At 43.4% G+C, this 121,896-nt stretch overlaps 3 protein-coding genes across 6 annotated transcripts; 1 reads left to right on the forward strand and 2 right to left on the reverse strand.

Moving 5' to 3' along the window:
* Positions 1–2,785: 2,785 nt before the first annotated feature.
* On the forward strand, positions 2,786–51,301 carry LOC132900893 (calcium-activated chloride channel regulator 1-like). Of its 3 annotated transcripts, none has more exons than XM_060943237.1 (15): positions 2,786–3,143; positions 26,578–26,689; positions 32,016–32,153; positions 32,250–32,400; positions 32,560–32,665; positions 32,821–32,983; positions 33,157–33,387; positions 40,099–40,323; positions 40,462–40,642; positions 42,436–42,542; positions 42,626–42,835; positions 42,952–43,222; positions 43,319–43,483; positions 47,126–47,344; positions 49,735–51,301. In XM_060943237.1, the coding sequence occupies exons 1-15, from the start codon at positions 3,124–3,126 to the stop codon at positions 50,160–50,162; spliced, it is 2,727 nt and encodes a 908-aa protein (XP_060799220.1). In that variant the 5' UTR covers positions 2,786–3,123; the 3' UTR covers positions 50,163–51,301. The 3 variants fall into 3 exon arrangements, with proteins under 3 accessions (XP_060799220.1, XP_060799219.1, XP_060799221.1); XM_060943238.1 differs by lacking the exon at positions 2,786–3,143 and adding an exon at positions 26,459–26,548 and having other exon boundaries at positions 26,654–26,689; XM_060943236.1 differs by lacking the exon at positions 2,786–3,143 and having other exon boundaries at positions 26,449–26,689.
* On the reverse strand, positions 50,435–97,244 carry pnkp (polynucleotide kinase 3'-phosphatase). 2 transcript variants are annotated; one of them, XM_060943240.1, is made up of 18 exons: positions 97,175–97,244; positions 96,736–96,918; positions 77,500–77,546; positions 77,089–77,361; positions 76,737–77,000; positions 74,463–74,542; positions 74,317–74,374; positions 74,038–74,145; positions 73,851–73,922; positions 70,647–70,695; positions 69,927–69,994; positions 69,634–69,726; positions 57,792–57,888; positions 57,631–57,692; positions 56,945–57,054; positions 56,780–56,867; positions 55,203–55,270; positions 50,435–51,668 (listed from the first exon to the last, which is right to left on the reverse strand). In XM_060943240.1, exons 2-18 carry the CDS (start codon positions 96,854–96,856, stop codon positions 51,548–51,550), a joined length of 1,779 nt encoding a protein of 592 aa, XP_060799223.1. In that variant the 5' UTR covers positions 96,857–96,918; positions 97,175–97,244; the 3' UTR covers positions 50,435–51,547. The 2 variants fall into 2 exon arrangements, with proteins under 2 accessions (XP_060799223.1, XP_060799222.1); XM_060943239.1 differs by lacking the exon at positions 97,175–97,244 and having other exon boundaries at positions 96,736–97,168.
* An 8,381-nt stretch (positions 97,245–105,625) lies between these two features.
* On the reverse strand, positions 105,626–120,743 carry si:dkey-243k1.3 (endonuclease domain-containing 1 protein-like). Its single transcript, XM_060942271.1, has 4 exons — positions 120,617–120,743; positions 108,431–108,693; positions 106,338–106,494; positions 105,626–106,014 (listed from the first exon to the last, which is right to left on the reverse strand). The coding sequence occupies exons 1-4, from the start codon at positions 120,741–120,743 to the stop codon at positions 105,626–105,628; spliced, it is 936 nt and encodes a 311-aa protein (XP_060798254.1).
* Positions 120,744–121,896: the final 1,153 nt, after the last annotated feature.

Consider the following 121,896-nt stretch of genomic DNA (forward strand, 5'->3'; position numbering starts at 1 on the left):
CCACGCGGCTTACGCCCATATAATAATTCAAATGGGGAGAACCCCGTGGAGGCTTGGGGGACCTCTCGCACTGCAAACAGCAAGGGTTCGAGCCACTTATCCCAGTTACGTGCGTCCTCACTTACGAATTTTTTGATAATATTCTTGGGGGTGCGATTGAACCATTCAACTAAACCGTCCGTCTGTGGGTGATAAACACTGGTGCGGATCGGCTTAATACCCAGTAGCCCATACAGTTCGCTCAGTGTTCGTGACATAAACGAGGTGCCTTGGTCAGTCAGAATCTCTTTCGGGATTCCAACCCGGGAGATGACGTGGAAGAGGGCCTCTGCAATACTGCGTGCTGAGATATTGCGAAGAGGCACCGCTTCCGGGTATCGCGTTGCATAGTCCACCAGAACCAATATAAAGCGGTACCCTCGTGTTGACCGATCTAATGGCCCGACGAGATCCATCCCAATTCTTTCGAACGGGGTCTCGATTAATGGTAGGGGGCGCAAGGGCGCTTTTGGAATGGCCGCTGGATTTACTAACTGGCATTCGCGGCACGCCGTACACCACTTACGGACGTCGCCGCAAATCCCCAGCCAATAGAATCGGGCCATTATCCGGGCTAGTGTCTTATCCTGCCCGAGGTGTCCAGCCATGGGATTAAACTGAGCCGCCTGGAATACCAATTCCCGGCGGCTCTTTGGAATTAACAACTGGGTGACTCGCTCTTTTGTCTGAGTGTCCTGCGTCACTCGGTATAACCTATCCTTCAAAATGGAAAAATAGGGGAAGGACGGGGTGGCGTTCGGCTGGAGCGTTTGACCATCGATTACTCTCACTTGGTCAAACACGTGTCGCAGAGTCTCGTCTCGCGATTGTTCCAGTGGGAAATCCGCGAGGGATTCCCCAATAGAAAGAGGAGGGGCCGGGGGCTCCTCACTCTGTCGCGGAGATGACGTAGACGGCTCTGCGACTGCAGCTCCAGCCAAAGCGACACCGGGACCCTCCCCTATCAACCGGCAGGACCCACTCTTTACTAGGCGTGCCATCAAACCCCGAAATCCCGGCCAATCAGTCCCCAAGATCAAAGAGTGGGTAAGGCGAGGATTAACCGCCGCCTTCACTATGGCTTTTTCCCCTCTGAAATGTATGTGGACCGACACCAACGGGTAGCTGTGAATATCCCCGTGCACACACAACACCTTCACCCCTTGTGCTCCCCCCAATGCCTCGTCTTGCACCAGGCTTTGGCGGATCGAGGTCTGATTGCAGCCTGAATCCACCAACGCCTGATATGTAGCCCCTTGTACACTTACCGGTATGCGATACGCTCCGGCCCGATCGAGGGCAGCCTCTGGCGCGTCGGGGATCCGCACCACCGCCCCCACCTCCATCGCTGCACACTGTTGCTGCAGGTGGCCCGGTTCCCCGCAGCGCCAGCAAACCGGCCCGGGCCTTCCCTCTGCAGCTGTGTTCTGAGGCTCACTCACCTGAGGGGGGGGGAGAGACAGACACAGAAGGGAGAAATGGGAGGGCACCACGGGTGCAGCGGGCCGGCTGGGGTGGAGCCGGCTCCCGCCTCCGTGGTGGGGGAATGGGGCGAGGACGGGACACGGGAGGAGGGGGGGGAGAAAGAGAGAGAGAAGAGGAAAGAGAAGACGATGTCGTTGGTTGTCCTGCCGCCGGAACAGCCGCCAGATGATCCTCCGCCAGTCCTACGGCCTGATCCAGCGACGCCGGGCGGTGGCACTGGACCCACTCCGCGGTTCCGGCTGGCAAGCGGGCGATGAACTGTTCCAGCGCCACCTGGTCGATGACTCCCTCGGCGTCGCGATCTTCGGCCCTCAGCCACCGCCAGCAGGCGTCCCGGAGCTGCTGGCCAAACGCGAACGGGCTGCTGACTTCCTCCATCCGCAGCGCGCGGAAGCGCTGGCGCTGCTGCTCCGGCGTGCGCCCCACGCGCTGGAGGACAGCCCGGCGAAGGTCGGCGTAGGCCAGCCGGCGATCGGCGGGGAGCTGTAGTGCGGCTAGCTGCGCCTCTCCCGTTAGGAGGGGGAGGAGGCGCGCCGCGCGCTGCTCCATCGGCCACCCCGAGGCTTCGGCGACCTGCTCGAACAACGTGATGAAAGCCTCGGGGTCGTCCTGCGGGCCCATCTTGGTTAAGATGAGGGGAGACGGGCCCGCAGCCGGGGCGCTGGTGGACCACGCCGACGCGAGGAGACGCCGGAACGCCTCTCGATCTTCCTTCTGAGCCAGCACCAGGGCTTCGAAGCGGCGCTCCTGCTCCTTCCGGAGCGTGACGAGTGCCTGGTGCTGGCTCTGCTGAGCCGTGGCGAGGGCGTGGACCAAGTCCGCGAATGGGGAGGATTCCATGGGGCTGCAGGACTGATGCTCCACCTTATCCCGGGTTTCGGCACCACTGTAGCGAGAATCGCGTGTGGGTGGAGCACAGAGGACGGCAGGACAGAGTAAAATTCAATGACTTTTTTTATTTGCTCTTTTCAGACGCATACACCACTCTCTCAGCCACACACACACACAAGTCGTCTGGCTGGGGAGAGAGCTCCCTTCCGCTCTCCCTCTCCCTCCTTAAGTAGAGGGCGGTTTACTGGGGAAAACACACACAAACACAGGTTAATTACCCTCAGGTGAAGCGATTCTGCCACTTACCTTCCCCGACTCCGCCCTCCTGTCACAGACCGGCGCTTGACCACGCCCCCGCTGCCACAGTGGTGCTCCGGGTTTATGAATTTTCGGTGTGCTGTATATCCGGGGGGTGATGTTTGCTGTGGGGATGAGGTGGTTGTATGTTTGTTTATCGATTTTGTTGTCGTCCAGTAATGGTTTAAGTAATAGCTTCAGTCTTTTTTTCTTTTCCTCCGTTGGGTCTTTTTTGAGTACTTCATATGTGTTTGGGTCCGTGAGCATTTCATTCATTTGTTTTTCATATTGAGTAGTGTCCAGGATAACTGTAGTCCTCCCTTTGTCAGCCGGTAGTATTGTTATTTTGTTGTTCTTTGCGAGTGTCCTGATGGCGTAACATCAGCTGATAAGGCACGTAATGTAACATCAGCTGATAAGGCATGTCACCACCTGACATCTGGTGACAGTTCTGAGGAAGGCGGAAGTTTCATGCTGAAACCGTCAACAAGGTAACGATCTTAAAATCCTTGTCTAAGAAACGAACTTAAAAATACTTAAACAGTCAGACATAATGAACTTCCACTACATATTATCATTACTATTATTATTTTTATTTTATTTTTCTTTAAAAACTGGTACACCAAGGTTTCTACGTTGCCAAATTGAAAATATCAGAGGTGTACACTTTCACAGTTGAAAAGGAAGCAGGCTCCTATCAGTCAATCGGTTGTGTTAGGTAGTAGTTCCTGCATGCTCATCATGTTAAAGATGAGGTTAGGACAAGTGTGTAAGCATGTTTTGAACCTGAAGGTGTCATTAAGGACATCTGCATTTGTTGTGTTTGGGACTTTTTCTTTTTTTCGCTTATTTTTGGAAGAGGAGTGTTCTTTTTTCCCTTGGACTCTCATGATGGCACTGTATATGTTGTTGCTACCTTGCATTCTGTTACAAAGCTAACTCGGCTAAGGCACCACCTCATCAGAGCAATTAGAGGATTGATGTTTTTTTCACTGATTCGATGGCTGACTTAAGACAGAGGGACATGCTACGAACCATCAGCCTCACAAGTTGGAACGTCAGGGGACTTGGTGGACCTATTAAAAGGACAAAAGTACTTTAACACCTTAAGAGTTTGAAAACAGACATTGCGTTTCTCCAAGAAACCCACCTTCTTCTACGTGACCACACCAGACTACGAAAACCCTGGGTTGGTCAAGTTTTTCATTCCAACTTCAACAGTCGCTCAAGAGGCACAGCTATTTTATTGCACAAGCGAGTACAGTTCTCATCAGAACAGGTCATATCTGATCCCAGGGGCCGTTATATTATTGTTGGTGGTGTGCTGTTCCAAACTCCTGTTATTATGGTTTGTGTTTATGCCCCCAACTGGGACTGTCCTAATTTTATGACTTCCCTATTCTCATCCATTCCATGCCTCGATACACATCACCTCATCTTTGGGGGGGATCTTAACTTATCTGTCAATCCCATACTCGACAGATCATGCTCAAGAAAATTAACTCAATCCAAAGCAGCTAAATGTTTGTCTGCATTCACAGATCAAATTGGCAGTGTGGATGTGTGGCGTTTTTACCACCCAACAGCAAAAGAGTTTTCATTTTATTCCCAGGTTCATCAAACATACTCTCGAATTGATTACTTTTTCCTTGATAAGATTTTATTACTGTAGCAAGTGTTCTAGGTGGGTGGAGCACAGAAGCATGGCAGGCCAGAACTGAGTTCTCAAAACTCTTATTATCAGCTTTTCAGCTTCTACATACATACACACACGCCACACACACGTGTTCTGGTCGGGAGAGAGCCCGCTCTGCTCTCGCTCTCTTCCTTAAATAGGGTGCGGCTGCTGGGGAGACACACAAACACAGGTTAATTCACATCAGGTGTAGTGATTCTGCCACTTACCTTCCCTGACTCCGCCCTCCGGTCACAGACCGACGCTTGACCATGCCCCCACTGCCACATACCCCCACCGCCCGACTCAGGCCGGGCAGCCGTCCGGCCCGCAGCCGACTCCCCCCCCCCCTTGACGGGAGAGGAAGTCCGCCACGACCATCTGCGCCCCCAGCCTGTGGACCACCTTGAAGTTAAAGGGTTGGAGTGCCAGATACCAACGGGTGATCCATGCGTTGGCATCCTTCATGCGGTGGAGCCACTGGAGGGGCGCGTGGTCCGAACAGAGGGTGAAAGGGCGTCCCAGCAGGTAGTAATGGAGGGCGAGGACCACCCACTTGATGGCCAGGCACTCCTTCTCTATGGTGCTGTAGCACCCCTCATGCACTGACAGCTTCCGACTTATATACAGCACTGGGAGATCCTCTCCCTCCACCTCCTGGGACAAAACAGCCCCCAGCCCTCTTTCCGATGCATCCATCTGCAATATAGAAGGGAGAGAAAAGTCAGGGGAGTGTAACAGTGGCCCCCCACACAGTGCAGCCTTTACCTCAGAAAAAGCCCGCTGGCATTGCTCCGTCCACTGGACCGGATCTGGTGCCCCCTTTTTAGTCAGATCAGTCAGCAGGCTGGTGACGTCCGAATAATTAGGTATAAACCTACGATAATAGCCAGCCACAGGAACTGTCTCACCCCCTTTTGGGTCTTGGGCCTCGGGCAGGCCGCAATTGCTGTTGTCTTGTTAATTTGGGGACGCACCTGCCCGTTGCCCAAATGGAAGCCCAGATACCATACTTCCACCTGCCCAATCGCACACTTCTTTGGGTTGGCTGTGAGACCCGCCCGCCTCAGCGACCTAAGGACGGCCCTCAGATGTTGGAGGTGCCTCGGCCAGTCATTACTATAGATAATGATATCATCGAGATAGGCGGCCGCATAGGTGGTGTGGGGGCGAAGGACCCTATCCATTCAGCCGCTGAAACATAGCGGGCGCCCCAAACAGCCCAAAAGGAAGTGTGACAAACTGGTGTAAGCCGAACGGTGTGGAAAAGGCCGTTTTTTCTCGGGATAATGGAGTCAAGGGGATCTGCCAATAACCCTTTGTTAAATCCAGTGTCGAGTAAAAGCGAGCCGTGCCTAGTTGATCAAGCAACTCATCAATACGAGACATTGGGTACGCATCGAATTTAGACACCGCGTTGACTTTTCTATAGTCCACACAGAACCGGACCGACCCGTCGGCCTTGGGTACCAAGACCACCGGGCTGCTCCAGTCACTGTGGTACTCCTCGACGATGCCCATTTCGAGTATGGCCTCGAGTTCTTCCCGAACCACTTTTTTCTTGTGTTCGGGTAACCTGTAAGGGCAGCTACACACTACCACCTCTGGGGGCGTCTCAACATGGTGTTCGATGAGGTTGGTGTGGCTGGGCAGGGGCGAGAACATGTCCAAAAACTCGGTCTGCAACTGGGCAACCTCCGCGAGTTGGGTCGGGGAGAGGTGGTCTCCACAGGGGACCGGAGAGGTACGCGATGCCAATGTTCCCTTTTGAACCTCTGGCCCCAGCTCCGCCTTCTCCGGAACCACCAACACCAATGCCATGGGGACCTCCTCATTCCAGAGTTTGAGCCACTTGACTTTAAGCCATGGTCTTTGAAAGATATTAATGTTATTGGGGACCTGTATGATGACAATGGCATGCTTAGCTATCAGGATTTGAAGGCCCGCTTCAATCTACAGGACTCTTCCCTTTTTTATTATCTGCAAGTGAGATCAGCCCTCAAAGCACATGGTGTGCCAGTAGGGGCTAAGCTTCCTGTACACCCCCTGATAGACTGGATAAACTTCCTTCCCCGCAGGAGCTTTGTATCAAAAGTCTACTCCAAACTATCCGAACAACGAGAGACTCTATCAATGCTCAGAGCATGGCAGAGAGACTTTGACCTGAAAGAAGACGACATTTCCTGGAGCAAGGTCTGGGAGAACATCTTTCATGCCTCCAAGAATCCAAACCACCAACTCATTCATTTTAAAGTGTGTCACAGGCTTTACTATACACCTGTTACTAGGTTCCGCATGAAACTGATACCAAGTCCAAACTGTACTATATGCCAACTTAATGCTATAGGAGATTACAGACACATGATGTGGGAGTGTCCCTCTGTTCAAGTCTTTTGGGGCCAGGTAGCCAAAGTCTTGTCTGAATTACTAGGCACCACCGTAACATGCAATCCAATCTTACTTCTTCTTAACGATGATTCCCAACTGCATTTAAGCGAGAAACAGTGCAAACTGTTGCTGAGCGGCCTCACAGCTGCCAAAAAACTCTTAGTGCAAAGATGGCTGCCACCTCATGATCTTAGTACTAGGAAATGGCTGATCCACTTTCATGATATAGTATTACTGGAGTTGTCTACTGCACGGATTAACAATACCAAAGCCCCCACACTGGAGGCGTGGTCGGGCGCGGCTGCGCTGATAAAGAACAAACTTGTATTGTGAACAGAGGAACACCACCCACCACAATATACTGCTATCACTTGACACTTGATTGACTAGTCCAGGGGAGACCCAAGAGGGGAGGGAGGGATGCTGCCAGGGAGGGGGGGTGGGGGGGACGGGATTATGTTATAAAAGTTGTATGGATGTCATTGTATGTTCACTTGCAGTGGTTTAATAAAAAGTTCTTCACAAAAAAATGTCCCTTATTTCATTTTTGGTTGGTTTAGCTACTGTTCACCCCTCCTGTTTTTTTTTTTTTTTTGGGGGGGGGGGGGAGAGAGTTGTGTTTGCTTATCAGCATTATTACTCATTGTTACTTGATTAAGTTATGTAAATGTGACTCTCTAGGTAGGGGGAGGGGGTTGTTGGTGTTCACATTACTATTCTTTCATTCTGTACCTAAAATGTTTAAATTAGTTTTAATTGGGATCACAGGACTCTAAAACTATTCAATAATATTGCATGTTACTTTGTTGCCAAAATTTCTATTCTACACAAAGTCATATATTTTTGGTACCACAGCTTAATTAAGTTGAGTCAATAGAACAGGCATAAAAGTGTAACCCCTTTTCCCCCCTAGTGTTTTAATCCACACTGAGGTCACACTCATTCAAAAAAACAGGATCCTGAGTTTCTAGCTGGTGATGGTGAATTGACTGGATTTCCTGTCTACCATTAAAGTTAGCAGATATAGTATCAAAATTAGAATTGTTAAGTACTGTATGAGTTTAGTAAATAACTAGCACGGTGCCTCCCATGAAGGAATACTTTACCAGAAAAAAGTGTCAACTACACTACAATAAAGCAATGCCACACTTCAGATAAATTAACAAACAGTTGAGATTTATTTTACCCTAGTGTAAGAATAAAAGTGTGCGTGTAAAATGCGTGTAAATATATATTTGACTAAATGTGAAATTAAAAAAAATAAGCCTCCTCAATTCACTTCCCTCACCTTCGTACACAACTGTATAATGAACTAAAACGTATCACAAATCCTGACAATACCCCTATTCAACCACTACACTGAGTAGTGCTATTAATCCCACTAATGGGAATTTTTTTTTTAAACTCTTCACAAAAGGTTAAGTGATGAATGCAAAACAGTCAATAATACTCAGTCAGTTCAATAAGTCTCTATGAAATTACAATAGCAAGCTTGCGCACAAAAAAAAAAAAGTAGGGGCCCATTAAACATTGGTGCACATGAGGGGGGAAAAAAAAAGTAATCCACAATGCAAGTTCCTATGGCAGATGAAATCTGACCGAAACAAGAATAAAAGTACACTCACGCTGTTACCATGCTTGGTGGATGAATCAGCAGTTGAGCTTCAAACAAACTACTCACGAACTCGGCAGTCCAGGATGCGTGGTGAGCAAGATGATGGCAATGGAGGCTAGCTCCCTGTAGCAGCAGGCAGTCCAGATGATAAGCCTTTGAGGAGCGAGTTGTTCTCCCAAACATGGCTTCGCTAGCTTGACCAACAGTTTGTGCACTCAGTTAGATGTGTTATTGCAATAAAGAGAGCTCTGAGCTTAACTCAGCTGGGCTTTAGGCTACTATTATTCTTCCAAATTCTGTAATATTTCTTTTCTAGGAAAAGAAATGCCGAAATCATGAGCTGTCTAGCACATTTCGAACAAACGTAAACACACTCGGGACCTTATCACTGCATATACTTAGTAACGTTTGGGCTAGTAGCATATTAGCTATACTCAGTCTTTTAAATGTCAAATAAATCTCAATTCAAAGCTTTTGCTTCTTCAGCTCTCGGCCCTGCATCCAACCACTTCGTAGCCTGAACGCATTCTGGCCTCTTGCATCTGTGTATTCCGTAGCTGCAGATTCTCCATCCCCTGTCCCAAATTCTAATTGGCCCAATTCATACCACCACTTCCAAACCTACACAGGATTGGTTACCCCATAAACATTTTAGCACGAAACATACATAATGTACAAATGAAAAACATTGCATTGTGGTACTTGCAGTCACCATCAATAATGAAATGTAATAAACTATTATCATCTTACATTTGTAAATACCTTAATGAAACACGAGGCTACTATTTTAGTAGGACCTTACAAAAGGAACAGCAGGTAAACATTTATTTGCATCTAAACATGGAAATACAACATTTTTCCAAGTGCAAAATGCCAAAATACAACAATAAAATACACAGAGTGGTGATAAGACAGTAACCTTGTACAGTGTGTACAACAGTGATAAACTGTATCCTGGCAATCTCTTTGTCAATCATGTTGATAAAAGTGTAAGCTTTTGTGCTACACCATTGGCTTAATTGTCCACAAATTATGTTTTACCTGACAAATTGCACTTAAATTCCAACAATGTTTTCAGACTGCAAAAAAATTAATTTGCTAAAATGTGACTGACTTCAACAATCACATTCATGTACAAATTCAAGTTCCTGAATTCAAACATGTAAAATATGCATCTCTGGTGTACACATGGGAATCACAAGGTACAAGAACAGCTACCTGTGATCAAAAACATGATGCCACTCCTATGAGACCATTATTGTACCAAAACAATTTACAAATGTGAGTGGATAGTTGCGTAACTCTCTCACTCCATGTGTATTTAAATCAGAAAAGGCACAAATAAAGGAGCCAATTGAGAGGCAAACTGAGTTTACAGATTTGTCACAAACTGTATGCACTGATCTATGCATGCCATGTCAGGTCAAGTTTATTTGTATAGCGCTTTTAACAGACATAATTAATTATGTCTGTTAAAAATTAAAAGCAGCTTTACAGAATTTTAATGACTAACCATGAGCTAATTTTATCCCTAGTCTATCCCCAATGAGCAAGGCCGTGGTGACAGTGGCGAGGAAAAAAACTCTGGTTGGCAGTTTTATCACCATTTCTAAGTTTTTATCGACACGCTTCTGGAACAAGTTCATAGGCTCATACCTGTCAACCCTCCCGTTTTTCCCGGGAAATCCCTTATTTTGACTTATTTCCCGCTGTCTTCCCGTTTTTTTATTTTCCCAAAAATATCCCGTATTTTCACATTATATAAAAGTCAGTAGGTCCAGAATTCATGACGCGCCTCTGACAGGAGTTTACAGCAGGAAGTCGGGCCATGAATTCACGTCCCCGCCCTCTCAGGCATCAGTAATTACATAACTACGTCCGGAGGCGAGGCTGAACAAGTGATTAGGTCCAGTGTTGCCAGATTGGGCGATTTCCCTCCCAAATTGGGCAGTTTCAAGTGCATTTTGGCGGGTTTTGAACATATTTTGGGCTGGAAAACGTCAGCAGTATCTGGCAACACTGATTAGGTCTGAGGTGAAGATGGCGATGCTAATAGCTAAGAAAAACATTAGCCTCTCTTTCTTTGATGATTTCAACAAGTGCGTGGCTGGAATGTTCCCAGACTCTTCCATCGCAAAGAAATTTTCCATGGGGAAAACGAAAGCCTCCCAAATAATCAAAGGTAAGCTACACATGTTTACATTAAGTATGTCCTGGCTAAGACCTCATAAATAGCCTAGTGTAAACTAATTGGTGTATTAACTGTTTTATCCACTCATTGTCTGTTTTATTTTCTATCTGAAACTTACCCATTTTAAATCACTCTTGGTTTAATATCTTGTATTACTCTTTACTACTCTATCTATCGTTCCAAGGCCATGATTATGGTAAAACCATAATAAATTGCAATGGAATTGAATTTATTGAATTGTTATATAATGACCTTTCTTATTTTAACATAAGATACGTATTTTAGCCCTTAATTTGGGAAATAACTGGTACCACTGAAAGCAAATAAAAATAAATGTATAGTTTATTCACAAATGCACTCTATAAACCATAAGCATATTGAGTTTGGGTCTTGGCTATCACCAACATGCACCAGAGTACAGGAAATCACAAATACTAGATAGAAAATTGCCCCCCATTCAACTACACACCCACTTTTGGTGAAGGGTATGACTTTCCGAAATTTTCCCTTATTTTGAGTTAAAAATCTGGGAAATATCCCTTTTTTTCAAACCTCAAAGTTGACAGGTATGCATAGGCTTGCAACACAGTTTTCTTCAAAATTTCATAGTCTAGTGATTGTTCAGTCAAACTCGCACAGACATCTTAGGATTTCCCCAGAAGTCTGCACTGTAACAGTGACAAACTCTTTGGGCAGCAGCTATCTGCTCAAAAGCGCTGAAATAGGAGTCAACTTCAGACTCAAAATGGAGGGACTAAAGCTACGTGCTTACTGATATCAAACCCAGCAGGAGGAGAGGTAGCATGTTGGTTCACAGACAACAGGGTGGAGGTAACAGGTGTTCCTTTCTCAAGCTCCAGAGCCCTGAGACAGACATACATTGTTTGCAGTTCAAGCTCTTTATTTCTATTTTCCACCTCCTTCATCTGAAGGGCTAAACGGAGATCATCTGTGAATGTGTTACCACGGATCTCAGTGATCGGATCAGGCTCTACGCAAATGGCAAGCACGCCAGCAACCTCTGCCGCTTTCACATCTGCCATAAGTGTGTCCACTTCCGCTTCACTCAGCCTCTGGCAGGACTGATTTGGGCAATACCCCTTTTCCACCAACCTCTGTCAAAGCAAGCCTGAGCTCTGCTTTCCAGGCACTGTAAGGCACAAGAACATCATAGTAGTTAGCCACAATCAACAGATCTGCTTTTTTGCATTTTTCAATCATTTCCCATGAAGGACTGGCCCCAAAACACCCCACAATCCACTGCAGACTCCATAATTTCCCCACACACACCAAGAAAACTGCCAACTAGAGGAAAAACAAAAAAAAGATACCAGACTTGCCACAAAAAGCGCAAGAAAACGGATGAGCCCCCAGTTCATGTAATTCCCAGTCTAGGAGACTGGAGACATAACATGAAAAAGCACCCATCTTCCCCATGTCCTAAGCAGCCATATAGATTACAAGGAGCTCCAATTTATAAATGGATATTTATTTTTACTGTTAGAGAACTTATGAGCTAAAAAGAATGACTTCAGGGTGGACCAAGGCCAAAACAACAAACAAAAGTCAACCTAACTGAAGGAGTACTGCTTCCCTAACACAAACAAAACAAACTGAAAGACAAAAGACTTACCTCCCTAAATAATGAAACAGGAGAAAACAGGGTTAACAAAAATGACAGTCCACCCCTACTAGCTTAAAAGAGGCAAAAAATCATAACCAAGGCTCCAAAACACAGTGCTGCTAGTTAGGAGAAGAGGAAGATGAGATGTCAACTGGTCCACAGCAACATCTTGACCTCTTTTATAGGACCCTCCCAGCACAGCAGCCAATCATGGACGGAGCTGGAGAGCAGTCCACCCAATCCAGAACTGATTCCACTAAACAGACACACACACCTGTATACATAATTAACAAAGATGAGCAGCACCAAAAAAAAAAGACACTTGATGACCTCAGTTGTAACAAGATCCAAGGATGATATACAATCCAGAATCAGAAAAAGTGAGGACGATATGGAAAACGCCAATTAAAAACAAAGAGAGCAGTGATTTTTCAATTTACTTTGACTTCTCTTTCATTGCAGACAGTATGAACCCAAGATCTCATCTCATCTCATTATCTCTAGCCGCTTTATCCTGTTCTACAGGGTCGCAGGCAAGCTAGAGCCTATCCCAGCTGACTACGGGCGAAAGGCGGGGTACACCCTGGACAAGTCGCCAGGTCATCACAGGACTGACACATAGACACAGACAACCATTCACACTCACACCTACGGTCAATTTACCGTAGAGTCACCAGTTAACCTAACCTGCATATCTTTGGACTGTGGGGGAAACCGGAGCACCCGGAGGAAACCCACGCGGACACAGGGAGAACATGCAAACTCTGCACAGAAAGGCCCTCACCAGCCACGGGGCTCAAACCCGGACCTTCTTGCTGTGAGGCGACAGCGCTAACCACTACACCACCGTGCCGCCCTGAACTCAAGATATTTCATGTTTTTTTTTTCTGGTCAACTTCATTTCATTCATGAATAAACATTCACAAATGATAGTTAAAACTTGACTGTGCAGAAAGGAAGCCTTATGTGAACTGTGTCCAGAAGCGCTATCGGCTCCTCTGGGCTCTGAGGCATCTGAGATGGACCATCACACAGTGGAAACATGTATTGTGGTCAGATAAATCAGTATTCTAGGTCTTTTTTCGAGAAAATGGATGCCATGTGCTCCAAACCAAAGATGAAAAGGACTATCCAGACTGTTACCAGCAGCAGGTCCAAAAGCCAGGGCGTGTCATGGTATGGGGTTGTATTAGTGCCCTTAACAAAGGTAACTTACACTTCTGTGATGGAGCATTAATGCAGAAAAGTACACTGAGATTTTGGAGCAACATATGCTGCCTTCAAGACGACATCTTTTCCAGGGACATTTCAACAAGGCAATGCAAAACCACATTCTGCAGACATTAAAAAGGCATGGCTGTGGAAGAAGAGGGTGCCTGTCCCCTCTGTCCCCGATAGAGAATGTGTGGAGAATTTTGAAACAAAAAATATGACAGTGACGACCCTGTACTGTTGTACACCTTAAGACCTGTTTACAGGAAGAATGGGACAAAATAACACCTGAAACACTTCATCACTTGTAAGGAATAGCAACATTATAAAGTGGTAAATGCTTTACTGTCCCAACTTTTTTGAAATGTGTTTCAAGAATCAAAATTTACACGTGTTATTTTGAAATAAATAAATAAAATAAAAGTATTGAGGTAAAACATCAAATAATATGCTACTATGTTGGTTTGAGTGCAATACAGGTCAAAGATTATTTACGAATTTTTTTTTTTTCAGTTTAAAATTTTATTTCAAGAACATACCTTCCCGACTTTTTCTGATTTGGGGTTGTAACAGTTTTTATAAAAGACCGAGTGGAACTTTACATAATAAGCAAACATTTAAAAAATTGTGAAAAAAAAAAATCTCTGGAGCCAAATTAAACCCAAACAAAACATGGGCAATATGGATGTGCTCTGGTGCTGCTCCACTGCTAAACATAGAAAGTAAAGATGAAATAAGAATATTAGGACTAACTATAGACCCCGTCGCATGTTTGTAAACAAACCGACCGTTGCCAGGATGCACACGCAGCCTGGACCCAGAAACAATGGCGCTGCCCATAGACCGGCATTATGAGCTGTCAGATTATGCAAAACAATTGTCGTTACAAGATCAAATCAAATCAAGTTTATTTGTATAGCGCTTTTAACAATAAACATTGTCGCAAAGCAGCTTTACAGAATTTGAACGACTTAAAAACATGAGCTAATTTTATCCCTAATCTATCCCCAATGAGCAAGCCTGTGGCGACGGTGGCAAGGAAAAACTCCCTCAGACGACATGAGGAAGAAACCTCGAGAGGAACCAGACTCAAAAGGGAACCCATCCTCATTTGGGCAACAACAGACAGCATGACTATAATATTAACAGTTTTAACAGGTATAACCCTCAACTGTCCTCATGGGGCTGTCCTTCACAGGAGCGGTGTGATAAAACTCCGACCAGACACAGGGCACCAGGATGGATCAAGCAGGTCCGAGGGGCAGAAGAGGCCAGCATCTCAATCCCAGGATCAACATGTAACTCAGACGGACAGATTGGGGGGGGGGAAGAGAGAGAGAAAGAAAACACGTTGTTAGGTATGCCCTAAAAATGACAAGTATTAAATCTGTGTGGTAGGCTCGCAGAGACGAGAGTCTTTACATCAGGCATAACACACAACAATGGCATGTTAATATGGTAAAAAATATATCATGACCTGCTCTGGCTGGATGCTTGATTGGGTGATGGGAGCACACTCTTCAGCAATGATGAGATGCAGATGGGACCCTTAGGGCTGGCCAAGACAATTCAGTTACATTTCACCGGGTCTGGGACATGCGACAGAATGTCTGACGGCCGATTCCCTGCAGGCTACGATAGCCAGTCGAGGTCTCCACCCTCTCCACCAAAAGATTTCCTGTTGACTCCATGTAACTCAGAGGGACAGATTTGGGGTGGGGGGGAGGGAAAGAAAACACAGGTGGTTAGGTATGCCCAATGTCACCTGAATAAGTAGGAGCAGTATACATATTGCACCGAGTACAAGCAGGGACTCCGGCAACTAACTATGACAGCATAACTAAAAGGGGAGAGCCAGAAGGTAACACAGGGATGAGGGAGCCCCGGGACATAAAGCAGCCAGCCACTACACCGTCAACAAACTCGAGTGAGCAAGCGAGTGGGGACTGACAGCATCCATACATCCCAGTTTACCAAAACACTCTATGTCTGAGGACCCTCCAGATCTACTCCTTTACCTCATAAACACCATTAACAAAAGGCTTGACTAAACAGATATGTTTTCAGCCTAGACTTAAATGCTGAGACTGTGTCTGATTCCCGAACATTACTTGGAAGGCTGTTCCATAACTGTGGGGCTTTGTAAGAAAAGGCTCTGCCCCCTGATGTAGCCTTCACTATACGAGGTACCAGCAGATAGCCTGCACCTTTTGATCTAAGTAGGCATGGCGGGTCATAGAGGAGCAGAAGTTCACTCAGGTACTGTGGTGCGAGACCATTCAGTGCTTTAAAGGTCAATAGTAGTATTTTATAATCAATACGAAATTTGATTGGGAGCCAATGCAGTGTGGATAAGACAGGCGTGATGTGGTCATATTTTCTAGTTCTAGTAAGGACTCTTGCTGCTGCAGATCGAGAACGCTACATAAATAAGTTAACTCTAACAAGTGGACATCGCCTACCGGATCCGCATTTAATTAAAGAGTGGACGGACGATGTTAGTAAGTTCCCTGGTATACAATGGCCAGATATATACTCGTACCTTACTGACAAGACTTCAGTGTACACCCACGAAAAACTTCGTGCCTACATCATCCAACATATCGACAATGATAGTGTAAAGAGTGCAGCTAAGAGAAATCAGAGCTGCGTAAAAAGCGAGAGGCAGAGAGCAGAAATGAAACTGAACGGGGCGGGAGCTAGGTTAGAGCAGTCAACGTAAGTTGGCATTTAGAGTGAGGGCACACAATTTTACCTTTCCATCCTTGCTTTAAAATTGTGATTTTCGGCATACACAAATAATGATGGCACAAAATCTGGACTGCTTGAGTCAAGCGAGACCTCTTCTACAAACAAAATTGCATGCAAAGCTAAGTTAATTTGCCAACAATATTCATTACATTGTGTAACTATGACCCAGCTAATCAGACAAACGTTACCAAAGTATTTTGCTACATCAATAACCGAAGACTAGAAAGAATAAAAAAGAAAGATTTAATAAATAGCCTGATCTTACCTGTGATGAAGTGGGCGCTGCAAACCCGTGCATTTTTGATGGTGCTTTCATCCCAGTCTACACGTTTGATGGTTTGTAGCCATAGACGTCGGCGATTTTTTTGGAATGGGTGAGATCCTGCTGGAATTCTGAACATTTTAACCCCATCACTGCTACGATTCTGACACCCGACAACACAACAACTAGGCATTTGCTGAGTCTTTTTTGAGTCCAGGCTGCACGCGCAATTTCCGCTTATGTATGAATGACGTTTACTGCGAAGGGGTCTATAACTAAGAAGAAGTGCTCTGAACATCCATCCATCATCCATCACCACTTTACCCTGTGCAGGGTCACAGGCAAGCTGGAGCCTATCCCAGCTGACTATGGGTGAGAGGCGGGGTACACCCTGGACAAGTCGCCAGGTCATTGGAGGGCTGACACATAGAGACAAACAACCATTCACACCTACGGTCAATTTAGAGCCACCAGTTCGCCTAACGTGCATGTCTTTGGACTGCGAGGGAAACCGGAGCACCCAGAGGAAACCCACGCAGTCATGGGGAGAACATGCAAACTCCACACAGAAAGGCCCCCATCAGGCACTGGGCTCGAACCCAGAACCTTCTCGCTGTGAGGCAACAGTGCTAACCACGACACCACCCGTGCTCTGAACAGAATTGGGAAATTAAAAAAAAAATTAAATCTGAAATCAAAACATGGAAAGTGTGCGATTATAAAGCCAGACTACAATTAATGAAGATGTTCATGTTTCAAAAACTTTGATTTTTAGCCACAATTTTTTCCTGCAGATGACAGAATTAAAAGTTGACTCAATAAAATGGGTGTGTGCTTCATTTGTGAAAGTCAGAGAGAAACACACTCTCACAAAGAGAGAAGCTTTATATCAATCAAAAGTACAAGGAGGACTGAATGCAATTGAAATGCAAAAAAGTGCAAATGTTTTATGCAGCGTAATTGTTTTAAATACAAATTTTATCTAATATTTACAGTGGCATGCAAAAGTTTGGGCACCCTTACTGAAAATGTCTGTTACTGTGAATAGTTAAGTGAGCAGAAGATGAACTGATCACCAAAAGGCATAAAGGTAAAGATGAGACATTTCTTTTCAGTGTTTTCTGCAAGATTTGTGTATTATTTTTGTTTTGTACAATTTGAAAGTGAAAAAAGAAAAGGAACACCATGCGAAAGTTTGGGCACCCCAATACATTTGAGTTCTCAGGTAACTTTTACTAAGGTTCCAGACCTTAATTAGCTTATTGAGCTGTGGCTTGTTCAAATTCTTCATTAGGAAAGGTCAGATGATGCAGATTTCAAAGCCGTCTAAATTCTCTGACTCCTCAAACTTGTCCCTAAAATCAACAGCCATGGGCTCCTCTAAGCAACTCCCTTGCATTCTGAATAATAAAATAATTGATGCTCACAAAGCAGGAGAAGGCTACAAGAACGGAGCAAAGTGTTTTCAGGTAGCTGTTTCCTCAGATTGTAATGTTATTAAGAAATGGCAGTTAACAGAAACAGTGGAGATCAAGGTGAGGTCTGGAAGATGAAGAAAACTTTCTGAAAGAACTGCTCATTGGATTGTTAGAAAGGCAAATAAAAACCCCTGTTTGACTGCAAAAGACCTTCAGAAAGATTTAGCAGACCCTGGAGTGGTGGTGCACTGTTCTACTGTGCAGTGACACCTGAACAAATATGACCTTCATGGGATAGTCATCAGAAGAAAACTATTCCTGCGTCCTAGCCACAAAATTCAGCGTCTGAAGTTTGCAAATGAACATCTAAATAAGCCTGATGCATTTTGGAAACAAGTCCTGTGGACTGATGAAATCAAAATAGAACTTTTTGGCCACAATGTGCAAAGGTATGTTTGGAGAAGAAAGGGTGCCAAGTTCCAGGAAAAGAACACCTCTCCAACTCTGAAGCATGGGTGTGGGTCGATCATGCTTTGGGGTTGTGTTGCAGCCAGTGGCACAGGGCACATTTCATTGGTCGAGGGAAGCATGGATTCGAATAAATACCAGCAAATTCTGGAAGCAAACATCACACCATCTGTAAAAAAGTTGAAGTTAAAAAGAGGATGGGTCTGACAATAAGACGATGATCCAAAACACACCTCAAAATCTACAATGGAATACCTCAAGAGGCACAAGCTGAAGGTTTTGCCCTGGCCCTCACAGTCCCCTGACCTAAACATCATTGAAAATCTGTGGATAGATCTCAAAAGAGCAGTGCATGCAAGACAGCCCAAGAAACTTGTAGAATTGGAAGCCTTTTGCAAGGACAAATGTGTGAAAATCCCCCAGGTAAGAATTGAAAGATTATTAGTTGGCTACAAAAATGTTTACAAGCTGTGATACTTGCCAAAGGGGGTGTTACTAGGTACTAACCATGCAGGGTGCCCAAACTTTTGCTTCGGGCCCTTTTCCTTTTTTGTCATTTTGAAAATGTAAAAGATGAAAATAATTTTTTTTTTGCTTAAAATATAAAGGGAATGAGTCATCTTTAACTTTATGCCTTTTGGAGATCATTTCATCTTCAACTTGCTTAACTGTTCACAGTAACAGCAATTTTGACCAGGGGTGCCCAAACTTTTGCATACCACTGTATTTGATGACATCAGCATTACTGAGTCAGTAAAAATATTTTAGATTTCCACACATTACTATTTTCACTTAAGGACACATTTCTTGGTTAATTATAGTTAGCACTTAAAAAATCCACCTCTTACGTTTTGACTTCCGGCTACTGTTCAGTGCACGTCTTGTATTTACTGTCTATGCACCTATTGTATGTCTTTTGTGCTTTTGCACAATTGTCTTTGTCTCTTCTCTTACACCAGACGAGAAGCCTGATAGTGTTTCATTAAACCGGTATAATGACTATAAAGTTGAATTGTATTGAATTCACTGTGAATAAGTGGAGTGCTGTGGGCGTGAAGAGTAGCTCTCCAAGTAGGAATGACAGTCTCTTATCTTATAATGGAAGGTGATTTTAAAAGTTAAATCTATTTACTTCAAAAATAACTCTAAAAACATTATTTAAGAGCCAGGGTGAGCAGTGCTCCATACTCCAAAGGCGGGTGGATCAGCTGTAAAGTTTTTAGTCACATATGCTGCTCTCCTTTTTGTGGTTGATAAGAAGCCATCCTTGCAACAACATCTTATGACATTACTCTCTGTGGCAGCCCTTACTATCTGTCTCACAGCTGAATGATCTACATCTGTGTTGTTTCAGAATGTCTTTGACCGAATTATGCAGCAGTAGCTGGGACAGTTCACATATCTGTAAAAGCTGTTGTATGACATCTTGTACAGAACTTTCTGAAATATGAAGGATGGTTTGCATCTTTAAAAAAAAAAAAAGAGCTGCTAGGTTGTGCTCCAACTGTTTCCCTAGATCATGAAGCTCTTCATTGCTGGAATCCATACTGTCCTCTAAATCAGGGGTGTCATTTGGAGGCATATGTTCTTCTTGGGCCATTTCATTAGTTACGCTAGCAGAGACTCTTTCTGGCTTGAACATCCTCCAATGATCTGTTCTGTGCTCTTTATTTCTATGTGCATTAAATGTGGAGTACACATTATGAAAGTTACATCCTTTATTTGGACACTGGATTTTGTGGTTAACTTTTAAATGTGTACTGCACAGGTGAGTGAAAAAAACAGCTTCTGTGCAGGTTGCAGAAAAATCACATAACAGACTCAGAGTGCACAAACATGCTGCTGGGTGGAATTTTAAATCTGCCCCTCCACACCCTTACAGAAACAGAACAAAATGCATTATTGCCTAACTTGATTATTACACTACATATTTCACCTGAGGCGGCATGGTGGTTTAGTGGTTAGCACTCTGGACTGACAACATCATGAATTGATTAAACTGCAATTCTGAAACTGTGTTTTGGAAATATTCATATGCACATGTACCCAGTGGCGGCTCCTGAATTTTTTTTCAGGGGGGGCAATTTTCCCCCGTTATGTCTACACGGACCGTAAATGTCCACAGGACTGAAGTAAATTGACCTAGGTAGCAAATCAATTGGCCGAACTTGTTTTTGCCTGGTAAATTCAGATATCAATATAGACAATATCTCTTCTCTCCACTAGGTGGCAACACTAAACAAGTTCTCATCTCATTATCTCTAGCCGCTTTATCCTTCTACAGGGTCGCAGGCAAGCTGGAGCCTATCCCAGCTGACTATGGGCGAAAGGCGGGGTACACCCTGGACAAGTCGCCAGGTCATCACAGGGCTGACACATAGACACAGACAACCATTCACACTCACATTCACACCTACGGTCAATTTAGAGTCACCAGTTAACCTAACCTGCATGTCTTTGGACTGTGGGGGAAACTGGAGCACCTGGAGGAAACCCACGCAGACACGGGGAGAACATGCAAACTCCACACAGAAAGGCCCTCGCCGGCCCCGGGGCTCGAACCCAGGACCTTCTCACTGTGAGGTGACAGTGCTAACCACTACACCACCGTGCTGCCCCTACTAAACAAGTTAAAGGTGGCAAACTAAGGTAGCCTAGTAAACTAGACCCACCCGCCTAGCGGCCAAAAATATTTTTGCCTATGAGTGGCAAATATTCACATTTAGTCTGGCTTGCCAGGCTAAAACTAAGGAAGATTCATTGTGAAGCCTTCAAAGCAAAACATCACAATCAATTAATATTGCATTACTCATTTATTTTCTCATATTATTCCAGTATTCTATAATAAGTAGACACAAATTCTTAATTATAAAAACATATTCTAATTTCTTCGATTCTAAAGAATGCAATTAAAGTGGCAGGATATAAATCCAAAACAAGTGTTTATTTAAGTTTTGAAAAAGATGAAAAGCATAACCATCAAACAAACGTGTGCAGCTTAATTATGTGGTTTTTTATATGGAATTGCACCATTTTAACAACAAATAATTCTAAATAAATTCTGCAGTTTTTTTTTCCCAAGAATTCCTACAGAAAGCCATGCCTTAAAAGGAAATTTAAAGTATTACAAGCATGTCAATGAACACAAAAGGCTTTAGTTATTTAGCTATGTACACACAAGGTTACACAAGGTTTTGTAGTCAGTGCAACTTGGCTTAACAAGTTGGAAAAAAGGTAAGGTGCTGCTGGCTCCAATGAACACATATACTGTACAATATATAAAAACTGAAAATATGCTTAATTTACACCAAGTCAGAGAGAACTTGAGGCTACTGAAATATTCCAAGCATGGCAATGTTAAACTGCCATTGGTAAAACAAAAACATGGCAATGTTAAACTGCCATTGGTAAAACACACAAACAAACAACTTTTGCCTAGTAAATTCAAATATCACTGTACCGTCTGCTGTGCTACTTCCAGGGTGGAAGAGAACGCAAGGGGAGCAAAAAACGAGCATTGACTACATCACAGCCAGCTAGCCAAGTTTTCCGGTGGTACCAGTTCTTGTTAAAACCTCTTGAGCAGGTCTTCTCCCCCTTCGTAGACACTTGCTTGATGTTTAAATTCGGTCTAGGAGGTCCTAGCTGTTTGATTGCCGTTTTCTCCTCATTGGTACGACGACTAAAGGGAACTTCTTTCAGAGACGCTATCGTATTGTTGCACTCAACACTCGCCGCCATCTTCATAGAATGTCCACACATTTCCCGCGCAAGTTGCGTTTTCCAGCCCAAAATTATGTTCAAAACCCGCCAAAATGCACTTAAAACCAATCTGGCAACACTTGCGCGGCGCAACAGGCGTATGACGTAAGCACGCTGCTTGTGCGAGCACATAAAACCTAATAGAAAATGCATTGGGAGCAGGATTTTCGAAAAAAATGTACGTACCATTAGTGTCAATGGGAGATTTTGGGGCAAATCTGAACCTGACAGAAATCGCCCAAAAAGGGCGTGGCTACACCAGGCGCAACCTTAGCCTGATTGGACAATGACATTACTGTTGGTAGTAGGAGTAGATTAAAAAAAAAAAAAATCTCCCTCCCTGTTTGGGAGTGTGTCGCCCAAATCGCCCCTATTAACGAGCCGCCAGTGCATGTACCGTAACAGATTTTAGCTGTTGATTCCACTTGACACAGTGACAAGCAATCAGATTTGCTGTTACATACAATATGTATCATGGACACTCAGTGGTTGCCATGGCTCCCCTCAGCACATAAAATACTGGCTGTGACGTTACCTCAGTACCAGTATGTGAGGATTGAGCTCATGGTAGGTTACTCAAAGCACAGCACTGTACTGAAACTGTGAAAATAACGTAATGCAATAACACAGCTAAAATTATATTATACTTAAGAAGGTGGCGAACACATTGCACTTAACAGAATGAGTCAAATTGGTTGTGTAATGTTGTTACATATTGATATGATCGTTAGCTACCTTAGCTCAAAGGCTAAGCTAATATTTGCTAACTTCTTCCCATGAAGCTGTGCCGAGAGACTGCTGTATATTAACGTGACCAACCAGTGGGTTTCCTTGCTGTCCTACAGGTACATATGTTTATGTTTGGGTTTATGTTCATGTTTATTAATTATTATTTATGAATAATCTGGCCAGTATGTGAGGATTGAGCCCATGCTGTGCCGAGAGACTGCTGTATATGAATGTGACCAACCAGTGGGTTTCCTTGCTGTCCTACAGGCAATAAAAGTGCATTCAAACACTGAGAAAGTGTTGGTCTTTGTCACAGAAACACAACACAACGCAGACGACGGTTACACACACTCATATGCAGGTCAACCACATTTTTGGAAAGCTCTTTTGATTTTGAAAGGATGCTGAATGACTGGTTTTACAGGTGTGCAAATTCATACTTATACTTCAAAGATACAAGAAATGGCGACATTATAGTTCCTGGAAACAAAGGACAATAAAATAAAATGCATATTATTTAAATATTTGTTTGGTGGCCAATAACATCCACGTTTTGTTTTTTTGAGCAAAATTTTAAAATTGAATATTTTTTTCTGAGAGAAGGATTTGTCGTTTTTGGATGGATGGATGGATGGGTTTACAGTGCGGGGGGAAACTTTTCAGGAATCTTTCGTGCAATAAATGGCAATAGCCTGCTACTAAAATGTGTCTCAACATCAAGCATCCTGTGTGTGTGAACATTACTGTATATAATGTCATGAATTGTAAAATACTTTTACAACCCCGATTCCAAAAAAGTTGGGACAAAGTATAAATTGTAAATAAAAACGGAATGCAATAATTTACAAAATCTCAAAAACTGATATTGTATTCACAATAGAACATAGACAACATATCAAATGTCAAAAGTGAGACATTTTGAAATTTCATGCCAAATATTGGCTCATTTGAAATTTCATGGCAGCAACATATCTCAAAAAAGTTGGGACAGGGGCAATAAGAGGCTGGAAAAGTTAAAGGTACAAAAAAGGAACAGCTGGAGGACCAAATTGCAACTCATTAGGTCAATTGGCAATAGGTCATTAACATGACTGGGTATAAAAAGAGCATCTTGGAGTGGCAGCGGCTCTCAGAAGTAAAGATGGGAAGAGGATCACCAATCCCCCTAATTCTGCACCGACAAATAGTGGAGCAATATCAGAAAGGAGTTCGACAGTGTAAAATTGCAAAGAGTTTGAACATATCATCATCTACAGTGCATAATATCATCAAAAGATTCAGAGAATCTGGAAGAATCTCTGTGCGTAAGGGTCAAGGCCAGAAAACCATACTGGGTGCCCATGATCTTCGGGCCCTTAGACGGCACTGCATCACATACAGGCATGCTTCTGTATTGGAAATCACAAAATGGGCTCAGGAATATTTCCAGAGAACATTATCTGTGAACACAATTCACCGTGCCATCCGCCATTGCCAGCTAAAACTCTATAGTTCAAAGAAGAAGCCATATCTAAACATGATCCAGAAGCGCAGACGTCTTCTCTGGGCCAAGGCTCATTTAAAATGGACTGTGGCAAAGTGGAAAACTGTTCTGTGGTCAGACGAATCAAAATGTGAAGTTCTTTATGGAAATCAGGGACGCCGTGTCATTCGGACTAAAGAGGAGAAGGACGACCCAAGTTGTTATCAGCGCTCAGTTCAGAAGCCTGCATCTCTGATGGTATGGGGTTGCACTAGTGCATGTGGCATGGGCAGCTTACACATCTGGAAAGACACCATCAATGCTGAAAGGTATATCCAGGTTCTAGAGCAACATATGCTCCCATCCAGACGACGTCTCTTTCAGGGAAGACCTTGCATTTTCCAACATGACAATGCCAAACCACATACTGCATCAATTACAGCATCATGGCTGTGTAGAAGAAGGGTCCGGGTACTGAACTGGCCAGCCTGCAGTCCAGATCTTTCACCCATAGAAAACATTTGGCGCATCATAAAATGGAAGATATGACAAAAAAGACCTAAGACAGTTGAGTAACTAGAATCCTACATTAGACAAGAATGGGTTAACATTCCTATCCCTAAACTTGAGCAACTTGTCTCCTCAGTCCCCAGACGTTTACAGACTGTTGTAAAGAGAAAAGGGGATGTCTCACAGTGGTAAACATGGCCTTGTCCCAACTTTTTTGAGATGTGGTGTTGTCATGAAATTTAAAATCACCTAATTTTTCTCTTTAAATGATACATTTTCTCAGTTTAAACATTTGATATGTCATCTATGGTCTATTCTGAATAAAACATGTAATTTTGAAACTTCCACATCATTGCATTCTGTTTTTATTTACAATTTGTACTTTGTCCCAACTTTTTTGGAATCGGGGTTGTATTTTGCTGAATTCATTCTCTGAGGAACACTACAAAAATAATTGAACACTGGAGATTTCTTTACACTTCATTTTCCTAGAATCCGCTGTCACAAGTGTTATGTGCATTTTTCTCAGATACAATTCAGAAAAAGTATGGAAGTGAGCCTCGGATTATTCTGCAAGAGTACACCCCTGCTAAGGAAACCAGCATTTATTCAAAATATTTATTCAAATTCATAGGTTTAAGATACCCAATGATGAGGATTGTTGCTTTTTATTGTGACATTTGTTTTGTTTTATATTTTTTCTTTCAGAAGCAAACCAAGTGCTAATGTTATAAACTGTGAACTGACGGGGGGGGGGACCTAACTTCAACACATTAAAAGTAAGGTAATTATAGTGTTTAGCAAACTTGTTGTTGCCAGACTGATCTTTTTGGTATTCACAAGTTTTTTCCAGAAATATATCTACAAGTTTGCATGTGAACCATTTTCTTGATGAAACTTTCCTTTGAAACTCCACAGCTTTGTCATGCAGCAGGACACGCAGCTCCTCAAAATAGCACTCAGAGTGCACAAACCTGTTGCTTGGTGAAATTTTAAATGCACCCTCCACACCCTTACAGAAATAGAACAAAACACGTTCTTGCTTATCTTGATTATCGCACTATGTATTTCAGCTGAGGGCGGCACAGTGGTGTAGTGGTTAGCACTGTCACCTCACAGCAAGAAGGTTCTGGGTTTGAGCCCAGTGTCTGACGGGGGCCTTTCTGTGTGGAGTTTGCATATTCTCCCCGTGTCTGTGTGGGTTTCCTCCGGTTTCTCCCACAGTCCAAAGACATGCAGGTTCGGTTAACTGGTGGCTCTAAATTGACCGTAGGTGTGAATGTGAATGGTTGTTTGTCTCTCTGTGTCAGCCCTGCGATGATCTGGCGACTTGTCCAGGGTGTACCCCGCCTTTTGCCCGTAGTCAGCTGGGATAGGATCCAGCTTGCCTGCGACCCTGTAGAACAGGATAAAGCAGCTAGAGATAATGAGATGAGAACTTTCCATTGAAACTCCACAGCTTTGTCATGCAGCAGGAAACGCAGCTCCTCAAAATAGCACTCAGAGTGCACAAACCTGTTGCTTGGTGGAATTTTAAATGCACCCCTCCACACCCTTACAGAAACAGAACAAAATACTTTCTTGCTTATATTGATTATTGCACTACATATTTCAGATGAGGGTGGCACGGTGGTGTTGTAATTAGCACTGTTGCCTCACAGCAAGAAGGTTCTGCTTCTTCATATTTCAGTTGCAGATTGCCAACAGCTAATCTGACTTTGTAATTGGAACTTTTTTTTTTTTTTACAAAATATAAAAGAACAAGTGATAACGACTCAAAAGTTTAATTAAAATCAAATCCAGATTTATGGTTCAGTTCTGCAATCATGGTACTGACTGCGGTGTTGGTGTTTCTCAGTGCACTGGGACCTGTTACAGCAATTCGACTGGATGGAAATGGGTACACTGATATTCTCATTGTTATCAACCCACAGGTGCAAGAGAATGAAGAACTGATCAATCAGACCAAGGTATTTATTCATACATGTTCCAATACCTTTAGGATTCAAAGTGATATATGAAATTGATAACATTAGTTACAGTATTGTTACCATAACATTTTTAGATAGTTAGCTATTGGGTGGGTGGCATGGTGGTGTAGTGGTTAGCACTGTTGCTTCACAGCAAGAAGGTTCTGGGTTCAAGCCCAGGGGCTGATGAGGGCCTTTCTGTGCGGAGTTTATATGTTCTCCCCGTGTCTGTGTGAGTTTCCTCCGGGTGCTCCAGTTTTGCCCAAAGACATGCAGGTTAGGTTAATTGGTGGCTCTAAATTGACTGTAGATGTGAATGGTTGTTTGTTTTTGTGTGTCAGGCCTTTGATGACCTGGCGACTTGTCCAGGGTGTACCCCACCTCTCGCCCATAGTCAGCTGGGATTGGCTCCAGCTTGCCTGCGACCCTGCACAGGATAAGTGGCTACAGATAATGGATGGATGGATAGTTATTGGGTTAGTGAATTAGTTAGTTTGTCATATCCTCACATATAATGTGATTTATATATATCACATTATATAAAGATATATCCGATGTATATTTTAGTGCCATACTATGGAGATGATCTGATATCGACACAGGTGTTTAAAATGTAAATGCACACATTTGCATTCAGAGTAACTATAACTTTGTTTTCTGTAGAAACTGCATTGAAATAAATTTGGAGTCAGGCACATAAATATTTATGAAATTTATTGTAATTTTAGCTGCTTACCAGAGTCTACTGGAGTTTAAGTATGTATACTGAATATGAGCTTGAAGTTCAGCCTTTCACCTTTCATTTAAAGGGAATTTCCATCCATATGAATGGCGTAGGGATTTTTTAAATTTTTATACAGTGGTGCTTGAAAGTTTGTGAACCCTTTAGAATTATAAATATGCATAAATATGACCTAAAACATCATCAGATTTTCACACAAGTCCTAAAAGTAGATAAAGAGAACCCAGTTAAACAAATGAGACAAAAATATTATACTTGGTCATTTATTTATTGAGGAAAATGATCCAATATTACATATCTGTGAGTGGCAAAAGTATGTGAACATTTGCTTTCAGTATCTGGTGTGACCCCCTTGTGCAGCAATAACTGCAACTAAACGTTTGCGGTAACTGTTGATCAGTCCTGCACACCGGCTTGGAGGAGTTTTAGCCCATTCCTCTGTACAGAACAGCATCAACTCTGGGATGTTGGTGGGTTTCCTCACATGAACTGCTTGCTTCAGGTCCTTCCACAACATTTCCATTGGATTAAGGTCAGGACTTTGACTTGGCCATTCCAAAACATTCACTTTATTCTTCTTTAACCATTCTTTGGTAGAACGGCTTGTGTGCTTAGGGTCGTTGTCTTGCTGCATGACCCACCTTCTCTTGAGATTCAGTTCATGGACAGATGTCCTGACATTTTCTTTTAGAATTTGCTGGTATAATTCAGAATTCATTGTTCCATCAGTGATGGCAAGCCATCCCGGCCCAGATGCAGAAAAACTGGTGCAAACTATGATACTACCACCACCATGTTTCACAGATGGGATAAGGTTCTTATGCTGGAATGCAGTGTTTTCCTTTCTCCAAACATAACGCTTCTCATCTAAACCAAAACATTCTATTTTGGTTTCATCCAGCCACAAAACATTTTTCCAATACCCTTCTGAATTGTCCACATGATCTTTAGCAAACTGCAGACAAGCAGCAATGTTCTTTTTGGAGAGCAGTGGTTTTCTCCTTGCAACCCTGCCATGCACACCATTGTTGTTCAGTGTTCTCCTGATGGTGGACTCATGAACATTAATATTAGCCAATGTGAGAGAGGCCTTCAGTTGCTTAGAAGTTACCCTGGGGTCCTCTGTGGCCTCGCCGACTGTTACACGCCTTGCTCTTGGAGTGATTCTTTGTTGGTCGACCACTCCTGGGGAGGACAACAATGGTCTTGAATTTCCTCCATTTGTACATAATCTGTCTGACTGTGGATTGGTGGAGTCCAAACTCTTTAGAGATGATTTTGTTACCTTTTCCAGCCTGATGAGCATCAACAACGCTTTTTCTGAGGGCCTCAGAAATCTCCTTTGTTCATGCTATGATACACTTCCACAAACATGTGTTGTGAAGATCAGACTTTGATAGATCCCTGTTCTTTAAATAAAACAAGGTGCCCACTCACACCTGATTGTCATCCCATTGATTGAAAACACCTGACTCTAATTTCACCTTCAAATTAAATGCTAATCCTAGAGATTCAACTACTCTTGCCACTCACAGATATGCAATATTGGATCATTTTCCTCAATAAATAAATGACCAAGTATAATATTTTTTGTCTCATTTGTTTAACTGGGTTCTCTTTATCTACTTTTAGGACTTGTGTGAAAATCTGATGTTTTAGGTCATATTTATGCAGAAATATAGAAAATTCTAAAAGGTTCACAAACTTTCAAGCACCACTGTAGAAGGTCCCCTCTTTTTAGGAGACCAAACATAGCAACTGGCTGCTGAGCTGATCCCTGGCCAGGTGTGTGTTATTCTCCCATTATTCACTTATAAGTAAGCAAGTGGACAAAGTAATGGACATAAATTAAACTGTCATTTTTAATACTTTCAAATAAAATCCTTTGCAATCAATCTGCCTGATGTCTGGAACTCGTAGACTTCACCAGACACTGTGTTTCTTCCATGATGATGCTCTGCCAGGTCTTTTCTGAAGCTGTCTTCAGTTTCTGCTTGTTCTTGGGGCATGTATTCTTCAGTTTAGCCTTCAGTAAGTGTAAGCAGCTCAGTTGGATTCAGGTCAGGTGACTGACTCGGTCAGTGCAGAACATTCCACTTTTTTGCCTTGGGCTGGTTTTCAAGTATACTCTGGGTCATTGTCCATCTGCACTGAGAAGTGCCGTCCAATGATTTATACAAACAAACAAAAATCTAGAGTTGTAGTCTAGTCTTTCCTCTGCATTGGATTGACCTTGTTCTTTCTCCTGATCAAAAGAAATTATATCCAAGATCTTTATTACCCAACATTCTTCATGAAACATTACATAACTTTATGATTGTCTTTCCTTAAGAGATTTAATCAGTTGTTTTAAATCTTTCTGGATAACTCTCAAAATACTGAAGTTTCAGCAGAAGTAAGATGACTGAGAACTCAAGAGACCAAGCACCAGGTTCCAATTAAAGAGATGGTTTATTGTGTGCATGAAGATCAGTGGCAAAGCCAGACAATTTTTCTAGAGGTGGCCAGACTGAGACCATTGTTCACACAGGGGTGGCACATAAACTGATATCTTCTTGTTGTTATTTTTCTGTGTGGCAAGCCACTGTAGGTCTAGTGATGTTTCTTGGTCACTCAATCATTAATTTGGGCAGGCAGTGATCGCCATGTAGAATTACATCATGAAGACCTGTGAATGTCACTGTGCACACACCTGACCTTCACCAATCGTGCATTTCCCAGTGCCCCGCACTGAATCAGGCTCTGATGTATGGAGGTCTGATTACAAACAGAATCCACCAAAGCCTGATGTGTACCCCCTTGAATACTCACAAAGACACTGTATGTTCCTGCTCGATCAGGGGAAGCCTGCGGTGCATCAGGAAAGCAAATCAGGAGCCCCACTTCCTTGTGGAAGTGCTGATTCCAGGAAGTCCCAGCCTTCCCACCACACTGACAGACCTGCTGAGGCTTGCTCCCAGTTCTGGTGGGCATGGATGAGCCCAGCTGTGAAGGGGGGGGGGGGCTAATGGCAGCACAGACATGGAAGTAGAAGGGAGAGGAGAAACATGAGGACAGACACAAGTATGGGGAGCAGGTTTCAGGGGAACTGGACCCTATCTCCGCAGGGCTGGGGTAAGGGAGGGGCGAGGAGAGAGAGGGAGGGGGAGAAAGTGAGTGAGAAAGAGAAGCTGTGGGAGCGCCTGCTCCCAGAAACACCATCAGGTGATCCTCTGCCAGCCGGATTGCCTCCTCCAGCAAGGCTGCATTGTGACACTGGATCCATGTTAAGCTCTCACTTGGAATGTTGGGTGACAAACTGCACCAGTGTCACATGGTCAATGACATCCTCCACATCGCACTCGCCTGCCCATAACCACTGTCGGCAGGCATCTCGGAGCTGCTGCACAAATACAAAGGGGTGGCCGACTTTGCTGTAGGCCCAGTGTACAGAACCACAGGTGATGCTCTTCCGAGCCACAGCCGACTCGTTGCAGTATAGTCTGCTTGAAGTCCAGGTACTCCAGCATGCTGGTAGCCAGGAGCTGTCGAGCCACGGGCTGTGCTTCCCCAACAGGAGCGTCAATAGGTGAGCTGCTCACTGCGAGGTTGGCCACAAGCTCGCCTCTGCTACATTCTTGAACAGCTCAAGGAAGGCTTCTGTGTCGTCCTGCGGCCACATCTTGACCAGCTGCACAGGAACGCTGGCCACAAGAGTGACCACTGGAGTACCCGCCGGCTGGACCAAGCGCCGCATCACCTGCCGGTCCTTCACCTGACCTTGCAAAGGGCCTGGAAGCGCTGTACTTGCTCATTGGACAGTGCGAGCAGCTCTTGGTGCTGACATTTGAGGTTAACAGTGAGAGTCTGGAGGAGCTCCCTGACTGGTGTGGACTCCATGGTGGCATTTGTTCCTCAAGTCCTGGGTTTCAGCACCAGTGTAACAATTTTATCAGAGTAGGCACTGAGGAACTGGAGACAGATGCTGCAATTCAAGGTGTGTTTTACTTTGTCACTTTTCAGTGCTATCTAGGCTTATGCACACAAATATACACATGGGGAGATACAGCTCTCTCTCTCGGTACTGGCTTTGTGAATGACACACAGACACGTGCTAATAGACAGCCAGTAACTGGACATAGATGTAACAAGGTACACATTACCTGCTGGTTCAACCTGCCTTCTTGCTGTTAACAGCTGACCCTCAACCACATCCTCGCTGCCACAGGGATCTTGTGGTAAGAAAGGGTAGCAAGGGTTGTGAAATGTTCTGACTAAACATTTCTGACCAAACTAAATCCACCTTTTCCTGAAAATGTTTGGTCTAGCTTTGTGGTCTTTTTTAAATTTTGCTGAAACCTGCCGGAGCCACACATATTCTAAGATTTTTGGTGCGCTTTCTACTCAATAAAAATTGTGATTATTTTCTTTTTCCTGTTATTTATATTTGTTTAGGACACATTATCGGCTCAACCTAAATAAATGTGCTCATATTCACTAATATTGAATTATACATGTAAGATGTAATGTGAATTTCCCTTACTTGGGATCAATGAAGTTTATCGTACCTTATCCATAAATTTTCTTTCCCCGCTGTCTCCACAGGAAATGATCATCAATGGATCAAATTATCTATTTGAAGCTTTAGACCACAAGGTGTTCTTCAAGGAGGTGAAAATACTCGTCCCATCAAACTGGACAACAGGAAAGTATGAGAGAGCAAGTAATGAATCCTATGAAAAGGTACACCATTTATTCAGTTTTGTTTGAATATATAGTGGTGATAAAGAGGCTGAAGGTACAAACCTGCACAAAATGTCATTTACATTTTATTTTTAGGGCAGAATAAGAATTGACAACCCACATCCTTCATTTGGTGATGATCCATACACTCGTCAGACCAAAGGCTGTGGAGAGGAGGGTGAATACATTCATTTCACACCAAACTTCTTGTTAAACAATGATCTCATCCAAGTATATGGACCTCGAGGTAAGAGGCCAGTTTGTGTAAAACACACACACACACCTTCATGGCCAAGCATTTCCTCTTTAAAATGTAATTGCAATCATAAACTGTGATCAAAAAACACCAGGTATTACACAGACTGATAAGGCTGATTTATATTTACCTTTCTCGGTTTACTTTCAGGACGGGTTTTTGTGCATGAATGGGCTCATCTCAGATGGGGGGTATTTGATGAATATAATAAGAAAGAACCCTTCTATGAGAAGCTTGGTGAAATTCTACCAACAAGGTTTTATTATCACTTTTCAATATCTGATCAGTGAATGTAAATGGACTTTATACCAATATTTATCAATAATATGCTCCATTTCCTTTTCACATGATGGCCCTGGTCTGAATAAAGTAGCTACTAATGGTGAATAAATAAATTAATTTTCTTTTCAGGTGTACTGATAAGATTTCTGGCCAATGGCATGAAATTATTAATCAACAAGCTCGACCTTGCCGGGTCGTTGCAAATGGCAAAGCAACATCCAGCTGTGAATTCTTTCCAGATAAAGTGCAAAAGACAAATGCCTCAATAATGGACCTACAAAGTTTAGAGTCTGTGAGTATAACAGTTACTAAAACATTTTCAAATCAATTTTAACAAATGCTCAAATAGTGGGAGTGTTATGAGAGCGAACACAAGCAAGTCTGTAGTATGGGGTCATCACTTTGATGTGAATGACTTTACTTTTGGTGTGATGCCTTTATTATAAGCAGGGTTTTTTTTTTTAGGTAAAAGCATTTTGTCAAGAAGGGGAACACAACATTGAAGCCCCCAATGAGCAGAATATGAAGTGTTCAAACAAAGCAACACAAACAGTCATCTTTCAGGATTCCGTGGACAAAGATGCCCTACAAAATCTAACGCGTCTTCCATCTGCACCACCAATTCCAACATTCAAAGTCATACAGAGGGGACCTCGGGTCGTCTGCCTCATCCTTGATGTCTCAGGAAGCATGAGCGTGAGTAATATCACATAAAAACAGCCTCCAAAGCAAAACTGGCTTCAAAAATCAGTAGAATGTAACGTAGCACCTCATCAGTTTCCGGCACAGACATGGGCTTGAGCAGAACATTAGAGACTGTCCCTTTGGTGTAGAGCATGGGCTTGGCAATGGACACTGCTCTGTTAATCTCAGACATGCTCATCGGCATTGGTGGGGCATGACACCAGAAATCCCCTTGTTAATCTCTGGCAGAAGCAAGACCTCAGAAGTCACCTTGTTGACCTCCGGCAGGAGCTGAGCCAGGTTGGTTGTTTTATCGATTTCTGGCATGAGCTCTGGGATGGAGGCCATCTTCTCTGCCTCTGGAAAGAGCAAATCACTGGAGGCTGCCCTGTCAGCCTCTGGAGGGAGCTTCTCAGTCAAGGCTGCCATGTTAGACTCTGGTATGTCCATACAGACTTCAGCCCCAGCCTCCCTGAAAAATTTCTGGGTTCTCCTCCCTCAAGAGGAGTCGGAACAGACACTTAGTTGATGTGCTGGTCATCTTTTCAATAGTTGGGTACATGCTCAGATTGCCACACCTGGGAGGATTTTTTTTTTCAGGGTTTGCTCCCCTAGATCTGCTGTGTTTAGCAAAACCAGGGGCACCACAGAGAGGCACAATAGATGGTTTTCATCATGTGAAATGCTAGATGGTGTGAGAGGGAAGCCATATTTTGCACATCACATAGTACTGCATATGGGGATACCAGTCTAGGACACCACGGAGGCCACGAGAAAGGTACTATTCTCCCAGTGATCCTTACCCCTACCAAGCAAAGCCCAAGCTTGGAAAGCCTGTCATAAAATGGACAGCATTTGACGCTCCAACCTGCCAAACTCATTGAAATTAAACCTCTTAATAATAATAATAATAATAATAATGTAACACCCCTTGGATCCGAATGAGAGTCTCAACTGATGCATTAGATTTATTTTCTTTTCTTCACCACTGAAGCCAGGATGTACAAAGACAGGATGCAGCAGTCTCAGTCCATTCACCTAACAGCACAGTGAAAACTGCACCAGGACATACAAACAGGTTTCATGGATACAAGCTTCATTATATTAAAAACTACAAGGAGCCATATTAAATTGCACGAGACAAAATTACACAAAACACAACTCATACATGCATAGAAATGACAAATCATCATAAATTAATAAAGTACACCATACCTCACTGGGCTCACCAAGGAATGCAAACAATCTCATCTCATCTCATTATCGTTAGCCGCTTTATCCTGTTCCACAGGGTCGCAGGCAAGCTGGAGCCTATCCCAGCTGACTACGGGCAAAAGGTGGGGTACACCCTGGACAAGTCACCAGGTCATCACAGGGCGGAATGTAAACAATATGATACAATAATCCTTTCTTCCATCATTAAACGGGCATCAAGTCCAAACAAAGTTCGCAGTCTGAGGTAAAACTCGTGTGGGCCCAAGCAAGCATGTCGGCTACATCTTCACTAGCTGCTGGCTTCTCTTTGAAAATCTCATCTCCCTTTGTGCAAACTACGGTGCCCCCAAAAGGACAAATTTCGACACCACAAATACATACAATTTCTGGTCACAAATTCACACACATTATATTAAAAGACATACAACATACAAATACACAAATATTTCCCCCATAACCCATCCCATACAAATTTCATAAGCAATACAAATTTCAAAGTGATCCTTTACAATAAATAAATAAATAAATAGATATGTTCAATTTATATCACACCTTTCTCACAACCAAGGTTGCGTTACAATTAGGGAAGGAAGGAAAAATATGGTTCTCTTCAAGTCAACCACTGAACCAATCTTAATGTATAGCTTAGAGACCTGGACCCTCACTGCACACCTCCATAAATGCTTCAACAGTTGCTGCACCAACTTGCTCTGCAGGGTTCAGGGTTTGTCCTGTTAGTACCACCCCACCTTGGACCAAATCTATCGTACCCTGCTGAGATTAAGCACCCGCCTGAGCCAGGTCACTGCAAGGAACACTGAGATTAATTTCACTGAATTGGGCAGTGCGATGGAAGACCCTGTCTGCTGCCATGACATTGTACGTAGTCTCTCAACCAAGGCCGCACAATGATGATGACAGCCACTAAAGCTTGTCACCAAACCTAGTGGAATCTCTAAGGCATGGGTGCTTGAGGAGGTATTTAGCCCACTGGCATGCTGGCCCCGTGAGTCAGTGGAACATACATCCCACCCATATACTTTCTTCAGGTTTGGATTCCACCAGGCTCTCATGAAAATTACACTGGAGCAGGAACCCTTTTGGAGCGTAATTAATGCCACCATAGGGAGTCAGGATATGAATCCATGTTCACTGATAGAACTACGTTGGGTGAGATGCCAGCATGGTGCTCCTGCTGTTTGGCCGTTCCTGTTCTCCTGCTGCATCCATATTATGTGACAAAGCATTACTTTAAGGATAAGTGAGAACAGGATGCAGAAAAACACTTATTGGAGCAAATACAACTCTACATTATGAAGGTTTGGAAACATGAAAAGGTCAGTTGATCTGCAAACAAAATAACAAGGAAGACAAAATGCAAAAACCAGGAGATGAGGCAAAGTCACAAAATCAGAAAAGCATACACAAGAACAACAGCTGGGTTGTTTGTCTTAAAGAGAACCAAAACTTTGCAAAGGAAAAAAGGCAAATGCAAATAAAAGAAACACATGAAAACTATCAAGATGCACAGAAATGTAAACCAATCCCAAAAGAAGGGAGGAGACAAGACAGAAACCAAAACAAAACAGATGTGGTAATGTAAACAAATAAAGGACTCCCCAGAAGTCCAGCAGCGTGATGCGAGCTGCGAAAGCACAGAGTTCGGTTCGAGAGGGACTGATATGACAGAGTCCATAGCAAACTCTGTGTCCTCCTTAAGATTAGGCATTATAATTCACACTAAACTGAACATTAAATCTAATATTAGATAAACCTTCCATTGTGTTTTCTGAGAGAGTAATGTTTTTGTTGTTATTTTTTGTTTGTTTGTTTGTTTTTACTGTTGCCGGGTGCAGTGAATGAACTGACATTAATTTGATTATGAAAGCAACAAAATTTCCCAGACTTCTTTCTGGGGATCGATATGATTGGACCTGGACTTCCAGAGTCTGTTATCAGAATGGCATCCATAGCAACAGTCTGTTGTTTATAGCAGTGGTCTGCTATAGAATGCCATAATGGACCAATCAGAATCGAGGATTCAACAAAGCCGTGTAATAATTTAAAATAAAGGAGATAACCTTCTTGACATAACACAGGAAATGTATGCTCACATGAATATGTGGAGTTGAGAAAAACTGAGTTTGAATGTCTTTCACCTCGCTGTATGCAAACTTTTGGAGATAACTGTACAGACAGACAGCTCAAGATGGACTGTAAATTCAGCATTTCACTCAGTCCTGAACTTCTGTGCACTCATTTGCACTTAGTCATGATACATGAGAAGCAGCTGACCAACAACAACTTTAAAGCCAATTGTCCAGTTATTTATAGTCTCCTGAAATTAAGGAATGATGTAGAAAAGAATAAAGAAAAAAGTGTTATTCCTGTCAGGAGAGTTTATATTTTACACACACACACATATATATATATATATATATATATATATATATATATATATATATATATATATATAAATAAATAAAATTTCTCTGACACGCACACAGTCTTACAAAAGTATTCATCCTCCTTGGTGGTTGTCCTGTTTTGTCACATTACAAGCTGAAATTAAAATAGATTTTGGGCGGTTATACCATTTGATTTAAACAACATGCCTATCACTTTAAAGGTGGAAATTGTTGTTTTATTGTGACAACAATAAAACAACAATTAGTATTATCCACTGATCACACACTAAAGTAAACTATCTTAACAATAAATAAGATGAAAAAAACAGAAATCTGGAGTGTGCATAGGTATTCACCCCCCTTTCGTATGAAACCTCTAAATAAGAGCTGGTCCAACCAATTCACTTCATAAGTCATATTGTTGATAAAGAGCCACCTGTGTGCAATCAATGTCACATGATGTCTGTATAAATCAACTTGTTCTGGAAGGACCCTGACTCTGCAACACAACTAAGCAAGCAACATGAAAACCAAGGAGCCTCCAAACAGGTCAGAGACAAAGTTGTGGAGAAGTATAGATCAGGGTTGGGTTATAAAAAAAAATCCCAAACTTTGAATATCCCAGGGAGCTCCATTAAATCCATTATAGCAAAATGGAAAGAATATGGCACCACTACAAACCTGACAAGAGAAGGCCGCCCACCAAAACTCACAGACCAGGCAAGGAGGGCATTAATCAGAGATGCAACAAAGACACCAAAGATAATACTGAAGGAGCTGCAAAGATCCACAGCGGAGATGGGAGTATCTGTTCATAGGATCACTTTAAGCCGTACACTCCACAGAGTGGGGCTTTATGGAAGAGTGGCCAGAAAAAAGCCATTGCTGAAGAAAACACATTTGGAGTTTGCCCAACAGCATGTTGCAGACTCCCCAAACACATGGAAGAAGATTCTCTGGTTAAATGAGACTAAAATTGAACTATTTGGCCATCATGGGAAATGCCATGTGTGGCACAAACCCAACACCCTGGGAACATCATTCTTCCAGGGAAGCATGGTGGTGGCAGCATGATGCTGTGGGGATATTTTTCATCTGCAGGGACAGGAAAGCTGGTCAGGACTGAAGGAAAGCTGGATGGCACTAAATACAAATCAATTCTGGAGGAAAACCTGTTTGAGTTGGCCAGAGGTTTGAGACTGGGACGAAGGTTCACGTTCCAGCAGGACAATGACCCAAAACATACTGCTAAAGCTACGCTGGAATGGTTTAAAGGGAAGCACTTAAATGTCTTGGAATGGCCTAATCAAAGCCCAGACCTCAATCCAATTGAGAATCTGTGATATAACTTGAATATTGCTGTACGCCAACACAACCCATCTAACTTGAAGGAGTTGGAACAGTTTTTCCTTGAGGAATGGGCAAAAATCCCAGTGGCTAGATGTGCTAAACTCATAGAGACATTGTGGTGGGAAAAAAAAACATAATAAAACCCGAGGCTGTCAGAAAGAAACGGACAGAATATAAGTTTATTATAGTACTTCTTGCAAGAAGACTTCTCCGAACCCAGAGAAGTAATCTCCATTTCCATAGACCCTGTTTTATACTTGCCAAAATTACAATAACATAACTTGCATATCAGATATGTTCTTAACCTCAGGGTGTTCAGCCTTGGCATCCTCTCTATCGCTACCTCGCTATCTTCACACATATATGTTTACAGTAACCTTGCAAAATAAAACAGTGACACAAAATGACATTCTTTAGCTTATATAAACATGAGACACAGTGTCTGACCTTCTAAGAATCTGAGACACCCAGAAATTCTCTAAAAATTCTATTTTTCCTCTCCAAAGTATCTCTAAAGCTTACCTTTCTAAAGATCACTCAAGTCATAAGAATTGTCTAAAAATTTAATTTTTCTCTACAGACATACCCCAAGAGACTTGCAGCTTTAATTGCAGCAAAGGGTGGCTCTACAAAGTATTGACTTGGGGGGGGAGGGGGGATACCTATGCACACTCCAGATTTCTGTTTTTTCATCTTAACTATTGCTTGTGATACAATAAAACAACAATTTTAATCTTTATAGTGGTAGGCATGTCGTGTAAATCAAATGGTGCTCACCCCGCAAAAATCCATTTTAATGACAGCTTGTAATGTGACAAAACAGGACAAACACCAAGAGTGATGAATACTTTTCAAAGACACACATACTAATATAAATAAATATGGCACGGTGGTGTAGTGGTTAGCGCTGTCTCCTCACAGCAAGATGGTCCAGGTTCGAGCTCCGTGGCCGGCGAGGGCCTTTCTGTGCGGAGTTTGCATGTTCTCCCCGTGTCCGCGTGGGTTTCCTCCGGGTGTTCCGGTTTCCCCCACAGTCCAAAGACATGCAGGTTAGGTTAACTGGCGACTCTAAATTGACCGTAGGTGTGAATGTGAGTGTGAACGGTTGTCTGTGTCTATGTGTCAGCCCTGTGATGACCTGGCGACTTGTCCAGGGTGTACCCCGCCTTTCGCCCATAGTCAACTGGGATAGGCTCCAGCTTGCCTGCGACCCTGTAGAACAGGATAAAGCAGCTAGAGATAATGAGATGATATATACACACACACACACACACACACACGTGTGTGTGTATATATGTATGTCTGCATGAATATTCCTTGTTGCAGTTACCACATTAATCACTGGAAGTGTTGCTAAATTTAACAAAGAATATTTTAAATTATGTGCATGAGACACTAAATCAATGTCATGAAATCATAATGTGTGTGCAAGATTTTATCACAAGATTAATTCACGATTTACTTTTCATGATGTGTTACTGAATTCATCAAATAATTCATTCATTTTTGCTAGTGTAATGCACTTTCCTGTAAAGAAAAAATGTCCAGGGCTTGAAAGGGAAGCTGATCAAGCACTCATCTGACACACTAACAGCTCACTTTTAGTAAAAATTGTTTGTCGTTTTTACCATTAAAAAAAAAAACTACAACTGACAAATCAAGTGAAAGTCATCAGCACATGGCAGATACTCAAATTATCTTTGTATGTTTGTAGAAAATGCCTAATATTTTATTGTTTTTCTCTTTAAAGGGTTCAAAAATAAAAAACCAACGCCGATCTGCCACAGTTTTGTTAAACCAGTGTGTACAAGAAAAAGAGACTGTGGGGATTGTGACATTTAGTTCTGATGCTCAAGTACTAAGCAACTTGACTTTAATAGATGGACAGGCTTCAAGAGACAGTCTAATAAACAAGTTGCCAACAGTTGCAGGCGGAGGTACTGAAATCTGTAAAGGCCTCAGAAAAGGCTTAGAGGTGAGAAACACATGTAAAAACTCCTCCTATATTCTCTCACTAAATTCCACTGTCAAAGTATTAAATTATGAAAATTCTCTTTGTTTAAGAATTAAGAACGAATTGGAAGATAATTAATGACGACTTTGTTCATTTCAGCTTCTTCGATCAAATGATAATGCATCAAATGGAGATGAAATAATTTTTCTGACAGATGGGATAGCAAATGATGATGTTGGAGCTTGTTTACAGGAAGCTATTGACAGTGGTGCAATCATTCACACTATAGCATTTGGCCAATCTGCCGACCCGGTACTGAAAACCATGGCAGAGAAAACAGGTGAGGTTTTTGTTGTTGGTTTTTTTTTTGCATACAGTGGGGCAAAAAAGTATTTAGTCAGTCACCAATTGTGCAAGTTCTCCCACTTAAAAAGATGAGAGAGGCCTGTAATTTTCATCATAGGTATACCTCAACTATGAGAGACAGTATGAGAAAAAAAATCCAGAAAAATCACATTGTCTGATTTTTAAAGAATTTATTTGCAAATTATGGTGGAAAATAAGTATTTGGTCAATAACAAAAGTTCATCTCAGTACTTTGTTATATACCCTTTGTTGGCAATGACAGAGGTCAAACGTTTTCTGTAAGTCTTCACAAGGTTTTCACACACTGTTGCTGGTATTTTGGCTCATTCCTCCATGCAGATCTCCTCTAGAGTAGTGATGTTTTGGGGCTGTCGCTGGGCAACACGGACTTTCAACTCCCTCCAAAGATTTTCTATGGGGTTGAGATCTGGAGACTGGCTAGGCCACTCCAGGACCTTGAAATGCTTCTTACGAAGCCACTCCTTCGTTGCCCGGGTGGTGTGTTTGGGATCATTGTCATGCTGAAAGACCCAGCCACGTTTCATCTTCAATGCCCTTGCTGATGGAAGGAGGTTTTCACTCAAAATCTCACGATACATGGCCCCATTCATTCTTTCCTTTACACGGATCAGTCATCCTGGTCCCTTTGCAGAAAAACAGCCCCAAAGCGTGATGTTTCCACCCCCATGCTTCACAGTAGGTATGGTGTTCTTTGGATGCAACTCAGCATTCTTTCTCCTCTAAACACGACAAGTTGAGTTTTTACCAAAAAGTTCTATTTTGGTTTCATCTGACCATATGACATTCTCCCAATCCTCTTCTGGATCATCCAAATGCTCTCTAGCAAACTTCAGACGGGCCTGGACATGTACTGGCTTAAGCAGGGGGACACGTCTGGCACTGTAGGATTTGAGTCCCTGGCGGCGTGGTGTGTTACTGATGGTAGCCTTTGTTACTTTGGTCCCAGCTCTCTGCAGGTCATTCACTAGGTCCCCCCGTGTGGTTCTGGGATTTTTGCTCACCGTTCTTGTGATCATTTTGACCCCACGGGGTGAGATCTTGCGTGGAGCCCCAGATCGAGGGAGATTATCAGTGGTCTTGTATGTCTTCCATTTTCTAATAATTGCTCCCACAGTTGATTTCTTCACACCAAGCTGCTTGCCTATTGCAGATTCAGTCTTCCCAGCCTGGTGCAGGTCTACAATTTTGTTTCTGGTGTCCTTTGACAGCTCTTTGGTCTTGGCCATAGTGGAGTTTGGAGTGTGACTGTTTGAGATTGTGGACAGGTGTCTTTTATACTGATAACGAGTTCAAACAGGTGCCATTACTACAGGTAACGAGTGGAGGACAGAGGAGCCTCTTAAAGAAGTTGTTACAGGTCTGTGAGAGCCAGAAATCTTGCTTGTTTGTAGGTGACCAAATACTTATTTGAACGAGGAATTTACCAATTAATTCATTAAAAATCCTACAATGTGATTTCCTGGATTCTTTCCCTCCATTCTGTCTCTCATAGTTGAAGTGTACCTATGATGAAAATTACAGGCCTCTCTCATCTTTTTAAGTGGGAGAACTTGCACAATTGGTGGCTGACTAAATACTTTTTTGCCCCACTGTAATATCACAGAGAGGCTGTTTTTGCATTTCACTGTTTTATAGTTTCAGTTCAAAGTCAATTTCATATTCAGAGAACAATGGATTGATTAGCAGGACATCACTGTAGATTTACAACATTTTTAACACATTGGATTTTGATTATCATTCATACAGGGGGAGAATTTAAAGTAGCAAATGAGTCTGTAGTTTCCAACGAGCTTCTGGATGCCTTTTGCTCAATTACAATGTTTGATGGGAATCCAATCGCTCAGCCCATTCAGGTTAGTGATAAACTTCCACTGTGAGAAATCTCAATCTTACCAGTCAGAGTTTTCACATAATATATTTACTTTATTCCAAACAGCTTGAAAGCACTGCAAAGAATGTTGCAGATTGGTTTAATGGAACAGTTCCCATTGACCGGACTATAGGAAATAACACCGCCTTTACAATCACCCATGAAAGAAGTGCACCCACTGTGTACATAAAGTCACCAAGTGGTTTGGTTTACGACCAGAGAAACACCTCTAGCATTGGTAGTACAATCACTTTTACTGTTCCAGGAACTGCAGAGGTAAAGCTTTTTACTGTTATTTTGACTAAATACAATAAGGAAAAAAAAAACACAGCATGAAACAAAAAATACAAATAAATAAATACAACACTTTCCTTCCCTGTGTTGCCTGGCAGCCTGGAGACTGGAAATACAGCTTCCTCAATAATGAATCAACTGCTCAGGCAATAGGTTTAATCGTAATGAGTCGAGCGGCCCGTGAAGATGTTTACCCAGTCACAGTTACAGCCAGAATGAACCAACAGACCAGTGATGGCACCAAACCCATGGTCGTGTTGGCTGAGGTCAGTCAGAATTATAATCCTGTGGTGGGGGTCACTGTTTGGGCGAACCTGACGTCAGATACTGGGCACTCAGTACAACTGGAGCTACTTGATAACGGAGCAGGTAACAGTTATAAAACGTCATCTTGCATCAAATCATAAGTTCAGGTGAAATTATTACATTATCCACACTTTTCTGACTATAAAATAACTTTTACAGGAGCTGATGCTTTCAAAGACGATGGTGTCTATTCCAGATATTTTACAAAATTAAAACTTGGAAAATACAGTCTGAAAGTGAGAGTGGAAAATCAACGTGGAGGAGTCCAACTTTCCTCACGCACACACAGTGGTGCTCTGTATGTCCCTGGATATATTGTGGACGGTAAATATTGTGCACTATTTTCACTCAGCCAGAATTAACCACTATTACACAGAACACCTCATGGAACTGACTGGTTCCAGACACAGACACAGGGAGAACATGCAAACTCCACACAGAAAGGCCCCTGTTGGCCACTGGGCTCGAACCCAGAACCTTCTTACTTTGAGGCAACAGTGCTAACCACCATACCACGCTCTCAATAACATGAAATTTTAAAATAAGATCAGAAGTCTGAATTCTTTCAAAACAGTCACTTATTTTCTGACCAGAATTTGGACTGAGTTCATGGATGGATGGATAAGGTTGCATCGATCCATTCTACTTTGTAGAGTAGTTCTATAAATTATTGAAGTGCATGTAGTAAAATGGGAATAGTGAGGTTGAAAACATTAGTGTCAGGAATGCAGCATTGACGCAGATGTAATCGCAGGTAAGTGTTTTAGTTACAAGTGTGCTATATGTACACAAATACAAGGTAAGGTCAGAGTAACTAAATGAAACTGAAAGCAAACAAAGCAGAGTCATAACACAGAACATAAACCAGAATCAGAGTCATTACACATGGCTAGAAACAAACATGCCAATCAAAACAGATACAATACTTCACATCATGTTAATGGGGACAGCGTCCTTTTAAGTGCGCGCTGACAGTGCTCCAAATCAGCAACAGGTGTGTGTAATGATCCAATTGTCCCAAGGGTGTGCACAACGTGCTCTGTGCACATGGACACGTGCAGCTGCTCGAGCAGTACCAGGCTTGAGCATGTGAAGGCATGACAGAACCCCCACCAAAGAGCTCCCTTCAGGAGCTAAAGTTGTCTTTGGGCTGCCTCGGGGCCTGCCATGAGAAAACGTCCACTCAGAGCTCCACGTTGGCTCTGGGTGGACATGGCACCAGAACCTGGGCTTAGGTGGGGGATAGGCTCAGGCTGGGCCTTGAACTGGGGTAGGAGGATTGACAGGGGCTCAGGAGTAGACACTGGCTTGCGTGTGGACTCAGACATGGAATCAGGCATGAATGTGAGTTCAGACATAGACTTGGGCTCAGGCTTTGACATGGATTTGGGCCCCTGACTAGACATGGACTCCAAATTGGACATGGACTCAAGTTCCGGATGAGGCATGGGCTTGGGCTGAGGACTAGATTTGGGCTCCAGACTAGACTTGGACTTGGGCATAAACATGGTTTCAGGCATGGACATGGGCTTCACCATGGACCCTGGAATCAGCATGGGCATGAATTCCAACATGGGCATGGATTCAGGCATGACTCTGGGCTTGGACAACATGGACATGGACTTCAATCTTGGCATGGGTACCAACATTTGCATGGGCATGGATTTGGACATGGGCTTTGATCTTGGCATGGGCAATGGAATTAGCATGAGCATAAACTGGGACATGGGCATTCATCTTGGCATGGGCAGTGAAGTGACGACGTCCTCCCTGAAGCTAGACAGTCGAGTCAAGAGCTCATCCTCCCTGAAACCTGGCAGCGGAGTGAAGAGCTCACCCCCCCAAAACCTGGTGGTGGAGTGAGCAGTGGAGTGGAAGCCACCCCATCAGCCTCTTGTGCAGGCTCCAGAGCGGGCACTGAAGTGGAAGCTGCCCCGTTGGCCTCTTGTGCAGGCTCCGGAGCGGGCAGTGGAGTGGAGTCTGCCCTGTCAGCCTCTGGCACTGGAGCGGTGACCATCCTGTCAGCCTCTGGTGCTAGCTCTGGAGTGGGAAATGGGGCGGAGGCCACCTAATGGCCTCCCGCGTCTCAGCCCCCCTCCCCCCAAAATCTGTGGGAGGCAGAATGAACACATTCAAGTATAAATTGGACTAATCACAATTTTAAAAATTCAGTCCCGGAAAAAATCAAGTTAGTTTCACTTTAAATTTGAGGCGAAACATCAAGATGCAGTCAATGACACCATTAACTTCATACAATCCCAATTCCATAAAAGTTGGGATGCTGTGTAAAATGTAAATAAAAACAGAATGCAATGATTTACAAATTCTTTTCAACCTATATTCAATTGAAGACAACACAATAATAATCTCATCTCATTCTCTCTAGCCACTTTATCCTGTTCGACAGGGTCGCAGGCAAGCTGGAGCCTATCCCAGCTGACTATGGGCGAAAGGTGGGGTACACCCTGGACAAGTCGCCAGGTCATCACAGGGCTGACACATAGACACAGACAACCATTCACACCCACGGTCAATTTAGAGTCACCAGTTAACCTAACCTGCATGTCTTTGGACTGTGGGGGAAACCGGAGCACCCGGAGGAAACCCATGCGGACACGAGGAGAACATGCAAACTCCGCACAGAAAGGCCCTCGACAGCCACGGGGCTCGAACCTGGACCTTCTTGCTGTGAGGTGACAGCGCTAACCACAATAATAATAATTTAAATTTATATAGCGCCTTTCACAAAACCAAGGACGCTTTACACAGGAGTTACACACAAAAAAAAGGTCACACTAGGAAAAGTGTGAGGTAAAGAGGAAAGTTTTCAAGTTAGCTTTGAAGGAAGAGAGAGTGGAACAGTCACGAAGCGATTGTGGTAATGAGTTCCAAAGTTTAGGAGCAGCAGCACTGAATGATCTGCCACCCATAGATGCCAGTTTAAAACATGGGACAGTCAAAAGTCCACAGACAGAAGATCTGAGGGAGCGGGAGGGACAGTACAAATGAATTAGCTCACAGAGATAGGAAGGGACGAAACTATGAAGAGCTTTATAGGTTAAAAGCAAGATTTTGTATTTAATCCGAGAGATAACTGGCAACCAATGCAGTTGCTGTAAAACAGGAGTAATGTGAGCAGTGCGTTTGGTGAGTGTGAGGACTCTAGCTGCTGAGTTTTGGATGTACTGCAGGCGATTGAGCAATGTGGCAGGGAGACCATAAAAGAGAGAATTGCAATAGTCAAGACGAGAAAAGATAAACGCATCGACCAACATTTTGGCATTAGTTTCAAAGAAAAGAGGGCGGAGACGTGCAATATTGCGGAGGTGAAAGAAAGCATTCTTAGTAATGAGTTTAAAATGGGGTTCAAACATAAGGGTGGAGTCAAAGAGAACTCCAAGGTTTTTTATAACTTGGGAAGGACGAATAGACACACCATCAACATCAATAGTGAAATTGGAGAAGTTCAGAACCTGTCTTTTGGTACCTACTAATAGAACCTCTGTTTTGCTAGCATTAAGTTTAAGGCAGTTCTTATGCAGCCATTGCTTAAGGTCAGTGATGCAAGTCCTTAGCAGCTGAACAGAGGCTACGGAAGGGGTGATGGTGATGTAGATTTGAATGTCATCAACACAAAGACAAGATGTTCAACCTGATAAACTTTTTTTGTGTGTGCTTTGGTTTTTATGGGTGTGGGGGGGGTGTCAAGATATCATCATTCTGAATTTGATGCCTGCAACATGTTCCAAAAAACACCTGTTTGGAACATTGTACAGGTAAACTGGTTAAATAATGTTGGAGAAATGGAGAACAGGGTGGGGGTGGAGAAATGGAGGACGGGGTGGGGTTGTGTTGGGGTTCTGCACAGACGATCAAAGACATGGTTAACTTTCAGCTGTCTGAGTTTGTATATGTCTCCACACTCCTCAAATAGAGAAATAATCAGCATTTACATCCTCTTTCCAGGTAAAGTGGAATTAAACCCTCCGAAGCCTACAATAAATGTGCCACCAGTAGATGTGGGAAGCTTCACCAGAACTACAACTGGGAAGAGTTTTGAGGTGGAAGCAGATGGACCTTCAAACTTTCCTCCAAACAAGATCACAGATCTGACTGCGGAAATACAGGAGGGCATCGTGCTTCTCAACTGGACGGCTCCTGGTGAGGATTTTGATGAGGGAAAAGGTGAGTCTTGTGCAAGTTTACACCATTAGAGACTGGAATCTTTAATATTGCACAGATGCTTGACACTATACCAATATCATAAAAAGTAACAGTCATATTACTTAAACTTATTTCATTCTCATAAAAATAGTGTAGATACGTCTAAAAAAATTAAATAGAATAAAGTTTCTCACTCACACAGTTATCATCAGATGTGTCATATTTCTTAAAAAGTGCTACAAGATGTTATGTAAGGAGTAAAGCATGGGGCAGGATCATATCACAATGTCCAAATGTGTTTTATTCTTCTTATACCACAGCACACTGCCAGTGATTAAAGTGTTTTAAACTCAGGAATGAACATCATGTCATGCTTCCAAAAACACTCGTGAAGGTGGATTGGCTGTGCTAAATTGCCCCTGAGGTGTGAATGTTTGTGTGCAATCCCATCCAGGGTGTGTTCCTGCCTCACACCCAGTGTTCACTGTGACCCTGACAGAATAAAGTGTTTACTGAAGATGAATGACTTCTATCAAGACAGTTTACAGATGTACAATGTCTTGCAAAAGTATTTCATCTCCCTTTGTGTTTGTCCTGTTTTGTCGCATTACAAGCTGGAATTAAAATGGATTTTTGGAGGGGTAGCACCATTTGATTTACACAACATGCCTACCACTATAAGGGTGCAAATTGTTGTTTTATTGTGATGCAAACAATAATTAAGATGAAAAAAACAGAAATCTGGAGTGTGCATAAGGTCAATACTTTGTTGAGCCACCTTTTGCTACAATTACGGCACAGCTGTAAGTCTCTTGGAATATGTTTCTATTAGCTTACAGTAGCACATCTAGCCACTGGGATTTTTGCCCATTCCTCAAAGAAAAACTGCTCCAACTCCTTCAAGTTAGATGGGTTGCGTTGGTGTACAGCAATCTTCAAGTTATGCCACAGATTCTCAATTGGATTGAGGTCTGGGCTTTGATTAGGCCATTCCAAGACATTTAAAGGTTTCCCTTTAAAACCACTCCAGTGTAGCTTTAGCAGTATGTTTTGGGTCATTGTCCTGCTGGAATGTGAACCTTCGTCCCAGTCTCAAACCTCTGGCTGAGTCAAACAGGTTTTCCTCCAGAATTGCACTGTATTTCGTGCCATCCACCTTTCCTTCAGTCCTGACCAGCTTTCCTGTCCCTGCAGATGAAAAATATCCCCACAGCATCATGCTGCCACCACCATGCTTCACTGTAGGAATGGTGTTCTTGGGGTGATGGTGTTTGTGCCACACATGGCATTTCCCATGACGGCCAATAAAGATCAGTTTTAGTCTCATTTCACCAGAGAACCTTCTTCCATGTGTTTGGGGGAGTCCGCAACATGCTGTTGGGCAAACTCCAAACATGTTTTCTTAAGCAATGGCTCTTTTTTCTGGCCACTCTTCCATAAAGCCCCACTCTGTGGAGTGTATGGCTTAAAGTGGTCCTATGGACAGATACTCCCATCTCCGTTGTGGATCTTTGCAGCTCCTTCAGTGTTATCTTTGGTGTCTTTGTTGCATCTCTGATTAATGCCCTCCTTGCCTGGTCTGAGAGTTTTGGTGGACGGCCTTCTCTTGTCAGGTTTGTAGTGGTGCCATATTCTTTCCATTTTTCTATACTAGATTTAATTGGTGCTTCCTGGGATATTAAAAATTTTGGATATTTTTTCTAACCCAACCCTAAGTTATACTTCTCCACAACTTTGTCTCTGACCTGTTTGGAGGCTCCTTGGTTTTCATGTTGCTTGTTCAGTAGTGTTGCAGAGTCAGGGTCCTTCCAGAACAGGTTGATTTATGCAGACATCATGTGACAGATCATGTGACACTTTGATTGCACACAGGTGGATCTTAATCAACTAATTATATGACTTATGAAGTGAATTGGTTGGACCAGCTCTTATTTAGGGGTTTCATACAAAAGGGGCCGAATACCTATGCACACTCCAGATTTCTGGGGGGGGGTTCCCCCGTCTTAATTATTGTGTCACAATAAAACAAGTGTGCACCTTTAGAGTGGTAGGTATGTTGTGTAAATCAAATGGTGCTACCCCTCCAAAAATCAATTTTAATTTCAGCTTGTAATGCAACAAAACAGGACAAACACCAAGAGGGATGAATACTTTTGCAAAACACTATATATTTTGCACATATACACAGTGGAATTTTGTGGTTTCTAAGTGCTTGTAAATAAATGCAATTATATACTGAAAACTGTGGTATTGGGTTAATATAGTTATCATATAGTGATTTCATTCATTCATTCGTATTTCCACCTCTGTTGTACACACAGGAGAGTTATCCCATGCACAATCATAACTTCAGAATTTCCTCTTTATGAATAAAATCTCTCAGACTCTCATTACTTTTTTTTTCTTTTTAGCGCAATCCTATGAAATCAGATGGAGTGGAGATTTGAAGACACTTCAAAATAACTTCAACAGCACAAATCTGGTGAACACTTCAGCACTTGTGCCTCAAGTGTCAGGATCAGCTGAACATCACTCTTTCAAGCCTAATATTACAATTAAAAATGGCAACACAGTTTTCGTTGCTGTTCAGTCACTGGACCAACAGTCAGCAAGGTCAGAGATATCAAACATTGCTCGAGCAAAAAGTGATACCCAAAGTCTCAGACCCTCACCCACTAACCCTACTCCTACCCCTGCCCCTACTCCTGCCCCTACTCCTGCCCCTGCCCCTACCCCTGCCCCTACTCCTACCCCTGCCCCTAATTCTAATCCAAGTCTGAATGTGAATGCGATCATCATCATCTCAGTCTGTGTGGTGACCATCGTTGCATGTTTTTGAGCTGTGGTCATCACATAGACACCGAAACAAAAAAATTATGATTAGTCCCTAGTTTAATAGAACAAGGTCTACACCAAGACTACAAGCTTAAACATTCTATTCTGATTTATTCCTCAAATATTATTTTTTTAAATTTTCCTTTGAATTTAATTTGTTAGAACCCCAATTCCAAAAAAATTAGGACACTGTGTAAAACAAAAACAGAATGTGAAGATTTGCAAATATCATAGAAACCCTACATTTCACTGAAAATAGTACAAAGACAACATGTCAAATGTTGAAACAGAGAAATTTTATTGGTTTATGAAAAATATATGCTCATTTTTAAATTTAATGTCTGCAACGTTTCAAAAAAAAGTTGGGACAGGGGCAAAAGACTGAAAAAGTTGTGTGATGCTCAAAAAAAACCCCCCACTAATTTGGTTAATTCTTCACACACACACGAGAAAATACATACTTTGTCTATAAATTCTGTAAATCTAGTAATAATAGAGAAACCCAATGGACATGTTGCTGTCTCACTGTACTGGTGAATGTAAAAGTGCATGCGCACACACACAAAACTGTTAAAACTGAGGTATCATACGTTGCTCGAGCAACAAATTATGCTCCAAGTCCCAGACCCCCACCCATTAACCCTACTCCTAACCCTGACTCTAATCAAAGTCTGAATGTGACTGCCATCGTCGTCTCAGTCTGTGTGGTGAACATAGTGGCATATGTTTTAGCTGTGGTCATCGGGCACTTAACTGATCATAACTCCGATATACTTGTTGTACAAATCAATTAATAATAATAATAATAATAATAATAATAATAATAACAACAACAGTAAAATTGATCATTCTAAAGAAATAATAGAAATAAACAAACAGGTTGTTTAATGATTTAATGGCTGCTCTATTTCATTAAATTATTTAATAAAAGGGGGAAAAAAAGAAACAGTTTAATGACCAGTAACATTAACACAAGCATATTAAGCATACCATGTACACAGTGACCTGCACAAGTATTCACTTCTCTTGAGCTGGGATTATGTTATAGATTTATTTAAATGTTGGGAGAGGGTTCTCACTGGGTTCTCTGTTCCATTTCATTAATTATTTAATAAAAAGATATAAAATTCATCTCATTGCAAACTAAGAGTCACTGCGTTTCATTTTTTTTTCAAACCTAAAATAAACAAACATGGCACTCAATATGTTGTTACTAAAAAGAGCAGCAGAGATTTGAGACAGGCAAACACAACAATGGAGTCCAGCACAACTGAACTGAAATTACGGAACAGTACCGGAACTAAAGGCTTGTGAATATTTCCATCAGTCACTCAGTCTTTCCCCCCCACCTTTCATATTTGTGTCCATCTCCTGGTATAAATAGTCTGTTCAGCCCTCGGAGAATTGCCTGAAAAGTGCCTCGGAACGACGGTCAGTAAAACTGGGAACAAAGTGAATCTGCAGGATTTCAGAGAAGCCCTCTGATAGAGTAGGAGCCACAAATTTCTTCCTACACACACACACACACACACACACAGAAATAATAATAAATCCAGGGTGTCCAAGTTATTTGAGGTAACATATCCATTCAACACTCAGTCCAATGTACAGTCGAGTAGGACAAACACAATAAAGGGGGGAAAAACAGTTTAATGACCAGTAACATCAACACAAGCATATTAAAGCATACCATGTACACAGTGACTTGCACAAGTATTCACTCCTCTTGAGCTGGGATTATGTTATAGAATTATTTAAAGGGCTGATGACAAGAACATGACTCTATGCAATTTCTTAAATAAACTATACAACATGGCAAACATGTTAGATTTCTGTTATAATTACGTGAAAAGAAGCTGTTGTTATGCGAATATCCAACTTTTAATTGCACAGCGCAAGAAAACTGGGTCCGTGGCTCGCGGCCATGTTGTGACGTCAGCGGGAGAACACGCTGCGGTTCACTGGCTGTTCTACTCATAGACATCCTATGGTTCTACTCAATGGAAATGGCGCATGAAAACGCCAGTGAACTCTCTAGTGCTAGCTCTTCCTCTTCTGGGAGTCTAGAATTGTGTTGATCTCTTCCGAATAGAATCTATGATAGCCTACCCTCTTTACCCTTTGCCTCTTGTTGCTAGGCGGCAGTTACATGAAAGCCGCAAGCTTTCACAAGCAAATACACGACTGATATCACGCCGACTTTATGATTACATTTATGATTATCATGTAGAATCTATAGCTCTACGTACCTTTATCTTATGTCGTTTCACAACACATGTTCTGACAGGAGGACTGTCTTTGGATCCGGCATAGCTACTAGTAGACCCCCTCCGGAATACTGGCAGTGTTGCCAGATTGGGATTTTTCCCGCCCAGTTGAGCGGTTTCAAGTGCATTTTGGTGGGTTTTGAACATATTTTGGGCTGGAAAACTTTGGATGGACGTTTTCCAGCCCAAAATATGTTCAAAACCCACCAAAATGCACTTGAAACCGCTCAACGGGGCAGGAAAAATCCCAATCTGGCAACACTGTGTAGGCACTGCTGATGGTAGTAACACACGTTTGTGCTGAACTGAACACCCAAGAGATTCTTTTAAGCTGGGAAGGGTGTCAAAACAATCCAAATCGAAGTGTTCAGAGCACAGGACGGATGTTGGTGAGGGCTCCCACTTGTCATGAGTGCGCCTGACTTGCTTCACCCACTTCGCATGCAGCTCGGGATCTCTGGGAAACTTGAATAAACTTACCCCATCCTTGTGGGTTTTGGAGCAAAAGCCGGCAACACAACGCGAAGGCATAATAACTTATATATATATATATATATATATATAAATAAAATAATGTATAATAATAATAATACTAATAATGACAAACTGAACACCTGTTGCATCAACAATAAACTGGTAAGTTAGGAGGAAGGTTCTTTCGCTGACGTCATATAGCTCCTCCTCCTCTTTCGTCTCCTGGGTGCTGCAGCCCTGTCAAATTTGCCCAAATAGCCGCGTTTATCATAACTTGTAAAATAGGCGCCTTCGTGAATTAATATATGGATCATCAGGAATTACTTTTTATGTTATAAAACAAACATCGCCAAAGATGTCAAAAACGTGTCATCAGCACTTTAAATGTTGGGAGAGGGTTCTCATTGGGTTCTGAAAATATTCTCCACTTTTTTCCTTGAAAAATAAAAGCTCAATAAGTATTTTTCACTTTTTCTGAGTTTGTATTTTTTCTTAGTTACCGACTTATCAAAGTGGACTTAATACAGGTTTATATCAACCAAACAGGCACAATTCAAATATTTGTCCAGATACAGCTAGGCCTCTCCATTACATATAAAATTTGGGCTTCAGTCCAGCCTCAAAGAAAGAAAGACCTGATTTTGGACGCCCTATGCATCATCAAGCTAAAATAAACCTCTTTAGTCTGATCTTACTTCAGGTTATTTTAAAACAGAATTATTCAGAAGCGGTATTAGGACTCCCTTTAGCCTTTACTTCAACACAAAACTTCATTTACAATTGAACAGAGTCAAGAAGGATCTTGGAACAACCAACAATGAAGGAATTCAATTTTCCCGCTGAATTACAAACCGAACACAGAATGACACCCTGTTTTTCATCATATGTTAGTTTGCCCAGGGCCGTCTCTATTCTAGCTATTGAACAGACCAGGAGCTCAGTCAGGTGCTCCTGCGGCTTGTATTTTTTAAGGGAGATTGGCATCGATAGGCTGGGGAGATTTTATCTAACTTTACAAGGTAATATCACCCACACACATTCAAAGGTTATGACATCTTTATTGGTGATTTTTGCACTGCTCTTTTAAAATGCATGTCGTTTACTTCAGTTTCTGTCTCCTTCTTACTATCATGACCCATAATGTCTCAGGAAACTGACACATGATCAATTGCCTATTAAATATCACTAGTAAAATTCATCATCAGTTTGCTACATTATTATATTACAACATTCAAAATCCCAGATGACGTCTCAGTCAGTTGTTTCTATAAGTCTCTTACTCTTACAAAAATACCCGGGGGCTATAACCCCGAGTGACGGGGCCCAGCAACACCACAGCATTCGCCACAGGAACTCAACATGCCATGCCGCCCGAAACATCGCTCCATTCAGTCACTTGCTGGCTGACAGCACTTTCACATTAGCATTTTTTTTTTTTTAATTGACCCCTGTATTACTGACGCTGTCTGATGTGCTCAGGGACAGTCGGGTCTCTGAGTGTGCCTCCCCATGGCTGTTTCAGCCCTTAAATCATCTTCAGAGCTTGAAGCCCGCCCAAAAACTTCCTCAGTTTAGACTGCGCCACTGTTTGGTTCACACAGACATAATTACACCACCACACCAGACCGATTAAGATGCATTGTACCGGTAATTGGTCAGAAGCTTGGCGCTTATTTGGTCATTATGTGTAGCTGATTTTTATTGGCCACCAGCACGTGCTCATTGTTTACACTCTGACTTTCCACCGTCTTCACTGGGGATGGATTTCGGCAAACGGAGGGATTTGTGGAGGGACTTCTATAAAAGATGACTTCTGATAAAAATGACAAATACATTCATCACTGTGACAACCACTAGTAATTTTCTCTTTGTCACTGATGGATTATTATCGTCAATGACAAGTGTGACGAGCGCCAGCGGGGACGCTGGTGAGAACTCGATACAGTTTGTAAAATTATTCCCAAATAAAAATCTAAGTTGCATTACATGTGATTGCAAAAGCATTGGCCCTTATCACTGTTAATCATTTCAAAATTTTGGATTTTTAGCCTGACATGAATTTTATTCCTCTACATTGTTCCATCATGGAATAACACAGACTAACTCCGTGAGCAGCTCTCTCTTTTTTTTTTCCAGTTCTTCAGTTTGATAAGAGCCAACAAAACAATTTTAATTAAGAAAACAGATTCAAAATTAATTTTTTGGGCTGAAGCAAAACATCCCAGATTGTAGTATCATAATGATAACGTGTTCATGGAAGAACTGTATTTCCTACACAGACGAGAGCAGAAGTGTTGACTCACTTGTAGCTGTGGAAGACCATGTCATTGACAGGAGCGTGCTTGGTAGCTGAAGGAACCATCTCTCGGAACTGAGAAAGGGGGAAATGAGTGCATATATTACACACAGTCAAAGTCCTGGACTTAATTATGCAGCCAAATGAGGCGAAGAATCTGGATTCATTCATGACCCTTTTTACTTCCTGTAATTTCCTGCTGCACAGATTTGATCTTTGATCACTATAGCATTTATTTCCTGTATTGTATTGTCCAGCATAAATTTTTATTATTGTTCTCAAGTTTTGTGGTTGAACTGTGAGCTCTTCATCACAATTCGATAGATGTTTGTGAAAGTGACATTTAACAAGCAGAACTCGATGACGAGGACACTGAGGAAGCCTCAGCCTCAACAAGTCTTATCAGTCCTGTCTGCATCATTTCCAAAATCTAATCATTCATCGACAAATATTCAGTGGTTTGTTCTTGACATCCTGTGCTCATCAGAATCTCAGGCACTCACACAAACTGACAGGAAATACAGACAACCAGAAAACAATGTCTCCAACTCCTCATGGTGGAAACAGAAAAATAACATTCCAAGAATATTTCTGATCATTTTTATTACTTTTTTTATTGACAGTTTACTTTGTTTGAAACTTTTATGTTGAGCTAAAAATAATAACTTATTTTTTCGCGGTCCTGTTTCCATCAAATCCTGTGCTCTGATTGGCTGGCGAGCGGGTCCGTATCCTACGGTACGGACCCCGGTTACGGACGTCTGGCAGCTCGCTCGTTCACAACAACAACAAACATAGTAGCATTTTTGTCAACATTTATCTTTTTTTATAAGATTTACTTATAAGATTATCAAAAATCTTATAAATTTTTGCCAGCATTTCTCAGGAGAATAGCATTAATTTTACAGCATGGATAGCAATAATGACAGTGTTCACAGAGAAAGCGAGTTTTACTACCCTGAGGAAGAAGAAATAAGAAAACATTTCAGGAGAAAGCTAAAAAACCTCTAACTTACTAACACCGAGCAAAAATATGGCTGAATCCTGAATGACTCCGATTTGTATAAATAGCAGACTACATAGGCGGCAAAATGTAGTTTTTTTCCTGCCATGGAAGTGCACTTGTATACCGAGGAGAAAGCAATTTGCATTACAGCCATGAATGAGGATTCAAAATGGCAGCTCGGCTCGGTTTTCCCTTTCGGGCGCTCTCGTTTTCTGTTAGAATTTGGTAAAGAAAAAAAATATATATATTATTTACCAGCTTAAGGTCGGTCCGTATGGTGAAATACCATGACCTCGGCCCAGAGGGCCTCGCTCAGTACTTTCAAGACCTCAGTCACAGTATTTCACCATACGGACCTCCCAGCTGGTAAATAACACATGCATACACACGTGTGTGTGTGTGTGTGTGTGTGTGTGTGTGTGTGTATGTATGTATGTATATATATATATATATATATATATATATATATATATATAGAGAGAGAGAGAGAGAGAGAGAGAGAGAGTCATGAGGGATGTCAGTGTCCATCTGTACAGACAGGTTAAGCAATAACACATGACGGATATCATTAAACCCACCTTGTTATTGTGCTTGGCTTGTTCCAAAGAGGCAGTGAAGTTAAAGCATCTGCAGGGAACTCCAGCACTCTGACCGACATCCACGTAGCTGTGAAGGGAAACATGGAGTCAGTGTGACCTTCTTTGTTACCATGAACTTTCAGTAAAGAAATCAGAATAAAGTACCGCTTTCGAGACTCGAGGTCAGGATTCGTGTTGTCCACAGCTACACTTCGGCCTTCCTTCAGAGCACGTTCACATGCTGACACACAGTGCTGCCATGACCCCAGCGTGTCCTTGCAATAACATATCATCATCATAATCACCACCATCTGTAAAGAAGCTCCACTCCTAACAGCCCTTCATGGATTCTCAGTATTTCAATGGTTTTCTAATTTATTCATCTGACCCAGAGATTTACAACTAGATTCCCCTTCCAGTGTAAAATGTGATCACAGAACAGAATCACTTACCGGTATGACTAACTGAAGACCATAATCCAACTATTCAAGTTTTAGGCATAATCAGTACAGTCCAATTTAGTGGAGGCATAAGTGTTTTTATTCCTGAGCTTCCCCCCCCCCAACACAAAAACTATTAGTGTGTTAAAATGTGGATTTTAAATTTTGCATCATATTAAGTGCACTTTTAATAAATACTGCACTTACATCCTAGCTCAGCTTACACACACACACCTTTTTAAATAAGCAAGTTTTCATGTTGGGCGTTTGAAAAGAATCATCATTTGTGTGACTCGCATTAAACCCGTTTTTCAAAGCAGTTTACTTTCACAACTTTCTGCATCTAAACACCAAACAATACACTGCACCGCCTCAGGTGTGTTTCGGTTGCATTAACCCTTTCCTACTCACCCTGTTCACGTACACGTATCCCTTGGGAATGATGTGGGTCTGGAAAAAAGTGGATTTTCCAGCTGCATATGTAAAAACAAGCGTCAGGAGATTTGATAGGATTCAAGGGAATGAAGAACCATTTCACAAAATAAATAAATTAAATTTAAAAAAACCCTCACATCCAGGGAATCCAACAGCGACAATGATTTCCTGGCTGGTTGAAGTGAGCGAGGCATTAGGAGGGTCATACAGACGAGCCTTTGGGTCTAATCCCCTCTGCAGAGAACATGAGACAATGAATAAAAGTCACAGTGACAGTCATGTGGTCTCTCTCTCGAGGAGTTGTTTTTATTATGTCAAAGTGTAATTAAAGATAATAATAATAATAATAAGTCATTCATTGGTTTAAGCATTTACTGTGTGTCAATACACTTTTGACTGCAATTCCAGCTGCAAATCTTCTTAGATGCATGACTCACATCTGGATCCTCATATTTTTGCCTACTCTTCTTGGTAAAATTGCTCCAACTCTCTTGCTGCAGATTCTGAACCGGCTGGAGGTCTGGACATTGACTGGGCCACTCTGTCATACCCCTAGTCTTGGTTCTGAACCACTTCAGTGTACAGTTAGGTCCATAAATATTTGGACAGAGGCAACATTTTTCTAATTTTGGTTCTGTACATAACCACAATGGATTTTGAACAAAATTCAGATGCAGTTGAAGTTCAGACTTTCAGCTTTAATTCAGTGGGTTGAACAAAATGATTGCATACAAATGTGAGGAACTAAAGCATTTTTTAAAACACAATCCCTTCATTTCAGGGGCTCAAAAGTAATTGGACAAATTAAATAATTGTAAATAAAATGTTCGTTTCTAATACTTGGTTGAAAACCCTTTGTTGGCAATGACTGCCTGAAGTCTTGAACTCATGGACATCACCAGACGCTGTGTTTCCTCCTTTTTAATGCTCTGCCAGGCCTTTACTGCAGCGGTTTTCAGTTGCTGTCTGTTTGTAGGCCTTTCTGTCTGAAGTTTAGTCTTTAACAAGTGAAATGCATGCTCAATTGGGTTGAGATCAGGTGACTGACTTGGCCATTCAAGAATATTCCACTTCTTTGCTTTAATAAACTCCTGGGTTGCTTTGGCTTTATGTTTTGGGTCATTGTCCATCTGTATTATGAAACGCCGACCAATCAGTTTGGCTGCATTTGAGCACACAGTATGTCTTCTGTGGGCGTCCAGGTCTTTTTGCATTGATGAGTTCACCAGTGCTTTCTTTCTTTCTCAGGATGTACCAAACTGTAGATTTTGCCACTCCTAAAATTGTAGCAATTTCTCAGATGGGTTTTTTCTGTTTTCGCAGCTTAAGGATGGCTTGTTTCACCTGCATGGCGAGCTCCTTCGACCGCATGTTTTCTTCACAGCAAAATCTTCCAAATGCAAGCACCACACCTCAAATCAACTCCAGGCCTTTTATCTACTTAATTGAGTGACATAACGAAGGAATTGCCCACACCAGCCCATGAAATAGCCTTTGAGTCAACTGTCCAATTACTTTTGGTCCCTTTAAAAACAGGGTGGCACATGTTAAGGAGCTGAAACTCCTAAACCCTTCATCCAATTTTAATGTGGATACCCTCAAATGAAAGCTGAAAGTCTGGATTTTATGGCTATGTCCATTATATAACTATAACTTGAATATGTTTCAGTAAACAGGTAAAAAAAAAGTGTGTCAGTGTCCAAATATATATGGACCTAATATATATGTTCAGTATTATGTCCAGTCTGTTGTTGACTTTTTGAAAGATGAATCTCTGCCAAAGTCTCAAGTCTGTTCCAGACTAGAACCAGATGGAAAAGCATGCACAAATGATGCTACCACCACCATGTTTCACAGTGGGGATGGTGTTTTAAACGCTTTGTGCCAAAGTCAAAAAGATCAATTTTGGCAGCATCAGACCAGAGACACAGTGTTGACATGTTTGCAACATCTCTTTCATGCCTTTTGAACTCATTTTTTTTCCCAAAAAATTTTATTTGTCTTGGTCTACGGTTGTCCTGAACATCTTATCTGAGCTTTGAATCTTCTCAGTGCATTCAAAGTTCACCTTGACCTGATCACTTTTGGTAAATGGGTTTCTGGAGGCAGAATCATAACTGTGACATCATCTGTCTGTTTAGCTTAGTTTAGTTTAATAAATTCATCACAAAATCATACAACACAATACTAACGAACTAAAATAACAATTTAACACTTGCAGATAATAAATTGATAAAGTAAAGAGAAGGGTGTGACAGGGAAAAGGAACAGAACTCTCGTCCCAATTGTGACCTAACCCCTACTTAAGACAGACAGACAGACAGACAGACAGACAGAGAATCTAAAACTACAGAAAAACTTTAGGAATACATTACATAAAACGTAATAAGATGACAATGAATGCAAAAAAAAGTATTTGTGGAGGCAGACTGTCATGCTGAGAAAGTGTAAGCAGGCACCAACGTGCAATAGGTTACACGTTCACAGAATTTTACTTAAAATAGAAGGACTGTATGATACATCTGACTAAATTCTAGATTCTAACCTGGAGGACTGTACGTTTCTCACTTCGATACATAAGTATTAATTCGAGTTATCTTAAATAAACTAGGTGAATTAATTGCTTTAATATTGATATTAAAACAATGGCATTCTTTTGCGCTGCTGTAGCTGGCTGCCTCTTGCAGCAGCAACTCACTCATTTAAGAGTTTTTTTCTATTTTGTCCTAGCCTGGCTAACGCGACTTCAAAGCTCTCCGAGCATTTGGTCTGGCCAAGCTATTAAGCCAAACCGTTTCCCAGAGCCTGTGGTTGACCCGCCTCCCTGAAATGCCTCAGTTTGCTACTGGTCGAAGCCAAAAAAGGCTGTGACGAAGCTTAAACCAATCACATCACTCTTTCCTCTGATGTATGCGACGCGACGGGGCTAACTGGTAGATTAAACTCTTACCGAAGCCAGTCGGGAGCAAGGCGAAAACGTCCTTCCTTTCAATAAATACCTCCAGGGCTGCTCTTTGCTCCGTTTTCAATGAGAACTTCCCGTTGAATGCTTTCAATACAGCATCTACCGCTGTGTTAAAGGCTTGCCGTTGCTCCATGTTCGTGATGTGAATGAAGTGCTTCCGGCATAGATTCTGTAAACAATCTATGGCTTCCGGTCACAGTTCTACTACGTCACTGCCTTGAACATGCCTCTACCCAGGGCCGTTGGAGATGCTCAAAGTTGATTGGTTCCCGATTTTTCGGGAGCTTGGAAATGCTGTAGATAGCCTGCCTGGCCAGACTAAGCTCGGAACAGGCCCTCGTGTTGCGTCACGCTTAGGATGGGCGGGCCCAGGCTAATTTTGTCCTGCTTTGTGTGTGTGTGTGGGTTTTTTTTTTTTTAACTCTTTAACGTGTTAAGGGACACGAGTAACTGTGAGTACAGAGTACACAGTTACTTTTTTTTTTAACTCCCCCCCCCCCCCCCCCCACTCCACCATGTCCGTGGAGTTGCGGCTAGCTATACCCTCTATTGTTTACAACAAAGAGCAGCTGTTAGCGCTCCGTAACGCTGTGCTGTTGCTGAGAGACAGACCCAAGCTCCCACACGAGCTGAGGAGGAGAAGCTGCAGGTGCTGAGCCGGAGTTCAACGCCATGAGAAGAAGAGGAGACATCGTCCAGTCCTCCCGTCCATCATCATGGGGAACGTACGATCTTTGTCCAACAAGATGGATGAACTGGTGGCGTTAACCCAGCACCAAAAGGACCTACCAGCACTGCAGCTTAATGGCGTTTACGGAGACATGGATGACCAGCGTTGCCATGGATATGCATGCCGCGCTGGACGAGTTCCAGCTGGTGAGAGCGGACAGGATGACGGAGAGCGGTAAGAGGAAAGGAGGAAGGCTGGCAGGTGTTTATTAATAAATAGTTGGTGTTACTCTGGGCATATCACTATTAAAGAGAGGCACTGCTGTCCGGACATTGAACTGTTAGTGGTTAGCATGAGGCCATTCTATCTGCCTCGGGAATTTTCACATGCAGTTGTAATAGCTGTGTATGTGCCCCCCTCTGCTAACGCCGATACTGTGTGTGACGACCTCCACTCTGCAGTGAGCAGGCTACAGACTCAGCCCACAAGCCCTCTTACTGATCTCTGGTAACTTCCACCATGTCTCCCTGTCTTCCACTCTGCCCACCTTCACCCAGTACGTCACATGCAGCACCAGAGACAATAAGACTCTTGACCTGCTATATGCAAACACCAAGGAGGAATACAAGTCATCCCCCCTGCCCCCCTGGGACGAGCTGATCACAATCTGGTTTTCCTCCGGCCAGTGTACAAGCTTCTTGTGCACAGGCAACCAGCTGTTTCCCGTACCGTGTCGAGACGGTCCGATGAGGCGGATGAAGCTCTGAAGGACTGTTTCAATACAACGGTGTGGGAGTTATACAAAGATTCACATGGGGAGGACATCAACAGCCTTAGAGACTGCATTACAGATTATATTAACTTTTGTATGGCGAACACTGTACCTACTAGGACTGTACAGTGTTTCTCCAACAACAAACTGTGGATTAATCCAGACATAAAGGCTCTTCTCAAGGAGAAGCGGAGGGCTTTCAGGTCTGGAGACAAGGAGGAACTGAAGGCTGTGCAGAGGGAGCTAAGGAGGAAGATTAGAGGGGGAAAGAGGAGCTACAGAAGGAAAATGGAGGAGCAGCTGCAGCAGAACACCAGAGGAGTCTAGAGAGGACTAAAGACCATTTCTGGCCACCAGTCTTCAAAATCCCAGGCTGAGAGAGACCAGCAGTGGGCAAATGACCTGAATCTCTTCAATAGAGATCTTGCAGTCACGTGACCAGAAAGTTAACAGCCGCCATCTTGTCGGTAAAAAACACAGCTGAATACTGCTGCACTCGTGTACAGAATGGATCAATTTCAACCGATGGACTACACGGCTCAATTTTCTAATGAACAGATAACTAGATATACCGGTATGTCTAAAATAAACGATCTACAGATTAGTGACCCTTATGGCTTACCGGATGTAGTTTTCACAACCGTGTCAGTGGATTTTGAACTGCCAGAGGTGGAATACCCAGACGTGTATAATTACCTCATCAACTTTCCCTCGCTGTTCAGTGGTGAAGCACTGCGTGCTTATAAATCTCTGGACAGTTATCTTTACAGAAATTCAGGATTTGTCAGCCCCCGATGTGGCATCTTGTAAACAAGAAAATAACAATCCTCATTGGATGGGTAAGTCACTTAAGTATTGAGTACTAGAACTGATACTAGATATATCAGTAGTATCTAGTATAGCACTGACCAGCCAATTATGGTTGAATATTTTATATCATCAGTTAGATCAAGTATCAGTAGTTATCACTATTACTGTATATATGGTATACCTGCTTTATGAAATAAAAATGTATTTGTCCAGTTTAATTTATTTTGCTTTTACCATAATTAGCAATACTGATAAATCATAATTCTTAGAATTGTAGATGTGCTCGTATATGTCATAGATATTGGTAATGATACACTTGACACTTCACAGCCAAAACGTGGAAAGGGAAAATGAGAGGGTGACTGACAAATGTCTAAAGGTCACTGTTTTTTATCACTGATTTCTTATAACAGTTAGGGTAACTGTCAGGGTCCCGTGGCAGCCTATGAAACTTTCTTCCCGATTTCTGACCTCTCCTGTTGTGGCATTTATATGCCATACAACTCTCCGGCATTGTGGCACGGTAATATTTGAAGATTTCGGCGAAAAATAACGAAAGTCAGTGTCGGTAAGACGGCGGAAATATGGCGTTTTACCGACAAGATGGCGTCTGACTACAATCTGGAGCGGATGTGACGTCACATGCAAGTGCTCCATAGATTTGATCAGGCGTCTGCACCTCCCCCGGCCCAGACACCTCAGCTGCAGCCCTCGTCGTTCACACCTCAAGTACTCTGCCCCTCCCCCACAGCCACCTTCTCCCCCCTCCCAACGTCTAGCAGCTCACAGCCACCACACACACCAACTAACTCCCACCCCCACTCACCACCCACGGATTCATACATCACCCCAAATTCAAACCACCACAGACAGACAATATACATCACAGATCATACACCCCACTGTTTTACACATCACCCCAAATTCGAACAACACACACAGTCCCCCTGCTCAAACCTGTCCCTCACAACACTCCAGCTGAGGAACCAGCTGAGGAAGATGAAGGCTGCGGGTCCGGATGGCATCAGCTCCAGGCTCCTCAGGTCCTGCGCAGACGAGCTGTGCGGGATAGTTGGACATCTGTTGAACCTGAGCTTGAAGCTGGGGAGAGTACCACGGCTATGGAAGACATCCTGTGTGGTATCTGCGCCCAAGACTCGGCACCCCATGGACCTCAACAGCTACAGGCCAGTAGCACTAACATCACACCTGATGAAGACCCTGGAGCGGCTGGTCCTGGTCCATCTGTGTCCCGTGGTGAGCCTGTCCATGGACCCGCTGCAGTTCACCTACCAGCCAGGCATCGGGGTGGACGACGCCATCATCTTCCTCCTTCACCGAGTCCAGTCTCACCTGGAGAAGCCTGGAAGTTCTGTGAGAATAACATCTTTTGATTTCTCCAGTGCTTTCAACACCATCCAGCCCGCACTTTTGGGGGACAAGCTGGAGCACGTAAGAGTAGACCACCACCTCACATCATGGATTGTGGACTATCTCACTGACTGTCCACGGCATGCGAGGACACGGGACTGTGTGTCAGACATGGTTGTCTGCAGCGCGGGGGCCCCGCAGGAAATGGTTCTGGCCCCATTCCTGTTCACCCTCTACACTGCAGACTTCTTATAGAGGGCTACCACATGACATCACCGCGCCACGAGATTTTGTTAGGCGCCATATTGGAAGACCAAGTGCATGTACTCACAATATAAAACAAAGTACGCGCGAGAGTAAAGTGACACGATGGATGATAAATTCTGGTTATGCGAGTACATTACCAGCTGCAGAAAGGGCACGGTATGTGGAGAAACTGGCTGTGATTGATGGGTTTGACCCATATGATAAGACTCGCAGCAAGGGAGAATGGAAACATAAGGAGGACCTGACACCAATTCTGCCATCTGTTTGCTACCCAGACATTGTAAACTATTTGTTGTTTACACCCAGTGCCTACACTCAGTGTTCGAACTATGCCGATATTTTCGGGGGGGGGGTCCCTTTTTTTCCCTTGGGGGGGGGGGGCTTGCGCTTGTCTCAGAGCGCGGATCTCCAAACACATGAGAAGCCTATCTTACGCATATATCACGCGGACTCCACACCTCCACACACGCATCGCGTCTAAAGTCATAACTCATCAGGGGAAATCGTGTCCACATTGGCATGTTCAAAAAACAACCTCGCGTCAACAATGATACCACACGCAAGAAAAAAAAACAGTCAGGCTACTCAACAACCAACCTGGTAGCAGCAGTCGTTGTCATATCGGTTTATTTTATCTTTGATGTAAACACAACACTTCGGATATGCAAATGCTTCCCGTTACACACGATTGCTGTCAATAAACATCATTTTGCCAATATTTTAGAGACCCCCCCAACATTTCCCAAATCATGTTTTCAAGGGATCTCATGTCTGTTTCAGGGGATCTCGGATCCCCCGAGTACCCCCGTAGTTCGAACACTGCCTACACTGCTGATGACTTGAAAGCCTACAAAGGGCTACAGGCTTACAATTATGTTGTTAGTGGCTTGGTTCGTGATATTACAGCTGTTATTAAGAATAACCTACACATAGTTATGGCCAAGGTAATCTTGTTGATATTTATCTTTTAATAATATATCTTTTCAGTTGAAAAATTAATACTTTTTGTTACTATTAAGGTATCCATAATTTAGGTTAATTTATCCAAATTATACATATGTATTTATGATATATGCCTACACAACAACTATGCTTTATTTATATAATAGGAGGGAGAGCAAGCCCCAAACCATCCTAAATTATTATTATTATTATTATTATTAAATTGTAGAAGTCTGGGAGGCTTGCTCCTCATACAGTTATCAACTTGGGGCCTATTTAGCATGTTTTAAATCTGAATTTCTTGCGTTTGCTTACCTCAAAGTGTCCGCAGATCATGCACAGACTTATCCATTATATCCACAGTTTTTTGCCAAGTCTCACACAGGTTTCTTTCAAGTCATAAATAAACAAACAAATCTGAGCTGTTTTAAGTCGTTTGCCACTCCACTTTATTCTCGTGGGTTCACATACCGCTGCCGTTATTTCCCCCTAATCACGAGTTTGTTGGTCTTCCAAAATGGCTCAGGTACTGAAAGATGGACTGTATTAGGAATGAGATATGGGTGTCTCCTTGGTGTGTCGGTCAGAACACAGGACAACTGGATATGCAAACCAAGACTTACTTGTCTTCAAATGCACAATACAGCACAGCACGGGGTACAAGGTGTTCAACTTCCAAATAAATCTTCCTCTATTCTGTATTTATATTTATCTAGGTGGATATTATCTTAACATGTCTGTTGCAATAGTATGTGTATGGTCTGAGAAAAGAAACAAACAAATAATGTGCATTAACACACTATAGGATACTACAGAAATACAAAATGATGTGTGGTCTAACAGTGCCAACTAGTGACCACTAGTGGCACTGCAGGTTGGACTCAGCAGCATGGAAGCTTTCGGAAATTAGCCATTTAAATATGCATAAAACTAGCGAACTTAACTTCAAATATCTAGTCAAAATGGACTAAATGAGGCTGACTAAGATAAGATATAATAACTTACTAACTCGGCGGCACGGTGGTGTAGTGGTTAGCGCTGTCGCCTCACAGCAAGAAGGTCCTGGGTTCGAGCCCTGTGGCCGGCGAGGGCCTTTCTGTGTGGAGTTTGCATGTTCTCCCCGTGTCCGCGTGGGTTTCCTCCGGGTGCTCCGGTTTCCCCCACAGTCCAAAGACATGCAGGTTAGGTTAACTGGTGACTCTAAATTGACCGTAGGTGTGAATGTGAGTGTGAATGGTTGTCTGTGTCTATGTGTCAGCCCTGTGATGACCTGGCGACTTGTCCAGGGTGTACCCCGCCTTTCGCCCGTAGTCAGCTGGGATAGGCTCCAGCTTGCCTGCGACCCTGTAGAACAGGATAAAGCGGCTAGAGATAATGAATGAATGAATGAATGAACTTACTAACTCTAGGCATGAAAAACGGAATATCTGGATCAAATAACAGGTTGAACTTCTAAATATACAGTTAAACTAAACAGTAGACAAGTTAGCATTCATACACAGGCAAAAAAGATTTCTGAAGACATTACTACTAAACCTACACAAAGCTTACACTAGACTTTCACAGCAAGAGGCTATACATTCAACACCAAAACTTACTTTTCTGGTCAATTACGCACACACAAGGATCTTAAACAGGGAACTGCTTCCTCACGCGGCACTCGAAACTACACTGAAAACGGCACGAGAGGTGCCCGGGAACATGAATAATCGATATCAGCACTGGGGCACGTGAACATGCGTAACTTGACTGACAGTCTTTCCAACAGTCTGTTTACTTCCGGTTTCGGGTGACGTCAGTGAAAGGGGTCTATAATTCACCTACCTGTCACCTGCAGAAGTTCTCTGACAACTCTGCTATCACTCACTACGTTTACATGCACATAGAGAGAATCGAATTTCTGCCGTTGCTCGACTGAAATCGAAGTTCAAAATGCCATGTATACACCTTAATTCGGCTGAAATTGAACCGAACTTGATTTCTCGGAATCGAGCTACACGACCTAGTTTATGCGATTTCTGCCGAGCTACTTTGTGTATGTATACCCTATCGAGCTAGTTGTCGAGCTACTTCCGGAAGTGACGAGTGACGAGACCACAAGCGGGAAACACAACAGCCTCGGTCGGCATGACAACGGCACGAATCTTTTCTTTTTGTGGCAGATTGTTTGCACTGTTAAAATTTAGCTCACTTACTGTATCACCAAATACATCTGTACAGCTGTTGCATAGCTGTGAATTGTGTACATAAACAAGTCATTGTATTTGTGTGTGTGTGTGTGTGTGTGTGTGTGTATATATGTCCAACATCTGAAGAATGTCAATAAAAACAAAACAATTGAACTTTGTGTGTTTATTAAGACATAAGTTAAATTGTAAGCAAAAAAAATATTTTTTTGTAAGCAAAAAATGGACTTTAGAAAAATATTATTGTGCAAAATAAGTTGTCTTACAAAACAGTGGTCTGCGCCGGACAGGTTGTAGCCATAGTCTGTTAGAGCAAGCCTAACAGCTTGAACACGGAACTGCTAGTGTTGCCAGATTGGGGGTTTTAAGTGCATTTTAGCGGATTTGAACATGTTTTGGGCTGGAAAACGTCAGCAGTATCTGGCAACACTATAGCTCTTCTTCATGACGACAACCGGAAGTGTACCAACACGATGGGGCGTGTAGCGCCACGTGTGGCTCGGGTGCACAATGCACCTTGCACAATAGCCCGATTTCACTTGTGCATGTAGGATTGGATTTCTCTGGCACCCCTGCTGGGACCCTTTGCTCGATTACCAATAGCAGCTCGATTTGGACGTGCATGTAAAGGTAGTGACTGGCCTCATCACAGATGGGGAAGACAGGGAGTACAGAGGACTGTTGCAGGACTTTGTGGACTGGTGCCAGCAAAACCACCTCCAGATCAATGCGAGGAAAACTAGGGAGCTAGTGGTGGATTTTCGCAGGCACTCTCCCCCCCCCCCCCCAAAAAAAACCCACTAGTGAGCATCCAGGGGAAGGACACTGAGCTGGTGACATCTTAGAAGTACCTGGGTGTTCACCTGAACAACAAACTGGACTGATAACACCACAGCACTGTACAGGAAAGGTCAGAGCAGGCTGTATCTGCTGCGGAGACTCAGGTCTTTTGGAGTGCAAGGGGCACTCCTGAAGACCTTTTTTGACACTGTGGTGGCATCAGCCATCTTTCATGGCGTGGTTTGCTAGGACAGCAGCATCTCCACAGCTGACAGGAAGAGACTGGACAAACTGATCAGGAGGGCCAGCTCTGTGCTGGGATGCCCCCTGGAGCCAGGGGAGGTAATGGGTGGGAGGAGGATGATGGCGAAGCGGTCATCTATGATGGAGAACAACTCCCACACCCGATAGGACTTACTCACTGGACTGCAGAGCTCCTTCAGCGGGAGGTTGCTCCACCCGAAGCATGTGAAGGAGCATTTCCGCAGATCATTCCTTCCTGCAGCTGTTAGACTGTACAACCAGCACTGCTCACAGTAGACTCACATCTGTCTGTCTGTCAATAGTTGTCGCATTGTTTTCTGGGGTTTTTTTGTTTTATCTTTTGCACCTGATTTGTGCAGTGTGTTTCCTCTACTTCATAATTCCTCTAATTTAGTATTTATCTTAGATATATTTTTTTACTTGCATGGCTTGATATGTCCTCTTTTACTGCTATCCACTGTGCTGCTGCAAACAGGAAATTTCCCCATTGTGGGACAATAAAAGGTCTTATCTTATGGTAACGAGTTCCGTAATTCAGCAGTTCTGATAAAATACGAATTCCTATAGTAATCCTGGTTATGTAGATAAATAAAGTTGTAACTGTTGGGATCAATCACGCGTTCTATATCATGGCTCAAACATATCTAAATAATTCTTGACTTGTCTGCATTATGTTCCATAAATAATTGATTTAAATGTTGCTCTGGTGGAGGTTCAAAGTTTAGGATTTTTATAGCCAAACGCTGAGCAATAACTTTTCCAGATCTTTGTTCCAAAGCCTGTCCTTTCTCCTTGGTCTTCACAGTGCTGTTTGTTGAGGTGTGCCCTCTCTGAAACTCTGGGGAACTTCCATGTACAGGTATGATCAACTCTGGTCCAACTCAAGTAAACATAAACAAACTGGAAAATATATGTTCAGAGGCAAAGATGGACAAACAGGTCAGCTGCTCACCGGATCAAATGACGGCATGTTGAAGGGAGCAGCTTTCCATCCCAGGAAGAATTCCTCTGGAGTGTGAAACTGGAGACCAATGTTTAGAGCAAACTAGAAGCAAAAAGAAAGAAAGATGCCAAATCACCAAAAACATGATCCAGCCGATCCTCAGGAAACTGAACGCTAAATTACATCTTTCAACTTTCAGTAATGCAATCAATCATTTCATATCTTATACAAAGTACTGTAAGTAGCAAAAAGTAAGACTTTCTCTTTGTCACTACTTCTCAGCGAGTTTGCTCCAGTCTCACCAGCCTGTCACTACAGGAGAAGTCCTTCTTTTTCCCTGGAGCCCAGTTAACAGGACGACCTGCTGCATCTGTTCCCAAAAGAAATGTAAAGCCGGTATCATTTACTAATTTACTGTAAACCTGGTTTGGCTGGCCCAGAACCAGTTCAGGATCTCTTTAAGAGTGCTGGGTAAAATCTCCTTTATAAATGTCTTAGTGTATAAACATAAGCAATAAAAATGACTTTACACTGCATGAAACAAATCTAACAAGCTGTTTATGACTGAAGTTTACAGGTATCCATTTTTAATACAGACAAATAACGCATTTAATTAATGAATAAAATGATTGTGTTGGGAATCCAAGTGCAGGGGGCGGTGTTCTTTAGGAGTTGTTCATGTCTGTAATGAGTTATTTTCCCTTGCTGAAAAATTCACATGATTAGAACTTTGATAAAAACAGACTTTCATTTTGCCTGGTTGAAATCTCCAGCAATGATGAACAACGTGCCAGGGTGAAAATTTAAATAAATCGAATAATAATAATGATTCTGAACAATACGCCTTTAGCATTGTGTACATAATTCAGACAGAAATTGCTTTAAACACCACGAGGTTCATTATATTTCTGCTTCATTTAAAATACAGAACTAAGACAAAAGCACTTGACTGGAATGAGACATGTCAAGGAATCAAACATGCTGATTTTATCTATTCCTTGTGATGTAATGCAACCACTCACCTCCAACATACACGCTCTGTGATTTATCCACAGTTATTCCATCGTTTGCCTGGAAAATGTCGTACAGATTATATTTTTGTGCAGACGTCAATAAACATTTCAACACATTAACCCTGATTCATCAAAGACAAATTTGGTCATAAAGGAGACATTTCCTTTTTAAATACAGTGGTGCTTGAAAGTTTGTGAACCCTTTAGAATTTTCTATATTTCTGCATAAATATGACCTAAAACAATCAGATTTTCACACAAGTCCTAAAAGTAGATAAAGAGAACCCAGTTAAACAAATGAGACAAAAATATTATACTTGGTCATTTATTTATTGAGGAAAATCATCCAATATTACATATCTATGAGTGGCAAAAGTATGTGAACCTCTAGGATTAGCAGTTCATTTGAAGGTGAAATTAGAGTCCGGTGTTTTCAATCAATGGGATGACAATCAGGTGCGAGTGGGCACCCTGTTTTATTTAAAGAACAGGGATCTATCAAAGTCTGATCTTCACAACACACGTTTGTGGAAGTGTATCATGGCACGAACAAAGGAAATTTCTGAGGACCTCAGAAAAAGCGTTGTTGATGCTCATCAGGCTGGAAAAGGTTACAAAACCATCTCTAAAGAGTTTGGACTCCACCAATCCACAGTCAGACAGATTGTGTACAAATGGAGGAAATTCAAGACCATTGTTACCCTCCCCAGGAGTGGTCGACCAACAAAGATCACTCCAAGAGCAAGGCGTGTAATAGTCGGCGAGGTCACAAAGGACCCCAGGGTAACTTCTAAGCAACTGAAGGCCTCTCTCACATTGGCTAACGTTAATATTCATGAGTCCACCATCAGGAGAACACTGAACAACAATGGTGTGCATGGCAGGATTGCAAGGAGAAAGCCACTGCTCTCCAAAAAGAACATTGCTGCTCATCTGCAGTTTGCTAAAGATCACGTGGACAAGCCAGAAGGCTATTGGAAAAATGTTTTGTGGACGGATGAGACCAAAATAGAACTTTTTGGTTTAAATGAGAAGCGTTATGTTTGGAAAAAAAGAAAACACTGCATTCCAGCATAAGAACCTTATCCCATCTGTGAAACATGGTGGTGGTAGTATCATGGTTTGGGGCCTGTTTTGCTGCATCTGGGCCAGGATGGCTTGTCATCATTGATGGAACAATGAATTCTGAATTATACCAGCGAATTCTAAATGAAAATGTCAGGACATCTGTCCATGAACTGAATCTCAAGAGAAGGTGGGTCATGCAGCAAGACAACGACCCTAAGCACACAAGCTGTTCTACCAAAGAATGGTTAAAGAAGAAATGTGAATGTTTTGGAATGGCCAAGTCAAAGTCCTGACCTTAATCCAATCGAAATGTTGTGGAAGGACCTGAAGCGAGCAGTTCATGTGAGGAAACCCACCAACATCCCAGAGTTGAAGCTGTTCTGTACGGAGGAATGGGCTAAAATTCCTCCAAGCCGGTGTGCAGGACTGATCAACAGTTACCGCAAACGTTTAGTTGCAGTTATTGCTGCACAAGGGGGTCACACCAGATACTGAAAGCAAAGGTTCACATACTTTTGCCACTCACAGATATGTAATATTGGATCAATTTTCTCAATAAATAAATGACCAAGTATAATATTTTTGTCTCATTTGTTTAACTGGGTTCTCTTTATCTACTTTTAAGACTTGTGTGAAAATCTGATCATGTTTTAGATCATACTTATGCAGAAATATAGAAAATTCTAAAGGGTTCACAAACTTTCAAGCACCACTGTAAGTTCCTCATCAGCAGATTTGGAACAGAAACTTGCATCTGATTGTGCAGAACGTTTTAAAAAGTGTCTGTAAGGCCTCTAAACCACACTTTTTTCCTTGTACAAAACAACAATCATTATGTTGATTGACCATGTGTTTTCGAACCATAGCTGATCCAAAAGGCCATAAATGGATGGAAAATCAATAAGATCAGCCGATTTTCACGGAATCTGCCGAGACTGAACCGGAAGATCCCGAAGGGGTGCGTGACGTCACACGTATAACAATCCAGGTGTCAATTTTGTTCCCGTGCACAGCAGTGATTAGACCAGTCTCGATATGGAACCACATTTTGGAGAGAATTCTGATAGTGATTGGGATTCTTATATGCCAGATGATTATCAAGGATATTCCGGAATAAATGGTTATCTTTTCGAGCTCCCAAGACGAGAAACTGCCAGCTCGCTCAGTTCATGACAGTCCCACTCACTGCCAATAGCTCACCACCAGCCAGAGAGAACTTGAAACACATACTAGTCTATGGATTTTTATTCTAAGCTGACTCCTGCAAAATATAGGGAAAATATTTACATGTACCTCAATCCATGTAGAAATATAATCTTTAAAGTGTACACTTATTCAGTGTAATTACTGAAAGAAAATACGAAAATGGGCGATAATACGGTAGGGGAATCGACGAACTGTCCAAACATCAGATCAAATGTCATTTATTAAATAAACAGGTTTCCTTTTGCTCCAGTAATTCCCATGTGGTCGTTCTGGTGGTGATGAACATGTGATGAATCAGATTTATTATTAGTAGGTGACACGAAATCTGCCCGCTTTGTTTGTACAAACCTCACCCACCCACTGTCGCTTTAGATTAGTGTCATTTCTCGGAAATTCGTGAATTGAATGTTCTGTTGTATCAGGATCTGAACATCCAAACAACGCAGCGCTTTCATATGATTATTTTTGTACAATTCCAACAACAATATCCAATTTCAGCGAGTAAACAAGGATGGAGTCAGATGAACCAAAATGACCCGGATAACCGGGGTTCCACGTGTGACGTCATGCGAGATTATCCCTGAGGCAAAACTGCCTTTTTCCGGGATCTGGACGCCGCGATTTATTGATAGTTTTGTGCTTGATAATAAAATAACAAATAATTAATATTATTTCCCCCCCTTCCTTATTAATTCATTTTGGTCATTGCTATATTTTTTTTCTTCATTTTAAAGCATTACAATAAGGCATTACATTCACTTTAACAACGGGAAAAATGCTTGTTTTGCATTTAAATAATATTAAAATGTTGCTAATCACAACTGTGCATGAAGGAAACTGTACTTAAAAAAAAAAAAAACTTCTGAGTGACAAATTAAAAGAAAACTGTTGCTCTGCATCATACACACAGAACAGTGACGAAAGCAGCATCTGTCTCACCTTCTCACATAAGTGTTCCCACATTCCTGTGACTGGCTTCCTGTAAATACCTGGACCTGCTGCGACAAACACCTGAAATACATCAGACACACCAGGGACAGGACAGCCCATTAACCTCACCGGGACACATTCAGGCCTCTATGAAGTACTCGTTTACGTAATGTTATGAATGATATACCGAACAAACCTGCACAGGCAATTTCAACGTCTCAAGAATATCCTCAACTTTAGACTTGAACACTTCTGGTCTGAGCTTGCCTCGAGCTATTCCCATCTGATTGGTGAAAAACACCACCTACACAGTGACGGGGACAACAAACAAACACTCACCACGTGCTGCAGCTGTACAACTCTCAGCCATTTTTATTTTTGGCTCACAGCATAATTAATTTTCCTGCTCTTTGTGCAGTAATCGCTGAATAAACTGGGAATGAAATGAGGGAGTTTTTCTGTCCCCCCTTCACACCTTGAACCCGTCCTTTAACAGAGTGGTCAGTTTGGGCTTTATCTCTGGGAAAAGGATCCTGAAGAAAAGCAAAGTGCAGAAATTTAATATCCTCGACCAAAATCAAAGAGGTGTTTCCAAAATACTTCACGACAAAACAGACTTACTTCCAGTCATCGGGGCTGGTGGGAAAGACTTTCCCTGACTTTGTAGTGATGATGCAGCCATCAATGTCGAACCCTGCAATCTGAATTAGAAAGAATGCGACACCATCGTTAGCTCGAATATAAATGGAACATGAAGCAGCAATTTTATTCAAAAGGTTGATATTTAACCATTAAATATTTAATATTAAACAGATTCATGGTTCAGTAAGTAGTCAGGATGAACCACATTTATACAACAATCATGCCGAGTTCTCAAACCTGATTGGTCAGAAGGTTTTGATTAATTGTCTCGAGCTGTTTTTCCATTTACCTGTTTCACACGTAATTGTGAGCTTTATAAAAAAATAAAAAAAGAGTAATGGAAATGCACAAAAACAATGAGGTGGATTTTCAGATGATTCGATAAAGCAATGTTTTGTGAAATTGAAATAAAAACATTTTTCACATGATGTCACATGAGCAAATGGAAACCTTTCTGGGGAAGAGGGGAAAAAAAAAACACACACACACACACACACACACCACAGTGCTCTGGAAGAGATATCACGAAAGGAGAAAAAAAGCTTTAATCACATCACATCACTCAGTGCAAACACAGAACATTCAAGATTGTGCTTTGTTGAAATTTTTAAAACACGGCTTCTCTTGTGAAAAACTGCAGCAGGAACCCAGCTTATAACAGCATCTCGAACCGTGTTTCCGTTAACCTGCTTAATGCGTAATTTGAAATTGGGGGGGGGAATGTAATGGAAACATACTTAAAATAATATTTGAGGTTTTTTTAAAATATGTATGTATTTTGAGCTGCTTTGGGATGCTGCTAACAAACTAAATGTCTTGCAAATTCTTTCATAATGGCCATAAAGAATCTTATCTGATCCGTGTTATCAGAGTCTCCCAGTTTTTATAACGGTCAGCAAGTTTTCTGCCTTCAGGACAAAAAAAAAAAACAAAACTTTGCACTCTCCAGTTTCTCAGGGACACAAGCTGCACGGGTTTTAAATTAACCCTAAGAAAGAACTCAAACTCAGTGCAGAAGGCATTCTGGTGCCTTCGCCACCGACACGTCTGCTCCTCATTGTTACCAATTTATACATCATGATTGGATCAGTTCCAAAATTTAATCAATCAGTTTATCTACTGGATACGACAACACGTCTATATAAATCCTACAAATATTCAACCACTTATTGAGATGTTGCACTAACAAAAATCTCAGATGGATAGATAGATGAATAAACAGAGAAAGAGAGGCTAATAAACGAATGACTGGTGAGAAAACAACTTTTTTGAGCTGCTTATAATGACCATCACTGATTCTTTTTAATTGAACATGAATACTGCAGGATATCACTGTTTTATTCCTTACTTATAAACAGGCCTGTAGTACTCGAGTCCAACTTGTGCCCTAATTTTAAGGACTTGTGACTCGACTTGGACTAGAGCACTGACGACTCGGACTCGTGCGTTAACTGCATTCGGACTCGTAAATTGGAGACTAGGACTCTGATTTTTTCTTTATTTTTTGTAACGTGCCATAATAATTTGGCAGAAGATATTTATATCTACATTAATTTTTATACTAATTTTGTGCAATGCGCATTCACCTGTTCATACGTCATGTTCAGGAACAAACTAATGTTAATGGCGCTAAAATGCCTGGAGAGAAGCCTCTAGGATTGTCTGCGTTGCTTATACAGACTTCTCGTGCAGTGGGAAAAAATGCACTGCTGTGTGTTCCATTTGTAGAAGAACTATTGAGGAGACGACGGGGACGACCTCAAACTTCAATTGTCATTTGGTAAGACTCCACCCAGAGAAGGAAGTGACACACTATGTTCATTGGTCTGTTGATAGTGGGTGGGGCTTGCTGAGCGATGAACAAGCTTTTTATCTGTAGCCTGTTAACTAAAATGGGGCAGTCGAGCAGGAACGTTAGTCCAACACAGCAGCAGAGACGCTTTCACATAAAGGCAGCAACAGCCACCGTCAAATGGTGCGGATGGAGTCTTGTCCTTGGACTCAACTCGAAATTTTTATACTGCTTATAAAATGGCATCGAGGCAGATGAGCGATTTCAATGGATTAAATTAACAGATATAAAAACACCGATCCAAGATGAAGTACTTAGTTATTATTTATTTTAAAAAAATTTTTTAAAACCCACAACAAACTGTGAGTCACCCGAGTTTAAAAATATCACCAAACATTCTGTGAATTAGATTTAAAAAGAGAGCTTGAACATGAAACGGAGGTTTTGAGGATTATAACCACCTTGGCGCTTCCCGTGACTCCTGCCGCGGTATAAAGCAGGAGGCTCCCGATCTGCTCCCAGTGACTCCTGCAGCAGGCAGTCGGCACCGTGGTAGACGGTTCTGATGGTGAGTGCTGTGTGCTTGTGCCTTCTGCAAACTGCTGCAGCTGTCGGAGCTTCTCCTCCATCAGCTTCTCTTCATCCTCGTCCTCATCAGGTTTCTCAGTGCGCCCACGTTTAGCTTCACACGCGTCATCTCTGGAATCCAGGGCTCTCTTTGTTGACTTGGCAAATGGAACAGGGCATGATGAAAACTATTGCTTTTATTCTGTACCATGTATTTTTGTTTATTTGAATCTCATCCAGAGATACCTTTTTAGGTGAAGAAGCAAAGAAATCCTGGATCTTCCGTTTAGGCTGAGCCTTCTTATCCTTACTATCCCGTTTACTTTCCTTATCATCGGCTCCTTTCCCCTTCGTCTGGTCAGAGGATGAGGCTGAAGAGGCTCCGTTCGCTGAGCCAGAAAACTGCACAGTGAATGGGTAACTCTGGTTTACGAGGTACAGCATGCTGTTTACACGCAGACGTCCAGACTGGCCGCGACCCAAAACCTGACCATCCACCGAAGATGGGTTTGGACCAAGCTGGAGAAAATATCACAGACCGCATGTGAAAGTGGGTTACATTACGTTTTCCTGTGTGGATTCTGACACAAAAGGTACTTTTCCCATTTGAAATGTTGACACTCTAAAATTTGTTGGTGTTAATAATAATAATAATACCTGGGTCACAAGGATCTCTTGGTTGCTATAGTCAGCCACAAGTTTGACTACAAAAGAAGAGAAAAGCAAAGTGAATGAGTTAATAACCATCGAGCAACAGGGCTACATTGAAAAGTGCACATTACTGGAGTTAATAGTACGTCAAAAATGTACAAAACTTGTACATAGTCTGTACTCTCACTGGCCACTTCTTTTTTTTTAAAGATTTTTTGGGGGCTTTTTTCACCTTTATTGGATAGGACAGTGTAGAGACAGGACAGGAAATGAGTGGGAGAGAGAGAGAAACAGGGAGGGATCAGGAAATGACCTTGAGTTGGAATCGAACCCAGGTCCCCAGATTTATGGTATGGCGCCTTAGCCACCTGAGCCACGATGCCTTGCACAAGGGCACTTCAGCCATTCCTGCTGGTCCAGGGAACCAAACTGGTGACCTTTCGGTCCCAAAGCTGCTTCTCTAATGATTAGGCCGTGGCATCCCCAATCAGCTCATCATGTGACAGCAAAGCAGGGCTCATGAGTGTGACTGGTTTAGTCGCACTTGCGACTAGAATTTTGAGGGTGCGACTATATTTGAAATCACGGTCGCACAGTACGCTAATAAAAAAAATGAGCAAAAATTAAGGCCTGCGCCTAGATAATGGCTGCAGAACAAAGCCGCCATCTGAAAAAAAAAAAAAAAAAAAAAAAAAACAAGCTTCATGCCGGCTGGCTGACTGAAGCGTGAAAACCAAGTCCCCGCCCACCCCCGGCAGAAACACGCGATCAAATTAATTTTTATAACTCCCCAGCCGGCTAACACATGCCATTCGCCCGCTACGCGAAACCTGGAAGTAGCACTAATGCTGCGCCGGCCGTTCCAAGAAATTTTCCATGATGTAATGCATCCTGCGAGTCAGCTGATCATGACTGGCGAATCAACTTGCTAAATGATCAGCTGACCGTAATCAGCGAATCAAGGAGCAGATTGATAAGGATAAACAACAAACATGGTTAGTAAGCGTGTGTATGATTGGTCAGAAGTTTCTGTGGCCCTGTGGTCTCTGTTCAGACAAGATGAAGCACTCCATTGCAGAGTTCCACATGACTCTGCCTGCTATTATCATTTTTTGTTTATCTGTTTTTTTCAACAGTTGACTTGTGTTCTATAGGATATTCTGTCAGGTCAGTATGCCTGTGTACCACTCTATAGGATGTTCTGTCAGGTCAGTATACCTGTGTACCACTCTGTCACGGGATAGATATGCGGGCGCCACTAGGAGCAAATAGATCAGGCCAAAAACAGAGGGAGAGGACAAAAAAATCCAAGCAAGAGAGTTTTTATTTTTAAAACTTGGTGGCAATTTTTAGCCAAACAAAGTTCAAAGCATGCTGTTCCCTTTTTTTTTTTGTATTTTTGATATTTTTAGAAAAATAGATTTGTACAAAAATAGATTTTCAAAAAGAAAATACAAAAGTTGTCAACTAGAATGTCGCAGAAAATATTTGCTGTGTCTCTTTAAGAGCAGAGAACCACTGGCAGCAAAATCAACGTCAAGACAAACTCACCACATAAGATCAAACGCTAGACTCTCAACACAGGACTAGACTCATCTCATCTCATTCTCTCTAGCCGCTTTATCCTTCTACAGGGTCGCAGGCAAGCTGGAGCCTATCCCAGCTGACTACGGGCGAAAGGCGGGGTACACCCTGGACAAGTCACCAGGTCATCACAGGGCTGACACATAGACACAGACAACCATTCACACTCACATTCACACCTACGGTCAATTTAGAGTCACCAGTTAACCTAACCTGCATGTCTTTGGACTGTGGGGGAAACCGGAGCACCCGGAGGAAACCCACGCGGACACGGGGAGAACATGCAAACTCCACACAGAAAGGCCCTCGCCGGCCCCGGGGCTCGAACCCGGACCTTCTTGCTGTGAGGCGACAGCGCTAACCACTACACCACCGTGCCGCCCAGGACTAGACTAACATACATAAAGAAGGTGACCAGCACCATTCCAACATAAAGGGGGAACACAATCACTAAACACAAACAATAACATTACAGACTCCGATGCATCATAAGGACATTCTACAACATTTAAACAAGTTGACAACATAAACATTAAGACTAAACATTGCAAAACATCACCGTAATACAAAGATATAGACGCGGCTTGATCAGGGCCGTCTCCGTCTTCCCTATGACGTTCCGGCAAGATGGACCGGACCAATTGCGGCCGGAACGAAATAAATGAGTCTCTGTTTCATGTCGGCACGCTTTTGCCACCCACAAGACGCGACAAAACAGTTCATCACCACGGCAAGAAACGGTATGCTACTTTTTTCTTTTCAGCACCTAAGTCTCTGCAGCAACTTGGTACATTAAAAGAAACATTAAAAATAGTCTGTGTTGCGTTTTGCTTTCCATAAATGCCTTTAGTGAAACAGTATTCATAGGCAAAAGAATACCAGCAAAGTTTAGCATCTTAGCGTTTAGCTCAATGTTCCTGGAGTTGCCAGTCGGCGTGTGTGTGTTTAGGCACAGGTAGGCAGTGAAACAAGGGCTGCCTCGCAGCCGCGAGGGAAGGGAAATGTGCGGTCCGTCCGTGACCGTCACACACACACACCCACCTCTGGTCTCACACCGGTAGGCGGGAGAAGAAATCTGCAATGGCGTTATCCCTCCCTGGGATATGGCAGATGGTGAACCGGAAGGGCTGCATGGAGAGGTACCACCTGGTGATACGCACGTTGGAATCACGCATACGGTCCATCCACTGCAGAGGATGATGGTCTGTCTTCAGCAGGAACTCACGGCCAAGGAGGCAATACCTGAAGGCGTCAAGGGCCCATTTCACCGCCAGGCATTCCTTCTCGATGGTTGAGTAGCACACCTCCCTGGGATACAGCTTCCGGCTGATGTACGCCACTGGATGTCTCTCGCCTGGTTCACCCTGCAAGAGCACCGCCCCCAAACCTGTATCAGAGGCGTCTGTCTGCAAAACAAATTGCTTTTCAAAATTAGGACAGTACAACACAGGTTCATGGCAAAGGGCATTCTGAATGTCCTCGAACACCTTCCTAGCGTCCTCTGTCCACCGGACCTGGACTGGGGAGTTCTTTTGGGTCAAGTCTGTGAGGGCGGCTGCCCTGACCGAGAAGTTTGGCACGAATCTCCTGTACCACCCGGCCATGCCTAAGAATGACCGCACCTGGGTCTTGGTCTGAGGCAAAGGGCACTGCTGGATAGCCTCCAACTTCTGCACCTGTGGTTTGATGACACCCCCGCCAATTACATACCCCAGGTACTCTGCTTCCTTCCGAGCGATGGCACACTTAACTGGACTGATGGTCAGGTCTGCCTCCTTGATCCTCCTCAGGACTTCGCACAGGTGATGTAGATGCTCCGCCCACGGCGCACTGTAAATAATTACATCAAGGTAAGCAGCTGCGTACCCCTGTGTTCTCTCCAGCACATGATCCATCAATCTCTGGAAGGTGGCAGCAGCACCATGGAGCCCAAACAGCATGACTGAGAACCGAAAAAGCCCCCAAGGGGTACGAAATGCAGTCAGTTCTTTAGTTGAAGCACTCAGGGGGACTTGCCAATATCCCTTGGCCAAGTCTAAGGTAGTTACCCAGTTAGCTGAGCCAAGAGAGTCAATGAAATCATCAATTCTCAGGGTAGGGTACGAATCAAACTTAGAAACAGAGTTCAAATACCTGAAGTCAATGCAGAACCGAAGACTGCCGTCCTTCTTTGGGACAAGGACTATTGGGGCGCACCACTCGCTACTGGATGGTTCGATAATCACCATGGCGAGAATCTGGTCAGTCTCCTTCCTCAGTCCATCAATGAGTCGCTCTGGAATCCTGTAACTCATGCGACGAGGAGCTGCCCCCTCACACAGGGAAACATGATGACTCACCAGCTGAGTGCGGCCTGGTTGCTCTTTGAACAGGTGGGGACCACAGAGCCGCTTGATGGCCACCTGTTGGTCAGGGGAGAGATGTCAAGGTTAAGGGCGCCCTCTGTTGGTGAAGGTAGGTACTGCTCCTTGACCTCATCCTCTTCTTGCACCCAACGGATCATCAGGGACTCTGCACTCACACCTGGACATTCCCTCCACTCCTTCAGAAGGTTGATATGCAGCACTCGTCTGGAGCGCCTCTCTCCTGGCTTGACAACTTCATAGGTGGTTGAGCCAGGCCTCCGCACCACTTCAAAGGAACCTTGCCATTTGGCGAGCAACTTACTAGAGTCACTCCGCAGCATCACAAACACCTTGTCTCCCTCATTGAAACTCCGAGCGCGAGCCCTGCGGTCGTAGTAGGATTTCTGACGCTGCTGGGCTTGCTCAAGGTTCTGCTGTGCCAGTTCTGCCATGCTCTTCAGCCTCTCATGCATCTGCAACACATAAGAAAGAGTGTCCTGTGATGGTGGGGTCTCCTCCTTCATCCAGGTCTCTTTCAGGAGCTCCAAGAGGCCTCGAACATCACGTCCGTAGAGCAATTCGAAAGGTGCAAATCCAGTTGAGGCCTGCAGCACCTCGCGATAAGCAAATAGAAGGTAGGGGAGCCAGTTGTCCCAGTCAGAGCCCGATTCATCCACAAACTTGCGTAGCATCTGCTTAAGGGTCTGGTTGAACCGTTCAGTCAGGCCGTCCGTTTGTGGGTGATAAGAGGTGGTCCGTATACCTTTTATGCCCAACATCCCATACACCTGCTTGAGAAGCTTAGACAAAGTTGGACCCCTGGTCAGTTATTATAGCTCTAGGGAACCCCACCCTTGAGAACAACTGGATTAGACACGTGGCAACAGTCCTAGCCTTAACAGCTTTAAGAGTAAAAAACCTCTGGGTATCTCGTAGCGTAATCAGTAATCACAAGCATGAACCTATTCCCAGCTTTACTGCGCTCAAGGGGACCTACTACATCCATACCCAACTGCTCAAAAGGAGTGCCCACTATAGGAAGAGGTTCTAAGGGGACCTTAGGGGGAGCTCTGCTTGCAGTTTGGCGACACTCAGGACATGCCTTACAAAAATCTGCAATGTCTTTTGTCATACTTGGCCAATAAAAGTAACGGCTGATTCTGGCAACAGTTTTATATTTGCCTAAATGGCCTGCCCATGGTATGGAATGGCCCAAGTCAAGGACCACCCCCCTACCCTTCAATGGAACCACCATCCTGGCCTCAGCCCCTCCCACTTTATGCAAAACTCCATCTTTGATAGCAAAACCTTGCCCTGGCATCTCCTCCCCCAACACCGAGCTGAGCCTGCCGAAACAAAGGGCCAATGTCTGGGTCTTGCTGCTGCATTGAAACCATATCTTGGGGAATTTTTACAGGGACATCTGCCAGCTCTGGACAAGGATCCTCCTGACTACCAGAAACTCCAAACTGGAACTTCTCCTGTCTTCTCGACTTACGGTTCTTACCGGGCAGAGCCTCAACATCTGCATTGAAAAAGGGCAAAGCAGAAAGTGGAGTTTCCTCCTCGCTACTCTTAGCCATTGCCCTAGTCACAGCCACATTACACTCGTTATTACCAGCTATGAGCTGACACAATAGAGGAAAATCCTGACCCAAAATCATGGGATATGGTAAGTTATCCACTACCCCAACATCCAATAAGTAAGGCTGTCCCAAAACCTTCCCATACACGCTTGCAGTAGGGTATGACCTTTCATCTCCATGCACACACTTTAACTGGGTCATCACAGCATAATTATGAAGTTGAGCTAAAACATAATCAGCATTGACTAGAGACTGCATGCTGCCAGTGTCAACCAGTGCCTCAACCTCCCGCCCATTTAACACTACAGTATGAATGCTAAGAGCTACCGACTTTCTGGGGACGCTAGCTCTAGGTACTGTACAAATGTTGGACTGGGTGGCATTGTTTGGGAATTTGGGCTTAATATGACCTTCCTCACCACACTGAAAACACACAGATACTTTGGGGCTACTGGGGTTAAAAGTAGAGTTGGGCCGAATCCCATTTCACCCCTTGGACCAACCCCTTAGCCCTTCCCCTCCATTTTGCGCGTTCATGTGAAGGGGTAGGGGTATCCCAATCCCAGTTAACGCGGAGGGGTAGGGGAAGGGGTAGGGCTTCTGTACCCCTCCAAACGGAGATTTTCCTGGAGCTGACTCCGAACGAAGGGGTTTGAGTGATTTCCCACAATGCCATGCGGATTTCAGCGAGATTTCATGCGGATTTCAGAAAGATGGCGGTTCCCGCGGCGAAAGATTTTCATAAATGTAAGTATTTTCTCCATTATAACCGTTCTACAATAGTGTTAACTAGCCTATTAACGTTAACGTACTATAAACATTAACGTTGTGTGATCGGTTGATGCAATGAAAATTGTGAACAAAGTTGTTATTTAGCAGTTAGCTCAAGTAATTACAAACAACAGAGGATCTGCTTTTTCTGTTGTGTCGTTACGTTAACCAGCTTCCCATCCCTGTGTACTTGCAGGGAATCCAGAGGAAACACGCCGCTTGATTCGTTTTCGAGCTGAGAATGAGCAGCGATTTCTTAAATCTAGAGCTGCTGCTAAAAAGCTTTGGGAGTGAGTATTGTTTTCGGTTGCTTGACTGCGTGTTCTCGCTTTTATTGTTTACATGAGTGTTCTGACACCTCATTCTGTCGGATGTGGTGCACGAAGCGCCAAAGATATCCCATTCAGTGGTGTTAGTTAACAAATCACACCCTACATTAGCTTGCTCTTCACAGTGTTTACATCACTCCTCATATTTATGATACAGGACGCTGATCAAGGAGCTTGGCCTGGAGGGAAAGGTGACCTCCCAGCAAGCATCAAAAAAGTAGGAGAACTTGAAAAAGAAGTATAAGGTATGTGGGCAGCAATGTCGTTCTAGTAGATGGATGAATGTATTATTTAAATGATTTTCAGTTAGCAATACAAGGATGTTTTCATAAATACAAATTTCTATTTGCTTACTGCAGGAGCTGAAAAATCCACTCTCTGGGAGTGGGACAGATGAGGGCCAAACAACTGCGTGCACATGGCAGTTTTTTGAGGACATGCACGAGGTGTTGGGATCCAGGCCATCCATTGACCCTCCAGTGGTAGTGGAATCATTTTGTCCTGATGCTGAGCCCACACTTCTGATGGTAAAGATGCTGCCATGGATTATTTTTTTGGTGGTCTTTGTAAAGACTGATAATGTGTATGGTTTAACGTTGTGGAATGCAAACCAGTATGTTATTCTTTTTGTTTTCAAAAACTATATTTCAACTTACTTGAATTGTACACACCAACCAATTCTGGACTAAAATACCTTCACATTTTTTTCTCGCTTTGGAAAAAAGCATCTACTAAATGTAATATTTTCTTCATTTCAGGAAATCGCTGGGCCCTCCTCAGACACCTTTTTTCCCATGGCAGCCAGCACCTCTGATGCTGACACATGTACTACCTCTAGCCCTGCTCCTATTCCCCCAACCCCGTCCCCAAAGAAGAAGAGGAAGAGGAAGTTAGACTTGATAAATTTCCTTGCACAGGAGAGTGAGAAGGCGCAGAAGCGCCATGAGGAGACCGAGGAGAAGACGGAGCGCTTTTTGGGTCTTTTTGAAAAGTTGGTAGAAAAACTTTGAGTTCATTTTGTCTTCTTGTTAAATCAAGTCAACTTTCTTATATTTGAGACATGTAAAGTTTGTCTTTACCTGACATGTTTGGACTGTGTAGTTTCCGTCTTCCTCGGAGGGTCACACTGGTGTTGGCGTGTGACATGCGCACGTCACACCCCAACACCAGTGTGACCCTCTGAGGAAGACGGAAGCTACACCGTACAAACATGTCAGGTAAAGACAAACTTTACATGTCTCAAATATAAGAAAGTTGACTCGATTTAATACTTTTGTTTCAGTACAGTTCTTCCCATTTTTATTTATTTCTCTTTTTCATTTGAAGTTCTTTTTAATGTGTTCTTAATGTGTTCTATTGTGTGCAATGTTTACATGTTTGACTGACTTTTTGCAATTCAACGCTGACTGATGTGAAGGGATAAGCAGCTGTTTTTTTTTACTTTACTAAAATACTTTTCTATATATATATATATATATATATATATATATATATATATATATATATATATATATACACATACACACACACATACACATTTTATATATATATATATTTTTTTTTTTTCATAAATCATGCAACAGGAGTACCGCTAGTACATTTGAATAATGTAGCAGCCTAATAAAGTGCACTATGTTTTTTACCAGTTTGAGAGCATGATTACCACACCAACCACACATTAATAACATCTGAAACGGATATTGGCATGAAAAGATGTATTAGGATAAAAAAAAATAACAATATACATTCCTGAGGTCAATCAAAAACAAGTGTCAAAAAAGAAGATTTTAAATAAGTTTCAGTATTAAAAAAAAAAAAAAAAAAAAAAAAAAAAAGTACACTCCACAAGCCTACAAAGTCACAGCTGGGCAGCCAGTCTGTCCCTTGATGCATTTCCAGATGTCTCATTAGCTGCTAGGGGCTCCCGGGGATCTAGCAGGTCCTGTACCACATCGTCATCTGGCTCCAGCAGGTCCCCATTCTCCAGACAGATGTTGTGCAGAAAGGCACAGGATGCAATGACCTGAGGTGCAAAGATCGGTTTAATCTCCAGGGCTTTGAAAAGAGTACACCTCCACCTGCTCTTCATTACGCCAAAAGCCCTTTCGATTATGCTGCGGCCCTTGGCATGGTAATGATTGAAGCGCCCCTGCACTGGTCCAGTAACTGGCTCCTTGTATGGTGTAATGAGGCAGATAGGTGTGTCCAAACATGGATAGCCACCATCTCCTAGGAGAATGTAGCCTGGTGGAGGGTACCGTCTTGCTGTATAAAACCTGCTGTTTTTCATGACTCGTGTCGTGAACTGACCCCGGGTAGCCAACAAAGATGTCCAAAAACTTTCCACTGGAATCACATATTGCCTGCATGTTAATTGAATAGAATCCTTTGTAATTCAAATAGTCTATTCTGTGCCGTGCTGGTGGCTTAATCCGTATGTGGCTTCCGTCTATTGCACCCACAACATTGCTGAATGCAGGGCTCCCTGAAAGTTGGGCAAATCCTTGGCCGACTGCATGCAGCTCTCCAGTCTTGGGGAAAGAGATGGCACGGTGCAGATTGGTGCAGATCTTATTTGCTACTTTGTGGACAATGCGGTGAACTGTGGATTTGGGTATATTGAAAACTCTGGAGACAACGGTATAAGACAGTCCATGAGCCAGCCAGTAGACATAGACAATGACTTCTAGCTGACTACCCCAGCCATGGTCCTGTTCTGTTTGTAGCAGTCTCTGCACACTGTCCATAGCCCTTCTGCTGAGGCGAAAGTCCCGTTTCAACTCTGACTCTACATTGAACCACAGACGCAGGATGGGCATCTTGTAATCCAGTCTACAGTATGTAGGATGACTCGTCTGAAAAAGAAAAGGAAGGATTTGTTTAGCTAGTGTCTGTGGCCTTCCATTCACCCAACCAACGAATTCACTGTACCTACCATGCATCCATGCTTCACATTTTCATTATTTTCAGTTATCAGATGAACACAGAAAAAATGTATTCATGTGTATCACAAGCGATAGGATGCAAAGTAACCAATACATGCTAACGCTAGCTTGTATGTTGTGTAGCTTGGCTAAACTAACGTGTTTTGTCGTAACGTTACATTATACATACCATCAAATCGTTAATTATTGCTCCCAGGTGTCGTAAACGTCTTCGTCTACTGGCATTTCTCCATTTAGCTGCAGACAACCGTAAAAAGAGGCCTATAGCCCAGGACACAGTGATCACAACAGCAGCAGACGGCATTTCAGCAGAGATTTCCGGTTCTGCCTCTGGCTCTGACTGTAGCGGCTGGTCGCAGCCAATGACGCATTTGGTCGCGTTTTGCTAACGTAAACGCTGACGGAGGTACGCGATGACGTATGCGATCGTTGAAGGGCTATCCCAATACGTAGGGGTTGAATTTCAAGCCCTATCCCTTGTAGCTCAGTTTCAAGGGGAAGGGCCAAGGGGAAGGGGGAGGGGTAGAAATTAGAATTGGGATTGGGCCTTGGACTTAACAGCAGGGTTATAATTCTGGGGACCACTCTTACCACCCACAGACGTCTGACTGCTGTTGAACTTTTGGCGGTCCACTACTGCTCTTTGTGGATGGAGGATGACGTTGGGGCCTGCTGGAGTCCTTGCCTGCCCTCCATTTGGCATAGGTCCATGGCTGCCTCTTCCGCCGGGCTGCCACAAAGACGTCTGCCAGGGAGGCAGCTTCAGCTGCTGAGACCGGGTTGCGTTCCCTGATCCACACCTGGAGGTCTGGGGACGTCAAACAAAGGAACTGTTCCAGGATTATCATTTCTCGAATCTGCTCCTTGGTGTGATTCTCAGACTGGACCCATTGTTGGTACAGGTCTCGCAGGCAGGTGTACAACTCCTTTGGTGACTCCTCCTCCTTCACCTCAGCACCTCTGAAGTTCAGCCGGTAGGTCTCCTTGTTGATGTTGTACTTGGCCAATATGGCCTCCTTCAGCTTGTCATAATTCAGGGCGCTGTGCTGGTCCATAGCAACATAAGCGGCCCTAGCCTTGCCCGTCAGGAGGGGTGCTAACCTTACTGCCCAGTCAGTTGTTGGCCACCAACACGCCACGGCTACTCTTTCAAATGTGACCAAGTAATGCTCAACGTCATCTTGCTCACCTAGACACTGCAATCTGGGCTCCCCCTCCCCCATGGTCCTTGCTTGGCTGTTGGGGCGAGGTGGCTCTGCTGACGATGGAGGTGGTGGTAGTGGGTGCTGCGGCGTCGCATCAGCACCGCTGTCTGGCACGCCAACCGCTGCATCTGGGACTGGTGTGGTTCTGGTGTGTACTTCCTGTTGCAGGAGGCTAAACTGGTGTTGAAGGGTTCGCCAACGGCTTTCCTGTCACGTGGCTTCCTGCTCCAGCTTGACGTCACGTGATTGTTGCTGTGCCATCATACAACCCCGATTCCAAAAAAGTTGGGACAAAGTACAAATTGTAAATAAAAACGGAATGCAATGATGTGGAAGTTTCAAAATTCATCTCATCTCATATCTCTAGCCGCTTTAACCTGTTCTACAGGGTCGCATGCAAGCTGGAGCCTATCCCAGCTGACTACGGGTGAAAGGCAGGGTACACCCTGGACAAGTCACCAGGTCATCACAGGGCTGACACAGACACAGACAACCATTCACACTCACATTCACACCTACAGTCAATTTAGAGTCACCAGTTAACCTAACCTGCATGTCTTTGGACTGTGGGGGAAACCGGAGCACCTGGAGGAAACCCACGTGGACACGGGGAGAACATGCAAACTCCGCACAGAAAGGCCCTCGCCGGCCACGGGGCTCGAACCCGGACCTTCTTGCTGTGAGGCGACAGCGCTAACCACTGCATCACCATGTCGCCCCAAGTTTCAAAATTCCATATTTTATTCAGAATAGAACATAGATGACATATCAAATGTTTAAACTGAGAAAATATATCATTTAAAAAGAAAAATGAGGTGATTTTAAATTTCATGACAACACCACATCTCAAAAAAGTTGGGACAAGGCCATGTTTACCACTGTGAGACATCCCCTTTTCTCTTTACAACAGTCTGTAAACGTCTGGGGACTGAGGAGACAAGTTGCTCAAGTTTAGGGATAGGAATGTTAACCCATTCTTGTCTAATGTAGGATTCTAGTTGCTCAACTGTCTTCGGTCTTTTTTGTCGTATCTTCCATTTTATGATGCGCCAAATGTTTTCTATGGGTGAAAGATCTGGACTGCAGGCTGGCCAGTTCAGTACCAGGACCCTTCTTCTACGCAGCCATGATGCTGTAATTGATGCAGTATGTGGATTGGCATTGTCATTTTGGAAAATGCAAGGTCTTCCCTGAAAGAGACATCGTCTGGATGGGAGCATATGTTGCTCTAGAACCTGGATATACCTTTCAGCATTGATGGTGTCTTTCCAGATGTGTAAGCTGCCCATGCCACACACACTAATGCAACCCCATACCATCAGAGATGCAGGCTTCTGAACTGAGCGCTGATAACAACTTGGGTCGTCCTTCTCCTCTTTAGCCCGAATGACACGGCGTCCCTGATTTCCATGAAGAACTTCAAATTTTGATTCGTCTGACCACAGAACAGTTTTCCACTTTGCCACAGTCCATTTTAAATGAGCCTTGGTGCAGAGAAGACGTCTGCGCTTCTGGATCATGTTTAGATACGGCTTCTTCTTTGAAATATAGAGTTTTAGCTGGCAACGGCGGACGGCACAGTGAATTGTGTTCACAGATAATGTTCTCTAGAAATATTCCTGAGCCCATTTTGTGATTTCCAATACAGAAGCATGCCTGTATGTGATGCAGTGCTGTCTAAGGGCCCGAAGATCACGGGCACCCAGTATGGTTTTCTGGCCTTGACCCTTACGCACAGAGGTTCTTCCAGATTCTCTGAATCTTTTGATGATATTATGCACTGTAGATGATATGTTCAAACTCTTTGCAAATTTACACTGTCGAACTCCTTTCTGATATTGCTCCACTATTTTTTGGCGCAGAATTAGGGGGATTAGTGATCCTCTTCACATCTTTACTTCTGAGAGCCGCTGCCACTCCAAGATGCTCTTTTTATACCCAGTCATGTTAATGACCTATTGCCAATTGACCTAATGAGTTGCAATTTGGTCCTCCAGCTGTTCCTTTTTTGTACCTTTAACTTTTCCAGCCTCTTATTGCCCCGTCCCAACTTTGAGATGTGTTGCTGTCATGAAACTTCAAATGAACCAATATTTGGCATGAAATTTCAAAATGTCTCACTTTCGACATTTGATATGTTGTCGATGTTCTATTGTGAATACAATATCAGTTTTTGAGATTTGTAAATTATTGCATTCCGTTTTTATTTACAATTTGTACTTTGTCCCAACTTTTTTGGAATCGGGGTTGTAGACCGGAACATGTCTCGCAGCTCCTGCACCGATAGGTCTTCAGCCACCTCCGCCAGTTCAGGGTCATTGCTGTCGTCTCCGCCGCTGGCCCCGCCTTCTTGCTGGACAGGTTTCCGCTCACCAGTTTTCTTCGGTTCCATCACATCAGCCGGTGTCGCCACCCCAAGGACATGAAGATCGTGGAGGGAAAACAAAAAAATAATCTGCCACAAAAAAATTGAAAAACTCTCTGCTGCCCTCTAGGCCTTGATCCCACTTCTCTGACACCAGTTGTAACGGGATGGATGTGCGGGCGCCACTAGGGGCAAATGGATCAGGCCAAAAACAGAGGGAGAGGACAAAAAAAATCCAAGCAAGGGTTTTTATTTTTAAAACTTAGTGGCAATTTTTAGCCAAACAAAGTTCAAAGCATGCTGTTCCCTTTTTTTTTTTGGTATTTTTGATATTTTTAGAAAAATAGATTTGTACAAAAATAGATTTTCAAAAAGAAAATACAAAAGTTGTCAACTAGAATGTTGCAGAAAATATTTGATGTGTCTCTTTAAGAGCAGAGAACCACTGGCAGCAAAATCAATGTCAAGACAAATTCACCACAAGATCAAACGCTAGACTCTCAACACAGGACTAGACTAACATACATAAAGAAGGTGACCAGCACCATTCCAACATAAAGGGGGAACACAATCACTAAACACAAACAATAACATTACAGACTCCGATGCATCATAAGGACATTCTACAACATTTAAACAAGTTGACAACATAAACATTAAGACTAAACATTGCAAAACATCACCGTCATACAAAGATATAGAAGCGGCTTGATCAGGCCCATCTCCGTCTTCCCTATGACGTTCCAGCAAGATGGACCGGACCAATTGCGGCCGGAACGAAATAAATGAGTCTCTGTTTCATGTCGGCACTCTTTTGCCACCCACGAGACGCGACAAAACAGTTCATCGCCATGGCAAGAAACGGTACGCTACTTTTTTCTTTTCAGCACCTAAGTCTCTACAGCAACTTGGTACATTAAAAGAAACATTAAAAATAGTCTGTGTTGCGTTTTGCTTTCCATAAATGTCTTTGGTGAAACAGTGTTCATAGGCAAAAGAGTACCAGCAAAGTTTAGCGTCTTAGCGTTTAGCTCAATGTTCCTGGAGTTGCCAGTCGGCGCGCGTGTGTGTGTGCGTGTTTAGTCACAGGTAGGCAGTGAAACAAGGGCTGCCTCGCAGCCGCGAGGGAAGGGAAATGTGCGGTCCGTCCGTGACCGTCACACACTCTATAGGATGTTCTGTCAGGTCAGTATGCCTGTGTACCACTCTATAGGATGCTCCGTCAGGTCAGTATGCCTGTGTACCACTCTATAGGATGTTCCGTCAGGTCAGTATGCCTGTGTACCACTCTATAGGATGTTCCGTCAGGTCAGTATGCCTGTGTACCACTCTATAGGATGCTCCGTCAGGTCAGTATGCCTGTGTACCACTCTATAGGATGTTCCGTCAGGTCAGTATGCCTGTGTACCACTCTATAGGATGTTCCGTCAGGTCAGTATGCCTGTGTACCACTCTATAGGATGCTCCGTCAGGTCAGTATGCCTGTGTACCACTCTATAGGATGCTCCGTCAGGTCAGTATGCCTGTGTACCACTCTATAGGATGTTCCGTCAGGTCAGTATGCCTGTGTACCACTCTATAGGATGTTCCGTCAGGTCAGTATGCCTGTGTACCACTCTATAGGATGCTCCGTCAGGTCAGTATGCCTGTGTACCACTCTATAGGATGTTCCGTCAGGTCAGTATGCCTGTGTACCACTCTATAGGATGTTCCGTCAGGTCAGTATGCCTGTGTACCACTCTATAGGATGTTCCGTCAGGTCAGTATGCCTGTGTACCACTCTATAGGATGTTCCGTCAGGTCAGTATGCCTGTGTACCACTCTATAGGATATTCTGTCAGGTCAGTATGCCTGTGTACCACTCTATAGGATGTTCCGTCAGGTCAGTATGCCTGTGTACCACTCTATAGGATGTTCCATCAGGTCAGTATGCCTGTGTACCACTCTATAGGATGTTCCGTCAGGTCAGTATGCCTGTGTACCACTCTATAGGATGTTCCGTCAGGTCAGTATGCCTGTGTACCACTCTATAGGATGTTTCGTCAGGTCAGTATGCCTGTGTACCACTCTATAGGATGTTCCGTCAGGTCAGTATGCCTGTGTACCACTCTATAGGATGTTCTGTCAGGTCAGTATGCCTGTGTACCACTCTATAGGATGTTCCGTCAGGTCAGTATGCCTGTGTACCACTCTATAGGATGTTCCATCAGGTCAGTATGCCTGTGTACCACTCTATAGGATATTCTGTCAGGTCAGTATGCCTGGCTGTGTATTTTAATTGACATCATCAGTGTTATGCCTGGACATGACTGCAGGTTCAAGTCTGGAATAAAGCAGTTGGTTGTAACAAATGGTGTGCATGGATTAAAGCAAAAAAAAAAATCATCTGACTGAAAAAAAAGCTCCATGTCGTTGGCCCCTACCACGTCAGCGATGTGTCAAATTTTAAACGTCATTTTGTCCATTATCCCCTCGGCCCCTACTTATAGTACATTTACATAATTTTAACAATGACTAAAGCTAAGGCAAGACTTTACCATTGTCATTACTGGCTATAAATGATGAAACATCAAGTTTTCGGCGCAAAGTGCAAATTTATTTCAACAATACTTTAGTAATGCACAACAGTGGTTAAGAGAAAAGTGCAAGTGCAGTCGAACTTGAACCATGCTTTCAAAAGAGTGGAACAGAAAGAAAAATAAGAAAATCTGTTGAATTAAAGCCAGGAAACAAGAAAAGTAAAGTGAAAGTTCACTTTTTCTGCTTCTTCGCAGTGAAGCCAAAGGCATCTAGTTTGGCAACACCTGATGCCTGTTTTTGTTTCTTTTTCCTTGGCACAGCAGCAGGAGCTTGCCATTATCGCCCATTTCATTTCGCCAAGCCCATCTCCACTTATTCTTTACCGTTTTGTCAATGTCTGACATCTGTGTCTTCATTTAAAAGAAGCGCGTCCATGCTGGCAAAACCGAAAGTAATTTGACGCGCTCTAGTGATGGAAATCGAAGGGCCTATGTCAGGTGAAATATTCGAGTTGAAGGGGGGATGTGGGGGAAGGCATCCCCCTTCTGAAATAAAAATCTCAAATCATCCCCCTTATAAAACGGCCACCCCCCCCATCACATCCCTTGTGCCATTTTACCAATTAATGTGGAAATTAGCCTACTATTATTTTAACAAATATTACTACCATTTCAACATTAGAGGCTTTGCGCAGTGATAGCCTAAATGTAGCCAGATAAAAAAGACGCATATTTATTTATTCGGTTGCACCTCTCATTCACACCTACAGTACCAGTCAAAAGTTTGGAAACGCCTCTAATTCAGTGGTTTTTCATTATTTTAAAATTTTCTGAATTGTAGATTAATACTAAAAAGGTCAGTCATCGACATTATGAAGAAATATATATGGAATTATTTGGTAAACAAAAAAAGTGTTAATCAAACCAGAATGTGTTTTATATTTTAGAGTCTTCAAAGTAGGCACCTTTTGCTTAGATGACAGCTTTGCACATCTTGGCATTTTCTCAGTCAGCTTTACGAGGTAGTCACCTGGAATGGCTTTCAGTTTACAGCTGTGCCTTGTCAAGAGTTAATTTCTTGAATTTCTTAATGTGTTTGAGACCATCAGTTGTGTTGTGAAGAGAAGGAGTTGGTATACAGTGAATGGCCCTATTTGAGTACAGCTCTAATCCATATTATGCCAAGAACTACTCAACTAAGTAAATAAAAATGACAGTCCATCATTACTTTAAGAAATGAAGGTCAGTCAGTCCGAAAAAGTTTGGGATGAGTTGGACCGCAGAGTGAAGGCAAAGCAGCCAACGAGTGCTCAGCACCTCTGGGAACTCCTTCAAGGCTGTTGGAAAACCATTTCGAGTGATGACCTCATGAAGCTGATTGAGAGAATGTCAAGAGTGTGCAAAGCTGTAATCAAAACAAAAGGTGCCTACTTTAAAAATCTAAAACACATTTTGGTTTGAGTAACATTTTAAAGTTTACTAAATGATTCCTTACGTGTTGCTGCATAGTCTGGATGACTTCAGTATTCATTTACAATGTAGGAAAAAAAAATTAAAATTAAAAACATCTAATTTGAAGGTGCTTCCAAACTTTTGACTGGTACTGTATATGGAGGTTTCAGTCACTGAAAACAGCTACTTTCGCAAACTCTGGGCAGAGTGGAGATTTCTGAAAACTCCATCTTCAGACGCTCGTGTAAATCGGGAAAACGAAGCAACAGTGGGCGAGACGGCGCGCGCGATTATAATGAGTCATTGGTGTGAATCTTTCACTGAATGTCAATTGTCCCGGTTCTTCATGAAATCGCACGTGCACGCACAAATTCATTAGGTTAACTTTCAAATAACTGTTCTTGTGCACTTGCGACACTGGAGCCACTTTCCTGAATTTTGAGCTTCGGAGTATTCGCTTCCACTGTTTTCTGACCTTTTGTGCTTAGTGAATGAGACACTTCATTACACTCCACTGACTGACTTCCAATTCCGGACTTTTTTGAAAATGTAAAATATAGGCCTACGAGATGTTTTTTTGGGACTTAATTCGCGTTGGTCCTTCACTATTCATTTTTGAGACTGACGAGGCACTAAATACTGTGGAATTATTTTCTCCTTACTATGAAGTTTGGCATCTTAAACAAGTGTCGGGAAATCTTGCAGCCCGACTCTGCAGCCTCCAATGTTTAAGCGAACTGCTGAAACCATAATGTTTAAAGATTAAATCGTAGGCTAATCAAACCAAAGAAAAATACAGCCTTTCCAGAACGTTGTCTGCCGAAGCCTGTTTAACCTACAAAAGGCTTAATAGCAAAGGTCTTGCTGCAGCTTCAACAGGGCTGTTTAGATCTTTTACCTGATCACCTTTCAATAGGCAAATATCATTATTATTATTACTACTACAATAGGCCTAGTATTAGTAGTAGGCAAGTAGTTGCCTAGTAGTAGGACAGCCAAATTGTTTCATCAGTGGAGCCGTCGTTAAAAGGAAACTGATGCGGAGCGCCGCGGCTCGCCTCGGGGTGAATCGCGTCCCGAGGCGCAGGGCTGGCCCGCCCTGGCAGAGCTGGTTCGTTGGGGAGAGGGCAGAGGTTGCTGGCTGCCAAGTTTGGAGAGGCTGGGACCTCCCCTGGCCGAGTTACGAGCATGCAAAGTCGGGCTGGAGCCGCCAATAGAAACGAAACTCAAGCCGAGCACCGCGGCTCACTGCTTACGCCTAGCCTCCCTGGGACTAGACAGTAGCGGAGGCTGTATTTATTTATTTAGGCCGATCTAGCACAACAACTTATTCCTTTACATATACTCAAACATAGCACAAGAAAGGGTTCAACAACAGGCAATCACAGCAGCTTGGTGAAGTTCTAAATCACATCGGTGTCAGACCTATGGGCCTACCCCCGTTTTTTTTCTTCCTCGGATCTGCATCACTCTCATTATTGACCTTTAGTGCTCCCAGTTGACGGAAATCCGTCATAGCGACGGAAAACTTTAATCCATGGGTGTGATTTGTCCTTCTTCCCCAAGAACCACCTAAAATACCACACATTGCCAATTCTTTTGCTCCTAGGTCAAAAAGTTAGTCTGGAGCCCTGGCAAAGCAATGTGGAACATCATGCAGGTAAAAGTCAAGAGTTTCAGAATTGAGGAAACTCTCAGTGACCTTGACTGTGGCATGGGTGTCAGTGATGGATGGGTTTCCATTGTCCCCGAGAGCCCATCGGCCCTATAAAAATAAAAGTGTTGTTTCATAACCATTTCCTTTGAGTCTATTTCACCATCACTGCTTCTGTTGGTGTGAGTTCCTGACAGAAATTATAGTATTTTGCATTCAAATACATCTCTAATAAATCTCTCTAACTATCATACTCTAATACGATAAAACTATTTTATTTTACTGTCTTCAGGAAAATGTTCTTCCAGGTCACAGATCTGATATCCAGCCGATCAGTGAACATTCAGACTGGTCAGTGACGTCATCTGGCGACTTCTCAATGTTTTTGCGCTACTTTCCCCTGAAGTGTTGGCAACATCATGTCATTTTCACACCGAGCCACTGCTCCGCTAGGAAGTCAGTCCCCGTGTCAGTGCTGGTTGTTTACCTTGGTGTCTGGAACACCGTTTATCCTTCACTCCGGACTCAGGACCGCGGCCCAGGATCCGGGCTCTGCCGTCGGGGAGCTCCACCCGGCCTCCTGCTGCACCCACCAGCACACACTGCATGTCCCCACACACTCCTCAACTCAGCTCTCAGGGATGATCACGCAGCTCAGGGAGGAGGACTTCTGGAAAATAAACAAGTTTCACTTCGCATCCGCACACAAACCTCTTTATATTCACCAGCAGCTGTTTCCTGTGTTGATCTTTTCCACTTCGTGAATAAACATTATTTTGAATAAACGGAGCGAGCTCGAGGCGGAGGTCTACTAGACATTATAAAAGTCGTTAGTTCGGTGTATTAACGTGTTTCCGTTAACGCAACCAAGTTAAATATATTTATTTATAAGAATTATAATCACACTTCCGCATGTAAGCGCTTACTTGGTCCAAAGTCTTCAGAACTACACACAACTACCGCATACGAAACTGTCCATTTGTTTGACGTCTTGTACATATCAGCCAATCCAATCACGGCAGGCGGGACTGTTGTATTCTTTTAGCCAATCCTATTCCAAGAAGCGAGACTGTTATATTGTTTTAGCCAATCCTATTCCAAGAGGCGGGACTGTTGTATTGTTTTAGCCAATCCTATTCCAAGAGGCGAGACTGTTATATTGTTTTAGCCAATCCTATTCCAAGAGGCGAGACTGTTATATTGTTTTAGCCAATCCTATTCCTAGAGGCAGGACTGTTATATTGTTTTAGCCAATCCTATCTCAGGAGGAGGGATTGTTATATTGTTTTAAGCAAGCCTATTCCAAGAGGTGGGATTGTTATATTGTTTTAACCAATCCTATCTGAGGAGGCGGGACTGTTATATTGTTTTAGCCAATCCTATTCCAAGAGGCGGGACTGTTATATTGTTTTAGGCAATCCTATTTCAAGAGGCGGGACTGTTATATTGTTTTAGCCAATACTTTTCCAAGAGGCGGGATTATTATATTGTTTTAGCCAATCCTATCTCAGAAGGCGGGATTATTATATTGTTTTAGCCAATCCTATCTCAGAAGGCGGGATTATTATATTTTTTTAGCCAATCCTATTCCAAGAGGCGGGACTGTTGTATTGTTTTAGCCAATCCTATCCCAGGAGGCGGGACTGATATTGTTTTAGCCAATTCAATTTCAAGAGGCGGGACTGTTGTATTGTTTTAGCCAATAATTCCAAGAGGCGGGACTGTTGTATTGTTTTAGCCAATCCTATTCCAAGAGGCGGGACTGTTGTATTGTTTTAGCCAATCCTATTCCAAGAGGCGGGACTGTTGTATTGTTTTAGCCAATCCTATCTCAGAAGGCGGGATTGTGATATTGTTTTAGTCATTTCCTTCACAGGAGGCGGAATTTTATTAGCACTGTTGTCATGTTTTCGTATTTATGTTCATCCGTAAATAAGAAAATGGAGGGGAGAACCAAGGGCAGTTGGTCTAGAGCCATTTGTACTCGAGTTAGAAGTTGCATGAAAATGTTTTACTAGTCAACCAACAATTAAAACAAAGCAGTCAACTAGTCATTTCCAAATTAAATAAAAAAATTAAAAACAAAACACAACATTCACCATGATATCTTATTTTCAGCTCCTTTTTTCAGTGAAGTTGCTTCTAAACAGCAGCGCATCAAATGACACTTCAATTAATAGCCATATACAGGCTACAAATATCATTTCCAGCTTCAGTATTATTCTTTTGTTTTTAACTGCCCTGTTAAAAAATAAAAAAGCAGTGCAATCAATGCATGGCTCGTCTGAAGCAGCTGATTCTGGACCAGAATGTTGAAAAAACAATACGTTACTGACAACACACTTTCCTTCCGAGTCAGTCTTCCATAATGGTAAAGTAACGGGTGTGGTGTTTTCCCACCTGACTGGATTTAACGGAATGCTACAGAGCGTGCGCAAACCTCAGTGAGATGTGTGAAACATGTCTGTGAAGATTCTCAGTCATCCAGGTCATATTAAACTGTGGGTGGTAGAAAACAGCAACGGGACTTGCTTGAAGATTCTTGAAGACGTTTCACCTCTCATCCGAAAGGCTTATTCAGTTCTGCCTGACCAATAGGGAGTATCAGGAATTTATCCTCTCATGGATCAGAATCAGAATTCTGATGACAAGCTCATCTAAGGTGTCATTGAGGCATCATGTCGCCGTTCACACCCAGCCTCCAGTGACCCACACCAACATGATGCCTCAATGACACCTTAGATGAGCTTGTCATCAGAATTCTGATTCTGATCCATGAGAGGATGAGAGGTGAAACGTTTTCAAGAATCTTCAAGCAAGTCCAGTTGCTCTTTTCTACCACCCAGTGTGTGAAACATATGATTCCAGATATGACGTGTAATTCATTCCAATTTTCAGCCGTATCTACTCGCTTCTCAGTGAGGCAGTCAGAGTATTCAGATTAGGTCGGTGTCAGTAGTTACGTCACAGAATCACTACATCATTTACAACCCCGATTCCAAAAAAGTTGGGACAAAGTACAAATTGTAAATAAAAACGGAATGCAATAATTTACAAATCTCAAAAACTGATATTGTATTCACAATAGAACATAGACAACATGTCAAATGTCGAAAGTGAGACATTTTGAAATTTCATGCCAAATATTGGCTCATTTGAAATTTCATGACAGCAACACATCTCAAAAAAGTTGGGACAGGGGCAATAAGAGGCTGGAAAAGTTAAAGGTACAAAAAGGAACAGCTGGAGGACCAAATTGCAACTCATTAGGTCAATTGGCAATAGGTCATTAACATGACTGGGTATAAAAAGAGCATCTTGGAGTGGCAGCGGCTCTCAGAAGTAAAGATGGGAAGAGGATCACCAATCCCCCTTATTCTGCGCTGACAAATAGTGGAGCAATATCAGAAAGGAGTTCGACAGTGTACATTTGCAAAGAGTTTGAACATATCATCTACAGTGCATAATATCATCAAAAGATTCAGAGAATCTGGAAGAATCTCTGTGTAAGGGTCAAGGCCGGAAAACCATACTGGGTGCCCGTGATCTTCGGGCCCTTAGACGGCACTGCATCACATACAGGCATGCTTCTGTATTGGAAATCACAAAATGGGCTCAGGAATATTTCCAGAGAACATTATCTGTGAACACAATTCACCGTGCCATCCGCCGTTGCCAGCTAAAACTCTATGGTTCAAAGAAGAAGCCGTATCTAAACATGATCCAGAAGCGCAGACGTCTTCTCTGGGCCAAGGCTCATTTAAAATGGACTGTGGCAAAGTGAAAAACTGTTCTGTGGTCAGACGAAACAAAATTTGAAATTCTTTATGGAAATCAGGGACGCCGTGTCTCATCTCATCTCATTATCTCAAGCCGCTTTATCCTTCTACAGGGTCGCAGGCAAGCTGGAGCCTATCCCAGCTGACTACGGGCGAAAGACGGGGTACGCCCTGGACAAGTCGCCAGGTCATCACAGGGCTGACACATAGACACAGACAACCATTCACACTCACACCTACGGTCAATTTAGAGTCACCAGTTAACCTAACCTGCATGTCTTTGGACTGTGGGGGAAACCGGAGCACCCGGAGGAAACCCATGCGGACACGGGGAGAATATGCAAACTCCACACAGAAAGGCCCTCGCCGGCCCCGGGGCTCGAACCCAGGACCTTCTTGCTGTGAGGCGACAGTGCTAACCACTACACCACCGTGCCGCCCGGACGCCGTGTCATTTGGACTAAAGAGGAGAAGGACGACCCAAGTTGTTATCAGCGCTCAGTTCAGAAGCCTGCATCTCTGATGGTATGGGGTTGCATTAGTGCGTGTGGCATGGGCAGCTTACACATCTGGAAAGACACCATCAATGCTGAAAGGTATATCCAGGTTCTAGAGCAACATATGCTCCCATCCAGACGACGTCTCTTTCAGGGAAGACCTTGCATTTTCCAACATGGCAATGCCAAACCACATACAGCATCAATTACAGCATCATGGCTGCGTAGAAGAAGGGTCCGGATACTGAACTGGCCAGCCTGCAGTCCAGATCTTTCACCCATAGAAAACATTTGGTGCATCATAAAACGGAAGATACAACAAAAAAGACCTAAGACAGTTGAGCAACTAGAATCCTACATTAGACAAGAATGGGTTAACATTCCTATCCCTAAACTTGAGCAACTTGTCTCCTCAGTCCCCAGACGTTTACAGACTGTTGTAAAGAGAAAAGGGGATGTCTCACAGTGGTAAACATGGCCTTGTCCCAACTTTTTTGAGATGTGTTGTTGTCATGAAATTTAAAATCACCTCATTTTTCTCTTTAAATGATACATTTTCTCAGTTTAAACATTTGATATGTCATCTATGTTCTATTCTGAATAAAATATGGAATTTTGAAACTTCCACATCATTGCATTCTGTTTTTATTTACAATTTGTACTTTGTCCCAACCTTTTTGGAATCGGGGTTGTACATATCTGCCAGCAGCATCACAGCTGGTTAATCCAATGGCTCCAATTCTCACTGAAGCCGTGGCAAAAGATTATCGTTAATGTTACGAGGTCACCAGGGGAGAAAGTAATGTTTCAACTTTACCGTTTTGCTCCAAATCCCACACAACGTCCTAAACAGTTTTCAGTGCGAGTTTGAATGGGCTGTTAGACTGATTGATTGGGGAACCAGTCAGAAAGAATGTATCACATAAAGGCAGCGGCAGTTTTATTAAAAGACGGGACCTTTTCCTATGAAGGTTTGAGGGAGTGAATGAATTCAATTAGAAAGGGGACTGGACTTCTCAAGAAGGTATGAACATGTAAAATTGAGGCTGAAACATACGTATGTGAGACCGGTGTTCCTTCCACATATGAAAAGTCATCATCTATCTGCTGCTAAATAATAAAACTGTTAACCAGAACACTCGCTGGCTAATTCCTGGTGTGATTATTTTATATTTCTTTTATGATTATCATACATGATTCAATCATTAAGATTGAATTTTGTGATTTCAGTGAGGGTCTTCATTCACTCATTAAAGCTATGTGACATATGTCTCATCTCATCTCATTATGTCTAGCCGCTTTATCCTGTTCTACAGGGTCGCAGGCAAGCTGGAGCCTATCCCAGCTGACTATGGCCGAAAGGCGGGGTACACCCTGGACAAGTTGCCAGGTCATCACAGGGCTGACAAATAGACACAGACAACCATTCACACTTGTCTGTACTTTACTTACTCATAAAGGAGAAACCTTTATTTGTCACATGCACACTTCAAGCACAGTGAAATTCATCCTCTGCATTTAATCCATCTGAAACAGTGAACACACACAGAGCAGTGGACAGCCATACTACAGCACCCAGGGAGCAGTCAGGTACCTTGCTCAAGGGCACCTCAGCCCAAGGCCACCCCACGTCAACCTAACTGCATGTCTTTGGATTGTGGGGGAAACCCACACAGACTACATGCAAACTCCACATAGAAAGGCCCTCGCCAGCCGCTGGGTTCGAACCCAGAACTTTCTTGCTGTGAGGCAACCATGCTAACCACTTACACCACTGTGCCACCCCATGGGCAAATGGTAAATGTCATGATGTCTCTGATCTCAGATACGTTTCCATGTATTATTGTTTTCTGTGAGTTGCTATTTTGCTGTTAATGACTCCTTTCTTAGCTCAACCTTGAAAGTTTATTGTGTCTCTGAATGAAGTTTCCCAGCTATAACTGTTGGCACTTTGTTTGTTTTGCTCAGACCTAAACATAATGTCAATGTTGCCTGCTGTTCACCCAGGTTGCTGTTGCATGCAAATAATCTTCTATTTCAACCTGGATTTTTGTAGAAAATAATCAAAATACAGAAAAACCTATGAATGAGTGTCGTGGGTGTGTCCAAATTTTTGACTGGTACTGTACACTATTGACCTATAAAGCACTGAATGGTCTTGCACCACAATACCTGAGCAAACTTCTGGTCCTTTATGACCCGCCATGCCTACTGAAATCAAAAGGTGCAGGCTATTTGTCGGTACCTCATATAATGAAGAATACATTGGGGTGGAGCCTTCTCTTAGAAAGCCCCACAGTTATGGAACAGCTTTCTAAGTCGTGTTCAGGACTCAGACACAGTCTCAGTGTTTAAGTCTCGGCTGAAAACATATCTGTTTAGTCAAGCGTTTTGTTAATAGCTTTTAGTAGGTAAAGGAGTAGATCTGGAGGATCTTCAGGCACAGTGTGTTTTGGTAAACTGGGATGTAACCTTCTGGCTCTCCCTTTTAGTTATGCTGTCATAGTTAGTCTTACCAGGTTCCCTGCTTGCACTCAGCGCAAAATGTACACTGTTCTTAACCAGTACATGACAATGAGCATACCTAACAATCTCTCTCTCTCTCTCTCTCTCTCTCTCTCTCTCTTGCTCTCACTGCACATGCCACTCCTGAAATACCAGTGGTGCTGACCTCTCCTGCTCTCTGGACCTGTCTGATCCATTCTGATGCCCTACTTCTGGCTAGAGTCTCATCACTTCGCTCCTGTGGAGGACGGCCCCATACAGACAGTCTAAAGACACACTTAAAAGATTGCTTTGGACAATTAATACAAACAGCTTTGTTATGATGGTTTAGGACTGCAATCACCATGATAACTTTAGGACTGCAGTTGTCATGAACAGTTTTGCACTTGAGTCTCCATCAGTGAACAGTTGGTAACTTCAAAAAAGATAGACTTCATGTTAAACTATAATGAATTTCCTGGTTACACAATTGTACTTTGTGACTATATCGGAAACAGTTATAGAAGTGAGTGAGTTATTTATAATCACACTATCTGTTATCACCCAGATGAGGATGGGTTCCCTTTTGAGATTGGTTCCTCTCAAGGTTTCTTCCTCATTTCATATCAGGACATTTTTCCTCACCACCATCACGTCACGCTTGCTCATTAGGGATACATTTATAAATTCATATGTTTAAAATTTAAATCTGGAATTTATATATGTCTGGAAAGCTGTTTTGTCTATCGTTCAAATAATTATACAAATAAAATTGAATAACATTGAATTGAATAGAGACAAACTTGTGTGTAGATCAGGTTGGGTCTGTCCGTCTGTCCGTCTGTCCATCTATCTATCTATCTATCTATCTATCTATCTATCTATCTATCTATCTATCTATCTATCTATCTATCTATCTATCTATCTACCAAACTTTGAACATCCCTATGGAACACCCTTAAATCCATTATTAAAAAATGGAAAGAAAATAGCGCCACTCCAAACCTGACAAGTGAAGGCTGCCCAGCAAAATTCACAGACCAGGCAAGGAGGGCATTAATCAGAGATTCAACAAAAACACCTAAGATAACACTGAAGGAGCTGCAAAGATCCACAGCAGAGATGGGAGTATCTGTCCATAGGATCACTTTAAGCCATACACTTCAAAGAGTGGGGCTTTATGGAAGAGTGGCCAGTAAAAAGCCACTGCTTCAAGAAAAAATAAGAAAATATGTGGCAGACTCCCCAAACACATTGAAGAAGGTTCTTTGGCCAGATGAGACTAAAATTGAACTTTTTAGCCATCATAGCATGAGAAACACTATGTACAGGGCAAACCCAGCACTTCCCATCACAACCAAGAACATGCCCATCGGGAAGCATGGTGGTGGCAGCATCATGCTGTGGGGATATTTTTCATCTGTAGGGACAGGAAAGCTGGTCAGGATTGAAGGAAAGGTGGATGGCACTAAATACAGGGCAATTCTGGAGGAAAACCTGTTTGACTCAGCCAGAGGTTTGAGACTCGGACGAAGGTTCACGTTCCAGCAGGACAATGACCCTAAACATACTGCTAAAACACCACTGGAGTGTTTTAAAGGGAAACATTTAAATGTCCTGGAATAGCCTCGTCAAAGCCCAGACCTCAATCCAATTGAGAATCTGTGGCATAACTTGAAGATTGCTGCACACCAACACAACCCATCTAACTTGAAGGAGTCAGAGCAGTTTTGCCTTGAGGAATGGGCAAAAATCCCAGTGGCTAGATGTGCTAAGCTAATAGAGACATACCCCAAGAGACTTGCAACTGTAATTGCAGCAAAAGGTGGCTCTACAAAGTATTGACTTTGGAGAGGTGAATGCTGATGCACACTCAAGATTTCGGGGGGGGGGGGGGGGTTGTCTTAATTATTGGTTGTTTCACAATAAAAAATATTTTGTAATTTTCAAAGTGGTAAGCATGTTGTGTAAATCAAATGGTACAAACCACCAAAAAATCCATTTTAATTCCAGGCTGTAATTCAACAAAACAGGAAAAACACCGGGGGGGGGGGGGGGGGGGGGGGGGAGGTAAATACTTTAACAAGGTATTATACATTATAGCAACTAAAAAAGAGTTATTTCCTCATTAGCCTCTTTGTTTTCTCAGAGGAGTTTATGGAAAGTGATGAATAAAAAGTGATGTCACTGACTGTATCTTAATACCTTTGTGTCACAAACAAATTTAGATGTTCTGCTGCTATGGAGAATAAGTAAATGGAGATTTTGGACACCTTTGCCAGGTTCACCAAAACTGGAAAGTTATTGATTGGAAAAATAATCATTTCCTGGTCTTTTTCCAATCTTCAGCTGTCCAGTTTGGGTCAGCCTGTGCCCACTGTATCCTCAGTTTCTTGTTCTTGTCTGACAAGAGTGAAACCTGATGTGGTCTTCTGGAGCCCATCTGGCTCAAATTTAACATGTTGCACATTGAGAGATGCATTTCTACTCATCATAGTTGGCTTAGCAAAAATACCAGAACCAGTGAATCAGTTAAGTACTTTACAATTTTAATGAATTTCCACTGTGTCAAACTTTAAAACTGAATAACCAGTGTGGGGAGCAATGTTACAAACTATTACTGGCACTGATTTTCAAACAATTCTTTTACTGGTGTGTTAGAGTATTGCTCGAGAAAGCCAGCCATTTGACTCAGTGTGTACTGCTCAACGAGGTTCTGTTCAGTGTTGAGGGCAATTGCAGCTCCACTGCGAATGGGAGAGCCATTGTGATCAATACAGCAGTATGCGTTCCAGATGTATTCTGGGATATTGACACGTTTTACATTATTCTTGATGATCCAGTTGTCAGTAGAGGGAATGGCACCAACCAGCACATAGGCCTTGTCACACTGAGCTCTGAACATCTTAGCCAGGTTGGACTCATGACTCGCCCAAGAATTCTGGTTCAGTTTTGGGTTCTGAGGCACCACATTCGTGAGGGTGAATGTGGCATTACGACTTGGCACTATATTAACAGAAGAGGGGAAAGTCACAAAATTACCTTTGACTACATTTTCAAAAATCTGTTAGATTACTGAATTGTGTAAAGCTACCAATGATCATACAAGGTACAAGGCGATGTGGGCAATTCTCATTGATTTCTAGTAAAATTTGACTAAAGCTATGAAAAATGAAAGCAAAAAAGTGGGATGCAATAAATAATAAAGGAATATAATTGGGGCAGATTGTACTTTTAAGTCTGTGTTGATATTAAAGGTGTGATTCACAGTATATCGAAAATCACGACACACCATCGTACAGCATAATTTGTAATCAGTACATAAGTACCTGCATGGTGACCATTGGGATTGAGGTGGCCACGGTCAAACCCAGAGTGAGTGTAATCCTCATTCAGAGCCTGTCTCTCACCCTGGTAGACACCAGGATAGTCCTGTCCTAGCCAATAGCCGTCTCTCATTTCCCCTGCCCAGTTCTGATTCACCAACTGGAAAAAAAAACCCAACAACACGAGAGTAATTAATGCTTGAATTAAATTGGACCTGCAGCAAGGCTAAGTGACACAAAAGAGAAAGAGATTCTATTGTCAAAAATAATTATATCATAATAAATATGTAGTAAATACTCTTTTTCTTTTTTTTAATCCATCATTACACCAGTGTTTGGAGGACAATAAGAAATTTGCTAGCGATACAGTTAGGTCCATAAATATTTGGACAGAGACAACATTTTTCTAATTTTGGTTCTGTACATTACCACAATGAATTTTGAACAAAACAATTCAGATGCAGTTGAAGTTCAGACTTTCAGCTTTAATTCAGTGGGTTGAACAAAATGATTGCATACAAATGTGAGGAACTAAAGCATTTTTTTTTAACACAATCCCTTCATTTCAGGGGCTCAAAAGTAACTGGACAAATGAAATAATTGTAAATAAAATGTTCATTTCTAATACTTGGTTGAAAACCCTTTGTTGGCAATGAATGCCTGAAGTCTTGAACTCATGGACATCACCAGACGCTGTGTTTCCTCCTTTTTAATGCTCTGCCAGGCCTTTACTGCAGCGGTTTTCAGTTGCTGTTTGTTTGTGGGCCTTTCTGTCTGAAGTTTCATCTTTAACAAGTGAAATGCATGCTCCATTGGGTTGAGATCAGGTGACTGACTTGGCCATTCAAGAATATTCCACTTCTTTGCTTTAATAAACTCCTGGGTTGCTTTGGCTTTATGTTTTGGGTCATTGTCCATCTGTATTATGAAACGCCGACCAATCAGTTTGGCTGGATTTGAGCACACAGTATGTCTCTGAATACCTCAGAATTCATCCGGCTGCTTCTGTCCTGTGTCACATCATCAATAAACACTAGTGACCCAGTGCCACTGGCAGCCATGCATGCCCAAGCCATCACACTGCCTCCGCCGTGTTTTACAGATGATGTGGTATGCTTTGGATCATGAGCTGTACCACGCCTTCGCCATACTTTTTTCTTTCCATCATTCTGATAGAGGTTGATCTTGGTTTCATCTGTCCAAAGAATGTTCTTGCAGAACTGTGCTGGCTTTTTTAGATGTTTTTTAGCAAAGTCCAATCTAGCCTTTTTATTCTTGAGGCTTATGAGTGGCTTGCACCATGCAGTGAACTCTCTGTATTTACTTTCATGCAATCTTCTCTTTATGGTAGATTTGGATATTGGTACACCTACCTCCTGGAGAGTGTTGTTCACTTGGTTGGCTGTTGTGAAGGGGTTTCTCTTCACCATGGAAATTATTCTGCGATCATCCACCACTGTTGTCTTCTGTGGGTGTCCAGGTCTTTTTGCATTGATGAGTTCACCAGCGCTTTCTTTCTTTCTCAGGATGTACCAAACTGTAGATTTTGCCACTCCTAATATTGTAGCAATTTCTCGGATGGGTTTTTTCTGTTTTTGCAGCTTAAGGATGGCTTGTTTCACCTGCATGGAGAGCTCCTTTGACCGCATGTTTTCTTCACAGCAAAATCTTCCAAATGCAAGCACCACACCTCAAACCAACTCCAGGCCTTTTATCTGCTTAATTGAGAATGACATAATGAAGGAATTGCCCACACCTGCCCATGAAATAGCCTTTGAGTCAATTGTCCAATTACTTTTGATCCCTTTAAAAACAAGGTGGCACATGTTAAGGAGCTGAAACTCCTAAACCCTTCATCCAGTTTTAATGTGGATACCCTCAAATGAAAGCTGAAAGTCTGGACTTCATGTCCATGTCCATTATATTACTACAACTTGAATATGTTTCAGTAAACAGGTAAAAAAAAAACATTTGTGTCAGTGTCCAAATATATATGGACCTAACTGTATATGAGAAAAAAAAATTACCCAAAGGTTAATACAATACAGCACAATTTTCTTGTATATATCCTGTATTTGTCAGCCTCCAGCCCTCACCTGGGGCTCCACAAACCAGCGCTTCTCTCTGCCTCCACCGTTGCTGGGCTCAAAAATGTATGCTGAGTAGACAGCAATGCGGTGGTGTGTGTCATACAACGTGGCAAAATGAAACCGGTTCCGGAAACGCTGGCAGATTCGGACAGCACCAGAAGTGTCTAACCCCCATTGTGGCACTTTCCCTTTGTAGAAGTATTTTATGCAGTCGGGCTCATCATTGAAGTCAGACACCACATCGCTGTGGGCTAATCCCAGGATGGAGCCTACAAGGACACACAGAAAACCACCGGACAACATGAATGTGAGTTTCTAATAAAAATTCAGCGTCTAGTGAGGTCTGTTGTGTGTAATGTGGCAGCAACTGCTGACACTTTCTCCTCTTATATCAACCTCCTTATCTACAGGGTTTTTTTTCATTCTTTTTAACATTATCAACATTTTGGCAAGAGAAAAGAGTAAACATTTGAGTGTGGGTAAATAAATAACACATGGTTACACGACACTGTAGAAATATTACAGGCAGTTTACAACTGAACAAAAAATAACTACATGAATACATCAGTGACATTAATAATTACACTGTGCATTTGAAATTGGAAGGAAATAAGTGTACCAGTAACAACGGAAAATGATAAACTTGGTGGATACAATACGAACACTATTCCTTACATCAAGCAAAGGACCTGATCAATGACACCCTCTGATAGACATACAGTGGTGCTTGAAAGTTTGTGAACCCTTTAGAATTTTCTATATTTCTGCATAAATATGACCTAAAACATCATCAGATTTTCACACAAGTCCTAAAAGTAGATAAAGAGAACCCAGTTAAACAAATGAGACAAAAATATTATACTTGGTCATTTATTTATTGAGGAAAATGATCCAATATTACTGTAACACTCCCTACGTGTGGGTGGAGCACTGAGGACGGCAGGACAGAGATCAGGTTTGGGAAAAGGCTTTATTGCCACACTTTTCAGTGAACAATCGTTACGGTGACTAGACAGACACACACACACAGCCAGCGTCTAGTCCGGAGCTTCCCCCTCTGCTCTCACTCTCCCTCCTTAAATAGGGCGCGGTCACTGGGAAGACACACACAAACACAGGTTAATTGTTCTCAGGTGTCGTGATTCTGCCACTTACCTTCCCTGACTCCGCCCTCCTGTCACCGACCGGCGCTTGACCACGCCCCCGCTGCCACATACCCCCACCGCCCGACTCAGGCCGGGCGGCCGTCCGGCCTGCAGCCGACTCCCCCCCCCCTTGACGGGAGAGGAAGTCCGCCACGACCATCTGCGCCCCCGGCCTGTGGACCACCTTGAAATTAAAGGGTTGGAGCGCCAGATACCAACGGGTGATCCGCGCGTTGGCATCTTTCATGCGGTGGAGCCACTGGAGGGGCGCGTGGTCCGAACAGAGGGTGAAAGAGCGCCCCAGCAGGTAGTACCGGAGGGCGAGGACCGCCCATTTGATCGCCAGGCACTCCTTTTCAATCGTGCTGTAGCGCCCCTCACGCACTGACAGCTTCCGGCTGATGTATAAGACCGGGCGATCCTCCCCCTCCACCTGCTGGGACAAAACGGCCCCCAGCCCTCTGTCCGACGCATCCGTCTGTAACATAAAAGGGAGAGAGAAGTCAGGGGAGTGTAAAAGTGGCCCCCCACACAGTGCAGCCTTTACCTCCGAGAAAGCCCGCTGGCACTGCTCCGTCCACTGGACCGGATCTGGCGCCCCCTTTTTAGTGAGGTCAGTCAGCGGGCTGGTGACGTCCGAATAATTAGGTATAAACCTACGATAGTAGCCAGCCAGCCCCAGGAACTGTCTCACCCCCTTTTTGGTCTTGGGCCTCGGGCAGGCCGCAATCGCTGCTGTCTTATTAATTTGGGGACGCACCTGCCCGTTGCCCAAGTGGAAGCCCAGATACCGTACTTCCACCCGCCCAATCGCACACTTCTTTGGGTTGGCAGTGAGCCCCGCCCGTCTCAGCGACCTAAGGACGGCCCTCAGGTGTTGCAGGTGCCGCTGCCAGTCGTTACTATAAACGATAATGTCGTCCAGGTAGGCGGCCGCATAGGTGGCGTGGGGCCGGAGGACCCGGTCCATCAGCCGCTGAAACGTAGCGGGCGCCCCAAACAGCCCAAACGGAAGTGTGACGAACTGGTGTAAGCCAAACGGTGTGGAAAAGGCCGTTTTCTCCCGGGATAATGGAGTCAAGGGGATCTGCCAATATCCCTTCGTTAAATCCAGTGTCGAGTAGAAGCGAGCCGTGCCTAGTCGATCGAGCAGCTCATCAATACGAGGCATTGGGTACGCGTCAAATTTAGACACCGCGTTGACTTTTCTATAGTCCACACAGAACCGGACCGAGCCGTCGGCCTTGGGAACCAAGACCACCGGGCTGCTCCAGTCGCTGTGGGACTCCTCGACGATGCCCATTTCGAGCATGGCCTGAAGTTCTTCCCGAACCACCTTTTTTTTGTGTTCGGGTAGTCTATAAGGGCGGCTACGCACTACCACCCCCGGGGGTGTCTCTATGTGGTGTTCTATGAGGTTAGTGCGACCGGGCAGGGGCGAGAACACATCCGAAAACTCGGCCTGCAACTGGGCGACCTCCGTGAGCTGGGTCGGGGAGAGGTGGTCTCCACAGGGGACCGGAGAGGTACGTGATGCCAAACTCTCTTTTTGAACCTCCGGCCCCAGCTCCGCCTTCTCCGGAACTACCGACACCAACGCCACGGGGACCTCCTCGTTCCAGAGTTTGAGCAGATTGAGGTGGTAAATCTGTGGCGCCCCACCCCTGTCTGTTCGCCTCACCTCATAGTCGACGTCCCCGACTCGCCGTGTGACCTCAAAGGGTCCTTGCCACTTGGCGATTAATTTGGAGCTCGACGTGGGCAAGAGTACGAGTACTTTATCTCCCGGTGTGAACTCTCTAAGGCGCGTACCCTTGTTGTACAGGCGGGCTTGCCGTTCCTGGGCCTGCCGCAAGTTCTCCTGAGTTAGGTGGGTGAGCGTGTGGAGTTTTGCGCGCAGGTCCATAACGTACTGAATTTCATTCTTACTTTGTGAAGGTCCCTCCTCCCAATTTTCCCGCAGCACGTCCAGGATGCCGCGCGGCTTACGCCCATATAATAATTCGAACGGGGAGAACCCCGTGGAGGCTTGAGGGACCTCTCGCACTGAGAACAGCAAGGGTTCGAGCCACTTATCCCAATTACGTGCGTCCTCACTTACAAATTTCTTAATGATATTTTTGAGGGTGCGGTTGAACCGTTCTACTAAACCGTCCGTTTGTGGGTGATATACACTGGTGCGGATCGGCTTAATCCCCAATAACCCATACAGTTCGCGCAGTGTTCGTGACATAAACGTAGTGCCTTGATCAGTCAGAATCTCTTTCGGGATTCCAACTCGGGAGATGACGCGGAAGAGTGCCTCTGCAATACTGCGTGCTGAGATATTGCGCAGAGGCACTGCTTCCGGGTATCGCGTTGCATAGTCCACTAGAACTAATATAAAGCGGTACCCTCGTGCTGACCGATCTAATGGCCCGACGAGATCCATCCCAATTCTTTCAAACGGGGTCTCGATTAACGGTAGAGGGCGCAATGGCGCTTTTGGAATGGCCGCTGGATTTACTAACTGGCATTCGCGGCATGCCGTACACCACCTACGGACATCGCCGCGAATCCCCGGCCAATAGAAACGGGCCATTATTCGGGCTAGTGTTTTATCCTGCCCTAAGTGTCCAGCCATGGGATTAAAGTGAGCCGCCTGGAATACCAATTCCCGGCGGCTTTTTGGAATCAAAAGCTGCGTGACTCGCTCCTTAGTTTGAGTGTCCTGCGTCACTCGGTATAATCTATCCTTCATAATCGCGAAGTAGGGGAAGGACGGGGTGGCGTTCGGCTGGAGCGTTTGACCATCGATTACTCTCACTTGGTCAAACGCGTGCCGCAGAGTCTCGTCTCGCGACTGCTCTAATGGGAAATCCGTGAGGGATTCCCCAATAGAGAGAGGAGGGGCCGGCGGCTCCTCACTCTGACGCGGAGATGACATAGACGGCTCTGTGACAGCTGCTCCCGCCAAAGCGACACCGGGACCTCCCCCTGTCAAATGGCAGGACCCACTCTCGACTAGGCGTGTCATTAAACCCCGAAATCCCGGCCAATCCGTCCCCAAAATTAACGAGTGGGTAAGGCGAGGATTAACCGCCGCCTTCACTATAAATTTTTCCCCTCTGAAAATAATGTGGACCGACACCAAAGGGTAGCTGTGAACATCCCCGTGCACACACAACACCTTCACCCCCTGTGCTCCCCCCAATGCCTCGTTTTGAACCAGGCTTTGGCGAATTGAGGTCTGATTACAACCAGAATCCACCAACGCCTGATATGTAGCCCCTTGGATACTCACCGGTATGCGATACGCTCCGGCCCGATCGAGGGCGGCCTCTGGCGCGTCGGGGATCCGAACCACCGCGCCCACTTCCATTGCTGTGCACTGCTCATGAAGGTGGCCCGGCTCCCCGCAGCGCCAGCAAACCGGCCCGGGCTTTCCCTCTGCACCGGTGATCTGGGGCTCACTCACCTGAGATGGGGGAGAGACAGACACAGAAGGGAGACACGGGAGGGCACCGCGGGTGCGGCGGGCCGGCTGGGGTGGAGCCGGCCCCCGCCTCCGCGGTGGGGGAATGGGGCAGGGACGGGACACAGGAGGAGAGGGAGAGAGAGAGAGAGAAGAGGAGAGAAGAGACGATGCCATCTGCTGTCCTGCCGCCGGGACAGCCGCCAGATGATCCTCCGCCAGCTCGACTGCCTGATCCAGCGACGCCGGGCGGTGGCACTGGACCCACTCCGCGGTTCGGGCTGGTAAGCGGGCGACGAACTGTTCCAGTACCACCTGGTCGACGATTCCCTCGGCGTCGCGATTGTTGGCCCTCAGCCACCGCCAGCAGGCGTCCCGGAGCTGCTGGCCGAACGCGAACGGCCGGCCGACTTCCTCCAGTCGCAGCGCGCGGAAGCGCTGGCGCTGTTGCTCCGGTGTGCGCCCCACGCGCTGGAGGACGGCCCGGCGGAGGTCCGCGTAGGCCAGCCGGCGGTCGGCGGGGAGCTGTAGCGCGGCCAGCTGCGCCTCTCCCGTGAGCAGGGGGAGGAGGCGCGCCGCGCGCTGCTCGATCGGCCACCCCGAGGCTTCGGCGACCTGTTCGAACAACGTGATGAACGCCTCGGGGTCGTCCTGCGGGCCCATCTTGGTGACAATGAGGGGAGACGGGCCCGCGGCCGGAGCGCTGGTGGACCCCGCCGACGCGAGAAGATGCCGGAACGCCTCGCGATCTTCCTGCTGGGCCAGCACCAGGGCTTCGAAGCGCTGCTCCTGCTCCTTTCGGAGAGTGACGAGTGCCTGGTGCTGGCTTTGCTGAGCCGTGGCGAGGGCGTGGACCAGACCGGTGAACGGGGAGGATTCCATGGGGCTGCTGGTTTGGTGCTCCACGTCCCGGGTTTCGGCACCACTGTAACACTCCCTACGTGTGGGTGGAGCACTGAGGACGGCAGGACAGAGATCAGGTTTGGGAAAAGGCTTTATTGCCACACTTTTCAGTGAACAATCGTTACGGTGACTAGACAGACACACACACACAGCCAGCGTCTAGTCCGGAGCTTCCCCCTCTGCTCTCACTCTCCCTCCTTAAATAGGGCGCGGTCACTGGGAAGACACACACAAACACAGGTTAATTGTTCTCAGGTGTCGTGATTCTGCCACTTACCTTCCCTGACTCCGCCCTCCTGTCACCGACCGGCGCTTGACCACGCCCCCGCTGCCACAATTACATATCTGTGAGTGGCAAAAGTATGTGAACCTCTAAGATTAGCAGTTAATTTGAAGGTGAAATTAGAGTCAGGTGTTTTCAATCAATGGGATGACAATCAGGTGTGAGTGGGCACCCTGTTTTATTTAAAGAACAGGGATCTATCAAAGTCTGATCTTCACAACACATGTTTGTGGAAGTGTATCATGGCACAAACAAAGGAGATTTCTGAGGACCTCAGAAAAAGCGTTGTTGATGCTCATCAGGCTGGAAAAGGTTACAAAACCATCTCTAAAGAGTTTGGACTCCACCAATCCACAGTCAGACAGATTGTGTACAAATGGAGGAAATTCAAGATCATTGTTACCCTCCCCACGAGTGGTCGACCAACAAAGATCACTCCAAGAGCAAGGCATGTAATAGTCAGCGAGGTCACAAAGGACCCCAGGGTAACTTCTAAGCAACTGAAGGCCTCTCTCACATTGGCTAATGTTAATGTTCATGAGTCCACCATCAAGAGAACACTGAACAACAATGGTGTGCATGGCAGGGTTGCAAGGAGAAAGCCACTGCTCTCCAAAAAGAACATTGCTGCTCGTCTGCAGTTTGCTAAAGATCACGTGGACAAGCCAGAAGGCTATTGGAAAAATGTTTTGTGGACGGATGAGACCAAAATAGAACTTTTTGGTTTAAATGAGAAGAGTTATGTTTGGAGAAAGGAAAACACTGCATTCCAGCATAAGAACCTTATCCCATCTGTGAAACATGGTGGTGGTAGTGTCATGGTTTGGGCCTGTTTTGCTGCATCTGGGCCAGGACGGCTTGCCATCATTGATGGAACAATTAATTCCAAATTATACCAGCGAATTCTGAAGGAAAATGTCAGGACATCTGTCCATGAACTGAATCTCAAGAGAAGGTGGGTCATGCAGCAAGACAACGACCCTAAGCACACAAGTCGTTCTACCAAAGAATGGTTAAAGAAGAATCAAGTTAATGTTTTGGAATGGCCAAGTCAAAGTCCTGACCTTAATCCATCGAAATGTTGTGGAAGGACCTGAAGCGAGCAGTTCATGTGAGGAAAGTGGAAACCCACCAACATCCCAGAGTTGAAGCTGTTCTGTACAGAGGAATGGGCTAAAATTCCTCCAAGCCTGTGTGCAGGACTGATCAACAGTTACTGGAAACATTTAGGTGCAGTTATTGCTGCACAAGGGGGTCACACCAGATACTGAAAGCAAAGGTTCACATACTTTTGCCACTCACAGATATGTAATATTGGATCATTTTCCTCAATAAATAAATGACCACGTATAATATTTTTGTCTCATTTGTTTAACTGGGTTCTCTTTATCTACTTTTAAGACTTGTGTGAAAATCTGATGATGTTTTAAGTCATATTTATGCAGAAATATAGAAAATTCTAAAGGGTTCACAAACTTTCAAGCAGCACTGTATCAGCTCCACAAAGGTTACACAAATATTCTGCCATGTGTTCCTTTCCCAGTACTTTATATTTGGAAACAGCTACACAAACCTGACCTCAAGTCACTCTGAGCACATGAAACAGAAGTTTCCAAGTCAAAAAATCTCATCGTTTAGACAACTAAAGGTGAAATAGAAAAATAAGGTAAACAGCATGAAAATTTATCTCTTTTCTTTATCCGCCTTTGTTTGGTGTACAGCCTTCATCAAATTAGTATGTTATTTGTGAGATTTTTCTGTTAAAAAAAAGTTGTGACTAAATTCTGAAAAACAGCTAATATAATAAATAATATTGTCTGGCTTTGAGTGGTATCTCATCTCATTATCTCTAGCCACTTTATCCTGTTCTACAGGGTTGCAGGCAAGCTGGAGCCTTTCCCAGCTGACTACGGGCGAAAGGCAGGGTACACCCTGGACAAGTTGCCAGGGCTGACACATAGACACAGACAACCATTCACACCTACGGTCAATTTAGAGTCACCAGTTAACCTAACCTGCATGTCTTTGGACTGTGGGGGAAACCGGAGCACCCGGAGGAAACCGCACAGAAAGGCCCTCGCCGGCCACGGGGCTCGAACCCGGACCTTCTTGCTGTGAGGCGACAGCGCTAACCACTACACCACCGTGCTGCCACTTTGAGTGGTATATCAGATATATTCCATTCAGCTAGCAGGATATTGAACGAGTCAAAGACGAGTAGCTGAATGGAATATATCTGATATACCATGACAAAACCAGCCATTATTATTATTATTATTATTATTATTATTATTATTATTATTATTATTATTATTATACAGACATACACATTCAATGGAACAATTATAGATTTTACAAAAAGTTAAGAACAGGGGGTAACTTACCAATATTGAATGCTGATTCTGATCGAATGTAATTCAGTGTTCTGTCAATCCAATGTACAAAGTCAAAGTTCTAACAATAAAAATGGTACAAGTCCAAAAAGCCTGAACAACAACCCAACTTATATACAAGCTTTATACAGGTTGACAGTTCAAGTTCAAAGTTACTCTTGGTTGTAGTTAATTGTTACATTGCAGTTATTCAAAACAAAAGGGCTTTGCTGAGTGAAGTCCTTGAGTGAAGTCCTCTTGTAGAAGTCTCCGTCACTTTTCCTCATCTCCAAGTAGAACTTTGACAATATTTCCACTATTGCTCTCTTTTCCAGTTTTTTGATGTCTGTTGGTATCTCTTGTAAATATGCGTGAAGAATATCCAGTGAAGTTTTGGTAGCCTTTTGGGTGTTCAGCACGTCTTTCTCTTTAAATCTTGTGCTTTTAATGAAGCAAACCTTGTGGCCATGTTCGTGTACAAACTGTCACTCGCTAGCGTGGAAGTTTTACATCTCCGATGTGTCTCTTTTCCAGTTTTTTGGTGTCCGTCGGTATGTTTTTCTCTTGTAAATATGCATGAAGAATATCCAGTGAAGTTTTGGTAGCCTTTCAGGTGTTCAGCACGTCTTTAGTTTCAAAATTCTCTCAAAATCTTCCACTGTTAATGAAGCAAACCTCGTGGCCATGTTTGAGTACAAATAGTCACTTGCTAGTGCAGAAGTTTTACGTCTCTGACGTGTGTCTTTTCCAGTTTTTTGATGTCCGTTGGTATGTTTTTCTCTTGTAAATATGCGGGAAGAATATATAATGAAGTTTTAGTAGCCTTTCGGATGTTCAGCGCGTCTTTAGTTTCAGTTTTAAGTTTATTTATTTAGTGCTTAATCCGAGCACTGAATTAACCCCATCTTCTCTCTCTCCCGGCTGACAAAGAAATGATTGTGCGCATGCACAGCAGAAAAGTTCTATCATTGGATTTTTGCATGAGCTCCGATGTGTGACATCGTGTTGTCTTGACAACGTGCAATATTATAACAATATTGCACACTCATTATCCATTGGGGAGAGTGATGTAATACATGGAGGATAAGCGATATGATAACAATATTGCATGCCATCAGTAAACCCACTAGAAGGGAATAGAATACATGTTTTTATTCTATGGAAAAAGTGGCCCGTATATATAATAATTCCCAGTAAAACACTAATGTCCATATTATATAAAAAAAATTATGGAATGCCATTTAAGGCCCATATTAAGTACAGAAATACAGAATTTTCTGTGGGCTTAAAGGCAGTGGTCTAGGCACTACTGAGAAGGTTTTTCTCTGACACTTCGACTCTCAAAAAATCTGGTGAGGCGTGAGGCATGAACTACAAGTGGGTCATTTGCATAAACTGAATGGTGTACCCAGAGACTCCTGGCATTTAAAAACAAGCTTTGTTTCTCTCTTCACTTGACGACTTCTTATTCAATCAATTAATTCAGTCAACTGTGTTCTGTTGGGGAAATGTATTGTTTTAAAACCAAGTTCAGAATGTCATGCTTAACCTGCATTTCTTTGTTTGGTCACCTAGATATGTTTCCAATGCCCTCCACAATTATTGCCACCCCTGGAAATGATAGTGAACACAATGTACCTGAAACATGTTTCCATTTAAATTGTACGTTTGAGTTGATTGGAGTGTGTAGGAACTTTCAAGCTGTAATCCATGACTTCCTGATTAACTGGGGAATAAATATGAGATGACACAGAGGCCAAATTCCCAACATCAACATCAACATGGGAAAGATCAGAGAACACACAAACCAAGTGAAGGAGAAGTGTGTCGATCTTCAGAAGTCAGAAAATGGTTATAAAAAGTAGCTACTCGCCTGAAAATGTCCATTTCTACAAGGGGTGCCAATAATTGTGGGGACTGTATTTTGCACCTTTGCATTTCTTTTCTATTGCCCTTTTGTGTTAATTAGGATTGTGCAATCAGTAATTTATTAATTATGCATCTAATGCAATGGCACTGTTTGGACAACAGAGCACCAGATCACTAACGACTAACACATGCTATACTGTACATTCTATGCTTAAACAACTGTAAGAGCTAAAAAGAGCTCTTCAGTAGCTTTAAAACAACACCAGCCCTGCACCTCTGCGATCTATGGTGCCCAAGAAAGACATCACAGAAGACGGGCATTTTAGCTGACTTGGAGCTCTACTTCCGATCAAAGTAATGCCTTAGGTGTTGCTATGGAAATCATCATGTTTTAGTCATTAAATGTTTTCCCTGCATCACAGACTTTATTTATTTAATACAATTTTTAGTAGACTTTCTAAATGTATTTATTTATTGTTAACGCAAACCTGTCATACATTTTGTTTACATTTTTAAATTTCTGTTCATTGCCATTTTTAATTTTATTCAATATTATACAGATAGGTGGCACAGTGGTGTAGTGGTTAGCACTGTCGCCTCACAGCAAGAAGGTCCTGGGTTCGAGCTCAGCGGCCAGGGAGGGCCTTTCTGTGTGGAGTTTGCATGTTCTCCCCGTGCGTGGGTTTCCGGAGGAACCAGGTGCTCTGGTTTCCCCCACAGTCCAAGGACATGCAGGTTAGGCTAATTGGTGGCTCTAAATTGACTGTAGGTGTGAGTGTGAATGGTTGTTTGTCTCTGTGTGTCATCCCTACGATGATCTGGCAACTTATACAGGGTGTACCTGAGTGTTAACTGTCTTTCCTGTAATAAGTCATTGTGTTCTGCCTGTTTAAACCCTAGAAATTTTCCTGAATTAGTTTTTTTCTGTATTGGGGATTGAGTGCTACAGACTGGTTCTTGGATTTCTTGGACTTGGATGTTTTGTAGCTCTGTTATAGATTAGCAGCTCTCACACAAAGTCAGCTGGAATTGGCTCCAGCTTCCCCATCAACCCTGAAGAATAAGCAGGATAGATAATGGATGGATGGATGGATGGATGGATGGGTGGCACAGTGGTGTACTGGTTAGCACTGTTGCCTCACAGCAAGAAGGTCTTTGCGCCCGAGCCCAATGGCCAACGGGGGCCTTTCTATGTGGAGTTTGCATGTTCTCCCCGTGTCTGTGTGGGTTTCCTCTGGGTGCTCCGGTTTCCCCCACAGTCCAAAGGCATGCAGGTTAGGCTAATTGGTGGCTCTAAATTGACCGTAGGTGTGAACATGAGTGTGAATGGTTGTTTGTCTCTATGTGTCAGCCATGTGATGACCTGGAGACTTGTCCAGGGTGTACCCCGCCTCTTGTCCATCGTCAGCTGGAATAGGCTCCAGCTTGCTCATGACTGTACACAGGGTAAGAGGCTACAGATAATGGATGGATGTTTTGTTTTTTTAAGCCTCTGCCACTAGGTGTCTCACAGTTTTTGTTCAAGAGCTATTCTGATACCATATTCTCCATTTGCTTCTGATCTCTTTGATATTATTCTATTGTAATGCCTGCTGTTATTCTATTCTGGTGTCCTCTTTCTATTCTGTTGTTCCTCTGCTCAACTCGCATTTCTTTGTTTTGGTCTCTAGATGGGGACATTTTTCACCTTTGTGTTTCTTTTTCTATTTACTCTTAATTGGAAAAAAAAAAACCCTCAGTGTTAATTGTCTCCTCCTGTGCTGATGAATCATTGTGCTCACCTGTGATCTGCAGGGCATTTTTACACCCTGTTTTGTTCTCAGTCCTAAGGCATGTCCAAAAAAGAAAAACAGGGGTTTAAAAACAGGATCTTTTTAGCTGGGTAGATCACCATGGCAACTTGCACTACATGGCCAACCTGGCATTGCATTTCCTTGAGGATCCCATGGAGCTCGATGCTCATATTGTGAAAGGATCTCTACAGTGTGAGAGAGCTTTCAAGATTTTATCTGTCATTTTTAGATGAAATGGTAGATACAGTATTGGCATTTTCTGCCACCGAGCAAGTGCACACTGTTGAGGATGTGGAATGCATCAGGAAAAACAGAAACATCTTCCCAGACCGCTTGATCAAAGGAGGATTTTATGAAACAGCAGGAAACAGACCTGACAGCGTCCTGCTTGTTCGTCTGTTGTCTGATTTAATAATGTGTCTGTCTGTATTCAGATTTCCAGAGTAATCACTGCACTTGACTGCACACACGTCCCAATCAGAGAAGCCCTGTGAGAGCATGGATCTGTCCTAATGAACAGGAAGTCAAGCACTGAGGCAAAATGTTGTTCTCTAAGTCCTTATCATAACTCGAGGCCTTTTCATTTATAATATTTCATACAACAGTTAGATCCAGTCCATTAATTTGATTGCTTGACCGGTGACCTAAGAGAAGCCTACATTTCCTTTAACCACACTGGGACGTTTCATGGTGTGTATCACAGTTGCCATGTAAAATTCCACTTCCTGGTTCAGAACTGTTACCGCAGTAGAGTTAGGGACATCATTGCTGGCGGTGGTGACTGTCCATCACTAGTGATGATGGCTGCTTCATTAGGATGCACAGAAACGCAGATGGGCTGCAAGGTCCACACCAGAACAACAGAATTGCCCACAGTGGCGGCACGAATGACCTGGCCAAGCCGCCACAGAATGTCTGGCCTTGTGAGCTCTCGCATACTATTCTCCTCTCCTAATGAAGCACCTTGCACAGTAAAGTAAAACAAACAATGTCATGCCCCCATCATGTATCTCTGGACCTCCAGACCTGATGCCAAGTGGTACACAAAAGTGTCACAGACCTGATGGGTATGGAAGTTGCCCTGCAGTGACAACTAACTTGCCGAGTGATGCCATCCATTGGCCATTTGAGCGGCTCTTCTGCATGCCATCTGGTGGTGTGCCATTGACCCTGTTGGGTTCATCTGCCATAATGCACCGAAAAGCACCCTGCTGCCAGCACCTTATTGGTGATGTACTATTAACCTATAGCTGGAACCCAGGCAGGTGCTACCACTCTGGGTACAGAGCAGACCTGGGAGCAATGGTGATTAAGGGGTAACTCCACTTTCCCCAATACTCAAGTCGACCTGGACCTGAGACTCACCGCCGGTTGCAGTTGAAAGCCATACCCAGGACTAATCATCAGTGGACAAGGCGAACAATACTTTTGACTTAAAATATGAAAACCCATTAGATGAAGATGAAAAAAAGAAGGGACGCCAATTATATCAGAAGCAGCTTTAACAGAAATGTACAAATCATTGTGAATTAGCTGTCCAGCTAACTGACATGACTGTCTTCTTTGGGATCCATTTCTGCTAGCGGAGCAAAAATAAGCAGAATGTTTGACCATATTGGGTCTGAAATGAGATATTAACTTCTTGTTTATAGA

Source organism: Neoarius graeffei, chromosome 16 (assembly GCF_027579695.1).
Source record: "Neoarius graeffei isolate fNeoGra1 chromosome 16, fNeoGra1.pri, whole genome shotgun sequence".
Taxonomy (NCBI): domain Eukaryota; kingdom Metazoa; phylum Chordata; class Actinopteri; order Siluriformes; family Ariidae; genus Neoarius; species Neoarius graeffei.

Coding starts and splice junctions, on each gene's coding strand:
- pnkp (XM_060943240.1), bottom strand. CDS start 96,856: ATGCAGTGTGTGCTGGTGGGTGCAGCAGGAGGCCGGGTGGAGCTCCCC. Junction 70,696..73,850: donor GGGAACACTTATGTGAGAAG/GTGAGACAGATG, acceptor GACATTTTCCAG/GCAAACGATGGAATAACTGT. Junction 69,727..69,926: donor TCTCCTGTAGTGACAGGCTG/GTGAGACTGGAG, acceptor TTTTGCTTCTAG/TTTGCTCTAAACATTGGTCT.
- si:dkey-243k1.3 (XM_060942271.1), bottom strand. CDS start 120,743: ATGCTCTCACAGGGCTTCTCTGATTGGGACGTGTGTGCAGTCAAGTGC. Junction 106,495..108,430: donor GCTGGTTTGTGGAGCCCCAG/GTGAGGGCTGGA, acceptor TTTTTTTTCCAG/TTGGTGAATCAGAACTGGGC. Junction 106,015..106,337: donor TCCCAATGGTCACCATGCAG/GTACTTATGTAC, acceptor CTGTTAATATAG/TGCCAAGTCGTAATGCCACA.
- LOC132900893 (XM_060943236.1), top strand. CDS start 26,546: ATGGTACTGACTGCGGTGTTGGTGTTTCTCAGTGCACTGGGACCTGTT. Junction 32,154..32,249: donor GTAATGAATCCTATGAAAAG/GTACACCATTTA, acceptor TTTTATTTTTAG/GGCAGAATAAGAATTGACAA. Junction 33,388..40,098: donor ATGTCTCAGGAAGCATGAGC/GTGAGTAATATC, acceptor TTCTCTTTAAAG/GGTTCAAAAATAAAAAACCA.